Here is a 144,179-nt window from a genome sequence, read left to right as displayed (position 1 = left end):
ATATATTTCCACTGGACCCAGGTGACTCCTAGGGGGAGAATGTAAGACTGGTCACTTTGTACAGGCCTCCCTCACTTAAATCCAATTCATTTGCATGTCATGACATCACCTTCCTGATGTTATGGTCCTCTTCAAGAATGAAGGCCAAACAACAACAATGGTGGACGCACCATAACTATGCCCTGTAGCAAAGTGGCCATGCCAAAAGGATCAGGTTGGCCATAGGAATTACATAGTCCTCGAGTCTAAACATTCTAGATACTAAGACTTTTTCAATGATTTGGGTATGGATGTAAAGGCCCTGTTTTTGGATCATAGCCAATATGACTGATACAGAACAAATATAGGTATTAGAAGTTAAATGAAGATAGATATATTTTATTCAAAGTGAAGAAACTGTGAGGGGAACAGGATACAAATGCATGTGATTTTTTTTTTTTAAAGAAGCAATAGAAGGCCACAAGCATATTGGGTAGATAGAAGATTGACTAATTAGGAATTTATGGAGAGACATAAATAAGAATTACAAGGGATCAGAAGGCATGATATTACATCTGCCTATGTGGAGGGAATGTCTATACCAATGAGATCACAAAAACCCATTGAAGGGATTGTGAAGACTTTTTATTCACATGCAAGTACCGTGTTTCCCCGATAATAAGACCTATCCCGAAAATAAGCCCTCCCCTTACTGTGTAAGATTCCTCTAAAATAAGCCCTATTGAGACTGTAGTGAAAGTGATCCCCTGCGCTACATTACGGTACCCTCTGCATGCACCGTCCCCCCCCCCCGTGAAACTCACGCCGCACTCCGAGCTGCATCCAGTCAGAGCTGCAGCAGTGAGCGTGTCATCCTGTTCTTCCCCAGTGATTTGCTTATTGAATAAAGGTACATTTTTTTGTTCACATTTACCTGTTTATAAAAATTGCTGTCAATGTTCATTAAAATAAGCCCTCCCCTGAAAATAAGCCCTCTGGTGTTTTTCTGTCCAAAAAAATAATAAGACAGTGCCTTATTATCGGGGAAACACGGTAGATAGTGATCATCTCTGAATATGATGTATAAGGAGATTGTGTAGGTGTAGGTATGTGTGTGTTGTGTATAAACTCATATTTTCTTAGTAAGTGTGAAACTAATGCTAAAATTCTGCAATATTTATACTTACATCAGTACTATTTACACATGACACAGTTAATAAGTAGTATTAAATGTTTCCCCTGGGCTCAACCAAAAGTTTTCTCAGTCTTGCTCTTTCCCTTGTTCTCAGTTTTTCCCCATTTATGGTGTCACTTGGTATAGTTTGTAGATAACCCTGTAGCCATGTTTACAAGTCAACATCAATAGTTCCTTTACATCCATAGTTCTCAAACTTTTTGGTCTCAGGATACCTTTCTTTACACATTTAAAAATTATTGAGGACCTCCCCCCCAAAGAACTTTTATTTATGTGGATTATATCCATGTTCATATATAAGAAATTTGTATGTCTTAGTGTTGTGAAAATAGTTTTTACCCCATGGATCTCCTGAAAGGATCTTCAGGTTCTCCATAGGACCCACACCACTCAAGTTGAAAGTAAAAATAAGAGGTAGTAGAGAGCACTGAACTGATGCTAAGTGTCCAGACTGAGTCAAACTACATTCTTGGGTACTCAGAGTACAGACAGATGTGATTACTGAGCTATTGTCAAAGATCTCTGAAAAGTCATGGAGGTCAAATGTTCCTATATTCCCAAAAGGGAAGGGGTGGAATCTGCAAATTATAAGACTGGAAAACCTGACCTCAGTTCCTGCAGAATTAAATTATTGTTTTGAAAACATTTATAAAGGATAATGTCACGAGGCCAGCTTCATCAAGCATAGTGCCCCCATAGTGATATTTTTTTTGGCAGTCTTTTTTGCTAGACTGGTAGATTTGGAAAATGTTGTAGCGTATCTGAATTTCAGCTAGTCATTTAACAAAGTTTTTCTTGCTGCCCCTGTGGACAAAAGGGAGAGGTGCAGACTAGATTGTATTATCACTGGACTATGGATTTAGAACAGGAAAGGACCTTGGAGGTCATCTGGTTGAACCCCCTCATTTTACAGATAAGGAAACATAAGACCGAGACAGGTTATTGACATGCCCAGCGTTATCATAGGTACTATCTGATTTGAACCCAGGCCTGCCCAGCCTCAAGTTCACTGCCTTACCCTTCATTCCATGCTGCCTCTTAAAGATTTAACATCAAACAAACCTCTGATAATAACTTCTAAATTAAAAACTCCAACTTATAGATCTAGGGCCACAAGGCAGTCGAGGACTTATCTAGTGCAGTGCTCTCATTTTACAGATGAGGAAACTGAACCCTAGTGAGGTTAAATTACTTACCCAAGGTCACACAGTTAATAAGTGGAAAAGCTGGGATTTAAACTCAGTTTCTGTGACTCCCTTTTTGGTGTTCTTTCTAATGTACTAGGCTGCTTACCTACAGCAAAGTGGATCTGGAATTGATTGAATGTTCAGATCCAAAGAATAATAATTAGTTAATTGATATTATGTTGGAAGTGAGTCTGTAGTGGCATGCTTTCCATACTATTCAGAATTTTTATCAGAAACTTAAATAAAGTTTTAGATGACATACTATCAAATTTGCAGATGAAAAACCCTTGGAGGGATAGTTAACATATCATATGACAGGATTGGGATCTAAAATTATTTCTACAAGCCAGAACACAATGAGTGAACTCATTCTGCTTAATTTTGGAAGTCTGGCAATAGAGAGGAGTGGAAGTTTCATAGGCAGATTTAGGCTCAGTGTAAAGAAAAACAATTAAGAGTTTTTTGAGAAATTTGGTGTTAAGTAGTGAGTCTCCCTCTACTAGAAATCTTCAAAAAGAGGCTGGAAAACCTTAGGTCAGGGATGTTGTATGGGGAGATTCCTGTTCAAGAATAGGTAGGAATCTGGGACCTTGGAAATCCCTTCCAATTCTAAGATACTATTATTACGTTGAAAAAAAATAAACTATAATTTCTACTAAGTGACTTTTTTTTTTGTAGAAGTTGGGATTTATTTTCAGTTTCATTGAAACACAAAATAGAGTACCCTTCAGGCACAGCTAGCTGTGAAACCAAAAACAGGTGACTCCATCTCTTTAGACTTCCTTCCTCTTACCTGTTCAAAGTTGTGGTTGGTCTCAAGGCCTTTAAGGCTCCTTTTAACTTGAACATTCCATGACTCCAGGGTTGTCTGGTAAAGAAATAAATCACAATTCCTCCCGCCACCTCCTGTTTTAATTACCAACTACCGTGTTTTCCCAATAATAAGACACTGTCTTATTATTTTTTTTGGACAGAAAAACACCAGAGGGCTTATTTTCAGGGGAGGGCTTATTTTAATGAACATTGACAGCAATTTGGTGATTACAAGCAAATTGTAATTACAGTGATTACAAGCAAATCACTGGGGAAGAACAGGATGACGCGCTCACTGCTGCAGCTCTGATTGGATGCAGCTCGGAGCGCCGCGTGCGTTTCACGGGGGAGGGGGGGGGAGGACGGTGCATACAGAGGGTATCGTAATGTAGCGTGTAGCGCAGGGGATCACCTTCACTACAGTAGCAGTCTCAATAGGGCTTATTTTCAGGGGAGTGCTTATTTTAGAGGAATCTTACACAGTAAGGGGAGGGCTTATTTTCGGGATAGCTCTTATTATCAGGGAAACACGGTAATTGGTATGACAAGAGGCATCATGGTGTAGTGGAAAGAGTTCTGGCTTTGAGGCCACCCCAGCTGGGATAACGTTGCCTCTGTGACTTCAAGCAAGTCGCTCCCACCGAGGGCCTTAGTGTCCTCTCTAAGGTGAAGGGGTGACAGTGGATGTGACCTCTCAGATCCCTGCAAGCTCTAAATCTATTAGCTCATTTTATTTGAATGGCCCAATGGTTATCAGTTATTAATTACTTTCTTCCTTGACACTGGACCTAAAATATCTCCATATTACCAGTGTGTGTTTTGCTTAGTGAGCTGCCTTAGTGTAAAAATTAATTTTTTGTATTTCAGTGAATATTAAATTATACATATATACACACACATATATTTGTGTATATAGATAATATGTGTGTGTGAATATATATTGTAAAATTTATTTTATTCAAGGATGTGTAAAATTGGTCCTCATTTAGTGTGAACAAAGTCCCCTAAGTGGTTTTACTTTTCAAATTCTCCCTACACATTTCCAAGGAACTAGAAGCAATTATTATATTTTACATAATTATAACTTCAAATAGTGTAGATCTGAATGCATGCTTCCACTTCAAGGGATTCATTATTCCTGCTAATAAAGATCCAGCTGTATATACATCATATTTATCTTCCTTTACTACAGGAAGAGAGTACAGAAATGAACCTGGGAGAGTAATAGAAATCAACAATCCAAGTACTTCAAAAGCAGAAGGTATGGTTATCTCAAGATAGTTGCATTTTTTTGTTTACTACATATTCTCTTCCTCCCTGATCCTCCTTCCATACTCCCTCCCCAATCAAGGAATCCTCTCATATCACAAAGAAAGATAGCAAAGCAAATGAATCAACACAATACTGGTACACTGTGTATCATTTCATATAATCTAAGGAATTTTTTATCAGAAGTATTCTGATGAGTAGTTTATGCAACTACTTTTGGATTTAGCATTGTCTGGAGTACTTAATGCTTAGTGGTAGCATTTTGACATGTCTGTTGCCAACTTATTTCAATCATAGTTTTCATATTTAAAATGTTATTATAAGGTGACTAAGTTAGTAAGTGATGTCACATGGCATCTTGATTTTCTTAAGGGTAAAGTTGAGTGGGGTAGATACTAAAATAAAATTTTGGTTGTTACAAATTTTGTCATTAAGAATAGTTTTAATTAACAAAAATCAAAAGCTAATGGAACATTAAAATTCTGCCTTCTAAAGTATTATAGTATCCCATTCCTTCCTCCCCCAGCTTCCTCAGGATTCATTTTTAAGATTTTATAAACATTGTATATTGAAGGTATGGACTAAGAGTTAGGCATCATGTGTGGAATAATAGCAAGACCACTGAGCTCTTACAGGAGTGGGGCAGAGTTGTCACTGTGACCTTGTGTAAATCACTTAAACCATAGAATAAGCATTTGAAAGGAAGTCATCTCATCAAAATCCCATCCAATATAGGAATTAATATTACTCTAAGAGATGCTTGTGACTATTCTGCATTTCTTTGAACATTTCTAATAAAAAGGAATGCTTTACTTCAGGAGGTAGCTTATTTCTTTGTTAACCAGCTCTAATCATCAGAGATTTCTTCCTTAGGTTAAATTGAAATCTGCCTCCCCTAATTTCTCCAGGCATAACTCAGATATTGCAGGTTCAGTTCCAGATCACCGCAATAAAGCAAATATGGCAATAAAGTGAGTCAAATGAATTTTTTTGTTTCCCAGTGCATACAAAAGTTATGTTTAAGCTATACTGTGATCTATTAAGTGTGCAATAATATTATGTCTAAAAAAATACGTACCTTAATTTAAAAATATTTTATTGCGGGGCGGCCAGGTGGCTCAGCGAGTAAGAGCACCGGTTCCAGTGTTGGGATGACCTGGGGATCAAATCCGGGCTCAGATACTTAGCACCACACCCAGAAATAACTGGCTGTGTAACCTTGAGCAAGTTACTTAACCCCAATTGCTTAAAAAAAAGAATTCTAAAAAAAATATATTTTATTGCTAAAAAGTGCTAAGCATCATCTGAGCCTTCAGCAAGTTGTAATCTCTTTGCTGGTGAAGGGTCTTGCATCAGTTTTGATGGCTGCTGACTGATCTGGGTGGTGGTTACTGAAGGCTGAGGTGACTATGGCAATTTCTTAAAACAACAATGAACTTTTGATGAACAATTGCCACAGCAATTGACTCTTCCTTTCACTTAAACATCTAGAGGCCATTTTAGGGTTATTAATTGGCCTAATATCAGTTTTGTTGTGTCTGAGGGAAAAGGTAGGCCCAAGGAGGAGAGAGATAGGAGATTAACTAGTCAGTTGGTAAAGGAGTCAGAAAACACAATGTTTATCAATCAAATTCGAGGTCTTCTATGGGTGTGGTTTATGGAGCCCCAAAATAATCATAATTTAAAAATCACTGATATAATAATAATGGAAAAGTTTGAAATATGACACAGAGACACAATGTGAGCACATGCTATTGGAAAATGATGCTGATAGACTTACTCAATGCAGGGTTGCCACAAACCTTCAATTTATAAAAAACACAGTATCCGAAAAGCACAATAGGGTTTACTTAAATGAGGTCTCCCTTGCACAGGTGGCTAGGTTCCAAGATGATGGAAAAGCACTAGAGTGTGACTGACTCTGATCTTGCTCTCAAGTTTCTAGTAATGAGGCTGCCTGTCTTGTCAGCTACCATGTTTATATAGGACACCAGCAGTGAACCTTCAATAGTAGTGCATTTGAGGGCAGTGATTATTTTTCCTTTTTGTCTTTATATCCCCAGAGTCTACCACAGTGTCTTAGGAAAAGTATACACTTAATATTTGTTGATTATATATGGAAAAAGGATAATGTCTAATATGATAATCAGCAAAAGCTCACCTTTGATCTTGCCTTGAAGTTTTAGGAACAAAACATAAAACTAAAGTGTTAGGAACTTCTACTAATTTAAGATAAATTAGAAATAAAATTTATTTCCATTGAGAGGCTCTGTTTATTTTCCAAGGGCTAGCTATTACCCATTTCCTGGTTATAAAGTGGTGAAGTCTTGAAGTATGACAACCAGTAAAACAGAGAAATTACAAAAGGACACTTTTGTCCTTTCCATTTTGCAATGGTAGGACCAGAAGGCGCTGTCGCAGTTTTTAGACCATCCCTAGACATTAACTTAGTCATTAGTTTTCTTAATATGAGTTTTTTGTCTTGTTACCAAGTGGGCATAAATTACTACTGGGGAAACTGAGTTTTATTGATTTTTTTATGTTCTCCCTAAAAATTAAATCTGGATACTAAAGAAAGCAGCATCTGAATGGATTGATGGCTCACAGGCTTTTCTTGCAGATGTCAATTAAGGATTTGACAGAGTTTGAACAAGAAATATCAATTGTTAGGAATTCTTCTATGTAACTGATGAACATTCACCAAAAGAGCTACCATGAAGATAAAGTAGCTTTATGAACCAACATCTGTGGCAGAGACTGAAAACGAGAAATCCTACCAAGAGCTCAATAAGACTCTAGCAGCCAAAACTAGTCCTAAATTTCACTAAACATTGTTGGGACAGAAGGAGAGAATTGATCATTTCCAAGGTCTACAGGATCAATCTATTTCTAGTTCTTGCAGTCAATAACAAAAAGAAAAAATATCCAAGTTAAATATGCCCATAGTTGGTGGTGGGGGGAGAGGAAGGGGAGGAGAGAGGATGTGTACTTTTTTCATCTTTTTTTTACTCATAGTAGGATAGCATCCTACAACTGACTTTTTCAGTGTAAGACAATACTGGGTTGGAACATTTTTTAACATTGCTTGACTGATAAAGAATTTTCTCTTTGTATTTGTAGCTTTACCATTATTGTCACCACCAAAGAGGATCTCTCATCCAATCATGGACTTTTTCAGCTCAAATCATTTAAATGACTCTTCCTCACCAGGAACTTCTAGTCCCAGGGAAAAAGAATCTTATGACAAATTTTTTAGTGAACCATATGTTACTGATGACAACCTTCGAAAGATAGAAAATATAATTGATCTCTGGAGTTCGGGTCTTAAGGTATAGTATTTGTAGAAAATCAAGAATTCAAGGTTATTTGGATTTGTGTTTTACCTTTCTAGATAGACTGATTAACTTCCTCAGATGGTTTCTAAGCTCTCCCAACATATTTTGCTGAATTCCAAAGTACCTGGAAGTTTTTTATATGACATCTTTGGGTACCTTACTGAACTTTTAAAATACAGGACCACATTACTGTCTGACTTTGGCCATAGCAGATCAAGGATAGCATTGAAACCAATTCAGGTTCTCATGCTTTTATTCCAATAGCACAGAGACTAGTCATATACTAATTTAGGAAAGGCATGTCATTTAAAAGAAAAAAAGATTGCTTTTCATTGCAATATCCACTATTTTGGGCCTCCAGGCATTATTTAAAGATCATAAGTTTAATAGTTTTTGAGAGCTGGAAGAGAACTTAGGGTCCCTTGGGTTCGACCCCTTCATTTTATAGATGAGGAAACTCATTAAAAAGCTCAGATAGGTTGAGTAATTTTCCCAGAGACACACAGCAAGTAAACCTCTGAGGCAGGATTTAAATCCAGGTCTTCCTGATTACACTGTATCGTTCTACCTCTCCATTTAAATTGGCAATCTCTCATTTAAAGTTAATTTATCTTCTTTCTGACTAAATGGAAATAGTTCCTACATCAAAGTAAAGTTTTAGATATCCTCTTAATTTCTAGTTCTTACCAAAAAAAAAAAAAAGCCCAGTCTATAGTATTCTGACAAACCTAGTAAAATTAATATACTGTGATGGAATCTGCTGTCATCTTGACATAGGATATCTATCTACAGTGTTCAGAAGAACATATTAATATTTAGGTGGGAAGAATGCTGGGAACATGACTTTTCCCAGATTTTTCATTTTTGGTAATAATTATATTGTGTGAGTAATATATGTATGTATGTATTTGTATAAACTCACAATTGGAAAATTATTTCAAAAAGTTTTCAAGCAATATATCTGAACCACCAAAGATAACTAAGGCTAAGTAGTTATATACATGGAGAAACTGTAGTCCCTGTAAGTTCTGGTATATTTTTATTTGGTAAAGGCAGGGTAATTGGGGTTAAGTGACTTGCCCAAGGTCACACAGCTAGTAACTGTCAAGTGTCGGAGGCTGTATTTGAATTCAGGTACTCCTGACTCCAGGGCTGGTACTCTATTCTCTGAGCTACCGAGCTGCCCTAATCATCTTTATTTTTTTTTTTTAAGCAATCGGGGTTAAGTAACTTGCTCAAGGTTACACGGCCAGTTATTTCTGGGTGTGGTGCTGAGTATCTGAGCCTGGGATTCGATCCAGGTCATCCCAACACTGGAGCCAGTGCTCTTACTCACTGTGCTACCTGGCCACCCCATCTTTATTTTTAATTCCACTATATCCCTACATACAACCGGTAATTTCATCTGGCTGTACCCCACATGGCTCACCCTTGTCTCCTTTCCTGCTTTATTGATGCCATTTCAACCCTTGAAATGTCCAACTTCCAACCTGCCTGTCAAAATCATACCCAACTCCATTGATACCTTCTTGATAACTCCAGCCAAAAGAGATCTCTCCTGAGTTTCTCATAGCAGTTATTATCCATACTTCCTATATGTGATTTATTATACATTTTCTTATATTGTAGTTATTATCAGACATAGCTTATTGCCCCTTCTAGATTATAAGCTTATGGGTGGTTGTATAGCATGTAACAGAATACTGTTATAGATAGAATATGTTCAGTAAATATTTGAATACATTGATAATTTAATCCTTCAGACTACATTTTTTCTGCATTTAGTATGGATATTTGCTATGAGTAATCAAAAAGACCCATTCAGTGAACAGAGAGTCATTAAAATTTAAGAGTAAAAGAAATTTCATGTGCAATACTTGGCGTAGAACAAGTTAATTTCTTTATCATGGCTATTGGTAATTTAATAGGTTTTACCTGTTCATATTATGTTTTGGAAAAATAATGGTTGATAAAGGAAAAATGCCAAACCTCATCGTTTCCATTAGAAGACTGAGTTTTTTGATTTTTGTTTTTGCCTTTTTAACCTCTAGTTCTTGTCTTGAACCACAATAATATGTTAGATTAGATTTGTGTTGTGTGGTTTTTTTTTTTAGAGCTATCATTGGCAATAGATTGACTGTGCTAAAATAGTTTAAGAAACTCTAAATACTTATGTATACTGATTGTCAGTTTTCTTGTTCCTCAGACAAATGTTCTTGCTGAATTAAGTAAATGGAAACTTAATTTTATTGATTGCCATAGAGCAGAAATGAAAAAAGAGAGGGACAAGCATGCAGCACAAATAAGAAGAATGCAGAACCAAGTCGATGATCTGAGTGAGCTACAAAAGACTTATGAAACTTCTGCCGGGAGAAAAGATGAGGTGATTTTTCTCTGTTTTCTTAATTTTGAATTTCAGAGCCTTTCAAAGTCTGGAAACTATTTTTGATCATTTAAAGTATAGGAAAGAAAAATCTCTCCAAAATACAAAGAGAAACGTGTGTCTGCCTTCAAGATTCTTGACATATACTGATGTGACATATACTGTAGAATCTTTGCCACTGGCTACATGCAGTCAACAAGTAACTGTTAGCTGGTCTTGGCTGACACTAGTATTGGGTGAAATGTAACAATACTCGGGCAGCTAGGTGGCACCATAGTGCATAGAGTGCTGGATCTGGATCATCTTCCTGAGTTCAAATCCAGCCTCAGACACTTCCTAGCTGCTGATCCTGGACAAGTCACCTAACCCTGTTTGCTTCAGTGTCCTCATCTGTAAAATGAGTTAGAGAAGGAAAATTCCAAAGGGACCACAGAGTCAGACACAACTGAAAATGATTGAATGACAATAACATGGAGGCTTTTATCAGGAAGCTTCTAACTTGGTGCTGCATTGCCTCCTGAGCCCAGAGGTATGCAGGGAATGGTAGAGTTTTCACATTCCCTGCTAGTTTTGATTATTGAGTTTGGGCAGAAGGGTACCTAGGCTTTAAGGATAGATAGGAATGTCTTTTTGTATCAGTTTCATGGGATATCAGTTTCAGAAACTGGAGTAACACTTGTTGCGCAACATTTCTGTTACAGTACTTCTCCCATTCCTCAGAGTCCTTTTGTTATACCTCTCCACTATGTATTCCCCAAAGCATACTATATATTAAAGAATAAGAACTTACATATATTCAATTCATAAATAACTTATATATGTGTAATTCTTTTTTTATTTTTAAAATTGTTGCCTTTTGATGTTTTTTCTTTTATATTAATCAATTCCACATATATTCTCCTTTCCCCTTAGCCCCTCTCTCTCCACCTACCCACCTCCATTGAATCCCCCTCCCATTACAAATTAAAATATTAGATAAAATCTACTGGTAAAGCAATATTCTCTACCCAAGATAAAAATCTTTATGTGTTAACATCAGAAAACACTGACCCTTAAACTCATCACCCATTCACCCCACCCCATTCTCCATGCTTAGGGCAGAGACACAGAAACAAGCACAATCCAACCTATGGGTTTATGCCTGGGGTCAACACTGAGATCCCCTCAGGCTACAGCGACCTTACACATCTTCCCCCCCCACCCCCTCCCCTTGCCCTACACACACACACCCTAGCGTGGGCTACTAAGAGGAGTGAACACAGCTGATGACCCCAATTTGAGAGGGGGCTGAGGAAGTTCAGCCCTGGAGGTGTGTGGCTACCAACAAATGGGGTAGAAAGTGAATGAACTTAAGAGGAAAAGACTAAAATTCCAAAACACAAGTAGATCAATTAATCAACTATTTATTAATCACCTCCTGTGTAAGAGTTACTATTCTGGGTGCTGGGGAAACAAGTACAAAGAATAAAAATCCCTATTCACAAAGAGCTTCCAGTTCCAATGAGGGAGACAAGTACATACATAAACATGCATAATAAATGCAAATAAATACAAGCATATATGAAGTAGTTAAATTCAAGGTAATGTCAGGGGAGGACATTAGCCGTTGGGATTGGGAAAGGCTTCTTGAACAAGGTGATGTATGAGCTTCATCTTAAAGGGAGAGGAACTCAGAATCAGAGGCAGAAAGCAACCAAATCAAAGGCACACAGGTGAGATGGCCAAGGCACAGGCAGAGAAACAGGAGCAGGGTGTATCAGAGACCGAGAGACTAATCTAGGAGGAAGAGTAGAGTGAAGGATAGGTAGGGGCCAGGTTGTTTAGGCCTTTAAAAGCTAAACAGAGAAAATTTTATTTTATCCTAGAGGTAATAAGAAACCACTGGAGGTGCTTGAGTAGGAAAGTAAAATCAAGAATTTTTCAAATATTGTTGAAATGAAAGTATGGTTGAGTGTAATAGTAATACAAAATTGTCCAGTGTAAGCATTATATAGTCTGATTTCTTCATTACCCATGTAAAAGTTGCTTTGGTACAAATTGTTAACATGATAATAATGTTGTTTTTATAGGTAATTGCTACCTTGACTGAAGCTACAAGCAAGCAAAAGGAAAGAATAGATTTATTGAAAACATTCTTCCGCTGGCGGATTGAACACCTCAGGGCCAAACAGGAGGTATGTATAAAAAGACAGTACAATAAATGTCTCTACCTGGAAGGAGCTAAAGTGATTTATTGATGCTTTTGTTGAAGTCACAGGTTTTTATTTGATAACTGACAAAAACTGAGTTACTGAATTTATGTGATCTCATTTAGAAGGCATTTGCATCCCTCATTCCTCATAGATGCTTTTGGCATATACTGAAAGGAATTCCTCTTAAGTGCAATGCTGAAAGGTATTGGGATATCACTTGCTGCCATAGGGTATGTTAATGATAATCATGTTTTTTGATACATAACTAGTTTTGTGACCTTGGGAGATCATTAAACTCTCAGTGCCTCAGGCAACTCTCTAAGCCTGCTAAATTGAAGAACAGATTTTGATCTGCATTACTAGAAACAGCTTCCTCATTGAAGTTCCCTCCATCAGTGAAATTATAGGTCACAGGCATTTATTCAAAAGATGGTAAATATGATGATTAGAGGGAATATAGCATTCATTTCTGTTTGTTCAGTATGGTGCTAATGATACCACCTGGGCAAACTGATGTTGCCTGTATTGATTGTCACACAGAGTAGAGGTGAATTCGTTAATTCATACTAGATATCCTATGGGTCTCTCAAACTCAACATGTCCAAAGCAAAACTCACTCTTTTTCTCTCCTAATCTACCTCTCTTCCAGATTTCTCTATCCTGTTGAAGCTACCACCATCTTTCCAGTCACTCAGGTTCACATCCTTGGTCATCCTCAATTCCTCAACCTTATCACATATCCAATTATCTACCAGGTCTTATTTTCACCTCCACAAAATCTCTTGCATCTTCCCCTTAATCTCTACTTGCAAGGCCTCCAACCTAGTTCCAGCCTTAATACTGGGCTTTCACAATAACATCTTAATTGTGTACCTGTCTTAGTCTCTCCACTCTCCAATACATCATCCAGCTGCCACAGTGATTCACCTACAGAATAGGTCTGACCTTCTCAATCTGCTTCTCAGTAAACTCCAGGGGCTTCCTATTACCTCAAGGGACAAATGCTCCTCTGTTTGGCATTTAAAGTCTGTCACTGCCTGACTTATTGAAAGTGGGACACCTGACTGCAATTTGCCTTACAAACGTTATTAAATATTACTCCCCCTCATGCATCCTAGAGTCCAGCCAAACTGACTTCTCTGCTGTTTCTTGTAGACAGCACTTTCCCCCCCCCCACCTCTATACCTTTGACCAGGCTGTCACCTGTGCCTAGAATGTCCTCTCTCCCTGCAATGTCCCTCTCTACCTCTCAGAATCTCTAGTTTCCATCAAAGCTCAAGCATTACCTACTAGACAAATCTTTTCCTGATCATTCCAGATGCTAATGTCTTCTTCCTGCCAAGTTATCTTGCATTTATGTATTTATTTTGTACATTTGTCATATGAGGTTGGGCTTAGACTAGCTGAGATATTTATCACTAAGTTGACTACAGGGTGATGAATTTTTTTTTCATCATAGTAACTTTTGAAGAGCTTACCAAGCAGGGGTTACAATCGACATAGAAAACAAGTATACCCATACTGAAAAAAACCATCATTGAACTACTGAAGAAGTATTATTTATTATTTTTACTATGACTGCATAAAGCAGTATTCTACTTTTCACACATATTGTCTATCGATTTAAGATTCCTTTCCCTTTTCGTATTATTTTCATTAAGATTTATGAAGCTAAGTTAGCTGACCAGCATTACCACAAAACATTGAAGAAGAAAATCTGGAAGGCCTGGCGCTCCACACTGAAATCACAGTGGAAAGATGCATTTGAAAAAGCTTGTCAATCCAGAGCTGAAGAAATTTGCCTCCAGATTTCCCGCGATTATGAAGCTCAAATTGCAGCAGTAAGTACTTTTCCAGTTAAGCTCTTTGCCTTTGTATGATAAAGAAAAAGAAAATAAGCAGGATAGCCGACTTCAACAAACACCACTTGTAATATTGTGAGTTTGAGTAGTACTTTTGAAAGCAAGATACTCCAAATAATAGCCAGTGCAGAGAAAAAGATTTCTTAATTATCTTTAAGTTGAGCCTCTAAAATTTTACTCTTTCATATATTTATAAATTTCTTTTTTTATCATTCATTTGTTCAACATTAAAAATACAAATTATTGATTTATTCTTAAGTACCCACCATGATGCACTGTGTTAAACACTATGAGAGAAACTCTTATGGAGTTTGCATCTTCTTGAGATGATTTGAACTTACAGCATTCACACTTTGAAGTTACCGTTCAAAAAGGTACATGGATGTTAGCCAAAATAAAAGTACAGATAAACCTTTTTATTTATTAACAGAATGTGTACTTTAAAACATTGAGCAGTTTTTTAAAATGCAAATTTTTTTGCAATTTTCTTTCATGATAAAATTATATTGCTGCTATAGAATAAAAAAGTTGGTTCTACAATGAAATGGGGAACATATTTGAAGTAAAAGTAATTTCATTGATTCTCAAGAGTTGGAAGATACTTCAGAAGCCCTGGAGTCCAACCCAGAGCTGAACTCTACAGCAAAGCTTCATCCAGCCTTCCCTTTAAGAGAGACTACCTCCCAAGGCAGCGCATCTCACTTTTGGACAGCACTGCTTGTTAAGTTTTTCATTATGTTAAGCCAGAATTTTCTCTCGCTGCCTCTTTGACTCTTTACTCATTACTCTACCCTATCAACCAAGCAACACAAGTCTATTTCCTGTTTCACATGACAGCTTTTCAGATACTTAAAAATATCTGTCATAACCTCCCAAACTTTCTTTTCCCCAGCTAAATATCCCTAGTTCTTTCAGTGAAACCTCATGTAGTATGGACTGTAGTAACTTCACCCTTCTGGTGCCCTTCTCTACATGTTGCAGTTTCAACTCAGCCCACTCAGGGACGCCAAAAACTGTTACGGTTTCATGATGTGTTGTGGTGGAACTGTCTCAAAGAATTCAGAGTCAGACCACCTCTAATCCAAGTATAGGCATTTCTTGAGATTGACGCCTCTCATGAAGTGGGCTAAGTTCCAAGAGGAGCCAGCAACTTCAGAGAAAGCAAGATGGATTTGTATAGGGTAAAGATGCAATTACATAACAGAAATCATGAATATTTAAAAGGCAGGAGGGGTTTGTTAAGGGATTGGGTAGTAGAGGAGTGGTCCTAACCACAGTGCAACTGTGCATGCAATTACCCACAATGCATACAGAAAAACCCATTTGGGGGGTACCTATGTATGATAATGATATTATAATAAGCATCTCTACATCATAAATTCACTCTAGGTCAGTTCTTTATTATTACTGTGCAGGTACCTACTTAGGGAAAGTCCCTTCTCTAGCTTTGGGGTCCACATCCTGCTTGGGCATCCTGGTGGTGCTGCTTTCTGATTGACTGTTGTAGTTCTGTCTGAGACTAGATGGATGTGGTTGTGGTTTGAGTGCATGGACATACCTGCTATTTCTGTGGGAAATATGAGGAATGGGTCTGGGGGCAGTGGCTAGCTAGAGGCAGTGGGTAGGATCCCATCACATGGACACACTTGCTGTTCTGTGAGAAATATGAGTTCATGGACTCGCCTATTGTTCTAGTGAATAGTGAGGCATATATGAAAAAGTTAGGATATTGAGGGGGGAAGGAAGGAGTGACTAGGTGGGGGCAGGGGGCCTATAAGGAAGTTAGAATATTGGGGCTGGGGCAGCATTATAGGGATTCTATCATATACACTCCATTTTATCAATGTCCTTCCTTTAAAATGTGGCATCTAGATCTGAGCACCATATTGATTGTGATCTGACCAAGGTAGAATACAGTAGGGCTATCACTTCCCTTGTTCTGGACTCAGTACTTTGTTTTGATTTAAGTTTTATTGATGCTTTTTGTTGTTACATAACAGTCACTTCTGGAATAATACCCCCCTTATGACAAAGAAAAACAGTTAAGCCAAAATGTCTTATACTGTGACCACATCTAGCAACGTAGTCTGTGTTTCTTTTCACTTCATAAGAATACACTGAAACCTTTCTCAGTAAATATGAGAATGAAGCAAAGATGCCTACTACTTTCCACTGGTATTTGACATAGTTCTGGAAATGCTAGCAACAATAACAAAAGAAAGAAAGAAACTAAAGGCATAAAGACAAGTAAGGAAGATGTAAAACTATCCTTGTTTGCTAATGATATGATGATTTACTTGAAAAATCCTAGGGAGTCATCAAAGATGCCAGGAATAGCTTCAGCAAAGTTTCAGGCTACAAAATAAATGCTCAAAAATCAAATTAATTCTATATACTAGTAGTAAAAAAATCTAAGAAGCAATAGTAAAAAAGGAAATTCCATTCTGAATAACTACAAAATGCATCAATCTATCAAAGCACAACAAAGATTTGTATGGATTCATTTATAAAGTGCTTCTTAAAGAAACAAAGAATAACCTACTTAGCTGGAAAAATATTCAGTGCTTATGCCTGGGCCATTTCAATATATTAAAAATTACTGTTGTGGCTCTGAGACTACCACTGTTAATTTATTCTGTTAATACTATGCCAGTCAGAGGGATACTTGTAGAACTTGATAAAATAGTAGCAATTCATTTGGAAAAACAAAACTAGAATATCAAGAGAAATGATGAAAAGAGGTAAGACCTCAAACTATATTATAAAGCAGTAGTCATCTGGTGCTGGTTTAAAAAAAAAATCAATGGAACAAACTAGGTAGGGAAGAATAAGAAACAGTGGAACTCAATTTAGCTTTATATCACTGCTAATATCGTTGTTTAATGCCCTTTGAAAACTTTCTGAAGTGAGGAAAGGCATCTGTTTCTGCATAGTTAAAGCCAATAGGCTTTTGGTTTCTAGTTTTTTGGTATCCAAGCTTCAAAGGGCCCTCAAGTTCCAGTTTTCACCTTATGGTTAAAGAACAAAAGGGTATGCTAATGGACACATCAGAAGTAGAGGCACGTGGTATTTTTTTTATATGTTTTCTATTTTAAATAAATCAATAACACCAAAAGAAGGGATGGTATGTTCATTTAGGATTTACCTGGGAAAACAGATTTACAAATGGAAAGTCATTTCTATAGAACAGCTAAATTGTTTTTTCCTGTGTCTAAAATCTTTATCATTCCTTTTTTCTATTTTAGTTAAATGCTAATTTGGAAGCTGCAAGGACTGAGATCCAAAAACTCCAGTGTGAAAAAGAACAGTTTGAAGAGTCCATGAAAAAAGCTTTCATGCGTGGCGTGTGTGCATTAAATCTAGAAGCCATGAGTATATTTCAGGGCAGAAGTGACAGCGGTTAGTATGGCAAATAAATGTTAAAATACCATTTTATTGCTATTATATCTCTTGCCAAAACAGTGTTATATTTGTAACCCCACAATCCATATTCAGTGTTGCTTTTGAGGATATGTACAAAACAGCAAAAAAATTTGAGTTGCCCAGCACACAGTCTGAGGTCAAACAAAGCAGTGCCTTCTTGTTTTAGCTGTCATACTGTAAGTAAGTGTCTTTTTTTGTTCTGTTAGGGTTGGTTTTTTTTGCCTTTTTCTATTTTTTTTTTGGTGATTTCACTGTTTAACATAGCCCCCAAGGGTAGCACTGAAGTACTGTTTAGTGTTCATAGGTGCAAGAAGACTGTGATGTGACTTATGGAGAAAATACATATGTTAGATAAGCTTCATTCAAGCATGAGTCATTGGCCGTGAGTTCAATGTTTATGAATTAACAATATGGTACATCCAGAAGAGGGAAGAGGAAATTCACCAATCTGTATGTGAGGCCATTCTGGAAAGTGCTAAAGTAAATGTAATTAGAGGCTCACAGGAGTCTACCCCTGTATTTCATCCAAGGGCAAAGGTTCAGTATTCACCAGTTTGGTGTTTGCAGGGGCAAACCACCAAAAAAGTGGAAAAGGTGTCCTTTCATTCCAAAAACTGTGCTAAGTACTGGTATACAAATAAAAAATTAAAGACCAACAAAATAAAGTTCCTGCCCTCAAGGAGCTTACATTCTATAATAAGGATAGAAAACTTTTAGAGGACTAGTGACCAGGGAGGGATATTTTCTTTGGAAGGTTACAGGACTCATGAGTGATTGCCAAACCATTTCCAAAAACAATGAGAAGAGTTGATCTTACTGTATGGTTCTGTAATATTACCACAGCATGACATCTGTTGGGAAATGCCCAGGAGGTGAAGGGTAGCTGAAGGCAGATCTAAATGTAATGGGTAGCTGATGACCATCAGTCAAGACAGCTGGGTCCAAAGTTGGGAGTTCATAATAAGCATTTGATAAATGCTTGTTGAAAAGAATTTGATATAGCCAATTTTCAGTCAACATGGATTTTTAGCTTCATGATGGATTTCAATATTCCATATTATTATGTCTGACAAATCATAGTCAATTCTCAATTATTTAAGCACAGTGAAAGGTACAACAGTGCAGATGATGTGTTTTACATTTTTATATTTTGTTTTTAACATTGATATTGCTGTTGTCAATTTCTGTGAGCATTGAGATGCTTTTCATACTCTCAAGCACTGAAAATCTCTACATTCATACTAAAGTGGCCAAATTCCTTATGCTATTTTACTAGTCAAATTTTTCCTCAAACAATTGTGGATTTCCAATTTTGAAATCTAATTGCCTATCTATTCTACTTTTAGGGGCTTCCCCAACTAAATTACCATTCCAGACAAATGTAAAGATTATGGCAGTAGACTTCTCAGTAGTCAATAATTATTTCAAAGAAATATTCAGTAACTTTTTCCAGTAATATATATTAGCTATTTAGACACTGTCATGGTGTAATGTGAAAAAGCATATAACTATAGCCAGAAGACCTAATTTCTAGTCCTGAGTCAGCTACTAACTTGTTTTATAACCTTTACTCTCTCTGCCTGTTTTCTATCAAATGGAAAAATAATGCACAAAACCCCTGTATAGAATGCCGAAATTGAGCAGTACCTTGTATGCCATTTTGTTTGGATTGTTGAGTGGTTAAGAAAAGTAATATAAAAGCTAGAAGAACAAGTTAGAGCCAAATTTTGAAGATTTTAAATGCCAGGCTACTACCCTAAAAATAATTGGGAGCTCTGATCACCATCTCCTTTCCTCCTGTTTCTTTCATTGCCATACTCTTCTCAAACCTTCTTTTCATCTAGTCTCTCAATTCCTTCTTGAAATCTGTCTACCCCTGTTCTGGCCTGACTTTCCTTCCTTTACTCTGGATATACTGGTTAGTCTGTTTATTAACAGGTGTTACTTTCTTTCTTTTTTTTTTTTTCATTTTTCAAATGCTTTATTAACTTCTGATTTACATCATTCATTTCCAGCAGATTTTGAGTTACACATTTTCTCCCCGTTTTTCCCCTACCCACCGCCCCAAAATAACAGTCCCACAGGATATCCCCTCCTCCAATCTGCTCTCTCCCATATTTTCTCCCATACCCCTTTCGACTTTTCCAGTAGGGTATGGTGGATTTCTGTGCCCCAGTGTCTGTATATCTTATTTCCCAATTACATGTTAAATAGTATTAATAATAGTATATATATATATATTTTTTTAAACATTTGATTTTAAAACTTTGAATTCCAGATTCATTCCCTTCCTCCCTTGTCACCCACTAGGTGTTACTTTCTATCTGTGATTCCTTTATCCCTTTGTCCTTCCACATTCAACCCCTGCTAATCCTCAAGCTAAAGTCACCCCTACCATCTGCCTTCCCCCTTCCTACTCTTGAGTCACTTAACACTGTTGGGAGAAATTTTTTTTTAAAACCATGCTGACTTCATCTTCTAAAAACGTCTAATTTCAGGTGGGCTCCTGGTGATTCTTATTCATTTACTCTTGCCTCCTATTGTCTACAACATCCCAACCAGTGGTTATCTAGCCTTTCCTGGAAGACTTCTAGTGAGGGTAAACCCACTACCTCCTGAGACAGGCTATTCCATTTTGAGGTAGTTCTGATTGTTGGCAAGTTTTTTCTTAACTCAAATCTAACTGTAGCCCCCGCCCATTGTTCCTACTTTTGCTACCTCGGGACAGTCAGAACCAGCCTAGTACCTTCTCCTTTAGATAGCCCGCCAAATGCTTGAAGACAGCTATCATTTCTCTCTCTTGGACTTGTGTAGCTGTTCGGTTTTTTTTTTTTAATCTAAGTATAGGACTAATTTGTATTTATACCTTTAAAATTTCCTCAGGCTATCATTTTAGCCTTTAGTCTTTTTTGAATCCTAACTCTCCATTGAGTATACTAGCTATCACTCCTAGCTTTGCATTTTAAGCAAATGGGATTAGAATGCCATCTGTGCATTTATCTATGTCCATGACAACAATGTTTCATAGAACATGGCCAATAACTGATCCCTTGGGATCCTTGGGATAGCATGCCCCAGGAAACCTCTCAACAAGTCAGTAGTGTGCCATTAATGATGCTTTTTGGTTGTTCAACCAGTTCTGCATCCACCAAACTGTCCCAGGTGGATCGAGCCATCTGTTAGAAGTTCCTCATCTCACTGTATCATAGAATCTCGAGTTAAAAGGGAACTCAAAGGCCATCTACTCCAGTCCATATAGGTTCAAGAATCCGCTCTTCATTACACCCTTCAAGCTTTTACTTGGTGATCTCCAATAAAGAGAAATCCCTAGCCTCACAAAGCATTCCATTCTACTTTTCAGTAGCTCTGATTGTTAGGAAGTTTTTCTTGCACCAATCCTAAATTTCCCTCTTCTCCCCTTCCCCCTATTCATTGTAATTATGTGCTAAAGGGCCATATAGAATAAGTCTAATCTCTTTTGTATATAAAAGTCTTTCAAATACATGGAAGATGGCTATCATTTCCTCATCAGTCTTCTCTTGCTTAGATAACCTCACCTCCCCACCTGGAACTCCTGACTTCAAACCTTTCTCCCTCCTAGTTGTCTTCTGCTAAACATTCTCCAGCACGTGTCCTTTCTAAAACATAGTACCTAGAATTGAACACAGTATTCCAGATGAAGTGTGACCAAGCCTTCATCCCCACCTCAGAACCTCCTCACATCTTCATCCATTCTCTCTTTTATTCCCTTCTTGAAACTCTGGTGAGGTGTTCATTCTCCTTTTCAAAAGCCAGCCTTTCTGGGTATTACTTTGAACATGACCCTTCCTGTCCCCTTTATGAGATTGTCCCATTAACTATTCCCTGTCTCTTGGCCTTTTCCTCTCTATAGAAATATTCATCTTCCTCGTTTTTAAATATACCTTAAATCAACAGTGCTGTCCCCTCAAGCTATCATCCTAGATTTCTCCTCCCTTTTACTGCTAAAGTTCCCAAAAGTAGATTAAACTCTTTGCCGCCATTTTACCATTCACTCTGGTCTTAATTCCTTGCAGACTTGCTTCTGACCCCATCCCTCAATTGAATCTTCTTTCAGAGTTTGCCATTTAACCTCTTTACTGCTAAATCATTTCTCAACCTTTATCTTAATTGACTTCTTTGCTTCACTGGCTTACCACCCTCTTCCTCGATAGTCTGTTCCCCATTGTCTCCTGGCAACACCACCAGCCTTCCAATCACTCAGAATTCAAGCCTAAGGGTCATCTTGAACTCTTCTTCTTCCCTCACTTCCCATAGACAATCAGTTGTCAAGACCCCTCAATTCTACTTCTTCAGCATCTGTCCCAAATGTTAGTCAGTTAGCGTTTATTAAGTACCTACTGTGTGCCAGGTGCTATGCTAAGCTCTGGGCAAAGAGCAAGCCAAAAACAACAAACCCCAGTCCGGGCTGTCAGGGAGCTGACAGTTTAGTGAGGAAGACAATATACAAACAGCTATGTACATGTACAAACAAGATACGGCAAATTGGGGGTGGTCTCCAAAGCAAGGCACTCCTCTTCATTCACAGACACCAGTCCATTTCAGATCCTAATCACCCCTCATCTAGACTGCTGGTATGGCCTCCTAATTAGTCTCCCTATCAAGTCTTTCTCCTCAGACATCCTTCCCATAGCTGCCAACATGAACATCCTGCAGCATTAGTCTGGCCATAGTATTTTTCCTGCTCAAATACCTCCAGCCTGTTCCTATTTCTTTTAGCATAGAATATAAACTCCTTGGCATGGCTGTGAGCCTTTCCGCCTCCAGGCTGCCTTTCCAGCCATATTTCACATCCCTCCTCTTCCCACACTCACTTTTTTTCTTTGCTTTTTTTTTTTGGAGTGGAGAAGGTAGGGTAGTTGGGGTTAAGTGACTTGTCCAAGGTCACACAGCTAGTTTTTTTGTGCTAAGTGTCTGAGGTTGGATTTGAATTCAGGTCCTCCTGACTCCAGGGCCAGTGCTCTATTCACTGTGCCACCTAGCCACCCCAACCCACACTCACTTTTGCAGCCAAACTAAGCTACTACTTATTTCCAAACCTGACCCATCATCTCCTGCCTCTGTACAGATAAACAAGCAATTCCTGTGTCTGGGATGTACTTGTTCATTCCTGCCTTTCAGAAGTGTTACCTTCCTTCCAGGCTTAATCTCTGGTTCTGCCTCTTCTCCGAAGCCTTTTCTAACACCTCCACTTCACATGTGTTCTCTCCAGTATTAAATTTTCCCTCTCTACATATATCTGTGTTTAGCCATGAATCTTTCTACTTTATCACCCACAGCATGCAAGTTTTTCAAGAATAGGAACTGTATCCTTCAAAAAGTCTTGTAATGCCTAGTGTCTGGCACAGTTTCTTGCACATAGTAATGTTAGCTGTTGAATTGTTCAAGATGGTAATAATTATTGTTGTTCCATAATGTTTGCCATAGTATCATCATCAATCATCCATTGATTATAGCTCTTGGAGGTTTTACCCAATGCTTCTTAATCCTGTGAGGCAAGTGGTTCAAGCATTGTTATCCCCATTTTATAGATGAGGAAACTGAGGTACAGAGTGATGAAGTGACCTAGGTACTACCTATCTATTTTGTCTTCAATTTAGGACTTGAACTCAGCCCTTCCTACCCCAAGCTCCAGGGTACTATCTACTGTGTTGATCTGCCTCCCCAATTAGCCATTCACGTTACCTGCAGGTTCAATTAAGCTTCTACATTGATCTTGTTTTAATGTCAGGGCTTAGCCTAGAAATGTCATCAATCCTTCTGAGAATTTGATTTCTAATGTGTAATTTCAACCTAGGAAGTAGCTTCTCTGTGCTTCAATTTCCATATTTGTAAGATAATGGTAGGAAAAAAATGTAGAAAAAGTAATAAGATTTTAAAATTCTCCATGTGAAGTGGTTGTATTTATGTAATTTATAAAATACAAACATATTATTATTGAATGACAGTTTTAAAAATTTAAATGGCAGGTTAATGGTATGAGGGAAGAAACCACTGGCATAAGAGTAGAGACTTAGGTTCTAGGTCCACCTCTACCCCTAACTTTTCTGCGTGCCTGTGAAGCTTCCCTTTGTCTCCATATCTTCATGTACGAAAGAGGTTAAATCATCTATAAGGTTTCGTACATGAGATGTATATGGTGTGTGTGTGTGTGTGTGTGTATTTGTCCAGACTTGTGATTTAATCAGCATTGGGAATATCTAATGAGGAAACCCATCAGCAACTGTCCTATACCTTATATAGTCTTAGAAAGTTGCCTGGCATTTATAACATGTCATAAGTTTTGTGTCATTTACAAAAAACAAACAACATACCTTACTAAATGGGATTATGAGCTGAAATAATAATAGCACTTCTTATCCTGATACAATATTAAATTTTCTATTCAGATATTCGATTTGGATTGACTTGATTATTTACTTTCTACACATTAAGGTTACATTGCCAAATTCATCATAAACATAAGAGGTCTTAGATATCATAAATTGGAAATCTGAGTTTATTGTGAAGTGACTCAAAAATGTAACAATTATACACATTTAGAATGATTAATTATAACATGTCTCAATTTGTTTTTTCATATGTACCTGGATTATATGTTTTAACTGAAAAATAATTGAGCCAAAATTAGAATGACAGCAATGAATTTGAGAAGGCAGAAGTGTACATTTCAATCTCAAATGGAGCCCATCTCAGATGGCATACATTAGTGATATGTTTGTCACCTCTAGTTGTAGGTCCCTCAGGACCAGACCTGATCTTTCAGCACTCTACTTTCTTACCTGAAGAAAGGAGTACAACATGTTTTTAACCTTTCATGGGAAAAAAAAAAAAGTAAAACTATTTCAAACTCTAGTTTTAAAGGGATACAATTATCAAATGGAATGAGGTTACCATAATCAATAAAGATAAATATCTTATTAAATTAGCAACAGAAATATTTCTATAGAACTATTTTTAAGCTACAAAAATGTTGCAAAGTTTGCCTTATCTTACAGTGAAAGTGAGTGAAGATAATAAAGTGTGTGCCAAGCTCTTTTAAAAATATTGAACTTATGGGGCGATCAGGTAGCACAGCGAGTAAGAGCACTGGCCCCAGAGTCGGGATGACCTGGGATCGAATCCAGGTTCAGACACTTAGCACCACACCCAGAAATAACTGGCCGTGTAACCTTGAGCAAGTTACTTAACCCCAATTGCTTTAAAATATATATATATATTGAACTTATAGGAAAAAAGGTAACACAAAAACAATGAAAGAAGTGGGGGTTTTGTTACTTGTGGTTTTAAATTTTTTCACAAAAGACAGAATTATCTAGTAAAAGAAATACTTTTGTTGTTATTCTAGTAAATGAATAAAAGAAAGATGGAAAATGAACATAATTGCATTGTCCTGAATGCTGGAGGAGATATTTTGCAAAGTGGAAAGAGACCTGGTTTTGCAGTTGAGAGACCTTAATTGAATCCTCTCTTTGCCACTTTCTGCTTCTAGCAAGTTACATGACCCCCCAAGGTCCCAGCTTCCTCATGTGAAAAGAAAGGAAGTTAGACTAGATGATCTCTAGAGCTCCTTGCAGCTCTAAATATTAGGATCCAGATGAAAAGGGTCCAAATACAAGGGAGGACTGCCATGGGTTTTTAGATATTTGAAACTTTCAGCACTTTAATATTATGATACCAAAGCTATTGGCATATGATGACAGCACAAGATGAAAACTGGATTTCTTATTTTCAATTCCAAAACCAGTCAAGTACAGTACATAATTTTTTATTTAATAAATGAAAAGATGGTGTTTAGGCCTATTAAACAGGGAAAGGAGACTGAAGTCCGAATAACTACTAATATTGATTTTAACTAGATATTTTGATGCCAACCATATTAATGTAGCTATATCCAGCATATATGACCAAGAATTCTGTCATCCTGGGTGTAGCTAGATTTTATGGTATCAGCTAGTTAGGTATTTTGAATAGTTCTGGTTGTTTGTTTTTTCCCGTTTTGTTTCTCAGTCAACTCTTTAATTAAAATTCTTAGGCATGTTGTGATTTTAGTCATACTATATCAGTGTCACTGTTGAGCACCATGTTAATTGAAGAATGGTGAAATGTTTTAATAGTGTTCTTCTTTGGTTTTTTTAGGCATAGAGAGCACAAGTAAGAAAGATGACCATGGTCCCAGTGGTTCAGGGAAAGATGGTTCTATTCATTTTGATCCTTCACTTCTCTCAATACCAGCACCAGCACCAGGACAAGCATCAGCAGACGAGATGGTCAGTACAATTTCAGGGAGGCCCCACCTTATGAACAAGTCAGTCCTTAAAGTTAGGGTTGGAGGAAATTTTTGGTTATTGTTGTTACTTTGTTTCTTTAGGAGATCTGGGAGAAGAGACAGGCTCAGAACACACCTTCCCATAGAAGCAGGGTCATACATGGTTATTGGTAGTTGGGTTCCAGGCAAACCCATATAATCCTTGATCAATCCATTCATTATATGGCTAAAAATGTGATCTGTTCAAAACAGATGGTAAAACACATTGTTATTAGAACAACAAAAAATATATAGGTAAATCTTATTCTTAGAGTACTAGTGGTGAAACCAAATGGAAAGAAAAGTGATTAAGACCAAGATTTTTGTTTTTCTCAAATGGTGGTGGTTAAGAAAAAAGGATTATGAAAAGGATTCTGGAAGTAGCTACTGATGATATTTTTACATGTCTGTTTTCACGTAAGCTTTTTATGGCTTTCCTTTTCCTCGCTACAGTTGTAGTGACTAGATCTACCATTATACATTATAGCTACATTTATAGATTGGTTTTTGACCTGCATAAAAAAATCTAGTGAGGAAAACAAAGGGGTTTTTTAGGTGAACTGGACAAGAGTTCTAAGTTCTATTGAAATAGAATTGAGATAGATATGTCAATATGTGTGAAAAAGATTGCTTGGATAAATCTGTGAATGATAAGAAGGGGAGGGCATGGTACCTGGGATGGTAGGAAAAACACTTGAGCAAGTTTCTGAGGTTGGCCACCAGGTGGTGCCATTTTCCGGGATAAGATTAGTGCTATTCAACAATCATGTACTATGTACTAAGCAAAGCCTGAACAATGAGATGACTTAGGAAGAGCCTTCAGTAGGACGCAGCACTTAAACTGAAAGGGACTCAAGTCTTTTTCCTACCGTATCTGGTACCATGCACAAAAAGGATACTTAAACACATATTTCTAAAGCAGTATTTCTGCATGCATTTAAATGTTTCTCCCTATCCCAACAACAAGAAAATAATTTTTAACTGCTTGTTGGGTTTATTTTACATCCTTTTTGTGATTTTTCTATAAATTATCAGTATGTTGATATATACATATATATTATATATGTATGGTGTGTGTATGTGTATATACACACACATATCTGAAACTCAGTATAATCCCACAAAAAATTCAACTGTTGTCAATGACACATTTTGATATCCTACATACATATATAATTTTTTTCTTTTTTTCATTTTTCAAATGCTTTATTAACTTCAGATATACATCATTCATTTCCACCAGATTTTGAGTTACGAATTTTCTCCCCGTTTTTCCCCTACCCACTGCCCCAAAATAGCAGTCCCACAGGATATCCCCTCCTCCAATCTGTTCTCTCCCATATCTTCTCCCATACCCCCTTCAACTTTTCCAGTAGGGCAGGTGGATCTCTATGCCCCAGTGCCTGTATAACTTATTTCCCAATTACATGTAAAAAAGTATTAATAATAATTATATATATATTTTTAACATTTGATTTTAAAACTTTGAATTACAGATACATTCCCTTCCTCCCTTATCACCTACCCTTACTGGGAAGATAAGCAATTCAGAATAGGTTGTACATGTGTAGCTAATGCAAAATATTACCATAGTAGATATATTGTAAAAGACTGGCTATATTTCCCCCCCCTCCTATCCCACCTTCCCCTTGTTATATACTCTACTTTGATCCTGTTCCTTTTCAAAAGTGGGTGCTTCCAACTTCCCTCCCCCCCAGCCTGCCCTCCCTTCCATCATCCCCCCTCTCATCCCCTTCCCCCCTACTCTCTTATAGGGTGAGAAACCCTATTTAGTGTGTATGTCATTCCCTCCCCGAGCCAAATTCAATGAGAATAAGGTTGACCCATTCCCTTTTGCCTTCCTATTCTTCCCCTCCATTGTAACCATTTTCCTTTGCCTCTTCTATATGAGATAGTTTACCCCATTCTGTCTCTCCTCATCTCCTCTCATTATATTCTTCTCTCACCTCTTGATTTCACCTTTTAAGTATCATCCCTTCCTATTAAATTGGTCCTGTGCCCTCTATCTATGTACCTATAAGCATATATACACACATTCACATATGTATTCATATGCCCATATACCTTCCAATATAGACATACTCCCTTTAACTATTTTCATACTGAGAAAAGTTTCATCAGTTACAATTATTGTTTTTCCATGTAGGAATGTTAATAGTTCAACTTTGATAAGTTCCTTATGATTTCTTTTCCCTTTTTATCTTCTCATGCTTCTCTTGCTTCTTGTATCTGAATGTCAGATTTTCTATTCAACTTTGGTTTTTTCATAAAGAATGCTTGAAAGTCCTCTATTCGACTGAATGACCATATTTTCCCCTGAAACATAATACTCAGTTTTGCTGGGCAGGTGATTCTTGGTTTTAATCCCAGCTCCTTTGACCTCCAGAATATCACATTCCAAACCTTTCAATCCCTCAGTGTAGAAGCTGCCAGATCCTGAGTTATCTTGATTGTGTTTCCACAATATTCAAATTGTTTCTTCCTGGCTGCTTGTAATATTCTCTCCTTGATCTGGGAATTCCGTAACCTGGCTAGAATATTCCTAGGAGTTTTCTTTTTGGGATCTTTTTCAGGGGGTGATCGGTGGATTCTTTCAACCTCTGTTTTGCCCTCTGGTTCGAAAACATCAGGGCAGTTTTCTTGGAGAATTTCTTGGAGGATGATTTCTAGGTTCTTTCTCTGATCATGGCTTTCAGGTAGTCCAATAATTTTTAAATTATCTCTCCTAGATCTCTTTTCCAGGTCAGTGGTTTTTCCCATGAGATAGTTCACATTGCCTTCTATTCTTTCATTTGTTTGGATCTGTTTAACAGCATCTTGATTTCTCATAAAGTCATTAGTTTCCATTTGCTCTAATCTAATTCTGAAGGAATAATTCTCCTCAGTGAGCTTTTGAGATTCTTTTTCCATCTGGCAAATTCAGCTTTTTAAGGCATTTTTCTCCTCATTGCCTTTTTGAGACTCTTTTGCCATTTGAGTTAGTCTGTTTTTCAAGGTATTATTTTCCTCAGTCAGGCTGTTGACTCTCATTTCATAATTTTCTTGCATCTTTCTCATTTCTCTTCCCAATTTTTCCTCCACTTCTCTTATCTGCTTCTTAAGATCCTCTATGGCCTGTAACCAGAATGTATTTTCCTATGAAGCTTTTGGTGCAGCAGTTCTAACTTCACTGTCTTCCTCCTGTTCCATTCTTTGATCCTTTTTGTCCCCAAAATAGGAGTCTAATGTTGGATTCTTCTGTTTGCTTTGCTTCCCTTTCCTGGTCATGTTGCCACTCAATTACTTGACTTTTGGCCTTTTTTGCCACAGTAGGACTCTGCTACCAGATGGGGAGCTTCATACCAAACACTGGGGTTTCTTAGCTGCTAGAGGTATTAGTTGGGTCCCCTTGCTGAAGCTTCCACATGCTCTGGCAAGCTGGTTGCACACCCCAGGACCTCCACCCTAGACCGCAATCCAGATCCAAGCAGGTTAAAGCAAGAGTGATGACCCCTCAGACTGGTCGTTTGGTCCCCCTACAGTCTGCAAGCCAGGAGCTGAAGTTGCCACATGGCAGCTGTGCCACAACCCTCAGAAGCTTCTCGCCCCTGGGGCAAAAGCCGACACACTCCCAACTACTGGGTCCCTAAGTCCACACTGCACTGACCTCTCACTTTGTCCTTAGCATCTATGTGTTGATAATTCTGGACCGCCACAGCTGCTGGTGATCTGGAGTCCCTCCAGCCAGCGGCAGGTCAGGCCCGCCCTGGGGCTAAAACCTCAGAGTGGAGCTGGGCTTGGCTCCCAGAGTGCTGCCCTGGTCAATTCCTGCCAGGCTGTCCTCAGTGGGAGGTTAGCTTCTCTGTGTCATTTTGTGGATTCTGTAGCTCAAAAGTTTGTTCAGAGTCCCCTTTTACATGGATTGGAGGTGGTGAGAGCCGCAGCCGCGCAGAGGGCCTGTTTCTACTCCACCATCTTCACTCTGCCCCCCTATACAGATTATTTAAATAAACATGAATGTGTTTGTTTAAATCTTTTACTTGAAACTTATGCTACATATTTGGATAAAACTTAGATTTTTAGCATAATATGTGTGTGTATGTAAGTATATATAAACTCTAGATTTTTCAAATTAGCCACTTATCATGTGACCCTACCATTATTTGTATCCTTGCCTTTCTATGTACCTTTTACCATATATGGATAATTCAACATAAGTAAATAATTAGTAATAATAGCAAAACTATTTGGCCAACTTCCCAACCTTAAAATAAGAACACTTTTGTGCAAATATGCACATTTGAATCTTAGAAATATAGTCAAAAGGGCCTTAATCTGAAAAAGGAAGGGGGAGAAAGAAAACTGTCTAAATCTACCAAGCTAGGTACCACTAGGTACCACCATAGTGTAGGAAGGAGAATAGTAATTACAACATCTAGAAAGTCAAAGGAAACAAAAATCCAAAAGAGGATCCAGTAATAAAATCTGTGGCCTCAAGATTCAGAAAGTATGACTGAGAAGCAAATTTGACCACCTAAGTAATTAAAACAACCAATTATTTAAGGTTTTAAGTCTCATGACAAAAATCTGTTTTACAGCAGAGGAAATTGTAGCTTAAAGACGTTAAAAGACCTCTCCATGGTTAGAGGCTAGCAGGCGTCATAGAGCCAATCTGACCCTGGGTTCTCCTGACTCTGGCCAAACACAGCCCCCTTCGTTAGTATACCTGCTGCCTGGAAACTTGATGGGATGCTGCCTATGTCTGGAATATAGCTCTAGGAGAAGCCCTGGTTGCTGGGGTAGAAATGATGAGAACTTTAGAGGGGAGCTATGTTCCCTTTTAGGATTTGTGATAGAGAAGATGACAAAAACTGAGGGTAGTGTTACATACACTCTAAACTTTGAGAGAGAAGCTTTCAAAGAGTTCATACATAATATTCCATGACCTAAAATCTTACAAGGGAAGTCAGCTCAAGTAGGATGGGAAGCTTTCAAGAATGAAATTGGGGTAAGGGAGAGAAAAATAAAAATGATGGAAAAGGGATAGTTGTCTAAAGAGAGCCATGTGTTATACAGGAAATTGACTAGCCAACTTAGGTTTTAAACAACCATGCAAGAAGGTAGAATCATGAACAAGGAATAGAGGTGTGTTAAGACCAAGGTTCCTCCATTTCCCCAAAAAGAGAACAAAGCTGTTCCCTAGGACTCGATTGGCCCCTGCCTCCCTTCATTACACTGTTTCCTGTTCACCTAAGGACATAAAAAGACCTGTCCAGAGGGAGTTGTGGCCCCTCCGATTTTATATATGTCTGAAGATTACTCAAATCACCATGCCCTGCCCTCGTGACCAGACACTTTTCCACATGGGGACAAGGGGGTCCTACATCCAGTATCTTTGCTGGATAACGCTACTGTGTTGGGTCAAAGTAAATAAACCTTTTGTTAACTACTCAGTGATTTGGGGGAATGCCTCATTTTGTCCCAACTTCCAACCTGAAATAACAGGGAGTTCATGTTTAGCCTTTCCCTAAGAAGAAGGTAAATACCAAAATATGGCCAAGTTTAAAGAATTGTGCCCACATCCAGGAATCCCATTCATTCTTTGGAAACACTTGCAATGGTATTAAAAATAAATAAGGAGAGAATATTTGGGTTGAAAATATGTTGTCAAAATACATATTTCATACAAGCAACTACCATGTGCAGTAGATTCACATTGGACTGTAGATGGCAGGCTAATCTCTACTAATTCTGACTCCAGAATTACTGAAAATTTTTCCTGTAATTTTCATTTCAATTAATTTAGATATTTTCTTCTGTTGCACTCAATTGAAAGGAGAATGAAGGGAACCATCGCTATATGTGTCTGGTTTAAGTGACAAAACTTGAGCAGTGATTTGAAAATCTAGGATTTTTTTCCTTTTTTCCCATACTTTTTTTTTGAGGGTTTTTAAAGTCCTTATTGTATGCTAGAATATACTTGTATCAGACTGAAGTTACCTCACTTTCACTGAACAATAAAAATTTGGCTTATTCATAATTTTTATAATGTTGTAATCATGAAATTGTGAGACAAATTTTTTGTACTTTGTTACTCATTTTATGATAAGATTTTAACTATCATTAGATGTAACACCACATAGACAGCAGAGTAATAATTGAATTGAATATTATGCATAGATACAAAATATTTAGTTTCTCCAAGGTGATTATGTCCTTGTTGGTTATTTCCTTCTTTGTTCATCTAGTTTGGACCAAAGGTTGTGACATCTGCTCAGCAGAAGGCAGGAAGAACAATTACAGCCCGGATTGCAGGGAGACCTGATTTGCCTACTAAAAGCAGTAGAAATTGTAGCAATTTAGCTGTAATAGGGGTGTTGCCTCCTATGAGTTCTGTTGTTATAGAAAAACATCATCCAGTCACACAGGTAAGTCCATATTTGATGACTTTCTGTGAAAAATATTATTGCAACACAAAAAGAATTTCCCCCCCCAAGAGCATGTGTTCCAGTAAACACTTTTAAAGCTGGCATGCTGAGGAAGTTGTCAGCAACATTGATTTTTTTTTAAAGTCCTCTGTTTGCTTCTTACCATGTGTTGTGTTCTCAAAACTTTGATTTACTCCATTGTTCTTTACCAATCTTTCTTTTGATTTACAAAGTCATTCTTTGCAGAATCATTTCCTGAAAGATACTTTTGGCTATGTAAAGCTTCTATAAGAACTGATCAGATGTAACAGAGAAGGAGCTGGTTATGCTCTGGCAATAGGGGTAAACGATACCACTATTTCTAATTTTGTTAATGGCTGTGTTATCAATCAGTCCCAAACAAAAAATATTCACAAAACAGATTCAAGAGACAAAAATTATCCTCTGTTTTCTCAGTTTTTACCCTTCTTTTAGGTAAACAGTTAAATGTGTGTTTAGCTAAGTTGCATTCATTTAGCAAAGCTACCCATACCTGCAAGTAGAAATTCATGAGAAAGAGAATCATTTCTACATCCATTCTCAGTTTACATGATCGTCTTGTGCACTACAGAGACCAAAGTGTTGAGAGAAACTCATTGATGATGATTTAATTATCTTCCTCCCTGAATGAAGGTGCCTGATATGATATCAGAATGGTTAAATTAAGGAGAAGCCAGCTGGATTAATTTGATAATATAACTTCAGCTATAGTGAACTCTAGTGAGGCTGAAGACCAGAGCTAAGGAGGAAGCCAGAGAGGAAAAAGGTCAAAGCACTTGAAGGAGCTGAATTGTTATTGTAAGCTTAATTAGTTGAATAGAATTATGTTTAACTTTTCAGTTATATGGGGTTTTTCTTTCATTTTGAATAGAAGAGATTGCTACATTAACCATTGTTTTTATATATCTATTTTTTTCTGTTCTATTATTTAACTTAGGATTTTGAAAATAAATACTCTATTAAGGCATAAATGACTTGGCATCTTAATCATGTTATTTCTATTATCAATCAGCTACTAGCAAAAGTCTCAGAGTTGGATGATATTAAGAGGTCATCTGTCCTAAGCCCTAACTCACAAGGAATCCTTTGTACAACATCCCCAGCAACACATAGATCACTCAGCCTCCATTTATAGATCTCCTGTGATAGGGAACTTCCTTCTACTCCCTGAGAAAGTCCATTCTGTTTAGGAACACAGTCAGTTGTTACAAGTTTTTCTTCATGTTAAGCCAAAATCTACTTCTTAATTTCTAAAACTTTTGGTCTTAGTTCTTCCCTTTGAGGCAAAGCAAAACTAGTCTGATCCTTCTTCCCTGTGACAACCCACCGTATATTGGAAGGCTGTGATGATGTCCTCATTAAACTTTTCCTCTCTAGATTTCACATTCATTTTGGGTAGGTGTCATTTGAAGCTCCAACCTCATGCAAGTCATCCTCTTCTATGTATTGTCAGCTTATCGGAGTCCCTCTTACCACATGACACGCTAAATGGAATGTCCTTCACTGAGACTGTCCTGCCTCCCCGCCTTGACATCCTTCTAGTGTTAATGCAGCCAGGATCCCTTTGTCTTCTTCTGACTCCCCTCTTACAGTGTTGATTCACATTGAACTTTGGAGACATTCAAACCTTTCTTTCTAGCCCTGTCCTCCCTATCTTTTACCCATGCAGCTGATTTTTTTAAAACGTCAAGTAAAGGACATGATGTATCTTTATTACATTTCATCTTGTTAGATTCAGCCTACTCTTTCAATTTACCAGGTTCCTTTTGGATCTTAATTCTGTCATCAAATGTATAATATTAGCCTGAATACAAATCACATGCTTCTCTGAAAAGAAAACAAATGTAATTATAGCTAAAAAAAATAATAATACTGATCATAAGCCATTCTTGGGTTTCATTTTTCTCTTGGACAGTTTTTGTGGAGGGTTGGGGAAGAATGTGGCCTATATCCAAACAAACATTGCATTAGCTGTCTCTCCCAGATTCATGTCATCCACAGATTTGATACATGACCTCTGCTTTCATGCAAGTCATAAAAATATGATCAGAACTTGTCCAAGGACAGAACCTTTGGTTATTCTACTGAACATTTTCTAGATTGACATTGATCCTTTAATCACTTCTCTGACTCTGGTCAGGCAGCCAATTCCAAACCTACCCAGTTGTGCTATCATCTAATCCATATGTCTCCATCTTATCCACAAGGATATTATGAGAGACCTTGTCAGATTCTTTATTGAAATCAATTTGTAAATAGAGCAAGCATTTTAAAAAAAAAATTTTTTTTTTTGCTTTTTGGAGGGGCAGTTGGGGTAAGTGACTTGCCCAAGGTGACATGGCTAGTTTTGTATTAAGTGTCTAAGGCCGGATTTGAACTCAGGTCCTGACTCCAGGGCTGGTGCTCTATTCACTGCGCCACCTAGCCGCCCCCAATAGCAAGCATTTTTTAAAGCATCAGCTCCTATACTAAGCACTTTACAAGTATTATTTCATTCAATCCGCACAATAACTTGGGAGGTAGGTACTGTTATTATCCCCATTTTATAAATGAAGAAACAGAAACAGACAGAGGTTAAGTGACTTGCTCAGGGTCACATAGCTAATAAGTGTCTGAGGCCAGATTTGAACTCAGAGCTTCCTGTCTACAGGTCCAGACTACTATCCAATATGCCTCTCCACATCATTCTCCTTCATATACTAATCTTATTTTTAAATGAATTTTTTTTTTGCCATGACTTGTTAATGAAGCTATACTGGCTGGTTCAGCCAGCCTCTTCTTCTTTGTGAGTGTTCATAAAGTATATCTATAATATTCTGGAATTTTACTGGGAATATATACTAAATTCATTTTGGAAAGGTGGGTTTTTCCAGCTCCAGTCCTATAACACCTCTCCTGTTTGACACTGCTAATCAAAGACCATTGACAGTGCTTTACCAGACATATACCCATGAGTTTTCAGTCTGCCTACGTGGGATTTTTCTAACCTGAATAACCTGAACTCCTTTGAGAAAAGCTAGATACCTTTTTTCCTAGCTCCTCATTTATTTGGGGTTTCGTTTCCTTATTTACCACTTTTGTTCTATCTTTCCTACTCTGAAAACCATTGTCCTTGGTAGAAAGAAAATAGAAGCAAAATACAGGAGTTGAGTAGCTTTGTCTTCTCTGTTATTCCTTACCTTACCATCTGATCCAGGCAGGGGTCTTTTACCTTCCTGAAACTTAAAAAACCCCCTTCAACTTTTTGTTAGATTTACTATTTATCACAAACCTCAGTAGGTTCTTTTCTTTCCAACATCATTCTTATTATATATTTGCTAAGATCAAAGTATCTGATGAAGTCTTCACTTGCCTTGCTTTCAGAAAGTAGAGAAAAAAAACGGAAGAAGTGTCTTTTCAGAACCTGATTCTGACCAGTAAGGAGGAACTGACTGATTTAGTGAATTTGGGAACAAAGAAATTTTGACTGCCCCAGTTGCAGTTGATCCTGATGAAGAAGAAGAGGGAGAATTGTTTAAAGATGTGACTTTACAGGGATCTCTCTTGAGTTGTTTAATAAGAGACTCCAACAATGGATGTCCTAATAGTCCTTGTCTCTCAATTCTTTGAAATCTGTCCCCCTATACTCCATGTGAGACCATGTCTATGTTGCCCCTCTGTTTTAGGGTTTTTTCCCACAGAGTTAATGATGATGTTGTCACCTACTTCCAAAGTTCTGTGACTTTCAATTTCACTAATCAGTTCCTCCTAATTAGTTAGAACTGGGTCTGGAATAATTGTCTCCATCATCATTTCTCCCTTTTTCAAGATTACATTGTCAGAAAAGAAAGTGAAGAATTTATCAGCTGCTTTGCTTTTAGCAAATATTTGAAAAGTTTTCATTTGGAAGAAAGAATAGGTTTGTTCTTGGTACCAGAGAGTCAGGCTAATAAGTGAAAATTAGAGGGGGTCAAATTTTTGACTCTTATTAAGAATAATCTCCTAACTAGAACTGTGTAAAAATGGAATGAGTTGTATTAGGTGGGTACCTTATCACTGACGTCATTTGTTAGGAAATCCTAACAGTCCTTTCACAATTAGACAATTCCCTAGTAGTTTATCTTTTTGAGAAAAGGTCTGAAATAGACTCTAGCCCTTCACCTTGAACCCTTTAATTTTTTTACCTACGTAGTTGGGACTGCTCGGAACTTAAATTGTCCCCATAACAATCAGTGATTTTTATACTTTGTAATTGATAAAGAGTTTGGAATTTTAAAAATATCATCTTATACCAAAAATTATTTCCCTGAGAGGACCATTATCTCATCCATTTTAAGAACAGTATCTGAACAGAAATATTGACAGAGTTTTCAAATAAAGATATAAAGTGGTTCACAACAGTAACGTATTTCTCCTTGACCTAGCCTGTCCTATCAGAATTTTTTTTGTTTCTTTGTTATTAAGAGCATGAACACTTCTCCACTGCTGCCCAGCCATCTTATAATGCTAACACATTTTCTTTTTCTTTTATATGGAGGGCATATCAAAGAGTTACTCCATTTCTAAGAACAAAGATTTTCAAACCCAAGCACTATCTTAGTTGTGGTAAGGAAAGGGTATCCAAAATCACTAACCATATTTTCCTCAACATCTCATCATGTATGTATTTCATGCCCTTCCTTACCTGCCCCTTACCTGACATTTAATTCTCTAAAGAACTTATCTTAAGATAATGTGTACTTTGTCAGTAAGTGCTGCCTTCATTGTGTTACAGATTGTTACCAATAGCCATAAACTTGGGTTATAGACACAGTTTTACAGCTGCTAAAAAGTATGATAGTTCAAATTATAATGAAAATTATTAGAAACTACACTTCAGTAATACCTCACAAAAGCAAATTTGCCTTATATGAGAATTTCATCTATACAAAATACAGATGAGGACTAGGAAATACACAAAATCTGAGTGGCCAAAATAAAAGCCACACAGTTCGTGTAGCCCCTGACCCATACATAGAAGAAACTCTTGGGCCCCATTCACTACTTCTTTACTCTTTCTGCAGAATTCTCAAAAGCTTACTTTTCCGGAGAGGAGGGATCTTTAGGGGGAAAAAAGTTTCAATCATAGCTGACAACCTCATTGTGAGAAAAGACATAGAAAATTTAGAAATTTTAAAATAGAAAAATTATGAAAAACAGCTTGTAATACGAATAACCATTAAAAGAAGAGATGAACACATTCAGGAACCAAGTACATCCCAAAATGAGCATTACTATTCAAATGATAACTTTGAGTCATCAAGTACAATTTATCTTTATAAGGAAGAGTACAATCCATCACAGAAAAATTCTTGACTAGAACTGCTCATTCAAACTGTTTGACACATAGAGGAATATGTTATCAGTTATCTTATATGTAACACTTTTTTTCCTGTTATTTCTTTAGTCCTTCAAGGACCTCTGATCTCATCATGGTACTCAGCACCAAAACAAATCACAATTTCTCTTTGCATTAGTAGACTGTTTTGGGGTTGTAACTAAAACAAATTGTGTTCCAGTGCCCTTTAGATAAATTTTACTAGTCTAGTCCTTAGATGTCCCTATCACCAGGCCCATACTCAAAGCTTTCCCAACAGGGAGGGGCCTAAAAGCGTTTGCACGTTGTTTTGGCACAGCCTTTCGAAATCTGTGCTCACCTCCATGCCATGATATGGGACCAGAGTACTATATCAGTGATGGTTCTGCACAAACAAGGAAGTCAGTAATACTACCTTGCTCCAATAGTGCCTGAAGGGCTTTACAGATTTTTTAAAAGTATTAATCATTACAACATTCCCAAAGCACATGGCAACAGGTAATAGATTCATTTTACCAGTGAGGAAACTAGAACTCAGATCAGTGTGACTTAAAATTACAAAATGAATCAATTCATGGGATCATGGATTTGACAGTGAAAGAGGCCTTAGGAGTTAGCTTATCTGTTCCCTTCATTTTATAGATAAGGAAACCAAGGCCCTACAGAGAAGTCAAATGACTTGCCAAGGGTCACATAGGTGTAATAAGTGATTGGACCTCTGATTTCCAGATGTAGTCTTCTTTCTACTGTGCCAAAAGGTGAACATAGAATTCAGGTCTCCTGACTTGGAATTTAAATACTTTTTTCTAACTTAGCCTTGCTACAGTATTTCCCCTCTTTATTGTTTTTCCCATTCTATTGCTGCACAACATATAAGGAAAGCATGTGTCACTGGCTGTCTCTAATGAAAAGTTAGAAGTTTTGAACTCAGCATTGTATTCCTTCTTTCCAGACTTTTAGAAATTTTAGAACCTTTTAGAAATTAAGTTTTTATTCACTATGTCAAGGAATAATTTTATTTCCCTGCCCATCTTTGGTCAGGTTTTACTTGTCTCCAGATTCATCATTTATTAAGTGACTAGTTTATGTAGCACATACGGTAGCTAAGGTTACAAAGATTTAAAAAAAAAAACACATAGTCTCGACCATCAAGTAGCCTGAAATCTAGTAGGGGATTAAGATACCAATACAAGCAACTACAGTAAAGGTAGGATGTGATTTTTTTTAGAAGGGGGAGGATTAGGCCAAGTGCTGTAAGAAATTTGATGAGGGTGAGATCACTTTGAACTGAAGCATCAGGGAAAGTTTCATGGAGAAGGGGCTACCTGAGCTGGGCCTGGAAGAAAGAGAAGGATTTCATCAGCCACAGATGTGGAAGGTGCACATTTCAGGTATGGTAAATCATCTACACAAATGCAGAGGTGGACAAGGCAAGATAAGAACAGAGAGCAGCTAGTCGAGGTGTTTAGCCAGTGTCTGGCCCAATTTGGCCAGAACACTGAGTATACAGAGCAGAAGTGTAGGGAAATAAGTCTAGAAAGGTAGTTGATGTCAGATTGTGAAGGAAGGCCTTCAGAACCAAGCTAAAGAGTTGGTATTTTATCTTCTAAACAATGAGGAAATACTGAAAGATTCTGAGCAAGTTCAAGGGTGAAGGATAATGCACTGTTGAATTTGAAATTTAGAGGATTAAAACAAATGGAGGAAGTAACACTAAAACAAGCAAGAATGATAAACTGGGCAGTGAAGGGCCCAGAGATCAGGAGGAGTAAGAGATGGAAGAAGTATAAGGAAAGGATGTTGTACCAATAGAAAGGAATGCCAGAGTTCATGATCTTATTTTCCCCCACAGTTCCTATGTGTCCTGATCTAGAGGGATAATTGGGCCTGTGATTTCATTGGTATAGAGAATTCCTAGATGAGGAAACACCTTCTAAGAAAACAAGTTGTCACCTTTTCTGCAATTTACATTCTTAGAGAGTTGCCCAAGGCACCAAAAGAATAAGTGAGTCGTCCAGAGTCAAATGGCTAGCATGTGTGGGGAACAGGATTTGAATGCAGGTCTTCGTTCCTTCCAAGGCCTGCTCACCATCCATCACGCCACACTGCTTCCCTCCTCCTGATCTATAGATTTCTTTAAAATGTCCTTTATTCATTTTTTCATATTGAATTCAGTCAATGCATTAAATCTTATTAGCCATAGTTCTGGCTAATTATGTAGAAGATTAGGCATACTTCCAGACAGAAGCTGCATTCTTAGACCCTCATGAGATATATGTGACCTTAGAAGTCATCTTGTTCAAAACCCCCATTCTGCCGATGAGATTTTCCCAAGGTTCCATTGCCAAAAAGTGGCACAACTGAGGAGGGGGAAAATGGCGAGAGCGGTAGCATTGGACTAGGTCCCTTTTCCTTCTCTGCAAGATGAGGGAAAGGAAGTTACAACGAGATGGTTTCTGGAACCCCCTTTACATCTACATTTTATGCTCCTTAACACCAGTATTTGCAGGGAATTATTTTAGGGGCTGGGGAAGAAAAATTAAGATAACCGAGGCTCCACATGGCCAAGTGACTTGCCATGATCACACAGGCAGGAGCTTACCTCCTAGTCTTCTGATTTCCCCTGCAGTGCTCATTCTCATGCAAACGGAGAAAATAACTCCAGTGTTTACCTTCCCCAACAATTTGAACCTGTTTTACATTCCTGTAATGGGACTTTACTCATCGCTTTTGTGGGCTAGCCAGCAAAGTGAAACAAGTAACTTTCATTGGCCCAGAATGAATTAATGACCTAGTATTCAAACTGGCTGTAACTTCTGTGCCCACGGTACATTTCTCTAAGTGTAGTAAGTCTAGAAAGCAAGTCTCTTCAACCTATGCATGGAATCTGTTTGCTTTTAATGGATAGGAGAAGCATAGTAGGAGTACATATGTGTTTTTCAAATGGAAAAACCTTTTTGTTTCTATTCATAATATTTGCAGTTAAAAAAAAAGATAAAATCATTAATAGATGTCATTCCCATTTTCTAGGTAAAAAACACCTCAAGCACCAAAAAATAAATTGAATCTCTGTCAGTAGGACAGAGATTTCGATTTAAATTTGCCAACTTCTGTAAGCCATGACATTCCATTTCAGGAATGTATTTGTGTTCATTAATAGGTTATGGATTATAGAAAACCATAGCCTCCTTCTATTTTATATACTCTGGGCTATGTAAATGAATTAACACCAGTCTAGCTCCATTTTTAAAGTATTGTTTTTTCAGAACTAATAATTGGGGCAGCTAGGTGGGCAGAGTGCTTGCTGGCAGATGTGCAGTCAGAAAGTCTTATTTTCCTGAGTTCAAATCTGGTCTCAGACACTTAGTAGCTATATGACCCTGGGCAAGTCACTTCACTCTGTTTGCCTCAGTTCCCTCACCTGTAAAATGAGCTAAAGAAGGAAATACCAAACCACTCCAGTATCTCTGCCAAGAAAATCCCAAATGGTGTTACAAAAAGTTAGACAAATGAAAAAAAATTGAATAACAACAAATATTTAATAATATTAAACTAGGAATCATATTTAATGCTCTAGCCCCATCTACTAAGTAAGTACAGCCTCTACTACAACTTTTCAATCAAACCGTTTGATTACCTGTTTACAGAAGATTCAGAAGTACAAAACCAGCCATAATTTTATCCACTCATTTTTTTCTCTTACCTACTTTCCACAAGAGGGTTACCGTAAAGCTCTTCTAAACAGGCACCACATAAATTTGCTAGTAACTACATTTTACAAGCATGCCCAGTAGTTTGCTGTGCTTTAAGCTCTCTTAGGGCTAGATCAATATGTTATTATTCATTGTATGCCCCTCAATATCTAGACCAGTGCCGTTAGCATAATAAGCACTCAATAAATGCCGTTCTGAAAAAGCAAATAGCATTACAAAAAGGTTTTGAAATTTGTTAAAAGAAACTCCCAAGAAAATGTGTTTAGAGAAGTACTTCCAAGTGTAGAGAGTAGAAGTTTTTAATATTTTTTGTCACTTGGGATTATATAGGCTCATAAATTTAGAGCTGGCAAGGTCTTTGAAGATCAGTCACAAATCCAGCCTGTCATTTACAGATTTCAAACTAAGGCCCAGAAAAGTGAAATGACTTGCTCACAGTCACTTAAAATTCTTAATTGGAATTTTGAAATATTTTTAATGGAGTCAGACATAGGAAAACATCTTATTTTTAACTGAATCAAATTACTTTCCATTGAAACTAAACACATCTTCAGTTTTGTGAAGTTTACAGTAAATATTTTGATCAAATTATTTAAAATGTTTAGCTCAAAAAATTTAAGATAAATGTCAATAGAAGAATATGATAAAAACTTGTTTGTAGTAGTAAGCAATAGTGCTTATTTTTAACATAGGCAACCATTTTGTTAAAAGTCACATTAACAGTAAATCCTACTGCTAACTACCAAAAATGACCATTGTGCATCTGCAGTTGTAGAGTATTTCCATTATAAATCCAGTGCCAGATGTGTGACCCACCAAGCTAGCTTTACTGCCTTAATGACAACAGTCAAGAATTTACATCTTTTCAGACTTGGGATCTCATTCTTCTCTTAATAAAAAAAAGTACAAAATATAAAATTTACAACATTTGGATTTTCCCCCTTCAGGCAGTACAACCCACCAACCTTTCTTATTAGCATCATCATTGTTTCTTCCACTGTTCTTCCTCTGGTGCTTCATTGTAATGGGAAGCTGAGCCAGAGCACTTGAAGGCTACATCTCACTAAGCAGGAAAGGCTTGGAAACAATTGCAGCCACAAAGACTGGGCCACCAAGTTGTAGAGGGGAGTGTGATTTACATTACTAGGGGGAGCATCCGCAGGAGTGAATCCACAGATCCTTGAAGCAGCCTCTTTAATTTATGCACATCTCTGCCTTAAGTATTGTGAAACACTTTCTGCACAACAACCCAGGCAGGGCACACAGTTAGTTGTATTGCAGTTTAGCAATTATTTCCATTTTGTATAAAATTATTCAGTATCCAAATTAGTTGGAGCAGAACTACCTTCAAGTGAAAATAACCTAAGGTGATTAAAAACAAAAGTTATTTCCCTACAAAGCAATGATTCTTTTCTTCCCGAATAAAGTGGTATTCCATGTGTGCCCAGTGTTTTGTCTTTTGAGGCATATGGCACCTTTCCACCAGAGGATGCCTGGGATCTCTGCTTCAGCCCCAGGAATTCCATTCTGATTTATCCACCTTGGGGGAATGGGCTATGCGTCTCCCTCCTTCCTGATATTCTCCCCTCACAGCTTCCCAGCACCATGGAGCCCCTTCCTAGCTTCAGAATCTATAAAAGATGGAAGATTCTCTTTTCTTGTCAGTTTCAGCACTACAAAAAATGATACAGAATTGTACTGCATTTTCACTAGAGTTAATTTTTCTCTTTCAGCAAACCATTCCTCAAGCTCTTGCAGCAAAATACCCTCGAACTATACACCATGAAACAAGTGGCACAACTTCAAGACACACAGGACCCAGTGGAAAAACATCAGCCCTGAGTTCTCACTCTATAAAAGTGGTTGATTAAACTGAATATAGATATATATAGAAAAGGGTTGTTTTTTTTCAATTCCTGATTTTCCTTGCTGAAAAATTCCCATGGATTTGCTTTCTTGGAACTTTCCAGTGAAGCTTAGGCTGGCTTAGCAGAGCACTGTGGATAACATCATGTTCACCTTTTCAGAATCACCAGAGACAGATTCAATCAAAAACTTATTTTGAAGAAGGTAAAATATCCTTTGTAACTATATGCAGAAATTATTTTAATGTTAATGAACCTTTATTTAAGAAATAAATTGAATATATGCCTTTTTAAATTAAATATGTCTATATGTTTGTCTGGCAACCATATATTGGACTTCTGTCATTACTTCCAAGTGTATAAACCATGATTCTCTTGAACAAAAAAAAAAGACCTTTATGACAGTAAGGCCACCTATGTGCTATGAGAATGTCATGTGGGAGAAGGAACAAGAGAAAGACTTAAGCTAATGAAGAGATTGTGAAAGATGGAATAAAGGCCAGAGGATTTGAGAAGTAGTTGAAGGAGAACAGTTGGGACTGAAGGAAGAGATGAATTTAAGTCAAAGAAACTAAGAAGACTGGGAAATCAAGACCAGAGGAAAGATGAGTAAGACAAAGGAAAGGAAGTCAAATGCTTTATCGAGATACTAAGAATAGCCAACATTTATATAGAGCTTTAAGATTTACAAAGCACTTTACAAATATCCCATTTGATCTTTTCAACAGCCCTGGAAAGTAGCTGAGTTTATTATCCCCATTTGATAGATGAAGAAATAGGCAAACAAAGGTTACATGACTTGCCCAAGTTCACACAGCTAGAAAGTATATAAGGATAGACTGATGTCACCTTGGGAGGTGAAAAGGTCCTGACAAGCTTCTGGAGCTCAGCTCCAGAGATGGCACCACAAGCCTGTCACCACAGGAGTTCTCCAGAGGAATAAACAGAAAAACCAAATACAGTCAGCAGGGAGAATTTTTCAGTTACTGCCCTAGAGAGTTCTGAGTTGGGGCAGCTAGGTGGTGCAGTGCATAGAGCACCGGCCCTGGAGTCAGGAGGACCTGAGTTCAAATTTGGCCTCAGACACTTAACACTTACTAGCTGTGTGATCTTGGGCAAGACACTTAACCCCAATGGCCCTGCCTTCCCCACTCCAAAAGACAAAAAAAGAAAAAAAAGTTCTGTGTTTCTATTTGGGGCATGGCCAAATGACTGATCTAAAAGAGTAGATGAAGGGATTTGTGGAGTATCCTCTCTCCAGATGTATCAGTGTGAAAAGGGGGAAAAAAAATGAATTTGAAAAGGCAGAGGGAAATCCTGAGCTATATCTGGATGTTGGAGGGTAGGGAAAGGTCACACGGAGAAAGAGAAAAAAAACCATTCAGCACTTAAAACTAAGCAATAAATACTAATAGCCCTGCAACCTTTCCATATAACCATTCCAAGCATCCATTAGTTTGAACCTTAGCTCCTATCAGGGTAAAATGGAACCCCAACGGAATACCCTAAAAGTGTACAAGTCGAGACAGCCTGGGCAGGGGAAAAACCTCAAGAATGAAGTTTAAAGACAATGCTGTTGAGGAGAAAGGGGAGTTAATATTAATATAGAAGCACAGCACGGTCCTTTTGCAATTGTGTTAGAGGTGCTCATTCTTAGAATAAGCTGAGCCTAGCAAAAAGAACTGTAGAAAACTGTATATCTTAATGATTTGAGGAAGAAATGGTCAAATGGATTGGACCACTGTTTGGAATTGGTAGGATAAAGATAACTGAATAGAAGCTGGACCTATTCAACTCTTGCCTGTTTTCTATTTTAAAGAGAATAATCTTTGGACTAGATAAAACAAAACCCCCAAAATAGGACTAAGAGGGCATTTGATACCCAAGGTAAATATTTAGATAATGAAAGAGTACCTAACTGCCTCAGTGAGCTCAAGTCACCTGACTCAGATAAATATATCCCCCAAGTTTTTTCTTTCCCAAGAAGTGGCAAAGAACTGGAAACTAAGAGGGCACCCATCGAATGGGAATTCTTTTAAAATAAAAACAAATGGTGAGAGACTCACTCTAGAAGTTAAAGGATCTTGCCATTATTGTCTTCAGAGGCAAAAACAGAATCAATATCATGTTGGATGGGAGAAGTACTACATGGTTAAACGAGCAAATATAGATCTTATCAAAAAAAAAGAGAAGGAATTTGTCCAACAACCGGGATGAGAGCTCGACCTCCGTCCCGTGGAAGAATTCTCAGGAGATCTCTATAAAAGGAAGCAGTGACCAAAAAGCAGCTTCCTCGAGAATATGCCATTCCAGACTAAAATTCTTTTCCTTTTTTGACCTGGTAAAACTGGTAGAACAAGGAACTCTTTGTAAACATGTTTTACCTAGATTTTAGCAAAGGATTGGACAAATGACCCCATACTGTTCTTACGGTAAACACGGAGACATATAGGTTAGATCAGGGTTAGTAAAGTATGTCCTGTGGATTAAATCCAACCCACAACCTGTTTTTATACTGCCAGTGAGCTGAGTGCTTTTTACATTTTTAAAATAAAGTTGCATCCAAAAACACTTGGTAGGCTGACTTTGCCCCTCAGTTTGTTGTTTGGTGACCTTTCAGCTAGATGATAAGTGGTTTTGAAACTGGTTGAATGGCCTGATGCAAAGAATAGGTATTAATCATTCAATGCCAGCTTGGAATTCTCCAGTGACTTAGTTCTGTGCTTTTAAACCATTTTATCAATGATTTGATTAAAGGTAAACTTATCAAATTTGCAGATAATACAAGGCTGGGAGAAATAACTAACACTGAGTAATAAAGGATAAAAAAAATCTTAGGATATAAGTGAGAACAGATTAGGAGAAAGGGTATTCAGCAGGCTTGGTGTCTTGGGGTGGAGGTAGGGGAAAGATGGGGAGAAAATTGTAACTCAAAATCTTGTGGAAATGAATGTTGAAAATTAAAAATAGAGAAGGGGGTAGAGTCAAGATGGTAGAGTAGAAACAGGACCTCCGCGCGCTCCGGCTCTTACCACCTCCAATCCATGTAAAAGAGGACTCTGAACAAACTTTGGAGCTACAGAACCCACAAAAATGACACAGAGAAGCTAACCTCCCGCTGAAGACAGCCCGGCAGGCCAGCAGGAAGCGGTCAGCACAGCGCTCTGGGAGCCAAGCCCAGGCCCACGCCAAGGTTTTAGCCCCAGGGTGGGCCTGACCAGCCGCTGGCTGGAGGGACTCCAGATCACCAGCTGCTGTGGCCGTTTCCAGAATTATCAGCACACAGATGCTAAGGACAAAGTGAGAGGTCAGTGCAGTGTGGACTTTGGGAGTCAGTAGTTGAGAGTGTGTCAGCTTTTGCCCCAGGGGCAAGAAGCCGCTGAGGAGGCACAGCTGTGCAGCCACTCCCATGTGGCAGCTTCAGCTCCTGGCTTGCGGACTGTAGGGGGACCAAGCAACCAGTCTGAGGGGTAATTGCTCTTGCTTTAACCTGCTTGGATCTGGAATTCAGTCTAGGGTGGAGGACCTGGGATGTGTGTCCAGCTTGCCAGCGCATTTGGAGGCTTCAGCAGGGGTACCCAACTAATACGTCTGGCAGCTGAGAAAACCTCAGCATTTGGTGCGGAGCTCCTCTGTCTGGTGGCAGAGTCCTACTGTGGCAAAAAGCCCAAAAGTCAAGTAATTGAGTGGCAACATGACCAGGAAAAGGAAGCAAAGCAAACAGAAGAATCCAATATTACACTCCTATTTTGGGGACAAAAAGGATCAAAGAATGGAACAGGAGGAAGACAGTGAAGTCAGAACTCCTGCACCAAAAGCTTCAACAGAAAATAGGAGCTAGTTACAGGTCATAGAGGACCTTAAGAAGCAGATAAGAGAAGTGGAGGGAAAATTGGGAAGAGAAATGAGAAAGATGCAAGAAAATTATGAAATGAGAGTCAATGGCCTGGCTGAGGAAAATAACACCTTAAAAAATAGACTAGCTCAAATGGCAAAAGAGGCTCAAAAAGGCAATGAGGAGAAGAATGCCTTAAAAAGCTGAATTTGCCAGATGGAAAAAGAATCTCAAAAGCTCACTGAGAAGAATCATTCCTTCAGAATTAGATTAGAGCAAATGGAAGCTAATGACTTTATGAGAAATCAAGATGCTGATAAACAGATCCAAACAAATGAAAGAACAGAAGGCAATGTGAACTATCTCATGGGTAAAACCACTGACCTGGAAAAGAGATCTAGGAGAGATAATTTAAAAATTATTGGACTACCTGAAAGCCATGATCAAAGAAAGAACCTAGAAATCATCCTCCAAGAAATTCTCCAAGAAAACTGCCCTGATGTTTTCGAACCAGAGGGCAAAATAGAGGTTGAAAGAATCCACCGATCACCCCCTGAAAAAGATCCCAAAAAGAAAACTCCTAGGAATATTATAGCCAGGTTACGGAATTCCCAGATCAAGGAGAGAATATTACAAGCAGCCAGGAAGAAACAATTTGAATATTGTGGAAACACAATCAGGGTAACCCAGTATCTGGCAGCTTCTATACTGAGGGATCGAAGGGCTTGGAATGTGATATTCTGGAGGTCAAATGAGCTGGGATTAAAACAAAGAATCACCTACCCAGCAAAACTGAGTATCATGTTTCAGGGGAAAATATGGTCATTCAGTGGATTAGAGGACTTTCAAGCATTCTTAATGAAAAAACCAGAGTTGAATAGAAAATTTGACATTCAGATACAAGAAGCAAGAGAAGCATGAGAAGGTAAACAGGGAAAAGAAATCATAAGGAACTTATCAAAGTTGAACTATTAAAATTTCTACATGGAAAAACAATAATTGGAACTGATGAAACTTTTCTAAGTATGAAAATAGTTGAAGGAAATAGAAATATATATAATGTGTGTATATATATATGTATATATATATTGGAGGGTATACGGGCATATGAATACATATGTGAATATGTGTATATATGTTTACAGGTATACATAGATAGAGGGCACAGGACCAATTTAATAGCAAGAGATGATACTTAAAAGGTGAAATTAAGAGGTGAGAGAGGAATATAATGAGAGGTGATGGGGAGAGACAGAATGGGGTAAGCTATCTCATATAGAAGAGGCAAGGGAAAATGATTACAATGGAGGGGAAGAATAGGAAGGCAAAAGGGAATGGGTCAAACTTATTCTCATTGAATTTGGCTTGGGGAGGGAATGAAATACACACTAAATAGGGTATCTCACCCTACAGGAGAGTGGGGGGGGGGGGGGGTGGAGAGGGGGGGATGGAGGGGGGGCCAGGCTGGGGGGGAGGGAAGTTGGAAGCAGCTACTTTTGAAAAGGGACGGAATCAAAGTAGAGAATAGAACAAGCAGGAGGTGGGATAGGAGGGAGGGAAATATAGTCAGTCTTTTACAATATATCTACTATGGTAATGTTTTGCATTAGCTACACATGTACAACATATACTGAACTGCTTATCTTCCCAGTAAGAGTGGGTTACGAGGGAGGAAGGGAATGAATCTGGAATTCAAAGTCTTAAAATCAAATGTTTAAATACATATATACTATTATTAATACTATTTTACATTTAATTGGGAAATAAGATATACAGGCACTGGGGCATAGAGATCCACCTGCCCTACTGGAAAAGTCGAAGGAGGTATGGGAGAAGATATGAGAGAGAGCAGACTGGAGGAGGGGATATCCTGTGGGACTGCTATTTTGGGGCGGTGGGTAGGGGAGAAACGGAGAAAATTTGTAACTCAAAATCTGGTGGAAATGAATGATGTAAATCAGAAGTTAATAAATCATTTGAAAAATGAAAATAAATAAATAGATTGAAAAATTAAAAAAAAAAAATCTTGACAGGCTAGAATATTAGTCCGAAGCTAATGAGATGATACTACACATCAGTTCAAAAAGTCAACTTTACAACTACAAGGTAAGGGAATAAAGGCTAGACAGCAACTCAATTGAAAAAGGTCATGGGAGAGGGCTTGGAGAGGGAGATGGAGCAACAACATACCAGAAAAGCAAAATCCAGAAGCACAGTAGTTGATCAACGCAATAAAAAGCTACAGGGAGAACTCCCTATTCAACAAGATCCTAGATATGCAAGGAAGTAATTTGGCAGAAAACAGGTTTAGGCCAACATCTTACAGTATATTCTACAATATGTATAAATGGATACAGGACCTAAATCCTAAATATAAAAGATTATACTTTAAAAAAAATAGTAGAAGGAAGGAACCTGTCAAATCTATGGGTAGGGGAAGATTTTTAACCAAAGAATAGATATAGATAAAATGTAGTTTTCATTACCTAAAATTTAAAGGATTTTTCACGAACAAGATTACTATAGCTAGGATGATAGAACAAACTGTTTAATGAGAAAAAAATTATATCAAATATCTTTTTATACAATTCTGATGTATAAGATAAATCCTTTTTACAAAAATACATGACATTCTCCAAATAAGTGCTCAAATGATAGTAACAATTTTCCTAAGAAGAAATGCACTTTGCACAACTATATGAAAAATGCTCCAAGTCACTAATAATTAGAGACATTTAAACAACTCTGAAGTTTCACTGAACACACACCAAATTGGAAAAGATAAAAATGGAAATAATAACATCCATAACAATGTCAGTGCATCTATGAATTGGTCCAACTATTCTACTGTAAGTACAATATTAATAATGTAATATGGCAGCTAAAAAAAGACAATGTAATCTAAAGCTTCATTGGAAGGCATGGTGTCTATGAATAGGAAGGAGTATAGTATTAGATTCCAAGAGAATAAATAGTCCTGCTGCAGCCTGGCCACATCAGACCACTGCTAGTGTGTGGTCTTCTGTTCTGGGCACCATATTCTAAAAAAGATACTGATAAACTAGAGAAGATCAAGAGGAAGACAACCATGATAGTGATGGGCCTCATGTTCATGCCACATGAGGATGGGCTGAAGGAATAGGGTATGTTTGGTTTTGAAAGGGAAGAGTTGGGAGTTGGGAGGTTGGCAAGAGGAAAGGACAGGATAGCTGTTTTCAAATTTGAAAGAAGGATTAGAGTTCTACTAGTAACAAACTGAAGAAGTTGCAAAAAAAGGCGAATTTCAGCTATTATAGCAATTAGAGTTATCCCAGAGTTGAATGAACTGCCTTAAAAGTCAGAGGGATTATCCCTCATTAGAGGTCTTCAAGCAAAGGCCAGATGACGACTTGGATTCATGGTAGAGGGTTTTCTCAGTTTGGTGATGGATTAGACTAAATGATATGATGCCCTCCATCTAATTCTGTGGTCTCTCTCATGAGACAATTGATCATTGGTGATTGGTTCCTTGGCCTCTAAGAGACCCAAAGTATCTCACATCATATTCAGTAATATGAACCTAATATTAATTAATTTCACACAACTTTGACTTTAGGAAAAACAACATTACAAGGGAATTATAGTTCCTTTGGAACAACATAAGGAAAGAAAAAGGTAAATTATATTGATTAAATTTGATGATACTATATTAATAACATTATTGCAAATGATGATGATCTGGCAATGCTATGTCTATATTGCCTGTATCATATGCTATCATATCCTTTTGACAAATGTAATTTTACTTGTTGCAGGACGAAACCAAACTCTTTGCTTGCTTGCTTCTTTTGTTGGGGAAATTAAGATAAACGGTATGTGATTTCCTGTCTCACTCATTTAAATAAATTTATATCATTACATAATGACATAATTTAGAACTATGCTTCTAGAGAGCTATCAAGAAATCTTATTACAGATTGTAATCAAGATAAACTGTAGTTTCACTTTCAACACTCAATAAAAGAGTTATAGTTCACAAATTCAGACAGTTCATGGGCTTATAATACATAGATTTCTTTCATTCTGCAAATAAACAAACGACAAAGAACTGTGAAGTCCTAACCAGCCATAGCATTTACCAACTATTCTGAGTTTTTTAAACAATATTAATAACAAGACATTTATTAACTTTGAATAATGTAATGCTAATGCTCGGGGTCATATCTTTTTTATTCTACTTAATAGTATTTTTTGTTTCCAATTACATGTAAAGATAGTTTTTAGCAGTCACTTTTATAAGATTTTGAATTCAATTTTTTTCTTCTTCCCTCCCTCCTAAGACAGCAAACAATATGATATAGCTTATACATGTACAATCATATTAAACATATTTCTACATTAGTCATGTTGTGAAAGAAGAATCAGAACAAAAGGGAAAAACCACAAGAGAGAGGGGGTGGGGAAGGAGAAAATGGCATGCTTCAATCTGCATTCAGATTCCATACTTCTTTCTCTGGATGTGGATAGCATTTTTCATCATGGGTCTTTTGGAATTGTCTTAGATCGTCCTGCTGAGAAGAGCTAAGTCTGTCAAAGTTGGTTATCACACAGTGTTGCTTTTACTGTGTACAATGTCCTCCTGGTTCTGTTCACTTCACTCAGCATCAGTTCATGTAAGTCTTTCCAGGGTTTTCTGAAACCTGCCTGCTTATCATTTCTTGTTGCACAATAGTATTTCCATTACATTCATATACCACAACTTGTTCAGCCATTCCCCAGTTGACAGGCATCCCCTCAATTTCCAGGTCATATCTTTTTTGTTGTTTTTATTGGTTTTTGCATGTCTTCGGCCTAATTTTTAACATGTTTTTACCCATATTAGTTTCTACCAAGAGAAATTGAGCAGTTTATTTAATTTAGCAAAAGAAGTTGAATTACTTTAATTTCAGCTATTCTCTCTGAATGTTCTTTTAAAATAAAAACAAATGGTGAGAGAGATGAACTGAAGCAATATTGATGCTTTTCTCACTCTGTTAAAGGATCTTGGCCTTGTTGTCTTTAGAGGTGAAGGGAAAATAGGCATTATTTTCCCAAAAAAATTTACAGCTCTATTCTAGGTGGGAAGTCATTCTTGTATAATTTTCCTTAAAAAAAAATGTTTATAGGGTATTCCAAAAGTGCTAGTGAAGTTTTAAGCTTTTGTAGTTGCCATAGCACCAGGGGAACACTATTTTTTTTTATTCTGAATTTAACACCAATTTAGGATGACCATTTTCACTTATTCCCCACATTGCTCCCCAAATCCCCTTCCTTCCCCAAATCAAAACAAAGAAAAATAATATATTCATACTCAAGGGAAATAAATTGCTTCATTAACCATGTCTGAAAATGTATGTAATTCTGTACTTTGAATTCATCATCTCTCTATCAGCAAACTTCACGATCATTTCTTTAGAATCATGGTTGGTTATTGCATTGATCAGCCTTTCAAAGTTGTCTTTCATTGCAATCTTATTCCATCAGTTGTTCTATCGATTGTTCTCATGGTTCTGCTCTTTTTATTCCTTGTCACTTCATAAAAGTCTTCTCAGGTTTGTCTGAAACTTCCTCTTCCATCATTTCTTACGTCACAATCATATTCCCTTACATTCATATAACATAATTTGTTCAGCCATTTTCCAATTACTGGGCACCCTGCCCCCCCCCTTAGTTTCCATTTCTTTGCCACTACAAAAAGATCTGCTATAAATACTTTTGTATATCTGGGTCTTTTTCTTCTTTTTTTGATCTTGTTACATGGGTCTGGAAATTTTATCACGGTACCAAAGGGTATTATTTCTTTTCAAGAGGTTATGAAACTGCACATTTCCTGGAGCTTGTATCTGTATGACTTTGTAGTTGTCGAATCTTCTCTGAAAAGAAAATATTTTTATCAGAAATAAGTTGCTGAAATATTTTTTTTTAAAAACACATTGAAAAATCACTTATTTTATTGAAGAGTTATTGTAAACATTAATATTTTTACAAAAGTTAAATTTTTTATTGGTGTGCTTACATGAAAGAAAAAACTCTGAAATAGAAAGATTTATTCATCAATTTGGTACAAAATAAAACTGGGGGGAGGCTTTGATTCATTGAAATTTAACCATTCTGATTCTGACAAGTATAATTTCTGTTTATGGGAAGAGCCAAATATGCTAAGGTTACTTTCCACATGTACTAGGCTGGTTTTTCCCTAAAAGATAGTGAGACTAACTTCAAGACTTAATTGGTCAAGGGAACTAAGACAGTTTACTTTTCTTCCAAGTATCTAATTATGAAAAAAAAAAACCCAGCACAAGAAGAGTCAGGCACTCTTTAGGCTTGATGCACACTGTTGCCCAAATTCTCCACCATGGCAAATATGGAGGCAGGGGAGTTGCCCTGAGTAAATTGATATCATGTCTTTGCTGAATATCCTCCCATGCTGTGGTTAAGTAAACCTCCTTTTGTTAAATGTCAGAAGGTCTGCAAATTCTCATTTTGTTCTAATCTCAAACCAGAATCCCCAGACCAGCCTAAATCAGGTCTGGGCCAGAATATTCTTCTTACTTAGATATGGATTATCACCATTTCTGTAAGGGCATCTCTGATCTTATGAGAGGCAAATTCAAAGACCTTTCTTAAAACTTTACCATATATTTTTTGATGCATAATAACTCCAAATCATCATAGGATTCACAAAGAAAACTCTGTAATAATGTCATCAAACTCAGGACCAAAGTGCCTAAACCAACACATCCCAATGTCACCTAGACTGCTAGATGGGAAAAGCAAGACTGAGACAGCTTGGTATAGTGAATTAGACTGAAAGATTCTTGAGAGCAAACACTGTCTTTTCTAGTTGTTAATTATATCCCCAGGGCTTAGCACAGTGTCTGGCACATAACAAATGTTTATTGGATTGGATAGGATAGTGGATACAGTATTGGATTTGCGTTCCATTAGACTGAAGTTCATACGCTGTCTCAGACACTTACTAGCTGTGTGACCCTGGACAAGTCCCTCAGCCTCCCTCAGCTTCATTTTCCACAACTGCAAAGTGGGGATAATAATAGGACTTATATCACAGGGTTGTTGTGAGGATCAAATGAAATAACATCTATGAAGTGTTTTGTAAACTTTAAAGCACTGTGTAAATCTTAGCTATTAATATTCTGTTACATCCAAAAATAAATCAGCCATTAGAGTTATTTAGGATGTTACCTACAAACAAGCCCAATTGCCATTTGATTTTATTTAATTTGGGTTCATCAGCTGTTGCTCTAGGAATAACTATGGGGGTACGATTAAGGGAAAAATATTATGAGTGCTCCCAGTTTATGAATATCCAGGTGTGTGCTTGAGCCAGCTCAAAGCTGTTAGGAGAACCAATTTTTTTTTAACTTATCAAGGTATTTATTTGTTTGTTTAATTTTTAGTTTTCAACATTCACTTTTGTAAGATTTTGAGTTACAAATTTTCTCTCCCTCCTCTTCCCCATCCACAAGACAGCATGTCATCCGATATAGGCTATACATGTCCAATCCTAATAGACAGATTTTTACATTAGTCGTGTTGTAAAGAAGAATTAGAACCAAAGAGGAAAAACACGAGAAAGAAAAAACAAAAAACAAAAAGTAAATGAAAAAATAGTATGCTACTCTCTGTATTCAGACTCCATAAAACTTTCTCTGTATGTGGATAGTATTTTCCATCTTAAGTCTTTTGGAATTATATTAAATCCTTGCATTATTGAGAAGAGCTAAGTCTATCAAAGTTGGTCATCACACAATGTTACTATTACAATGCTCTAGGACAGGCCTGCACAATATACGGCACACAGGCCGCTTGTGGCCTGCCAAAGCGGCCCACAGGTGGTATGTTGTGCGGGCCTGTTTTTACATTTTCACATATTACATTTTTGTACAATCTTACATTTTTCATGGGCTGCCTGAAATCCTTTCACGACTGCAAACAACCCAGAGGTCGTTCTTAAGTAGCCTGCAGGCCATAAGCAGCATGCTGGCACAAATGTTGTGCAGGCCTGTTCTAGGAGCACCAGTTCTTAAATTTTCAGTTTGAGCAGTTATACCTCAGTAATCAGCAGAAAGAAAAATCAGGGCTTGATTGACTGTTTTATTGATTTCTAGATTAAAAATAATAGTGCAGATTAAATGCAAAAGTTTATCAAGTGAGAAGGCTGTTAAACATTGACAAGCATCCTCCTATGAATTTCCATTTTATAGCTAATCTCATATATGGATGAATAGGCAACAAAGGAGGAGAGAAGCTCTCCCCAACATGTCACCAGTTTCCCTGAGCTTTGGCAGGAGCAGGATGATGTGAGCCTCATGCTTCTGCACTCCCTCTTTGCCACACACAAAGAATGCATTTCCTCATAAAACACCTAGCATTATGGGTAATTTCCTGCCTCACCCACAAAAGCCCATTAATCTCTAATGTAGAACGAGGATTCTAGTCCTAATAAATTATAAGTCTATCATTTTGTTGTTTTGTCTGTAGAAGCTTGGAATCACTGCAAAGGACTATGAGTAAAGCAGATACTGCTGTCCTGAAGAACTGAAGGAAAGTGTTTTCCCACGGGAAACCCTGCTGCCAACGATTGGAGATGCTTAACTTGCCAAAATCAATTACTCATTAATATTTTACATTTTTCTCAGAATATTCCCCCCAAAATGTATTGAACCTCAATGACTTAAATCCATATAACTCCATTATTAATCTCCCAACTTTGTACCACTCTCATGTGATTATTTTTTGTTTTCTCAAAAGATTATAAAAAGTTCCACCTAGATGCTAATTCAGAGAAAAGCTCCTTCACAGAGTCTGCACAAACCCTTGGGATCTGTGTCTTTGTGGAATGCTTTCTCCTTGATTAAGATCATGGTGCATTAGGTTAATTCTTCAACAATTGTGTTACTAAAACATTAGATGAGGAGAGATAACGGCACAGTGGATAGACAGCTAGCTTTGGAGTCCGAAAGACATTGGTTCAAGTCACACTTTTGACACATATTGACCAGGTGACCCTGAGCAAGTCATTTAACTTTTTAGTGGTTCAGGTAATTCTCTAAGACTTGTTCTATTGATAATAATAATAATAAAACAAAACAGAAACAAAACACCATTATGTGAAAAAGGCCATTCCATAAGACAATGAAATAGATGGGTCAGCAGAGAACCAGGAAGTATACACTACAGGGAACCTATGATATCATCTGGATGACTATCTTTCCCATCAGTGCAGACTGAAATCTATCAGTACCTCATTCCATACATCTGCTTCTTGATCATATTCTCTTGATAGATCTTCTACAGAGAATTTAATTCAATCCAACAAGAATTTATTAAGCACCCGTTATTTGTAAGGCTCTACCAAAATCTACATGATATACTGAAGGCTTTTCTCTAAGTCTTTTCACGTTCTAAGAGTATGCATATAGCTCTGAAACTATGATAAAATATGGCCAGCCCAGCAACTTTTCTGATCATGCATTTCTAGGCCCTTTTTATCTCTCCATTTTGGTGACTTATTTATATCAGCCAAACTTCTGTAAGAAATACTGATAATCAGAATCAGAGTCTTTCCATGTTTTGACATCAATAACCTCTTTGAATAGCTCAGGTTGAAGCTGTAAAAATTGTATGTAATGGCATTTCATCTTTATTCTTTCTTCTAACCTGTTATTGATTTTGACTTTTCTTCTAACTTGTCAGTGGCCTGCTACACAGAGAGAGCTGATTCACAAATGACTCACACTGACAGCTAGTCATTTCATCATCATCATCATCATCACAATAAATAGCATTTCTATGTGTCTTTAAGGTTTGCAAAGTGCTTTAGTGTATTATCTCATTTGATGCCACAGCCCTGTGAGATAGCTTCTATTGTGTGATTCCATTTTACCCATGCAGGAAAGAAGAATGAAAGATTAAATGAGTTGCCCAGGGTCATACAGCTCATAATGTCTGCTTCTAAATATTGCCCATTTCAGTCTTAATCAAGTTAGTTAATGCTGTCTATATCCAGCACCTTCAGACCTTCTTCTTAAATAAAGTGTTTTTGGTTCTTGTATGTGGAGGATTATAAATGCACATAGATAGGAAATACAGAAAAATAAAAGGTAGGGGGGTCAGGGGACATAGAATGGGTTACAGTCAATAATAACACCATTGGCAAGATGATAGCTCTGCTGAAGGATAGAAACAATTAGACTTTCTCACAAAGTAACCCCTGATACCATTGGTAGCACTACCCAAATTAAGAGACAGGATCAAGCACCTGATTCAGCAAGGCTTTCCTTAGTGTGATGGTGATGGCCCCCACATCTTGTTTTGTTTTTTGGGGTTTTTTTTTTGCCTTTTTGGAGGGCAATTGGGATTAAGTAACTTGCCTAAGGTTACACAGCTAGTTTTTTTGTGTGGGTGTTAAATGTCTGAGGCCAGAACCGAACTAGGGTCCTCCTGACTCTGGGGCCAGCGCTCTACTCACTGCGCCATCTAGCCGCCCCTGGCCCCCACATCTTGATGCAGTGATACTGAATTTACTAATAATCTACAATATACCTATTATATGAGGAAGAGCACTCCATAAGCACTGAAATAGGTGGGTCCACTTAGAAGTATGAATTACAAAGATACTATGGGGAATCTATGACATCTTTGGTGTGAAATGTGTGACATCAACTTAGAAGCATGAAGTATATGCTGTAGGGAATCATCATCATCAGTGTGGATACCTATCAAGGTGGAATTTGAAAATGGCAATTTTTAAATACAGCCTCTACTGGCAAAATGTCATTCTATCTCCATTTCACTTCTATCTGACTAAAGACAAGTAGTATCATAGATTTGACCTGGAAGAGATGTTAAAGGTAGCTTGTCTGCCCCTCTCTGCCATAGTTCAAGAACAGCAGAAGCTTTGTTTACCCCATGCACCAAGGTAATCCTCATAATAGCATAGCTAAATAGAGCTGGTGGTACAACAGAGAATAAGTCCTAGCCTGGAGTTTTCCAAAGCAGTTCCTTCACAATAACCCTGTGAGATAGCCAGTTCAAATATTATTACCTTCATTTTACAGATGAAGAAACTGAAGTCCAATGGGGTTATGTGACTCAGGTATAATAAGATACCAAGTAAATGTCAGAGTTGAAGCTAATGGGATCATCGAGCTGAAAGGGACCTCAGAGGCCATGTAGTCTGACCTCCTTATTTTATAGAGCAGAAAACTGAGAACCAGGAAGATAAAGTGACTTGCCCAAGGTCACACAGGTAGTAAACCTCTGAAGCCTTTTCACTGTAGTATACTGCCTCAGTGATGATAATTCTTGCCCTTGTCCTCTGCCATTTACAGAGGTCCCACTTGCAGAGGGAAGAGAGGGTAGTGATGATGATTTGTTAAAAACAAAACAAGACCAAAAAGCACCTTTTTGCTTACTGACCTGCTAGTTCTGGGAACCCCACATTGACCAGATCTTCATATAAGTGCTTCATGGGGTTTTCATGTCTCAGCAGTATTCCATGTAGCCAAATGAACAGCATTCTATGGCCATGCTCGCAAGAGCTTTCACTTCCTATGTAACACACATAGAATTACCTTATGTTTCTTTTTATGCAAGATCTTCATTTATGCTAAATATTCTCTCTCTCTGCATTCATTGATTTTTCTGGTTGAAATTATGTTACCAAGAATGACGCATCCTGAGTGAGTACATGAGCCACCAAGATTGTATGAGAGGCACCCAAGATTAAACCCAGTCTATGTAAATATAGAGCTATTTTTCTGTAGCAGTAATGGGCCACAGATTGCAGTAACACAACAAACATCTATAAGACCAAAGGTAATGAACAGAAACCAGTATATATTTTCTAATTCTGACAAATGTAATTTAGTTTAAATCCTTTAATTACTTTGAATTACTGTCTTTCAGTAACTGCTGTAGAACATTTTCTGAAACCCAAGGAAGCCAGAATATATAATCCCATTCACCACAGAGCAAGCCTAAGAAGTATTATTCTTCAGTTGCAGTTACTGTGGTGGCCATTTATCAATCGCTGGTGGTCAACCAGTCACAGAACAAGCTGTTAAGAACATAGAGCTTCTTTTGGTACTCCTTCTACTGTGTGTTTATTTGGTCAAAAAATATCAATTGCTTTTCAAACCTTTGTAACTTGAAAAACAAATAACCATTTGCAAACATTGTTTTGAAGGAGAGGAGTCACTGGCTAAAAATTCCCCAAAACCACAGTAAAACGTTGATATCACTATTCTTGTTTTACACGATGAAAGTAGCTGCTAATTGCTAATTCTCAGCAATTAATCCTTGTCAGAAACTTCTAGTTTCATCATTTCTCACTCTTCATTTCTTCCAGTAAGTTCTACTGGGTCATTACCTGACCACTGTTCTTCAATAGCTTTGATCTGTGCATCTGAAAATTTCCATGAGTGTGCCAGCTTCTGCCACTCTTGGGCTTTAAGCTGACAGTAAGCCAATTTCCAGAGGCAAGAGCGGATCTGCTTCGTCTCCAAACTGTGATCTTGTTTGAATGTCAGAACAGGGCCTGTTGGTGAATCATAGCTGCTTCCTTAATGTTCCTAAATTGAAAATAAAGATAACAGACAATTTCAGATGTACTATGTTTATAGCCTAATCAGAGTATTTTCCCCCCTTGATAAAACTGATAAAGGTCCAGCCCAAATCATTTGTTCAGGGCCATTTGTCTTCGGGCCAAGTTTCATCATCCAAAATGCAGGAAATATCTCTAACAAAAACCCTAAAGCACACCCTGTCTGACCCTGAGATGTGGAGATTCTGCAATCCGTGATTGCATGCTTCTACCCCAAGAGTGACCCCACTGATGTTAGAATGCCCACAGGGAGAGTGAGAATGTCAGCCAGGAAGATGTCACCGCAGATAACCTTCAGCACACTGCCTCTCTCCCCACTCCCTTTGACGGTTCCTCCCTGAACACTCTCATTTGTGTTTTTTCTTCAAGTTTAAGTCTGTCTCATATTTGGAATCTTTAAATCTTTCCTAGCCAGAGCAGATTTCCTCAGGTGTGACCTTGTAAAAGCTCATTTGTTTTTTCCTTCTCCCTGGTCACAAAGTCAAGGTTGAGGGAGAAGGAGGAGGTAGGAATGAGAGAATCACAGAAAGGAATGTGCAAGGGAATTGTGAAATCATCTCTCCCAAACCACTTTTCTTACAGATGAGAAAATGAAGGACTCGGAGAATTCAAAACAAAACTAATGAAAACCTCACCCAAGAGGATCCAACCAGTAACTGGGAGAGTCTAGACATAAGCCCTTCTCCCTACTACACTATGCTCAGGGGGCAAAGGGGAAGAGGGAGGATCTGATACTTTGCTTTTTAACAGCTGAAACAAGACTGGATTCTGCAGCCCTGTGTGCTGGGGTCACGTCCTATTTCTGTCCCTCAACAGAACCCTCCAAAGCACCCCCCCCAAAAAAAAAGAACTCTTAGGCTAGGATGGACTGCTGTGTCATAGTTTTTCTTTTAAGAGAATCTTCAATAGAAGTTGCATTCTAAATTATTGACTACCCACAGGAGGTGTGACCTCTCTCCTGGCCTATGGCAACAACCTCCTAATCAGTTTCCTTGCCCTAGTTTTTCTATTAACCAGACCACTGGTTTTAAAATCTTACATAAGGATCCCATTGAACTGAATATTGACTTAGTTTTCAAATATGATATTATCTATGTTTCACTATATTTTGAATGATTTTGTTAAATATTTCCCAATTGCATTTTTTTTTTAGGCAATCAGAGTTAAATGATTTGGCCAGGTTCACACAGCTAGTAAGTATCTGAGGCAGGATTTGAACTCAGGTCCTCCTGACTCCTGCTCCTGGCTACCCCTCCAATTCCATTTTAAACAGGTTCCCTCACTCGGGAGCATTGTAAGCTGTATGTGGCTCTCACCCTCTATAAACTGCTAGATTGATATTCCTAAAATGTGAGTGTGACCAGGCCACTCCCCTGCTTAAGAACTTTCACTGACTCTCTATTACCTCTAGGCTAAACTATAAGCCCCTCTGTTTAACATTCTTAAAACCTTCCACAATCTGACTCCAGGTAATTTCCAGATTCATTCCACATCACTCGACAAACCAGCCAATTGCTGTTCCTCCACATGTCATTCCCTCTCTGTCCCTCACATCTGGAATGCTTTCCCTCTGTACTTGCTCCTGTGAGAATCTCTAGCTCCCTTCAAAGCTCACCTCCAGTATCACCTGAAGAGTGCTTTCTTGATCTCCCTCTTGTTAGCTCCTTTCCCTACCCCCCCCCCCCCCCCGCAAATTACTTTGTATTTATTTTAGATATAGTTTGTATAGCTGAGTGCCCATTTCCTCCCAGTAGAATCTAATGGTAGAAATGGTTTCATTTTTTTATAGGGATAGAGACAGGGATAGGGCAACCAAGTGGTGCATTGGATAGAATTCCAAGTCTAGAGTCAGGAAAGAATCATCTTTCTGAATTCAAATCTGGTTTCAGACACTTCCTAGCTGTGTGACCCTGGGCAAGTCACTTAATCCTGTTTATCTTAGTTTCCTCATCTATAAAATGAGCTGGAAAAGGAAATGGAAAGTCAGTCCAGCATCTTTGCCAAGAAAACCTAAAAAGGGTCACAAAGAGTCAGACACAATTGAAAAATAGGCGAACAACAACAAGGAATAAGGATAGGGATAGGAATGGGAAATCAAAATTATTTTATTGACATAGGAAACTCCAAGGTAAGGAAACTTCCTCTACCAGTGTGGTTCAGCACCTTCCCTGCAATGTATAGTCTTAGGGAGCTGCCTAGGTCTAGCCCAGGAGCCCAGAGAACTCAATGATTTGATCAAGATCATGCAGCAAGCAAGTTCCAGAAGCAGGACTTGAACTCAGGTCTTCCTAGCTTTGAGGCCTGCTCTGTATGGTACTAGGACATTGTTCATTGAATTGAACTGACATAGATCCAAAGTATTTAGACTTTTGCTACATAGTCTTCTCTATTTATATAAACACATCTGTTTCTGTTTATTTTAAGAGGAAAAGTTAGAAAAGGTTAGTGATAGTAGGACTAGAAACAGTATAGAGAAAAAGTATTGACTGGGATGGGGTGAAGCTCAGTAGTATTAAAAACTTAGATTATCAGGGGACCAGAGTCCCTCTGCCATCATGACCAAGCCACCTGGACCTATGTCTGAATTAGCAAAATTTGGACTCCATAGTTGACTTTAGAAAGATGTGGCAAGTTTTGGAAACTTAATCTAGTTGAAAAGGGGATAATCTGTATCCTAAACCTTATTAGCTAGAAATTTGGGGTGGGGCCAGGGTGTGGCTGAAACACTACTGATAATAGTATTTTATGCTAAAGAACACACACACACACACACACACACACACACACACCCTTTTCCAACTCTGCTTTCTGTTATCACTTCTTTCAGGATTCTCCCATTGTCTTCACCCTTTAGACAGCTAGACAAAAGTAAGTATAATAGGGGCAAACAGTGTAATGGAGGCAAACTAATGAATTCCTCCTACTCCAAATGCAAGAGCCTGGCTTCTTCTGGTAGACTAGGCATTTTCTGAATCAGTACTTTCAGATGAAAGTGATTCAGAGCTGGATCAGAGAGGGTTAGCTATTTGGCCACCATCAGTAGACCTTAACAGGAATGACTCTACCTCCTAGGGCTTTCTCTTTTCTGTCCTGTCTCTAGAATGTGTGGCATCTAACTCTCTCTGGGATTTCTATGACAAGTGTAAAATGTGAACTGCACAACAGCAACTAGAGCAGGTGCTTGGCTGGGAAAATGTGAGTTTGAACTGTGGGTCTTCGATGCATCATCTGCCTTGTGTTTCTTTCCCTGAGCACAGGTGAAATATATGAAATAGCGGCCCTGAGAAGAGTCGAAGCCTTGGAGGCCACCTTATGAGTCTGAGAGACTGGGTCTCTCAATTAGTGCTAGTTATGTATGGGAGGGGCCCCCTACAGCTACTATGATACCTCTTGAAGAGAGGATGACCATCGACAGGAGGAACCCAGCCCCTGCTCTGACTACTAGAAGACATGGACCCCAAGGGACCCAAAGGTGAAGTAAATACTGATTGATCATTTCCATAAAATGCTTCCTGGCTTAAGTAGCAACCTCCCAGAAGAGTATAGCAGAAATTCTAAGTTACTCTTTCATGGTTGTCTTTGGCAATACACACCTTTGTTTTCAACATTTCTTTTGTGTGGAAGAAATAAATAGTTATCCTATAGCTGATTTACTTCGTACATTGAGTCTTTTCTACTCCTCCATGTGGGGATATGCTAGACCTAGAACCAAACCTGTTTTAAATTATTTCTCCAGAGCTACAGGATTGTGATGTAAAGACCAATGAAGCAATGAAAAAAGGAATCTGAGTCCTCTCTACAGAAACCAGACTTTCCCAAGTACTGAATCTGGTTCATGCATCTGAATCCACAGATACGGTCCCTTGAGAAGGAATAGGCGAGCATTGCAGCTTGTCTAGACCCCGTAGGTCTATACAAAAGAACGAGCTCTCATGGTAAATCCCAAAGGGTTAGCATTGTTTTAAAAGAATACCTACCCTCCTTCTGTTCCAACTCTAAATCGATGAGTTTTATCCCCACTCCCACAAGACTAAAGGTTCCAAAACAGCCACTTCATTTCATAAACCTTTCCAAGGCTCTCATCTAATAATAACTCACATTTATAAAGTGCTCTAAAGTTTATAAAAACTGTTTCCTCACAGTTATGAGATAGTGTATTATTAAAATACCCATTTAACAGGTGAAGAAAGTAAGACTCAAAGGGTAATCCCACAACTAGTTAAGAGGGGAGATTTGGACCAGGTCCCCTGACTCCAAGACCAGTGCTCCATCTACCACACTACTTGCAAAATTCATCCCAACGTTTTCATTCACAAAGCCCCTCCTTCTCTAAGGTGTTGCTGTTCGCTCAAGTTCAATGCCACAATCACTTAGAAACAGGATTTAAGGGAAAAGGCAAGTGCGGTGTGGCTCTGTCCAATCCTTTGCACAATTCAACAGTTTTATTGTAATGGGAATCCCTGTAATGACAACCAAAGGAATAGTTCTATTTTCTGAGTATAGGGCTTTGTACCGCTAGTCATATCTGTCAAGACTGCTGGGGCAACCTAGCTCCGCTGTCCTTTTGACTTCCTTTAGAAAAGCTTGGGTGGGACTGCAGAGCCCTAATCTATATCTCTCATTTTCCACAGCGAGAGGAGCAGAATGCCAAAAAGCATGCTGTCAGCAAATGCAGGGGCCAGGGGGAACTGGAGGAAATAAAAGAATAAGGAAATGGGCAGATTTCAGGAAACTTTCATTATCCTTAAGAGCACAGAATTTTGCTGTTAGATGAAAAGGGATTTCTAGATTTCTCTTATCTGTTCAGAAGTCTATGAGGGCAAGCTATGTCATTTTTTTGTCCAAACTTTGATTAAACTTTGAGATGTGAAGCTTTGTCATGATGGAGAGCTTCTTCATTCAGGAGAAATATGGTATTGTGGATAAAGAGCTGGCCTTAAAGCACAATGACTTAGGGGTAGATTCCTCCCCTGACATATGTTGACTGTGTAAACTTGAGCAAATCACTTAACTTCTTACTGCAGAACCAACATTTATTAAGCACCTACTATATACCTAAGTGCTTACCAATTTTATCTCATTTGATCTGTCTATAAATGCACTAATAATGTAATATTTGTACTATATAAATTAAGCTCTTATCAGCAATAATAATACATCTTTTCCACAAACCCAGCTGTACTTCTATAAAGGATAGAGCAACTAATGACCCAGCAGGTCTCCAGAGAGACAGTAGACAGTAGAGGAGTAGGCCTCAATATTTACTCTTAAATATTTCCTCTGTGCCTGGAGCCCAAATCCCACATCTGAATTTATTTTATTGATGTTTCTCTTGCTCCTAAAAGCCAGGCATGATGGAGGCTTCTGGTATGGGGTGGGGAGGGAGGGGGGTGGTTCTAGTAGACCAGGATGTGACAAATGCTCCAAACTGTCATTCTAAGATACTACTCAGCTTCTGATTCAAATGACTCTTTCCCACATGTTTATTGAAGATAGAGAAAAGAAAGTTCTTGCAACCAGAGAGCTTGGCACTGTCAAATGGTTCAGCGTCAGAAACGGATGTGACGTGATCGGGAGAAATGACATTAAGGAAGAGGCATTACCTTCTGTTTGTCATAGTGCCCTAAGGACCATGGGGCCTTCACCTCGGAGCTGCAGCTGACACCTGCTGGGTATGTTTTCTCCACCACTAGAAGAGAGCTCCTTGAGAGGAGGGGCTGCCTTCCTTTTCTGCTCCAGTCCCCAGAGCTTTGCCCAAAGTAAGCAGTAAAATGATAATAACACTATCTAACCTTTATATTGTGCCTACTATGTGCTAGATACTATGCTAGGCTCTTTATAATTATCTTCTCATCTGATCCTCACATCCTGGGAGGTAATAATGATAGCTATTATTATTATTATTATAGCTAACATTTATATGGCATTCATTATGTGCCAGGCTCTGTGTCAAATGCTTTATAAATATCTCAACTGATCCTAACAACAACCTCGAGTCGTAGGTGCTATTATCTCCATTTGACACATGAGGAACCCAAGGCAAACAGGGGTTAAGTGACTTGTCAAAGGTCACACAGCTAGTAAGCATCTGAGGTGGGATTTGAACTCAGGTCTTCCTGACTCTAGGCCGGTCATTCTATCCACTGTGCCACCAAGCTGTAATAAATACTTCATGTATTTATTTATTCATTCATTCATGTTCCCTGTACTGTACTTAACTAAGGCATAAGAGTGGTCACTAACATATTTTAGAAAGAGTTTTTCAACCATAATGGTTTCCTGGTTAACCTTCATTTAACCAAGAAGTGCATTTGGCCAGAGAAATTCATTTCTCAACCAGTCATTTCATTTCCCCACCAAGTTAAGCAAGAAATAGCACAGAAAAGAGAACACAGCTACCGTTCCAGCTTCCCAGTTTCTCTGAGGTATACCTTGGAGTACATTCACCTTCCACTTCCTCAGAATACATTTGTTATCTAACAGAAATTCAAAGGGAAACTGCGGAGGGGGAGAGAGGGTAGAAGAGAGATTGGGAGCCAAGATAAGAGAAAGCAGGCAGAAGGAAAGCCAGGAAAAGAGGAGAAAGCTCGGCTCAGGAGTTTTTGACAACACATCATTTCAAACAGGTCATCATAGTGGTGACCACATGACGCCAGAACAAAGCTTGTGAAACTTCTCATTTGGGAGGGTTAAAACAAAAAGAAGTTAGGACACCATTTTCAGAGCTACATTGTGAAGAATTCATTATAAGGAAGTGTTTGGGGCCTCAATGACTGAGACTAGCTGGCCCTGTGATCAAAACCTGCTACAAAGGGAAGAGACAAGATCCCCAAGGTTCAGGCCTTGAGCTGCCACCACCTAGCAGTTGGGGACACTTTGAGACTGTAAGCTGCCCATTGCTATGGGAGCTAAGGAAGGGATTGTTGGAGTATTGGCCAAGACATGTGGCCTTGATGTTATAGCCCTAGTACTTGGAGTCACTGAAGCTGGGATAAAATACTGGCTCAGCCACTAATTAGTTGTAGGACCTTGGTCAAGTCACTCCCTTTTTTGGGTATCAATTTCCTTCTTAAATGAGGAGAATGGATCGGTTGATTCTTTCTAGTTCAAACATTCTGTGACTTATATAGAAAAATGGGATGAGACAGGAGACAGGAGAAAGGTCATGAGCCCCTCTGATCTGCATGGAATACAAATTGGTGTGCGCAACTCCATGTGGGGTTTTCTTGGCAAAGATGTTTTGACATTTCCTTCTCCAGCTCATTTTACAGATAAAGAAACTGAGGCAAACACAGTTAAGTGACTTGCCCAGGGTCACACAGCTAGTAAGTGTCAGAGGTCAGATTTTATGAGTCCTGGCCCTGTGCTCTATCCACTGGGCCATCTAGCTGCTCAGGAATACAAATGCCTAAAGGGATTTTCTATGCAGCCAGCAGAATGGGGCTGATTGGGATATGCATTTCAGAAAAGCTAAAATAACCAGAGGTTGTGAGTTTTGCAGAACTGAGGTCCCAGCAGCTACCAAGGCAGGTCAACATAGAACCCTATCACAGCAGATGACCAGCAGATGGCAGCAGAGAGTAGTTTAGGAGAGACCCAGTAGAAAGCAGTTTGAGGATATCACCAGAAAGCATAGGTGGCACCCCAGCATCTGAAACTTCAGTTGCCTCTAGCCATATGCATACTGGTCACATACATTCCCCTATGTTTATGCCACTTCAATGAATGCTTGCTAACATAAGTGTCCACTTTCCCCACTGAGAATGTGGCACACTGTGGGAGACTATTCCTCTGTGTGTGTTGGGAATTTTTCTTCACATATATCTTACTGTGTTTGTTTAAATGTCTTTTGTTTTGAATTGATGTGTCCTGTGGCTGATCTAGTAAGAGACTTGGAACGGTAGGGGCTCGTGAACTGTGGTTTTGGTAGATGCTGACCTACAAGGTACCTTAAACCTGGCAAAACTTTCTGAGGGAGTGGGGAGGAGGATGGAGTGGGGGGTATTGCTGAAGTGATTTTGGTTGTCTTTCCCCTCAGGCATGGTTTGCAGTTCTGGGAGGGAATGAGACCAAGCAGATCCTCTTGGAAAGCCTAGGCATGAAGACAGCTTGTGTTATTGTTGTTAAGCTGTGTCTGACTTCATGACCTCTTGGACTATAGCATGCCAATACTGGCCAGGGGTTTTCTTGGCAAAGATATCGAAGAGGTTTGCCATTTCCTTCTCTAGTGGATTAAGGCAAACAGAGGTTAAGTGACTTGCCCAGGGTCACACTACTAAGTGTCTGAGGCTAGATTTGAGCTCAGGTCTTCCTGACTCCAAACCCAGTGCTCTATTCACTGAGTTGCCTAGCTGCCTCTAAGGCAAATAAAAGTTAAGTGACTTACTCAAGGTCATACAGCTAGTAAGTATCTGAGGCCAGATTAGAAAGGCACTTTACAGGGGTGGAGCCAAGATGGTGGAGTAAAAGCAGGAACTTGCTTCAGCTCCTCCTCCAACCACCTCCAATACTGGCAAAAAAAAATGACTCTAAACAAATTTTAGGGCTAAAGAACCCACAAAGAGACAGAGAGAAACAAATCTCCCACTGAAGGCAGCCTGACAGGCTGACAGGAAGGGTCTATGGCACCAGACTGGGAGCCGAGCACAGTTCTATGTGAGCCACATGGGCCCAGACGGGCCAGAGCAGACTTCAGGAGAGTGAATCACCAGTAGCTGTGGTGGTTTCCAGACTTCTCAACCCATAAACACCAAAGACAAAGTAAAAGCTCAGTGGGGTACTCTGTTGAAACTAGGTGACAGAGGAGTGTGGTCTGACCTCTGCCCCCAGGGTAAAAGGTAGAGGAGGCGCATGGCTGCCTCCAGAGCTCCTGGCCTGCAGATTGTAGAGGGACCAAGCAACCATTCAGAGGGTAATCACTCTTGCTTTAACCTGCTTGAATCTGGGTTGCTGTCTTAGGCTGTGCTCCTGGGGTGAGGAATGCCAGTTTTACAAAGCTTGTGGTGGCTACAGAGAGGGCACCCTCCTGACAGATGCAAGAACTACAGCAATTTGGGACACAGCTCTCTCCATGCTGGAAGCAGAGTTCTACTGTGGCAAAGAGCTCAAAAGTCAAGTAATTGTCTGGCAAGATGAGCAAACAGAGGAAGCACAAATAGACCACAGAATCCTTTTTTGGGGACAAAAAGGATCAAAGTATGGAATGGGAGGATGTATCAGCAATGCCATATTCACAATGCCTATAGAGATTACAAATATGCTGATATAATTATCCATCACAAAATACATCATGCTTGCCATATGGGGAAATAAACTAGAAAATTTATTAAGATACCAAAAGACTGAGTCCCAAAACCAGAAAGTGAAAGCCATCAGAGTAGTTATGACATTGGCACAGGTAGATAAAGTAGAAAGCACCCACATTTTCAAGCCTTTAAAACAGAACAGGCTACCTCAGGCAAAGGTCCTCCTCTCCCCACGCACAGCAACCACCCAGCGTCCTGGAAGCGCGCTCCCAGCAGCTCCGGCCCCTGGCAGTCCTCAGCAGGAGTCCTTAGCAGAAAGTCCTTAGTAGTCCTAACTCAAAAAGGGCTTCGCACTGCCGCTGCCTCTGCTGCCACCGCCACCTTCACCACCACCGCCAGCCACCGCAGGAACGCTAGCTTGGCTTTTGCTTTTTCTGGCTTTCGCTTTCTCTGGCTTTTGCTTTCGCTTGCTCCACCCCTTCCTGCTACGTCAGCACGTCCAATGGGGCATGGAAGATCTTTAAATCCCATAACCCTTATAGAGGAAGACAACGAAGTCAGAACTCCTGCATCAAAGGCTTCCAAGACAAATATGAATTGGTTACAGGCCATAGAGGAGCTTGAGAAGGATTTTGAAAATCAAGTAAGAGAAGTGGAGGAAAAGTTGGGAAGAGAAATGAGAATGATGCAAAAAAATCATGAAAAGTGAGTCAACAACTTGCTGAAGGAGACCCCAAAAAAACTGAAGAAAATAACACCTTAAAACATAGACTAACTCAAATGGCAAAAGAGGCCCAAAAAGGCAATGAGGAGAAGAATGCCTTAAAAAGTCAAATTTGCCAGATGGAAAAGGAATTTCAAAAACTCACTGAAGAAAATAACTCCTTCAAAATTAGATTGGAGCAAATGGAAGCTAATGACTTTATGAGAAATCAAGATACTATAAAACAGATCCAAACAAATGAAAAAATAGAAGGCAATGTGAAATGTCTCGTTGGAAAAACCACTGACCTGGAAAATAGATCCAGGAGAGATAATTTAACAATTATTGGTCTACCTGAAAGCCATGATCAAAAAAAGAGACTAGAAATCATCCTTCAAGAAATTCTCAAGGAAAATTGCCCTGATATTCTAGAACTAGAGGGCAAAATAAAAATGGAAAGAATTCACCAATCGCCTCTTGAAAAAGATCCCCAAAAGAAAGCCGCTTTACAGGACCCCCTTATTTTTTTACTTTTTGGAAGGCATTTGGGGTTATGACTTACCCAAGGTCACACAGCTAGTCTTTGTGTTAAGTGTCTGAGGCCAGATTTGAACTCAGGTCCTCCTGACTCTAGGACCAGTGTACAGGATCTCTTTAAAACAAATACCCTAAATTCCCTCTCAGGGAGCCCCACAGCTAAATCAAAATCCTTCTTCCTTACCTGTCTCCAGGAGTAGTATCTCTCTCCTTTGATGATCATATCTACAATGAGAGAATGGCTGCTCCTGGATGCTACAGCTAATGCAGTCTTTCCTTGCTGCGAACAAAAACAACATCACTGACAGTGGCTCTGATAACCACCATTCATTTCTAAACACATCGCTGCAAGGATGTCATTGGGGAGGGGGAAATACTAGAAGACAGGGGAGAGGGAATTGTTGGGTTGCCTCATAAAAAAAAGAAACCAAAAAAAGTGAAATATTTCTCCAATCTTCTCTGTGGCTAAGAAACTCAACTCAGGGGTCTAAACAAAATCACACCACTTTCTCTCCCTTCCACTCATCCTTCCCTAGAGAATAAACAGGTAGACACCTCGTCGCTGCTGTTCTCCCTGCCTGACATCTCATCCTGTTGTCACAAGTAGCTTGTTGGCCAAATGCTACTGGCCAAAAGGTGACCAGGATGGACAGGCCCGGTCCTTATAAAAATTGTGAAATAGATAAAACTCCTGACCTTTCTCATCCCCTAGTACAACCCTACTTTAATCCCTTTCTTACCCTTCCACCTTTTTTTCCCCAGAAAGAAAACTCCAGATGCTCTTTGGATGCCCAGGGTCCTCCACAACATTGGCTCTCCAGCCCCTCCAAACCTTTACTGCCTCATCCCTAAGATTCATTCACTGTATGAGACATGGAGGCAATGCCACATTGCAGAGCCACAGGATGTGAAAAGGAAGTCATTTGACTACTCTGTGCCTCAGTTTCCCCCTCTGTAAAATGAGGGAGTTGAGTGTAAGCTTGATAGCCTCCAAGGTCCCTTCTAGCTCTAAATCTCTGATCCTCTGATCTACTTCCCGCTTGAGACCCTGCTTGGAGTCTGACAAACCTCCTGCACCTCTCAGAGATAACATTTGCATTTTAATAATACCTTATGCTGTGATTGCATACTTATAACCCATAGCATATTGCTTACTGTTTCAGGAGGAAGGAGTGGAAGGAGAGAGAGAATTTGAAACTTGAAATTTTTTTAAATGAATGTTAAAAATTGCAATTGGAAAAAAATAAAACATTATCTTAAAAAAATACCTTATGCTGGTATAACCATTGTCTTTTTCAGTTTAGCTTTCAGACCATCTCCTCATCTCTTCCCAACAATCCAGTGGGGCATGCAGAACATTTATACCATAAGGTCACAGATCCCCGAATTTCAGAGTTGGAACCTCAATTTACATCTACCTATACTGCTATTATAATCCCTCTTACAATGTGTCCATCTTACAGAAGGGGAAACTGAGACTCAGAGCTTAAGTGCTTGATTCAAGGTTACACAATAAGGGAGTGGCAGGCAGTCAATGAACAAGCATTTAATAAACCCTTACTATATTTTAAACACTTTGTTAAGCACATTTATTAAACACTTACTATATGCTAGGTGGGCGAAGTGGTACAGGGCATAGAGTACTAGACCTGGAGTCAGGAAGAGATTCATCTTCCTGAGTTCAAATCTGGCCTCAGACACTTCCAGGCAACTCTGGGCAAGTCACTTAACCCTGTTTACCTCAGTTTCCTCCTCTGTAAAATGATGAGCTGGAGAAGGAAATGTCAAACCAAGAAAACCCCAAAGGGGGTCACAAAGAGCTGGACAAGACTGAAAATGACTGAACAACAACAGATTGCTTCTAGGGGAGTAAAATGTTCATTATGAAGACTGAAAAGAGGGGCAGCTAGGTGGTACAGTGGAAAGAGCATCCACTTTGGAGTCAGGAAATCCTGAATTCAGATCTCGCCTCAGATACTTACTAGCTCTGTGACCCTGGGCAAGTCACTTAACCCCTGATTGCCTCCACAAAAATAAAATACAAAAAAAAAGACTAAAAAGGTAGGAAGGGGCCAGGCTCTAAAGAGCTCTACAAGTGAAATAAAAGTTTTTATATTTGTTCTGGGAGGTAAAAGGGAGCCACTGGCTTTACTGAGTAGGGGGGAAGGAAGTTGGGGTGATATGGTTAGACCTATGCTTTAGGAGAATCACTTAGACAGCTGAGCAAAGGATGGATCAAAGTAGCTAGAGATCTGGGGCAGAGAGACCAATTAGAAGGCAGTAATCCAGGTGATGAGGGGCTGTAGAAAGGTAGTGATTGTATGAGCAGAGGGAAAGGGATATATACAGGAGGGTTGCTGAGAAGGAGAAAATAAGACTGTCAGAGCAAGAACTAGGTATCAGCTGTCAAGTTGTTCTAGCCATACACAATACTGCCTCTTACCCTGTGTAGCGGCAAGCACCCCAAGCATCCTCAGGGTTGCTTCCACCACAGGTTCTTGGATCTGCTTTGTTAAAGGAAAGCAACTCAAAATGGGTTAACAAGCTTACTTTAATCAGTCAGACATATATCGTTTACCTTGTACAGGGGAAAAGGTCAGCACCCCGAACTTCAAAGTATGCAGGCAGAATTATCAAGACAGAAACAGATCAAGTAGACAGATTTCCAAACTGCCCAACCATTACATCCATACCCAGTCAACATCTGGGTTTCCACATCTGGGTTTTTCAAAGCCGGGGGGGCCCTGGACAACGACTTCCCAGAATAGAGATCAAATCACAGAACACTTCTCAAAGTGAGCCCCCAAAACAAAGCTACACATCAGGGCTTATATAGCCTTCTCCTGGCTCAGAGAATGTAACAACCTTTTGGACCCATTGGCCAATCAAAAAGTATCTACTGAAAAATAAGCCTCCCACCCCAGGCTTCAGGTGCACTTTAGCCTAGGGGCAGGGAAGATCTTCCAAATTTGCATTCCCGTTACACCCTGGTAGAGCAACATGGAACTCTCAGGGACTAGAACAGCCAACAAAGAAAACAGGTTTGCTTTTGTTATATTTCTTTGTTGGGAGGTAGGGGAATGTTAATGGGGATTTTCTGGTTCATCTATCTTAGCAAGTAAGGTGCTATCTGCTCTGTCTATGCATTTTAAAGGCTAGGCCCAAGATAGAGCTATTAATTTCAGGGCACAATTAGCCAAGGTAGCAAGATATAGGAATATCAGAATAATTAAAATATATGACTGGAGGTCATGCCAGCACTGTGGTCCTGAGGGCCTTGAGGAGCTGTGGTCCTATCTTGATCAGCTCTGAATGCATCTGGAGACTCACTAGAAGTACAATTCCCACAGGCACCAGTGTTGGCCATTTTCCATATATTGAGAGTCTTAGATGAGCCTGAAAATTAGGGCTGAAAGCAATCAGCCTCTAATCAGGGGCACAGTAATTGGATTACAAAGTACTGCTACTCTGAGGCCTTTATACAACCCCCTAATCTCTGCCATCTGAGTGCTGGCTTTCAACACCATCCACAATCATGGCAATTAGTCTATTAGGAAAGCAGCATGCTGGGAGCCAGAGGGTTTTTGCTCTTAGGAGAGCATTTTCCTTAGGAATATGTGCTTGAATGGTCTGAAGGTTCCAGGTACTGGTATTATCATTAAGCCTGTGATACTCTCCAGAGGTTAAACTTCAGGAAGAGGGGAGCTGTACCAGGTCGTAGTTCTAGCATCTTTTTCTTTTTTTTTTTTTCTGTCTATCAATAATGTACCAACTCCCAAGAAGCATCATTTACCTAGAATGGACAAGATGTGAATGCAGCAACAGGAGAATTGTGAAATCATTTTCGTGCATGATCTCCAAGACAGCCCTGTGAGGTCAGTATCCCCATTCTACAGGTGAACACATTCAGAGGATGTCAAAGCTCAGAGAGTTTCAATGACTTGCCTCTTGGGCACAACTTTTATCAGGGGCAGGGTTTTAATGCTCATCTTCATTCTTTTCACTGCGCCCAACTGATGCAGCTTGACCTTAAAGAAAAGGTAGTAGGGAGGATGGGTAGTATTTCCAAATTATTTACTATCAACTGATGTAAACAAAGACAAACCGGCTAAGGTCCAAAATCTCATCTGTATCTTCCATTATTACCTATACTTAACCTGGGGGTGTTGGGAGATTTTTAGCTGGTGTAGGTATAACACTGAGATTTTTTAGGTGAAATCCCTTCCAGACACAAAGTAACTTTGATTCTCAGCCTCAATGCTGGTCTGGGCTATAGACCTTTCTAGGTCTTTGCAAGCAGCCTGTGTGTCTTCCCCCTTTCCCCAATCCGGTATTTTTGGCTAGTTCGAGAAATAAATGGAAATGATAACAAAACCACATTCCTTCAGACCTGACTAGTACAAAGATGATATCTGAAATAAGTGGGGTTGAAGTTTACCTTTAGGCCCTATGAAAAAGAGATTTTAAGGGCCGCAAGGTGGCACAGTGAATAGAGCACCGGCCCTGGAGTCAGGAGAACCTGAGTTCAAATGCTGTCTCAGACACTTAACACACACACACACACACACACACACACACACAAACTAGCCGTGTGACCTTGGGCAAGTCACTTAACCCCAGTTGCTCTACCCTCCCCTCAAAAAAAAAGAAAAAAAAGAGATTTTCCAACAACAAAAATTAGAATTAAAAAAAATCACTATTTAATTGTGACAATCAAACTTAGTCCCAAGTTGAGATGGGGGGACAATGTAATTCTTTTACCTCTTTGCAACAGTGGGGAATTATGGGTGTGGAACATTGTTTATTCTATCAGAGGTGGTCAATGTGTAAGCTTTGCTGAGCTGCTTCATAAAAATTCTATCTTTTGGGGCAGCCAGGTAGCACAGCGAGTAAGAGCACTGGCCCCAGAGTCAGGATGACCTGGGATCGAATCCCGGGCTCAGACACTTAGCACCCACTCAGAAACACCTGGCCGTGTAACCTTGAGCAAACTACTTAACCCCAATTGCTTTAAAAAAAAAAGTTCTATCTGTTTTTCACAAAGGATGATTGTCGGGGAAGAGTGAGAAGAAAAATATACTCAGAGATGAAGGTGATATTGAAACAAAAAAAGTAAATAATTAAAGAGAGGGAAGGGGTGCCTAAGCAAACAAATACCTTCAACAAGATTGGGATAAGGGAACATACACAAAAACTAGCCGTGTGACCCTGGGCAAGTTACTTAACCCCAATTGCCCTCCAAAAAGCAAAAAAAAAAAAAAAGTGGGATAAGGGGATTCCTCCACCTCCTTAGAGATGGAGGAGTAAAGAAGCTTTCTAATACCTTCTAAACCCTGTGGACTAACAATAAGTTGTGAATAATTTGTGCTTTAATATTCATTTGGAGACTGGTTTTAAGTAATACTAGTTATTTTATATATTTGGAAAATAGAAAATGGCATTTCTCCTTTTAAAAAAGATACAATTCAGACTTATTTATTTGGCTTTCACAATGACCCCAGCAAGTTTGAAATTTCGCTAAATGGTGACAGGAACTGTCTCAGGCAGATGTGCTAATGCTGCACCTGGAGCAAGTAGTCATTTAGACAGTTACCTTGTCAACAACGTTTAGATCGCAGCCTGCCTTCAGCAGGGTGTCCACTAATTCCACGTTTCCAAGATCAGCTACTAAGTGCAAAGGGATTTGCTGCTTCTGTAACAATAATTTTGTTGGTCAGTGGTGTCCGACTCTCTGAAATCCTATTTGGGGCAAAGATACTAGAATAGTTTGCCATTTCCTGCTCTAGCTCATTTTACAGATGAGGAAACTGAGGCAAACAGAGTTAGATGACTTGCCCAAGGTCGCACAGTTAGTGTTTAAGGCCAGATTCGAATTCAGTTCTTCTGACTCTAGGCCTGGTGCTCTATCCACTACACCACCAGCTAAAACAATAATGACTGACATTTATGCTTCAAGTTTTGCAAAACATATTAAATGTATTCTCTTATTTGATTTGATTCTCACAACACTGTGAAGTTGGTGCTCTTACTATTCCCATTTTATAGCTGAGACACTGAGATTATGAGGTCTGATGACTTGTCCAGGGTCAAATATTTCTAGTAAATGTCTGAGCTAAAATCCAAACTTGGGTTTTCTTGACTTCAACACCATAATTCTGTCTCCTATACTGCATTTGTAAAGCCTTCTGAGGGTTGCAGAACAGTATGTACAACTGCTCATTTGAGTAGATGCAACTATTGAATTGATACAACCATCTACAAAGGTCATAAGACACTAGGGAAGGTCACAACACTTAGCCTTGCCAATAAAGGCAAAGGGTCTCCTTGAATTTTTTTTTTTTAAGCAATTGGGGTTAAGTGACTTGCTCAAGGTTACACGGCCAGTTATTTCTGGGTGTGGTGCTGAGTGTCTGAGCTCGGGATTCGATCTCCAGGTCGTCCCAACACTAGAACCGGTGCTCTTACTCGCTGAGCCACCTGGCCGCCCCTGGGTCTCCTTGAATTTCAAAGCTGGAAGGAGCATTAGAAGTAATAAATTATTTAGTACTAACGATTGCCATCCCAATTTTGTATTTCCAAATGAAGCATCTGATTTCTAGAGAGGAAGTGACTTGCCCCAAATCATAAAGTCAGTACTAATAGTTCACATTTCTAAAGCACTTTAAAGTTTACAAAATATTTTTCTAGTTTGTTGCAGGGCCTAGAAACAAAGTATGAGTCCTAGTACATCACTCTGGACTCCCTTTCTAATTAGGTTTTTGGATTATTCAACACACAAAATAAGTATTAAACACCGACCTATATTAAACTTTTCCCTTTAGATCTAGTTTTGTTTCTGAACCTTTTCTCACTCCCCAAAAGGAAGTGGCAGAGGAGTGTCTGAACCCAAGAACCTTTGGCAGCTGGTTGGAAGGAGAGTCTCTGAAGTGAAATTGGTGAATTGAAGCTTAGCAACTGGGATTTGAACAGGGAACCACAAGGATCACTTTGCTAATCATTATATTAAACTGTTCCTACACTCTCTGGAGATCTTCATCTAAGACAGCTTTCTGACAAAATTATCAAAGGACTAGGTGCTGTTTTATCTGCAGTGAACCCTAAAGATCATTTAGTCCCAGAGTTCTCAAACTTTTTGGTATCAATACTCCTTTGCAGCTGTTGAATCATTTCAGTCTTGCCTGACTCTTCATGACCCCTTTTGGGGTTTTCTTGGCAAAGATACTAGAGCAATTTGCCATTTCCTTCCCCTGTTCATTTTACATATGGGGAAACTGAGGCAAACAGGGTTAAGTGACTTGCCCAGGGTCACACAGCTAATAAGTGTCTAAAACCGGATTTGAACTCTGGTCTTCCTGATTCAAGACCTTGTGTTATGTCCATTGTGCCATGTAGCTACCCAATGCCTCTTTACGTTATTAAAAATTATTGGATATCCCAAGGAGATTGTTTATTCCTATTGGTTATTTACTATATAAGAGGTTAAGTTAAAACTGATAATTAAAAAAATATATATTTATTCATTTAAAAATCATAACTTATTACATGTTAGCATAAATAACATTTTTTGAAAATAACTATTAACTATAACAAAAAAATTTACTGATATTGGCATTGTTTCACAATTTTTACAAATCTCTTTAGTGTCTAGCTTAATAGACAGCTAGATTCTCATGTCTGCATCCATATTTAATCTGTTATAATATGTCGTTTTGGTTTTAGTCTATGGAGACAATCTGGCCTCAGATATATGGAAAAGGGAAGAGTACTTTAATAGGCAAAGTACATCTTAGTATTATTATGAAAATACTTTTGATCTTTTGGACACCCTGCAAAGGGAGGAGGGGAACCTCAAGTCTGCAGACTGTACTTTGGCAGCTGCTAATGAGTAGTCCAGGGGTGGGTAATCTTTGGCCTCAAGGCCACATGTGGCCTAACTCTAGGTCCTCAAGTGTGGTCCTTTGACTGAATCCAAACTTCACAGAACAAATCCCCTTAATAAAATGATTTGTTTGGTAAAACTTGGACACAGTCAAAGGCCACACCCAAGGACCTAGGAAGCCACAATAGGCTTTCCCACCTGGGTGGGGTCTGAACCAGATGAAGGAGAAAGTTAATTCAATCTCATTTATCAGCAATGTCTTTTAGATGCTGGCTTGGCCTAGTAGAGAATAAGGTTTCAGAAAGAGATAAATCCTGTGTCTCCCCAATATTAACAATTGGTTATTAATAATAATTTCTCTCAGTTGGTTATTAATTTTTATCAATCACTTTTTCCTAAGACATCTCACTTTATTTAAAAGAAGCTAATATACAGGGCACAATTATTTACAACAATATAGTAAACAGGCTGGTTATCAATGGGGTCAGTAATCTGTAAGGATGAATGGAAAATAAAATAAAAACAAACCAGGACGTTGTAGGACCATGGTGGGAGAACAAATGAGGCGGGGGGAGTTGGAGGGGAACCCCAAGTAAAGTCTCTTTAAATAAATATTCCTTTGTGGCTAAGGTTTTGAACTATATTTAAACACCACTGGGTTCCAATGCTAGGGATAGGGATAGGGGTATCAGTGCTATTATTTCTTTCTTTGAGAGGCCAGGCAGTGCAAGAATCTGTCGACCTATCCAGGTTCTGATCTCTTCCAATAAGAAGAGAGAGCAAACCCAACCCAGATCCTGGCTATAGGCTTGCTCATTCAGGTTATTGATCCCAATTCCCCCTCTAGCCTCCACTGCCCCACTATGGAAAACTCTTTGTTTTTCATTTTGTTCAAACTTGGATCTGACTTTAATAACCCAGGCCCCTCCTGTGCCCTGCCTTCCACCCCTAACAATGACACAGAGTTCTAGGCCTAGAGTCAGGAAGACTCATCTTCCTGAGTTCAAATCTAGCCTCAGACACTTCTAGCTATGTGACCCTAGGCAAGTCACTTCACCCTGTTTGCCTCAGTTTCCTCATCTGTAAAATGAGTTGCAGAAGGAAATGGCAAACTACTCTAGTACCTCTGCCAAGAAAACCCCAAATGGGGTCATCAAGAGTTGGACTGGATTGAAATGACTTGACAACAAAAACCGCTATACTCATCAAGTTTACAGATAATACAAGGCTAGGAGGAAGGGCTAATACACTGGACAACAGTCAAGATACAAGAAGATCTCAAGCGGTAAGGGAACAGGAATATGATTCACAGCTTTATTTCAGACCCAGATCTCCCACTGACTAGCTAAGCAATTCTGGGACAAGCAGATCACTTAATCTCTCTGAGGTTCAGCATGCTCATCTGTAAAATGAAGGCTTTAAACTAGAAGATGTCGAAGGTTCCTCCAAGCCCTGAGGTTCTTTGGCTCTAAATCAGATTTATTATTCTGTCTCAGCATTTCCAGATGGAGCCAGTGATAGACTGACCTTAAGGATGGTTTGTTACTTCTTTAGTTAATTGAATCCATGTAATTTTTATATTTCGTGTGGCCTTTCTATCTTCAGGCTAAAGAAATGACTTCAAGATAGAAATAAAGCTTCCTTCTTGTGGAAAGGGGACCCCTGCCAATGACAGCACATCAGACTTGGGGAATGGCTCTTGATCTGGAGACTCTTTTAGAGATAGGTCTCTCAGCCATTGTTTTTCTGTCAAAATATCTAGACATGTCAAATGTGAATATTCAAATAATACACTGGCTGCCAGAGGAAGCCTGAGCTGTGTGTGTTGGGGGAGGCAGGGGGGGAGAGGGAGGACAGAGAATGCACACATCCTTCTGAAGAGCTGGCCCTCATCCTTCAAGACCTTCACTGGAAACAATGTGCAGACCAACACAGATTCTGCATGAAGATAAGGAAACCACACCAGTGGCTTCTGCCTGACTTTGCTTACCTGATTTAAGGCATCCACATTGTGCTTAGCTCCCAATAAGTTGTTCACTACAGTGACATGGTTGTTGACAATAGCTATGTGGAGAGGGGAATCCTGCTGCAGAAAGATAGAAGCCACTTCAAAATGGGGGTATTCTCCCTTAGCTATATTACTCATGCACTACTGCAATGTGGTACAACCAATTGGCATCAGAGTTGGAGGTCATGGGTTCAAATCTCAGTTCTTCCACTTACTAGCCAAGTGACTTTGGAAAAGTTAGATGCTCATAGATCTCCTGCTGGAAGGACCACACAGTCCTTCTAGTCCAACCCTTTCATTTGAGAGGAACTCAACATAATGAATAGAGAAGTTACCTTGGACTCAGGAAGATCTGGGTGACATCCAGTACATCCTGGCTGTGTGGCCATGGGGAAGTAACAACTTCTCTGCTATCTAGGCCAGAAGTATTGAATACCCATGGGAGGGAAGTATTAAAATAAAATTGGGGGATAGTTAACAAAAATAAACAAAAATACAAAAAACATAGAAGATATTACATTTAAAAACTAAGTCAATATGCAGCCCACAGAGATACTTATGTACAGTTTAGTGGCCCCCACATCCGTTTGAGTTTAACTCCCTTGTTCTAGGTACCTCCCTACATCTATAAGTGGTGGAAAAGGGAATGATTGCAACAATAAAGCGTTTTCTCTTCCAGGAGGATTCTTTCTACCAAAGAAATTAGATTCTCTGTTGGCCTCTCTTCCCCTGAAATTCCTTTATAATTTTATATTTTTATATCTGGTTTCTGTGCCCATGTTGTACCTGGGAACCACCAGAGGATGGAAGCTCCTTGAGGGCAGAGACTGTTCTGTTTTGTTTTTGAATCACTAGCACCTGGCGTACATAGAAGGCATTTAAGAAGTTCTTGTTGAGGGTGGCTAGGTGGCACAGTGAATGGAGTCAGGAGGAACCGAGTTCAAATCTGGCCTCAGGCACTTAACACTTGCAAGCCATGTGACCTTGGGCAAGTCACTTAACCCCATTTGCCCTGCCTTCCCCCCTCCGAAAAACAAACAAACAAAAAAATTTCTTGTTGAGTTTAATTGAATTTCTCTTGGAGCCCATAGCCATTTCTAAAGTACCACTGCCAAGGTCCAGCTCCAATGTATTATTACCCGTGTTTCCCCGATAATAAGACCTATCCCGAAAATAAGCCCTCCCCTTACTGTGTAAGATTCCTCTAAAATAAGCCCTCCCCCGAAAATAAGCCCTATTGAGATTGCTACTGTAGTGAAGGTTGCGCTACACGCTACATTACAGTAACCTCTGTATGCACCGTCCCCCCCCCCCGGTGAAACGCACGCCGCACTCCGAGCTGCATCCAATCAGAGCTGCAGCAGTGAGCGCGTCATCCTGTTCTTCCCCAGTGATTTGCTTATTGAGTAAAGGTACATTTTTTTGTTCACATTTACCTGTTTATTAAAATTACTGTCAATGTTCATTAAAATAAGCCCTCCCCTGAAAATAAGCCCTCTGGTGTTTTTCTGTCCAAAAAAATAATAAGACAGTGTCTTATTATCGGGGAAACATGGTATTACTTAAGAGTTTTCCTGGTGGCTCCTTCCTCCTGCTCTCTCCACCTCTACCAGCACCCAACCCATTTGCTCTTCCCTCTTGTAATTCTCAGCTTTCCTCCTCCTCTCACCACCATCAGCTCTTACTCCCTTAGTCAATACATAATGCCCCTTTGTGGACACCAGGCAAAACAAAGGGGAGTGCCAGGAGCGGGGGAGGGGGCAGAGAAATGACAAAGAAAGTGAATAACTGAAAGTGAGACTGGGGCTTTGATGGGGACCCAGAGCACTTTACTCAAGATGACCCAGTACAAAGCACAGAGCACAAGCTTTATTGCCGCCATTTGGCAGATGAAGAAACTGTATCAGAAAAGTTAAGTAATGATAGCTAACATTTCTGTAATACTCTAAAGTTTGCAAAGCATATATTCATTTGATTCTCACAACAACCTTACAAGGTAGGGCTATTAATATCTTCATTTCACTGATGAAGAAATTGAGAATGAGTAGTTAAATGACCTTTTCAAGGTCACATAGCTTTAACAAGGCAGAGCCAGCATTCAAACCCAGGTCTCCTGACTCCCAGAGTGAGAACTTTTCCCATTTTATTGGGCTGACCCCTACAGCAAAAGGAAGAGGTAGTTGGGCGAGAGGGAGGGAGGATGTCCAGATATGAAAGAAAATAAGGATGAGAGATACAATGATATTGGAAAAAGGGAATAACTGAATTGGAAAGAGTGAGTGATTCAGAGATATGTCTGTGAGAGTGGTGGATGGGTGTGTGAGCAGGCAGGTCAGTGGGAACAGGAGTGGGGCTGGTCAAGTAGGAAAGAGGCTAGTTGATAAAGCAGGAAAGGTAATTCAAAGGGAAGGGCACATGGAAAGTAAGGCAAAGACCTGAGAGGCTGAGAGAATAGGAATGACCTAAAAGTGTCAAAAGGCAGGAAGAAGCATGGTTCGAGACCAGAACGCTGGACTGAATTGGGAGAGATAGGTTCAGATCTTGGTTCTACTACCTGGATATTTTTGTGATAGTGGTTCCTTAAGCTCTCTGATCCTTAATTCTCTCATATGGAAAATAAGGGGGATGTGGCTAAATTAGGTGCTCTCTGAGGTCCTTCCCAGGCCTGCCCATCTGTGCCTCTCTGGAAAACAAAGTCTACACAGGTGGGTAGAATTACTGGGAAGAACTGTAGGCCAGTGGCGCCAAATTCTAACAGAAAGACAAATAAAGACTAACAATAATAAAAATAATAATAATAAACTACTAAACTAGACTAATATGTATTTAAGGATCCCTGCAGGCTGCATATTATTTTAAAAATGTCTCGTGTATTTTTATTTATTTTGTAAACATTTACCAATTACAATTTAATCTGATTTGTGCAGCACCCAGGCCATGTACTTGACATCTCTGATATAGTCCTCCATGGCCAGAACAAACTGAACTCTTTCCCCTTTTACCTTCAAACATTCTTTGAATGTTCAAGCAGAAGGAAGAAAAAAAAATTGTCCCAAATAATAAATAAATATTCTTTGTAAGGAATGGCCCTCTGGGGAAGGGAAGGAAAGGGGATAAACTGGGAAATGCAGGTGATGTGAGAATAAAAAATAACCAATAAAAAATTTTTTTAAGCAAAGTAGTTCACATTTCTATAGCATATTAATTTTTAAAAAAATAAAATTTTTTTAAAACTTTCCTCACAATAATTTTATGAAGCAGATGGTGACAATGTTATTATCTCCATTTTATAGATGAGGAAATTAGACTCAGGTGATTTGATTTGCCCAGGGTCACACAGCAAAAGATGAGTCTGAACCAAGACTCACACATACATCTTCTGACTCCAAGTTTTGAAATGTCAATGAATACTACAAGTGCCCAACTGACATGGTGGCCAAAACATTTCTGCAAATCAGAAAGTTCTTTGGACTGAATTGAGAAAATTTCAAGTAAGTTCCAATGAAAACTTGTCTTCCAAAACAACCAAACCCAGTTCAAGTCACACCCTTACTTTGGAATTATCAGAACATATAGTAACAGATAATCACAATCAGAATGAGTAATATTCTCAGGGAAGAAAATAGTAAAAAAAATGTGAAAGGATTTTCCTGGTCTAGTTCCAACACAGAAGGTCACTGTCAAAATGTTTGCTTTGGGTGTGTTGGGTCTTTTTGAAAGCCAACATGAAATTCCAGAAACCCAAGTTAGAATGGTTGATTGAATTTTAAAGAAAAATAGATAGCTTCATAGAAGAAACAAATGATAATTTTTCATAGTGTAGCTATGCATATAGATACCCTAATAAATAGAGTAGCTTCCTCATCTTCCCAGAGAAATTTAATAAGAGTAATGACATCTTGGGTGTATATTAAAGTTTTATTGCTCGAAATATTAAAATGTAAAATACACAGACTTATTTTTCATCTGCATTACAGTTTGACCCAACCCTTCCTAAAAAACAATTATTTCTAAAGAATAGTCTCCACCGTAAATAAATCTGTCTTCCACAAATGTAACAATCCATCCAAAAACTAATAACTATTCATCCAGAGTCAACCAGCCACAGCAAAGCATGTTGGGCATTATGACCCACCAGGTGATAAATTACTGTCCATTACTCACCTCAGCTTTCTGATCCAGAACAATGTCTTCACCGAGAAGAAAAGTGACAAGGGGTATGTGCCCATTCTGGGTTGCTATTTGCAAAGCAGTAATGTTGTTCTAAGAAAAAAACAGAAGGTTGGGGGAGGGGAAAGAGTTCCCAGGTTAGAATTGTAATTCTGCTTTTAATAAAATCAAGCATCTGTAATTTCAATTGTGGATGGAAACTTCACACCTTATTAAGAGTCATGATCATTGCTGATATTTGTACAGTTCTTCAAGTCTGCAGATTGTTTTACTCTATAGACTGAGCTTCAGTGGTCAAGAAAAAATAAATTATAACCAGGTGACTAGCCTTCTGATGGTGCACACCTCTGAATTTAAGTTAAGTCCATTGGCGGGTCAAAATGGCAAGGCTTTCACTGCTGTATGACTTATCAACCTGGCATTTTTCTGGCATGACCTTCAAGAACCCAAGATTATGTCCATGCCAGATGAGCCACAGGAATAGTATGTCAGTGAAAAATTCAGAATGATTCTAATTATTTGTACCATAGGTATTTCTGATTGTCCACCACTCATAGAGCTATGGCATTAAGGAGTACATTTTCCCCAAGGAAAATGCCAGTGAAATAAAAGCACAATTTTCCATTCTCCCAGGGATAGGAGATGAACATTTGCATTTATTTGCCACTAGTCCCCCCACAAGTCTCCTTCACTTCAGCCAAATTATTTTTCACTTGATGCACCTTGAACTCAGCTCCTGAAAAATATCCTTCCTAGTCCTTTTCTGGGCAACTACATGGTTCAATAGACAGAATACAAGGCCTAGAGTCAGGAAGACCTGAGTTCAAATTTTGCCTTTTAGTCCTATATGACCATGGGCAAGTCACTGCACCTTCTTTGCCTCAGTTTCCTTATCTGTAAAAGGAGCTGAAGAAGGAATTGGCAAACAACTCTAGTATCTTTGCCTAGAAAACCCCAAATGGGGTCATGAAGAGCCAGACATGACTGAAACAAGTGAACAACAAAGTCCTCTTCTAAATTCCACCCATTTTTCAAGATGTGGGTCAAAACCTCCTTTCTCCATGTAGCCTTCACCTTTTAGCCCAGTCAAGAGTGAATTCTCTTCTGAACTCCTGTAGGCATTATTGTCTGTGTCATTTATAGTCATACAATGCCCTCAGTCCTTACTTCACAAGGTGGAGCAACACCTGCTCATCTGGTTGGGGCCCAGAGAAGTTAGGATGGGCCCTGAGACATTAGCTAATTTCTCCTAAAAAGACAACCAAGCTAACCTCAAAACTTAATTGTTCCTGAGAACTAAGCTGTTGAGGCAGTTTCTTGATCTCCTCTAAGGCATAAAAGCCCAGTGCTCGAAAAGTTGGCAGTTCTCCAGCTTGACGGACACTCCTCGGGGAGCCTTCTGACAAGGCTCACCATCAAAGGGAATGTGGAGCTGAAGGGAACTGTATTCATAAGATGGGAAGGTTGGGGCGGGCAGAGGTGGGACAAGCATGTCCCACTCTCCTATTATGTGGCAGGCACCGTGCGAAGGGCTTTTTTTGTTTGATCCTCACAACCTGTGAGGTAGATACTATTTTTCCATCTTACAGCTATGGAAACTGAGGCAGGCAGAGATTAAGTGACTTGCCCAGAGTCATTGGTAGTAAGTGTCCAAGGTCAGATTTGAACTCAGGTCTTCCTGACTCTAAGGCAAGCACTTGCTCTATTTGCAATTATTGAGGAAATTTCTTTTGTGAAATGTTTTATGGTCTACACATGTCTCATTTCATTCCAGGCCTGAACCTGAACCATAGGCATGATCTATATCAAGCACAGTCCAGATGATTTAATGCAAACATAAGTGGTAGTCCTGCAGACTACCTGGCAGACATCTGGAGTGTTATGTCCAGTTTGGGTCCATATTTTAGGAAGAAAATTGACAAGTAAGAGCATTTCCTAAGAATTTCCAGGATGGTAAGAAGGCTGAAAATTGTGCCAAAAAAGTCAGTTAAAGGAAGCAGAGTAATGTAGAATAGAAAAGAGAGGTCTTGCTGAGGTTGGCACAACTGTTTCCAACTATTTTAGAAGTTCCAGAGAGGCTTCATTAGGAAAAAAGGGGAAGAAGCCCCAGGAAGACAGATTTCACTTTGTTTTCTAAACTAAATTTAACTCCAAAGTTACTTCCTGCCTGAGTCCCACTGTATTTTTTTTTTTGCCCCCAATTTCTACTCTTTCTATTTTTGGGGGGGAAAGAGGACAGGAGACAAATAAGGGTTAAGTGACTTGCCTAGGATCACATAGCTAGTAAATATGAGGCTAAATTTGCACTCAAATCCTCCTGATTGCAGGACTGCTTGCTGTATCCATTGCATCATCTAGCTGCCCCTCTCCTCTTTCTTGAATCCAATATTAACCCAAATAATCTTCCTAATGTACTGCTACAATCATGTCACTCTTTAATTAAAAAAAAGATCTTTGATAATTCCTCAATTGCCAATTTAGTAAATAGTAAACATTTTACTCTTGCACCCCAGGCCTTTTATAATCATGCTCCCACCTATTCTTCCAACTTTATACAAGGTATCCCAAAAGACTTAGTGTCTTTTTATGCTATTTAAGATTTAATAGCTTCTTTCTTCTAACTCCTATTGGAAGGCCTTCTTTTCTTACTTCAAAGTCCAATTCTGGTTCCACGCACCTGAAGGAGCTAAAAGTTTCTGTAGGTTCTGGGCTCCAAGCTTCTTTTTGGTCTGAACTTCCTGTCCTGATGACTCAGCAGCAGACCTCAGACCTCCATCTCAGCCTTGTCTGTTCCAGCTCCACAGAAGTTGCTTTGCCCTCTTAAGGATGATTCTACCCTGTGAGCGCCACTGATTGTAAATCCTTTTTTTTTTTATTATTTTTTTAAATTTTAACTTTTTTTGCCTTTTTTTTTTGGAGGGCAGTTGGGGTTAAGTGACTTGCCCAAGGTCACATGGCTAGTTTTTGTGTCAAGTGTCTGAGGCCAGATTTGAACTCAGGTCCTTCTGACTCCAGGGCCGGTGCTCTATTCACTGTGCTACCTAGCCGCCCCACTGCGCCACCTAGCCGCCCTTGATTGTGAATTCTTACCAAGGATGCCATATCTTGGGGACTTCTCCAGCCTAGTGGTTTGGCAGCTGAGCTAACTTCCTGTTTACTCCAACACTAGCTTGCTTTTCTGAGCCTCTCTCCTTTTCTCCCAACTCCCCTTAATGTTTTGTCTTCTATTTAGAATGTAAACTCCTTGAGAGTAGGAACTGTTTTGTTTTCTTGGTTTTTGTATCCCCACCATTTATATCTTGCCATTAGGCCCAAATGGTTCTGGAAGAGAAAGTGAGACTGATAACTTTGCATAACCCATCCTCACTTAAATCTAATTCGTTTGCAAATCCTGGCTTCATCTTCCTGATGTCCTGATCCTCTTCCAGAAGAAAGGACAAGCAACAATTTAGCATTGTATCTGGTACATAGGAAGTGCTTAATAAATATTTCTCTATATATCAAGCTTTTCTCCGTTGCCATTCTCTCTGAGATGATTTCTTCCTCCTCAAATGTCTTCTTGTTCTTTGCCCCCTTCCTTTACCCTTGTGACATCCTCATTGGGTCATGGTCCACAGATTACAAGATCATCCAATGAGAACTGGAAGGTACCTCAGTAGTCATGCAAATCCTTCCTCTTACAGATGAGGAAACAGAGACCCAGAGAAAGTGTGACTTGTCCAAAGTCACACAAGTAGTAAGTGTGTCAGAGGCAGGACTTCAATACCAGTTCTCTATCTCTGGAGTCAGTGCTAGTTCCCCTGAAGCACTAAAACCCTCTATTTTTAGTTTACAAAAACCTGAAGGAGCCACCAGTATCGGATTCCTACAAAAAATGAGTCAAACTTAGATCATGGGGTAGGGAGAGTCATATGGGAAAGCACTGTTTCTTTTGTTTTTCTTTACTTTTCCTTTTTTTAATGTGCTTAGCCAGAAACCAGGAGTGGGGAACCTGTAGCCTCACCCTCTAGGCCCTCAAGTGCAGCTCTTCGACTGAGTCCAAGTCCAAACTGAGGCTGCTGGTTCTGTAAAACTTTGACTCAGTCAAAGAGCTGCACTTGAGGACCTAGAGGGCCACATGTGGCCTTGAGGCCGCAGAGTCTCCACCCCTACAACTCCTAAACCCTTAATAAAAGGACTCGTGGTAGTTTCCAATAACCCTTGAGAAGTATATGACTGAGTCTCATTTTGTTTCCTCAGATGTTCTTCAAGGAACTTAGTGCTTGGTTACTGGAAATGTATTGGTTTATAGAGTTCATGCAACTGTATTGTAGTGATCTGTACAATCTCCTTCCCTGACAAGATACTATTTCTTTCAAGAAGTTTCTCCTTAGCCCCTTCTTACTTCAGTGAGCCTGCTAAGAGCATTCAATGAGCATTGAGCCTTCTGGCTCAATTTGTAATCAAGAGAGGACACAGCCTTCAGTTCTGTGGTGAGCTCTTTGGAGAATGTGTTGATGTCCTGCTTACAATCTTTTTTATAGCTCTTACTAGTATACTCGGGTGATGTGACATAGAGCAACCACTTTCAAACTTAGTCCACAGATAGCTTAGGCTGCAGGGGTGGGGAACCTGTGCCCTTGAGGCCACATGTGGCCTTCTAGATTCTTAAGTTTGGCCTTTTGACTGAATCCAAATTTTATTTGTTCTGTAAAATTTGGATTCAGTCAAAAGGCCACACTTAAGGACCTGAAAGGCCACATGTGGCCTCAAGGCCACAGGTTCCCCACCCCTAAAGCAAAAAGGAAAAAAAAAAGGTAAAAAACAAAAGCCCAGGTATGTCACCTTGTGCCCACCAGACCCCCAGCACTTGACCTATTGATATAAACCTAAGGAGCCCTAGGGACTTGCCTTCTACCCCATCATTGAACCCTTAGCATTTTAAGGCCTCTCTATTCTCTCTTCAGTTGAACACTGATGCCTTGTCTCTCCCAGTTAGAGGGTGGGTTCCCCAAGAGCAGCACCTTCTCACATTTTCTATTTACATCTCCAATGCTTAGCACATAGCAGAGGCTTAATAAATGCTTTCTTAATTCATTTCTTCATTCTCTATCCCTCTACAAAAAAACCCCAAACTTCTCCCAAGTGAACAAGAAGAAGGGTATTCCTTTGGAGTAGACACCAGTTGGTAATGTGAGAAATAACTCCAAACAAAAGCACAGACGGTGTGTTAGCTGTCAGTCTTATGAAAGGCCAGTCCCTAGACTTCCCCTCGTCAACAGACAACATGGGAAGCACCTCTAACAGAGGACCCTGGTAAGGGGTACTTACAGTATTTGAAACATTGACATCACTCCCTGCATCCAAGAACAATTTGCCGCATTCTTTGTGACCCCCTGCAACAGCCAAAAAGAATGGTGTTTCTCCCTCCTGTAACAATAAACAAGAGTGAAAAGAAATATTCTCTTCTAGTCTCAATGATCCAACTCCAGCGCTCAGATTCTTTCAATCTTATGATGCTAATTAATGAGTTTAGCTTCTAAGAATTTCAAAGAATTTGTTTTACCATATTTATTTATGCATTTCCCCCTGCCCACCTCTAAAATCCCATTTCTCAGAATTTGGAGGTGGAAATATGTGAAAATATTCCCTTCCTAGGACTTGCTTTGCTGCTCAGCAGCCAGAGAAGCTCTTGGGAAAGTCTGGTAAAATAATGATCAAGGAATGAATGATTCCAGAATTTAGTTATGGTTTTTGTTAACTTTTTTTAGTAAATAGTATTTTATTTTTCCAATTACATGTAAAGATAATTTTCCACATTCATTTTTTATAAGATTTTGAATTTCAAATTTTTTCTCCCTCTCTCCTATTCCCCCTCCCCAAGATAGCAAGCAATCTGATGTAAGTTATACATGTACAATTGTACAAATATATTTCCTCATTAGTCATGCTGTGAAAAACAGAACAAAAGGGAAAAGCTACAACAGGCAAACAAAGAGCAAATAGCATGCTTCAGTCTGCAATCAGACTCCATAGTTGTTTCTTTTAATGTGGATAGCATTTTCCATGATGAGTCTTTTGGAATTGTCTTGGATCATTATATTGCTGAGAAGAGTGAAAATGTAGCTACTGTTAAAACATATATATGTGTGTATAGATATATAAATTATATATCTATATATACATACACATATGTGTGTGCATGCATGCGCAGGAGGAATATAAATGATGTTCAAGGCTGCAGTCCTGCCTCATCTCTGTTTATACTAGGGGAAAATGTACTCTTATTCTTTGTCCCATTTTAGCAGTAGAATGTGTTAAGAATGTAGGCTTCTTGAAGTCAAGTACTTACTATTTTGGGAGGGTGTGTGTGTATGTGTATTTCTAGTGCCTAGAACAGTGCCAGCACAGACTTGGCACTTGGAAAGCAAGTTAGTAATTGTTGAACTGAATTAAATTAAGAAAGGAAGTGAGAATTAAACATAGTGCTTTGGATGCCAATAAAACATTTCAAGTTTGCTGAATGCCAGGAAAGAACGCTGGATTGGGCTTCCAAGGACCCAGAGTTTGAATGCCAGCTCTTCCATTTATTGCTGCATACCCTTGGCAAGTGACTTAACGTCCCTGTGCCTTGGGTTGACAATCTGAGACATAAAAGGATTAGACTAGATTACCATTAAGGTCCTTTCTGAAGAAATCTACAAAGAAATGCAACCTAGAGACTCCTAGCCAGAGGTCACACTAATCATAGTCTTGTGTCCTTCCTCTGGAGTTTTTTATAGCAAACTTCTTTGCCTATAAAAAAAAAATTGAACATCCCCAATATATGCATATTAACTTATAAGTAAATGTACATATGGGGCAGCTAGATGACACATTAGATAGAGTACCCAGGCCTGGAGTCAGGGAGGCTCATTTTTAAATCTGACCTCAGACATTTACTAGCCATGTGACCCTGGGCATGTCACTTAACCCTGTTTACCTTAGTTTTCTCATCTGTAAAGTGAGAAGGAAATGGCAAATCACTTTAGTATCTTTGTCAAGAAAAACCCAGGAGGTGGCTAGGTGGCACAGTGAATGGAGTGTCGGCCCTGGAGTCAGGGGGACCTGGGTTCAGATCCGGCCTCAGACACTTAACACACACACACAAAAAAAAAAACTAGCCGTGTGACCTTGAGCAAGTCACTTAACCCCAGTTGCCCTCCAAAAAGCAAAAAAAACTTAAAAAAAAAAACAAATTGTGTTAGAAGGAGTCAGACACAACTGTAATGACTAAACCACAACAAATGTACATATACTTCTGTACTAATAATTATAAGGCATTATACATTATACAACTTATGACAAAACATATATACATATATATTATACATTATAAAATACAACCAAAACCTTTTTAAAGGATGAGATAAAGATGGATTAGTTAGTCCTAGCAGTCGTATGGAATCCTGGAGTTTACTGCATAGTGGGGTAACACAGGTTGTTGTCATTGTTCTTTATTGTTCCAATCATGTCTGACTCTTTGTGAACCCATTTGGGATTTTTGTGGCAAAGATATTGGAATGGTTTACCATTTCCTTCTCCAGCTCATTTGACAGATGAGGAAACTGAGGCAAGCAGAGTTAAATAACATGCATAGGATCATGTAGATAGTAAGTGTCTGAGGCCAGATTTGAGCTCATGAAAAAAAGTCTTCCAGACTTCAGACCCGCACTCTGTCCACTGCAGCCAATTTAGGAAAATCATTTTGGCAGCTATCTGGGGGTTCCATTGGAAAGGGGAAAGATTTGAGGGAGACCAACTAGAAAAATAGTTTAGGTCAGAGGTAAAGAGACACAGAAGTAGAGGAGTAGCAGTGTGATCAGAGGAAAAAGGACCCATGCAGAAGATGTGAAGATAAAATCAACAAGGTTTGACTACTGATGGAGAGTGAGAATGGCCTGGAGGTCGTAAAGGGGAATGGCAGAAAGGAGAGGTGGTGTCCTTTGACAATAATAGGGAAGTTAAGAAAAGGGGTGGGTTTGGAATAATCTAAGGAGGTCTGTAATGCAGATAGCAGCCCATTCCTGCTCATACCTTACAAGTCACTCAGAATCTTCTAAACAAAAAGGGAGAGGGCTGGACTCTTACTCACCAGCTACTACCCTGAGTCACAGGGTCAGCCAAGGGGCACAGATTCAAATGAAGTAATCTAGGGGAAAAGGTGTGGGCATACTATTGGGAAAGGAGGAGAGGAATTTTCCCAATAGCACCTGCATAGCTAGTGATATGAGTGTTCAGGGTGCAGTTAGGTTATAACTGTTAGGAAAGGCCTATACCCTGCCCAGAATAGGAGGAGACAGAGTGGGAAATGCTGGTTCCTAAGGGTGAAGGGGGTGGTGAGACTCCCTTGTATTAGAGACAAGGCCTGTGATTGGCTATTACAAGGAAAATGGGGTATGACCCCCTACCTTTTGGGGTCTTTCCATGGTTCCCTAGGGTCCAAGGTCCACCATATAGAAAGCTTTCATAGATATTAATCTATCTCTACTCAGGCAATCTGTTAAATTAAGAAAACAGCTATTTTAAAGGGCTTCACAAAAGCGCATGATTGAATTAGAATCACTGGCTTTGTGCAAGAGAACAATGTTGTCATTGTATAACTTATTTTGTATAGAAGAAACCAATCATAAATGCCAATTATGGTCACTTAGATTTTATGAATTTTCTCTAGTGTGCTATTTTTTTGTAAATAGCTCAAAGGAGCTGAAATCCTGCTGTGTACATTTCTAACACTGAAGTCTTAAACTAAAACTTGGATAAAGCTAAGTGCTCAAAATTAAACTGTTGATAATAATGCTCCCCCTTAACCCCACCTCACACAACATTCTGCTTATACCCCTCTTATGTACTTATAAGTTATTTTTCATTATAATTATCTATGTACACATCATACTAGAATGTAAACTCCCTGAGAACAGGGAAAATCTTATCTAAATTTTCTATCTCCCCCAGGTACTAGCTCAGTTCTTAGCATAGAACTTTAAACAGTTAATGTTCTTTTCTCTTTTCCTTCGGTCCAGAAGGCGGCAGCATGGGTAAGTGCCGTGGTCTTCGTACTGCTAGAAAGCTCTGCAGCCACCAGAGAGACCAAAAGTGGCATGACAAACAATGCAAGAAAGCTCATTTGGCCACTGCCTTGAAGGCCAACCCATTTGGAGGAGCATCTCATGCAAAAGGGATTGTCTTGGAAAAACTTGGTGTGGAAGCCAAGCAGCCCAATTCTGCCATCAGGAAGTGTGTGAGAGTTCAATTGATAAAGAATGGCAAAAAAATCACTGCCTTTGTTCCCAATGATGGCTGCTTAAACTTTATTGAGGAAAACAATGAAGTTTTGGTTGCTGGATTTGGTCGGAAAAGTCATGCTGTTGGTGATATTCCTGGAGTCCGATTCAAGGTTGTAAAAGTTGCAAATGTTTCTCTTCTGGCCTTGTACAAAGGCAAGAAGGAAATACCAAGATCATAAAAATTGTATGATGTCTTTGTCATAGTAAAAAATTTTCCTGTAACAAAAAAAAACATTAGTTAATGTTTATCATTTGTTGAATGCAATTTAATTAGGTAGCTATCTGATTTCCTGAAGGTGACTAAGTGACTCAGTGGAAAGGGGGTGGGAACTGGAGTCAGGAAGATCTGAGTTCAAATTCATCCTCAGACATTTACTAGCTGTGTGGTCCTGGGCAAGTCACTTCACCCTGTTTGCCTTAACCCACTGGAGAAGGAAATGGCAAATCACTCCAGTATCTTTGTCAAGAAAACCCCATGGATAGTACTGGCATGCTATGATCCATGGAGTCATGAAGAGTCAGATATGACTGAATGAAAGAACAGGAAGTCTGATTTCTATGACTATTTTTAAAGACTGATCCTTCCTGATAGTTACTCCAGGAGTAAATGAACTCCAGCTCTAAGCATCACAATAAACATGTGCATATCAAATTTAAAGGACTGTCTGTCCCACTTCAATTCCCATCCCTGAAATTTTGCCCAGAACTAATTCCTCCATCCTCCCCACTCTATCCATATAAACCAAAGGGGAGTGAGTAGGGAGGACATGAACCAAGAAACAGGAGAACCCATTTATTTGCTCAACAAACCTTCATTTTGAATCTAGTACTCTTTGTGCAGCACTGTGCTAGGTACTGGGGTGAGATGCAAAGTTTAGAAAAGACTTTTCCCCTTCACTCCTGCAGTCTCATAGAGGGATAAAACAGAAATAACAGATAGTTATAATACAACAATAACATGGTAAGTGCATTGGACAGGTACAAAGTAGTTTTCAGTAAACTCTGCCCTCTGCTACCAGCTGGACAGACTAATGTACATTCTAGAATTAAGATGAGCCTTGCCCCTCAATAACAGACAGACAAATCAAGGTAGTTTGTTCACTCAAGAAGACAGGTGGGTCTACACAGCCCCAGATATTGTTACCATGATTTCATGTTTACACAATGATCAAGTACTTAATTAAATGCCTACAATATACCAGGCACTTGTAAACACACACACACACACACAAACACACACACACCTACCCCTATCCCTTTAAGGCACCAAGGGAGAGTGAATAGGAGCTGGTCTCTGTTGAAGTCTTACCTATAACTCACTCTGACTGTGAACCTGGGCAAATAATTTTAACTGCTTAGTAACTCTGGGTAACTTTTCAAGACTCTTAAGTTGTAGAGAAGTGTTGTGAATCTTTGTATTGCTGAGACTAGCTAAGTCATTCAAGTTGATCATCATACATTATTGCTGTTACTGCATACAGTGTTCTCCTGGATCTGCTTATTTTACTTTGCATCAGTTCATCTAAGTCTTTCCAGGTTTTTCAGAGAGCGTCCTGCTCATCGTTTCTCATAGCACAATAGTATTCCATCACAGTTATATACAATAACTTATTTAGCTTTTCCCCAATTGATGGGCACCCCCTCAATGTCTAAATCTTTGTCACCACAAGAAGAGCTGCTATAAATCTTTTTTAAAAATATAGGTTCTTTTAAAAATACAGGTTCTTTTCCTTTTTCTTATAATATAGTTTAAGATCTGATACTGATAAATCTCCTTCCTTTACTTTATTTCCCCATTAATTCCTTTGATATTCTTGACATTTTGTTCTTCCAAATAAGTTTTTTTTATTACTTTTTTGGTAATTTAATTGGGAAGGAATTGAATAAATAGATTACTTAAGGTAGAATTGTCATTTTTAGTATATTGGTTCTGCCCACCCATGGACAACTAATATTTCTCCAATTACTTAAATCTGACTTTATTTGTATAAAAACTGTTTTGTAATTATGTTCATATAGTTCCAGAGGAGTTTATATATGATCCTAGAGGCAACAGTGATCCATTGGAGTTTAATGAGTAAAGGAATGATATGGTCAAGCATACACTTTAAGACTATCATTTTGGCAGATGTAGTGGTTTGAATCAGGACAGAGAAAGCAGGGAAACAAACTAGGAGTCTATTACATAAGGTTGTTGTTTTAAACTTATTTATTTAAGACTGGATTTCCTAATTCTACCTGGCTTGGAAATACATGGGCTACTCATGGCAAGTTCCCCTCTGATCATCACAGGAACTTTGACTTGATTTGTTTTCTGACCTGGTAGCTCCCATTCCTGGGAGCTCATGGTAGGGTTGCTAACTTAGTGCAGACCCTTGATTGGCTTAGATCTCCTGAGCTCGAGAAATCTGCCAACATGGGGGTGAGCCACTCCACCCACCTCTATTGAAATAATTCTGGCAAAAAGCAACAAGGACTGGGGCAGCCAGATAGCACAGCGAGTCAGAGCACTGGCTCCAGTGTCAAGATGACCTGGAAATCGAATCCCGGGTTCAGACACTTAGCACCCACCCAGAAACACCTGGACATGTAACCTGGAGCAAGTTACTTAACCCCAATTGCTTAGGGGAGGCCAAGTGGCTCAGCGAGTAAGAGCACCAGCTCCAGTGTCGGGATGACCTGGGGGTCAAATCTGGGCTCCGATACTCAGCACCAGACCCAGAAATAACTGGCCATGTAACCTTGAGCAAGTTACTTAACCCTGATTGCTAAAAAAAAACAACAACAACAAGAGCCTATATTAGAGTAGTGGTTGTATGAGTAGAGATAAGAAAATAGATCAGAGATGATGTTGAGGGAAAAAATGACAAGATCTGGCAGCTAATTTGGATATGTGGAGTGAGAGAGAATGAGGAGTAGAGTTTAAGATCAAAGTTTTGAAGAAAGGTGATTAAAGAAAAAACAGACTCAAAGTCAATCAGACTAAATACAGCTTCTCTGAGTGATTTCCATCACCTGAGTCATAAGAGGGATATTCAAGAAATCATGGACATAAACAGATGTTAAGTTATATAGAGTTGGGAAATTGTCATGCAAGAATAAAGAAAAAACAGAATTTACTAAACTCCTTTTTACATCATTATAATTTGTACAGCTAGAGAGGGGATTTTTTTTCTTCTTTTTGGTATCTTCCCTTGAAAGTCATTGCTTTATGACAACATTTGATGTTGTCACCTTCTTACCCCTCTATGACTAGGAAATGCACTTACTTCATTGGGCTCATTTATTTCTTGCCACTGGGTTATCAGCACCTCCACAACACTGGTATGACCATACTTTGCTGCTAGGTGTAAAGCTGTATTTCCCTCCTACAATTAGTAACACAAGAGGTAGAATCCCCAAAAAAACCAAGAATCTCCAATATCTGAAAAACATCAATATACTGGATCTTCTAAAAGGGTTGAATCTGATTTCATTTAGCATTCAACATGTGATCATTTCCACACACACCTGCCAATCACTTTGGGGGGGGGGAGGCCCACAGCTGGGTGAAGGTGATATTGACTAGTTAAGTGACCCAAAATTTACAACAGAAAGGAGAAGTAACCAGGGAGGGCTTGTTCTGGATAAGGGGTGCTCATTGCTGATTGTCACTGCCCTACCCCCTATGCTTAAATGGGTTCCAACAAAATTATGGAAAAAGTAAAATTTATCTTGTCTTTTTCTGAAGTGAGCAAGTTGAGCATGATGAGTTTTTCTATCATTTCAACATGTCCCTTTTCAGCAACCAAAAGAAATGGCTTTCTTCCTTTCTGAAAAGTAATCATAAGATACATGTTTTTATTATATCTCTCAGATGCTCTAATAATAGTTAACATTTATATAATGTTTAGTATGTATGAGGCACTGTATTAAGCACTTTATGATTATCATCCCATTTGATCATCATAACAATCTTGGGAAGTAGGTGCTATTATTATATCCATTTTATAGATGAAGAAACTGAGGCAAATAGGGTTAAGTGACTTGCCCAGGGTCACACATCTAGGAGGTGTCTGAGACCAGATCGAAACTCAGGTCTTCCTGACTCCAGGCTCAACACTCTATCCATTGCAACACCTAGCTGCTTGTCACTACTGTAAATGGCATTCCAGTGTAGGCTAGATAGCAGTTGGACCCAAGGAAGTAATTTTTCTCAGTGAAGGGTTGAGAAAGATTCTTCTTTAAAAATTTAATTAATTTATTTTTAGTTTTCAACATTCATTTCCACAAGATTTTGAGTTATAATTTTTCTCCCTGTCTTTCCCCTACCACCCATCCCAAGATAGCGAGCCTACTGAATACCCCTTCACCCAATCTGTTCTCACTTATATCCTCCCCCATCAACCCGCTAACTTTCTAGCAGGGCAAGATGGATTTCTATACCCCAGTGCCTGAAATTTAGAATTATTATAGAATAGAAATTATAGAAATTTCCCAGTTGCATGTAAAAAAATAAACAACCAAATTTTTTTGTTTTAAACATTTGTTTTTAAAACTTTGAGCTCCAGATTTTTTCCCTTCTTCCCTCCTCACCCATCCCCACTGGGAAGATAAGCAAATATAGGTTAGACATGTGTAGCTACCCAAATCATTTCCATTGTGAACTATATTTCTCTCCATCCTATCCTGCCCCCCACTTATTCTATTTTCTACTTTGACCATATCCCTTTTCAAAAATGTTTGCTTCTAACTACCCTCTCCCCTAATCTGCCCTCCCTTCTATCACCACACCCCCCTCCCCTATTTTCCTGTAGGGTAAGATACCCAATTGAGTGTGTACATTATTCCCTCCTTAAGCCAAATTCAATGAGAATAAGATTGTCCCATTCCCTTTCACCTTCCTGCTCTTCCCCTCCATTGTAACAGTTTCTCTTGCCTCTTTTATATGAGATAATTTACCCTAATCCATCTCTCCCTTTCTCCTTCCCCCAATAAATTCTTCTCTCACCTCTTAATTTTATTTTTTAGATATCATCCCTTCATATTCAACTCATGCTGTGCCCTCTGTCTATGTATGCATGAACATACATATGCCCACACTCACATACATATTTATATACACATATACCCTCTTATACATACATATATATGTATGTATACATATATTCCCTTCAACTATCCTTATATTGAGAAGAGTTTTATGAGTTACAATTATGATATTTCCTTGTAGGAATGTAAATAGCTCAAATTTAATAAGTTCCTTATGATTTCTTTTTCCTATTTACCTTCTCATGCTTCTTGTATTTGAGAGTCATATTTTCTGTTCAGCTCTGCTTTATTTTTTTCATCAAGAATGCTTGAAAATCCTCTATTTCATTGAATGACCATATTTTTCCCTGTGGCATTTTTTTTCAGTTTTTTTTTCATTTCATTTTTTTTTCAGTTTTGCTGGGTAGGAGATTCTTGGTTTTAGTCCTAACTCCTTTGACCTCTGGAATATCATATTCCAAGCCCTTTGATCCCTTAATGTAGAAGCTGCTAGGTCTTATGTTATCCTGAATGTGTTTTTTACAATACTCAAATTGGTTCTTTCTGACAGCTTGCACTATTTTCTCCTTGACCTGGGAACTCTGGTATTTAGCTATAATATTCCTAGGAGTTTTCTTTTGGGGATCTTTTTCAAGGGGCAATCAGTGAATTCTGTCAATTTCTATTTTGCCCTCTGATTCTAGAATACCAGGGCAATTTTGCTTGATAAGTTCTTGAAAGATGGTGTCTAGGCTCTTTTTTTTATCATGGCTTTCAGGTAGTCCAATAATTTTTAAATTATCTCTCCTGGATCTATTTTCCAGGTCAGTAGTTTCTCCAATGAGATATTTCACATTGCCTTCTATTTTTTCATTTGTTTGGAACTGTTTTATAGTATCTAGATTTCTCATAAAGTCATTAGCTTCCATTTGCTCCAATCTAATTTTGAAGGAGTTATTTTCTTCAGTGAGTTTTTGAAATTCCTTTTCCATCTGGCCAAATCTACATTTTTAGGCATTCTTCTCCTCATTGGTTTTTTGGGACTCTTTTGCCATTTGAGTTAGTCTATTTTTTAAGGTGTATTTTCTTCATTATATTTTTGGGTCTCCTTTAGCAGGTTGTTGACTCTCTTTTCATGATTTTCTTACATCATTCTCATTTCTCTTCCCAATTTTTCCTCTACTTCTCTTACTTGATTTTCAAAATCCTTCTTGAGCTCCTCCATGGCCTGTAACCAATTCATATTTTTCTTGGAGGCTTTTGATACAGAAGTTCTGACTTCACTGTCTTCCTCCTGTTCCATGCCTTGATCTTTTTTGTCCCCAAAAAAGGATTCTGTGGTTTGTTTGTGCTTCCTCTGCTTGCTCATACTGGCATCCAATTACTTGGTTTTTGAGCTCTTTGCCATAGTAGAACTCTGCTTACAGAATGGAGAGAGCTTTGTCCCAAATCACTGTTTTTTTTTTTGCAGCTGTCGGAGCTACTAGGAGGGTGCCCTCTCTACAGCCCCCAGAAGCTCTGGCTCACTGGCCACACACCCCAGGACCACCATCCAAGACTGTGATCCAGATCCAATCAGGTTAAAGCAAGAGTCATCACCCTCTGAATGGTTGCTTGGTTCCCCTACAATCTGCAGGCCAGGAGCTCCTGAGGCAGTCAGGCCAAGACAGCTGCACAGCTGATGAGACTCCACAGCTTCTCACCCTGGGGGCAGGGACCTGACTGTGCTCTTTTGCCCCCCTCCCTTGCCCCCTTCCAACAGAGTTCCACACTGACCTTTTACTTTGTCTTATGTGTTTATGTGTTGGGAAGTCTGGAAACCACCACAGCTGCTGGTGATTCACTCTCCTGAAGTCTGCTCTGGCTGCTGCTGGTCGGGGCCACCCTGGGACTAGAACCATGCTCCTTATGAGGGATTGAGCTTGGCTCCCAGCTCAGTGTGATAAACGCTTCCTGTCCTGCTTCTTTCAGCAGGAGATTTGTTTCTCTCTATCACTTTGTGGGTTCTGTAGCTCTAAAGTTTATTTAAAGTAATTTTTTTACATGTATTGGAAGTGATTGGAGTGGGAGCTCACACCAAGTTTGTGCTTCTATTCTGCCATCTTCCTTTTTTTTTTCTTAATAGTATTTTTACCAATCACATGTAAAAATAGTTTTCAACATTCATTTTTATAAGATTTTGAGTCCCCAATTTCTTTCTCTCCCTTCCCTCTGCACTCCCCAAGGCAGCAAGCAATCTGACATAGGCTATACATCTACAATTATATTAAACAAATTTCCTCATTAATCATGTTGTAAAGGAAGAATCAGAACAAAAGGGAAAAAACCCAAGAGAAGAAGGAGAAAATGTTATGCTTCAATCTGCATTCAGACTCCACAGTTCTTTCTCAGGATGTGGATAGCCTTTTCCATCATGAGTCTTTTGAAATTGTTTTGGATCATTGCATTTCTGTGAAGAGCAAAGTCTATCTTGGTTGATCATTGCACAATGTTGCTGTTACTGTGCACAATGTCCTCCTGGTTCTGCTCACTTCACAACTAAGGAAGATCCTGGAAAAGGGCTCACTGGGTCCTCAAGATTTCAAGGGAAAATAGAATATAAACCCCTGAAGAGAGTGGGTTTTTTTTTTCCTTTTCTTTTGTTATCGTTGTTGTCTTCATGTTCTTAGCTCTTAGTATGGTGCCTGGCACAGAGTAGGCTATTTTAGAAGTAATATTTCCCAGGGCCTTGCCAGTAAGTTGGACTGGTTTATCCTAAAACTCTACCCCACATAGGCTAGGCCAGTTTTTCCTTAAAAGGGATTGTAACTATCCTCCCAACTTAATTGGCTCCAAGACTAAAGCTTCTTCTTTACCTGAGGACAAAAAGGCCAGGGCACAAATTGCTGAGGTTTCTGCTTGGCAGACCAGCATTATGACCAACACCAATACAGGGAAGCGGTACTCAGCTGAACTAATGCTACATACTTCTTGACTAACCTTGTCCTGTTTTAAATGTACTTCACTTGCCATGGCTAAGGAAACTTCTTTTTGCTAACTGCTAAATATTTCATGAGTGTCTCACTTTGTTCCAATCTTGAACTTGAGATACCGCACTGGCTTGGTCAGGTCTGGACTACTACATAGGTATTTATTTAATAAATGCTTATGGGATGAATGAATACAGTCTTTCTCTCACCTCTCAGCCTTACTCTGAAGTCAAATTGTGGGCTTTGCCATCAACTTTATAGGGATCTACAAAGGGCAAAGGGTCAGTTTCTAACACTTGACACATAGTGGATACTGAAATGCTTATCAATTGATTTTCAGAGAGGTGATTGTATACCCACTATTGCTACAACACAAGGCAGGCAGAGGGCTTTCCCTTCCCTTCCCCCAAGAGATCCACTGTGCCACATCAAAATTAAAATAAAATAGGGCAAAATTAAAATGTAATTATACTGTATGTAGATATTTATATACATCCGTATTATTTCTTTCGACAGAATGCAAGCTTCTTGAGGGCAAGAAATGCTTCATTTTTGTCAGTGTCCCCATAGTAGCAAAGTGTTTGGTTCATAGTAGATGATTCAAGCTGATTGATTGATTGGACTTAGGGCTGGAAGATCTGGGTTTGAGTTTTGCTTATGAGCCAATTATTTCACCTATCTGGTCTTCAGTTTCCTCATCTCTATCTAAATCCTAATTTTTTTGTTTTTGCCTTTTTGGAGGGCAATTGGGGTAAAGTAACTCGCCCAAAGTCACACGGCTAGTTTTTTTGTGTGGGTGTTAAGTGTCTGAGGCTGGAACCAAACTTGGGTCCTCCTGACTCCAGAGCCGGCACTTTACTCACTGTGCCACCTAGCCACCCCCCCCCCCCCCTCATCTCTATCTAACAGGGATGAGGATGTGCTCCTAATAGTGAATGGAGTAGAAGGTAAAAGTTTATGAGCAGGAGAATGAATTCCTCCCTCCCCTTTTGGTGACAACACTTATTCCCAGCTGCTCCCTTGAAGGGAGATTAATCCCTTCAGGAATAAGGCTTCCTTTTGAATCTGCCTCTGAAGGTACTGAATAAAAAAGGAAAAAACAACTGAAGTCACCAGTGAGAGCCTCCCCCAAGCTGCTTGATTTGTGTATGTCTTAGTCCCTGGGAGAAGCTATAAAAATGAGTCAGTAAAATCTCTTTCGTATTCCTTGAGCCCTAACTGGAAAGGTCTGAAGATGAGTTCATCCTATCTTTTCATTGCCTTATTTATCTAGGACAAATCATTTCTCTACTATGTATCCATGTGATGGTGTATACAGAACCATTACTAATAGTATAGTACTTTGAAAGTGTCAAATGCAGACTACTAGCACCTAATCCGTAATAATTAGTAAAATTATTAGAGCCTCCTGTGCTCTGAGGTCTTTGACCACCTTCATACCCCTCCCCATGAAGTGTCATTTCCAGAACCTACTACTACCCAAGAACAACCTTGGTGACACATTTACAAAAATTCCTAGCTATAGTTCTGGGTGCTCGAATATGAGCTTACTGATGCATACATTTCCAACACATTTTTAAAATAACATAAATCTGTTTATTACCACAAAGTAAAATAGAGAACTAAGGAAACTATCCAGCCAATATAGGCCACAAAAAAGGTTTTGCTGAGTGTGGGTTTGTTTGTTTGTTAATACAGGATTTTCTGGTCACAGTAATAGCTCCAACTCTCACTTGGCCCACTTTGAGGAAGCCAAGATGACATCAGCAAAGCTGAGAGAACCTCTGAAAATGGTTTTCAAACTCAAGGGATTAAAGAAAGGTTAGAGTTCATTCCTGGGGTTTGGAGAAGATGGAGTCAACTTAAAGAGAAAACATTTATGAATTGGTCTAGCATTCTATAACCACAACTGTAGTAAGAATAGAAAAAAGCATGTATAATTTAGTAAGGGATAGTGGGAGGAAGGGAGAGGAAGGAAGAAGGAGGAAGGAAAGTCTCTTTATGGTAGGTTCTTGAAGCCAGAACTTAATAACTAAAGCAAAAAGATGGGGTAGTGGGGAAACCTTAAAAATAAAAATGGTATAAGTGAATCCATGGGGATAAGTTCAAGAAAATTTTACAGTGTGCCTTATTTCCCTTTGTCAAAAACTGAGAAAAAGGTGAAGTTTGGACTCAGTCAAAGGACCACACTTGAGGACCTAGAGAGTTACATGTGGCCTCGAGTCCACAGGTTCCCCACTCTTGGAAGGATCATCCTCCTTATTCTGCTTGAATTCATTTTCACCAGGGCTTAAATATGGAGCTATCTCAAGGGATCCCTCTTTTATTTGGTGTAGAGGAAAGCACTAGAGCGGGAGTCAGAAAATCTGGGTCCTTGTCCCAACTCTAGTCACATAACCTTGGACAAGGAACCTAATCTCTCCAGGCCTCAGTTTCCCCATGTGGAAAATGAGGGAAATTGCCTATGTGATTATAAATGATTTCTAGCACTATATGGAGAAAAGAGTCCCAGATTTTGTTGGAAGATATGGATTCAAAGAGAGCTAGAAAGCTGGTTGGTCCTGTCAAGAAATTAGGAGACACCCTGTTTTCCAGAGCTAATGCCCAGCAAGCAAGCTGCTCCCTGAGTTTAGCATAACCACAATCCTTTGTGCTCACCTTCTCAGCCACAGCAAAATCCCACAGGAAGCCCTGATATGAATCAAACTTGTCTTCTTCTTGTCATTGCCCCTCATTGTCAGGGCTATAGCTGACTGCATAGCCATTGGTATAATTATTGAAGTCTCCCCACACTGCCTTGTGTCCCACCCACTAGGGGTGGGGCTCTGGTTCATGTGTCCCTGCTTGCAAGCTTTTTCCCTCACTTTGAAATTAAACTGTTTGATTCCTGACTCTCCTGTCTATAGCTTGCTTTGTTTGACCTCCCATCACCCACAGGTTAGAGGTCAGTTCTATCTGGTCGACAATCCAAACTCTTCTTTTACATATAAGATACCTGAGGCTGGGAGAAATAGCATGCTGCAGGAGTGACTTTGGGCAAATGATTTAAATTTTCTAGGCCTAAGAAGGGAGGACATTCCAGGCCCAGAAGACATGGTGCAGAGGAATAGAGATAAGCAATGGCATATAGCATGTGAGGAACAGAGAGAAGCAAGAGAATGGTTTGGGAAGAGAATGGAGCAGAAGATATAATACAGCCTGGATTCATTCTGGTCCTATTCCCAGGCCATACTGAGAGCTGACTATGTTCCTGCCTCCGCTTCCACCTGGAACTGAAGATTCTACTTCTGCTCTGATTGGTGAACCTCTACACATCCTGCACATTGTTTGGTGCCCCCCCCCCCAATGCCTATTCACTCTTTGGCATGTGTACCTCTCTCAGCCCCACTTCTAATTTTACTCCAGACACAGTGATTAGTTTAGCATTTTTATCTTTGCTAAAGTCATGTTAGAATATCTCTAGAAACTTGTTCTTGCAACTAAGATCAGGATGGAATAAGAAAAATAAACAGCTGCATCATGCCTTCACGGACATGTGCCCTCCTCTATGCCCTATGACTTCAATTACCACGTACTCTGACTTCCCGGTCTCCTCCCCGACCACCACTCTTTATTGGACGGAAGAGCACTCTCTTTCCCCAGTAGAATGGAAGCTCCTTGCAGGCAGAACTGTCTCATTTTTGTGTCCATAGCTTTAGAACTTAGCATAATGTCTGCTGCAGTAAGTGCTTGATAAATACTTTTTTGGTAAAAAAAAAAAATTCTAGGCCTCAGTTTGTTTTTTAATATGTAAAATGAGGGTGGTCCCTGCCAACATTAAATCTCTCAATTTAAATATGATTCTTTTTTTTTCTTCTATTCGGCAAGTTGCAGAAATGGGGGAGAACCTGTTCCTTGATCCTTTTTGGCTCAGTGTCCTGTTTAGTTTAATACTATGGGCACTATAGATAAGGGAATTTCATTATGTCTGGAAGTCCGAAGGGCTGAGATTTCCTTTTTGGTTTTTTTTTTCCTTTTTAAAAATAAATTACAGATCTGTGAACCATCAAATCTAACAACAATTACATAAACAATCACTGTTACCATTGAAACCCAAGCCAGTCACTTTCTTCTCACAAGAATTACCTGATATTTCAAACCTAAGAATTTCTATGGGCTGAATTTGCAGGAAGGCACTGTTCTACCAAACTAAGCTTTCTTCCCACAGTGCCTTATTGTCATTCTGATACCACCAGCTTTCTTAGGCACCACATTGAAGGCTCCAAAATAGAAACAGGAACTACCACAGAAGGAAAAGATAATTAGCTATAAAAACAAGCAGGAGATTTGTGGAAGGGGAATGGGGGTTCTATGTAAGAGCTTTGCATATATTTGTATGTTAATATAGGCAGGGTTCAATAACTGGAATAAAACCTTAGTCATCTAGTCCAGCCCCATCTTCCTACAGATGAGGAAATCCAAGCCCAAGGTGAAATGACCTGCCCAAAGTGAGCTAGGTGATGCCATAGTACACAGAGTGCCAGGCCTCTGATCTGGAAGGCTCAGCTGCTTGAGTTCAAATCTGACCTAAAACACTAGATGTATGACTGTAGACAAGTCACTTAACCCTGTTTACCTCAGTTTTCTCATCTGTAAAATGAACTGGAGAAGGAAATGTTAAACCACTCCAGTATCTTTGCCAAGAAAACCCCAAATGGGGTCACAAAGAGTTGGACACAACTGAAAAATGGCTGAAAGCATTACAGAGGAAGTAACAGAGCTGGTATTTTAACTCCACTCCTTTAATTCCAAAACTAGACATGTATATGTGGGGGAGGTAGTAGAATGAGAGGGTGGTGTGTGTGTGTGTGTGTGTGTGTGTGTGTGTGTGTGTGTGTGTATTTTAAACTAAGGGAAAGATTTCTGTAGCATAATACAATAACTTTAAAATGTGGTCAGGTCAACTATGATGAGATACCCTTTGGGTCAGCTCTGCCCTTTCTTACAGGGGTTATAGTGTTTGACTTAATTTATGTTGTTTGTATAATTGAAGCTATAGTTCAACTCACTTAACCAAGTTATCTGGCCTTTCCCCCCCTGACTGAAGTCTTTCTGGGCTTTAAATTATTTGCTATTCCTAAGCTTTTAAAAAATGTTAAAATCTCCTTCCAAGATGTATATGTCACTAAACTTATTCAACTTCTGTTCCAAGATGATACTTTCACAGACTCTAGAGGAAAGTCCATTCTCTCTAATGGACTTAAGTTCTTGACAATTTCACCCCCATTTACTGGGAAAATCCTATGCTTAAATCAATTGCTATATTGACTGTTGACCTCAGTTCCATAAAACAACTCACATTTCTTCTCAGAGACCTTGGTGTTCATTATTTTCCCCCTCCACAAGACTCCCCTCCTCCAAGACCTCACACCTCTTTCCTCTTTGGGACCAGCTGAATCTCCCATTATCTGAATCTTCCCCAAGATTATAAAGCTCTATAAACATTTGCAAATGTTCTGCAATTATATGGACATTCCCTCAGGCCCTCCCCTATGTCTTTCCTCAAATATTTTTGTACATTTCTTTTTCTAGAACCAGCAGGGAGTTTGCACACTGATTCAGAATGTTTACATATCATCATGCACATATCTAAACATTTGCTCCCCTTTTCTGTGCTCTCTCTGGTAAAACAACTGAGAACGACAGAATCAGGAGGGACCTCTAGACTTTTCCACAACTCCTTACCCATACCCAAAATCTCCAGGAGAGGAAGGTTCCTATTATTGTTAAAGTACTATCTCCCTCACCCAAGTCTAATCTGTAGCATGGGGAGCTCCCTCTAGGCAAACATCTTTATCTTTATCTTCCTAGTCCTGGGTAAATGTCCTGCCTCCTATTATTTTCTGTTTACAGTAGAATAGGGGTGAAGGTGACAGATCTCTTTCTATCTGATTAAGCTTATGAACAAAATGTTCTTGATTTCATAATCCCTTTTAAGCTGAGCAAAGGCAAAACACCTATAATGTTGGGAGCCAAAGAGGCCTGAGCCAGGACTTCAGATAATTACCTTGATATCAGTGGACCAGAAGACTTTAGTTGTTCAAAACCAAAATATTTGAATTCTTAGGTGGTCAGTTCCTATGCAGATGTACTTGATGATGCAGCTTTGGCTTTCAGGCCTTGAAGCCAGCTCTCAAGAGAATCCTTTAAAATGTGACTGCATTTGAAAGGAGTTAACTGACTTTTCCTAAGACTTTCTGGCACCCAGAGAACAAAAAGTCTTGCTACTTCCAGGATATGACAGACTAAGATAAAATACTTGAGATCCCTTCCTTTGTCTCATTGCTCTATAAAAACCTTGTCCTAAGAATCAATAAATGGAGTTCATCATTCTTCCTTGAACTACCCACATGGCCTGGTCATTTCTTATTCACGTCTCTAGATCATGCTAAGTGCTGGACACTGAGCAGCCCAAGGCATATAATAAATTAACCGAAGACTGCTCAAACCCAGCTCACAGACCCCAAATGCTGACTAATAAAAGTTCAACTCTAGGAGAGGGGAGACCATCCCACAGTGTTGTAAGCATCAGCTGCACTCAGTGGGCGATTCACTTCTTCTAGGAGAAGTCAGACACCGTGTGGTACCGCAGACCAAGGGCTGGAAGACATCTCAGAAGGCACCTAGTCCAGGGGTGGGGAACCTACAGCCTCAAGGCCACATATGGCTTTCTAGGTATTTGGGTTTGACCTTTTGACCAGTACAAGTTTTACAGAACAAATCCTTTTATTAAGGGGATTTGTTCTGTGAAGTTTGGATTCAGTCAACGGGTCACACTTGAGAACCTAGAGGGTCACATATGGCCTTGAGGCCACAGGTTCCCCACCCCTGATCTAATCTAACCCGTTCATTTTGTGTGTGCATGTGTGTGTGTGTGTGTAAAAAAAATATATATATATACACATACATGTGTATATATTTATTCATTTTAATGTTTATACATTTAAAAACATAATTCTGATAAGGGGTTCATAGACTTCACCAGATTGCAAAGGAGTCCATGACACAGAAAAAGTTAAGAATCTCTGAGCTATCCCTTCTATTGCGATGGATCCCAATCTATGGGTATACTACAGGGTACTGTTACTGGCAACTTCCCTTCCTTGACCCCCAGCTCCCAGTCCTGGTTCTGCTAACACAGAGGCTTAGGCCCATCTGTGGCCATCCAACAGATTCTGGTTGGACAGAGAGCAGGATCAGGCCCATGGGAAGCTAAACACATACCTCATTCTGCTGATTTAGGTCTTTCAGATGTAGATCCTGAAAAAGATATTCCACAATCCTTACATTATTGTTCTGAGCTGCAAAGTGAAGGAGAGTCATCCCATCCTAAAGAAAGTCAAATTGAGGCATTTGTTAGGGATCAGAAGCTCCCAATACCATTATGGCAGGTGCTTGTTAGACAAATGTGACCAACTGGAACAGCCATACCTGATTCTTGGCTTTCTGATCAGCTCCAGCTTTCACTAACATGAGCATGATTTCTAGACTCCCAGACCAGGCTGCAAGGTGAAGGACAGTCAAGCCATGCTTCCGAAAAAATCAATGAGAAACAGATATGAGCATTCTTTATTTCATGGTACCCACATGTTGCCATTATGGTTAAGGGTAACTGACTGAGGCTGGCATGGATGAAATCTTGGATTGCTATTAGTTCAGACAGTGGAGGAGTGCTTCTGGGGAAAGACAGGAAGTATCCCTTACCAGGCTCAAATAGGTGCAACCAGCACATATAGACACCAGGCTACCTACCAAGCTGCCCCAGAAGTCAGACAAGCTCCTCAGTCTACATGTTGACCTTCTCTGACATTTGTTCCTTTTCATTTCCCCCTCAAGGCTGCTGTCCATTGGTAGCAATTTTAACCAGATTTCACCTGTGTAGATTTCACAGGGGGAATGGACTTAATTGCCTCAAGGGCAGCCCTGACAGAGGCTAATGCTCTACAACTCAGGGAGCATCAACTCTGGAATTCCAGGTGATTCTGAGTTCTTAATGGAAACTGCCAATGTACCTTCACAGACTTAAAAAAATTAGTCTCTGCTGGATCAGTGCTCAAGGGAATATGGTGTCCCAAACAGGTCTCATTTGGAGGACAGTGAGGTGTCTTTGTCTACTTATGTGTATGGATTTTTTTTCCCCTCACTTCATAAGGTTATTCCTCCTATCTGTTGATGATATTGTCATTCTCCTGATTTTTAGGCTTGAAAGGATCTGGTCTTTTAACTTTTTCTTTTGTATCTTCTTTCTTTGAGGTACCTCTTACATTTGTTTTTATTTATTTTTTTTGCTTTTTGGAGGGGGGAGGCTGGGCAATTGAGGTTAAGTGACTTGCCCAAGGTCACACAGCTAGTAAGTGTTAAGTGTATGAGGTCAAATTTGAACTCAGGTCCTCCTGACTCCAGGGCAGTGCTCTATGCACTGCACTACCTAGCTGCCCCTTTACATTTGCTTTTAAGAAAAGTTTTATTGAGATCTTTTGTTTTATACATCATTGTAATTTCCTGATATAGGTTTTTCCCCCTACCTTGAACCCTCCTGGACATAATGAGCACATTCACTTAGACATTCAAGATTTGGAACTAGTACTTCACTTCCTCCTTTATCAAGAGGAAGGAAGTGCATTTCATCAATTGTTCGCTGGGACCAACACAGTTCTTTGCGAATAATCTGACCTCAGCTGCCTTTTAGTGTCATTTTTGTTTATTTCCTTTTTCCTGTATCTAGCTGATTTGTACAGAAGTTGTTTTTTATGTTGTCTCCCCCTTTAGACTATGACCTCCTTGAAAACATAGACAGTCTCCCTCCCACCCCCACCTTTGTTTATTTTATTTTCAATTTATGGAATAAAACAAGCATTTCCATAGCATAGTATAATAGAAAAGATGATTGCACATGAAATTGGACATTTGTTATGCACAAATTGCTATTTTTTAAACATATAATAAAGTTATCATGTAAGTTTCTTTTTTTTTATTTTTTCCCATTTTTTCTCCCCGCCCGAATGGCTATCATTAGACACGAATAGGTGTGTGTGTGTGTAAAATTATTCTGTACATACTTCTATTTATCAATTCTTTCTCTAGATGCAGATAGCATCTTTCTTCATACGTCCTTTATAATTAAGTTGGGTATTTATAATAATCAAAATGATTTATTCACTCACAGTTGTTCTTAAAACAATATTGTTATTACTGTACACAATATTCCCTTGGGTTCTGCTCATTTGATTCTTCATTGTATCCCCAGAGTTCAGCATGGTGCCTGGCACATACATAGCAAATGATTAATAAATATATATTGACTATTTACATTATTATAGTTGTCTCTTTCTTTCCATGTTTAATAAAATAACCTAATTTGTAGTCCAATCATTCCAGAAAATAATTTGGAACTCTGCCTAAAGGGCTATAAAATTGTGCATACCCTTTGATCCAGTAATACCGCTACTGGGTCTAAATTCCAAAGAGATCAAAGAAAAAGGAAAAGGATCTATAATCACAAAAATATTTGTAGTAGCCTTGGAAACTGAGGGAAGGCCCATCAATTGGGGAACGGCTGAACAAGTTGTGGTATATGATTGTGATGGAATACTATCGTGCTATAAGATGAGCACCATGGTTTCAGAAAAACCTCAGAAGACTTCAATAAGCTAATGCAAAGTGAAGTGAGCAGAACCAAGAAAACATTATACAAAGTAACAGCAACGTTGTAATGATCAACTTCTAAAGAAACTCTTTAACAAGTTTCATATGGTTTGGTGAGATACAAAATCCATGAGCTTGAAGAACATGGGTTAGCTATTGTTATACTATATTACATAAAATTATTATTATTATAGCTAACATTTATATAGCACTATGTGCCAGTCACTATGCAAATTGCTTTGCAATTATTATTTCATTTGATCCTCTGGGAAATAGGTGTTATTATTATGAGGAAATTGAGGCAAACAGAGATTGAGTTATTTGTCCAGGATCACACAACTAGTAAGTGTTTGGAAACAACTTTGAAGTGGGGGTCTTTCTGACTCCAGACCTGGCATTCTATCCACTGCAGACCTTTTAGGGAAAGATAATTCCTATCATAAAAAATAGGAGAAAAACCTGGTCCTACCATATAACTTCATCTGTTGCTTCATTGTGCCTTCCAGATTCAAGTTTAAAGCTTTCAATCTCTATCTTTCCCTGGCATACATTAAGAATTTTATGCATTTAAAAACATTTTGAGAAGATGTTCATTTTAATATCTTTGGACAAAGATTCCAATGATAACATTAACTATTTTTAATTTGTTTTTCAGTGGAATTATATAACTTGATGTCATCCATCTACATCAAGGAGTTATTAAAATGTTTTGGTTTGACTCCTTTTTTAAGGAGAAATTAGACATTGCTGAATGCATAGTACATGTATGTCCATATGTATATAGTATATCCATATACATATTTATATAGTATATACATAGCTAATGAGGCTAGAAAGGTAGGCTGGAGTCAGATTGTAAATAGCCTTGTATACCAAACAGAAGAGTCTGCATTTTATCCTAGAGGCAAACTTGATCAAATTGCTTTGGCATCTATTCACAGAGAATGGATTTCAGAGAGAAGAGACTGGAAACAGAGAGGTTTGTAAACAGGAGACTATTGTAATAGTCCAGGTCAGAGATGAGGAGGGTTGGGCCAAGGTACAGCTATGTGAATAAATAAAAGAAGGCTGATGGGAGACAAAAAGCTAAAGGTAGAGATACTCATTAGGAGGCTACTGCAGAGCCTAACTCACATAGGGCATAATACTCACATAATTAATTGGCAGAACAGACCATTCATGATGGTAGTCTGCCTATACATTTTACTTAAGCTCTTTATACACGCATGCACCTAAAAGTAATTAGATTAATGATAAAAGTACTAAAAAATGGCCATCTTTTTTTTTGTCAGGGAAATAAAATATATAGGAAATTGTTCTATATCTCACCTGACAGGAATTCTTTTTTATCTTTTAACTTATGGTGTAGTAATACTTGCTGGGGATATACTACATTTATAGGAAAAAATAAATATAAATATAAATATATATATATATATATATATATGTATTTTTAAAAAGCTCCAAAGAGAAAAGTCAGGAAGAGTTTTCTGTTATTGATGGACTATAGTTGGTTACTCAATATGAAACAGATCACTACTGAATTTAGATAATGTAGTAGAACCAGGCCAAACTCCACATCTACTTGTAAAAATATAGATTCTATTAAGACTTGGATCAGCGATTGCAACATTTTCCAACACCAAAAGGAGAAAGCAGACTATTCTCATTGCAAGTCATTAGCAAAGCCGCCTGGGAACAGGATTATGAAAGCTGAGATAAACAAGAAATGTTTCCCAGTTCTATAGAGTCTACTCCTAGGTTAATGCCAACTTTCAATGCAGTTATTCACCTCCATATAAATGGAGGGAATGGCCAATATTCATATACCAAAAATGGTTATTTCCTCAATATTATTTCAATGGTATTTTTTTTTTTGCACCTTTTGGAGGGCAAATGGGGTTAAGTAACTTGCCCAAGGTTACATGGCTAGTTTTTTTGTGCGGGTGTTAAGTGTCTGAGGCCAGAACTGAACTTGGATCCTCCTGACTCCCGGGCCAGTTCTTTACTCACTGCAATGGTGTTTCTTTATCAGCAACGTTATAGAGAATTAGACAAAAAAAGAACAAAACAGAAGGAAAAGATAACCCAGGAGTAAAATCAAGAGAAATCTTCATGACTGGCTGTAGCAGCAAGCACCCCAAGCGTCCTCAGGGTTTGCAGCTACCACAGGTTCTTGGATCTGCTTTGTTAAAGGAAAGCAAGTCAAAATTGGTCAACAAGCTTACTTTAATCAGTCAGACATATATCGTTTACCTTGTTCAGAAGAAAAGGTCAGCACCCTGAACCTCAAAGTATACAGGCATAATTATCAAGACATTAACAGATCAAGTAGACAGCTTTCCAAACTGTCCAACCATTACATCCATACCCAGTCAACATCTGGGTTTCCACATTCTGGGTTTTTCAAAGCCGGGGGACTCTCAACAACGGCTTCCCAGAATTCAGATCAAATCACAGAACACTTCTCAAAGTGAGTCCCCAAAACAAAGCTACACATCAGGGCTTATATAGCCTTCTCCTGGCTCAGAGAATGTAACAACCTTATTGACTCACTGGCCAATCAAGAAGTATCTACTGAAAAACAAGCCTCCCCCACCCCAGGCTTCAGGTGCACATTAGCCTAGGGGCAGGGAAGATCTTTAAAATTTACATTCTTATTACACTGGCCTATGGACTGGTCTGTACTACAACTGGCAAACAAACTGAACTACATGGAACAATGACATTGGCTATAATTTCATTCTGCTCTTCTCTGCAAGTTGGTGTCAGTCCCCACATCCCCACTGTTCCAGTGGAGGGCCATGTTATAGCATCATCAGAGAATCATAAATGTAAAGCTGGGACAGAGCTCAGAAGTCTCGTGAAGGACTCATGTCCTCATTTTACAGATGAGGAAACTGAATTTCAGAAAGGTAAATCAACTTGCCCATGGTCACACAATCCATAATTGTTAGAGATGGAATTTGATCTCAGATATTCTGACTCCAGAGCCAGTTGCCTTTCTGCTGTCCCACAGGAAAGTCTCTATTGCTTCCACTTAAGGTGGGGAGCATAGGTTCAAATTCAAGCTCTCTTTTCTATTGATGTCACCTTGGGAAAGCCACTCTGGCCATCAGTTTGTTCCTCTGTAAAATGAAAGGTCTAGACTGTGTTATCATAAAGGTTCCTTCCAGTTCTCAATCCCATGCATTTATAAGCATACGGGATAGTTCCTTTCTCTCTCTCTCTCTCTCTCTCTCTCTCTCTCTCTCTCTCTCTCTCTCTCTCTCTCTCTCTCACACACACACACACACACACACACACACACACACCCAACACACACACACACAATAGCTTTTTAAACCTGGAACAGAGTTGTAATAGGAAATAGAAACAGGGTAAGTGCAGGAAGCATTGTGGGTGGGTCACTTTGTGTATGTAAGCAGGCATGTCTGTGGTTTTTTAGCTCAGGTGATTGGAACATTTTTATCTCAAGAGCAAAGTCATGAGTTTAGTCCCTCTGTGAACTAGTTTGCTTCAGCCTGTTCAATAGACATAAACGGTACTATTTGCTTTCTTACAAATGCATACTATTGATCCCAAGGGTCACTTCTGGAATTCATCATCGTCACTGAACAAATAGTCCAAAGCATTGTTTCTGTCTGGGAGGGATTAGGAGTATAATTTCTGCATATAAAGGACAGCCTCATTTAATATCCGCATGTATATGTTGTAAATAAGCCTTATATATAGCCACCACCATAGAAAAGACTATTGATTATTTCTTAGGGGAAAAACATTCTCTCTCTCTCTCTCTCTCTCAATTTAGTAGCTCTTTCTTTTTCAACTATACTAGTTTTAAAGGAAGTATCTCAATTCTATTAGGTGAATATGCACTTACCTTATTAGCAATGTCCACCCTGGCCTTATGATTGAGAAGGAAATCTACTGCTGATAAATGGTTTCCACCCACAGCAAAATGCAGGGCTGTGGGCTTCATCTAAGTAAACACAGTTTTTGTAGGAAATGCTTATTGGAGGTTAGTTATGGTAAGGAATAAAAACATGCATTTTTTAAAAGACAGAGCTGGAAATGGAAATTTTAGTTATTTCATCAAACCAGTGTTTGCTTTTTTAAAAAACATTTTTTATTTCTGGAGAGTCCAACATTTGCTCTGAGGTCTTAATTTAAATATATATATATATATATATTCAGTTCAATTTCCCACCTTTTTCCTTCTTTTGTTTTTTTAAAATATTATTTATTATATGGGATGGTTCTCTGGAGGGCCAAGGGAAGGGGTACTGGGAGAAATTGTGGTAATGTGAAAAACAAAAGCTATCAATAAAAAATATTTTAAAAATCATTCAGCTCTGTTCTTTTGGTTTGCCTTGAAAGTACTATGAATTATTTCCAGCATAATTCAAAATGCATTAGGTTTCACATAACATTGGAGAGCTTTACAGCTCACTGGGATATATGCCAGAAACATAAGGAATATAAAATTTAATAGGAAGAGCTGAAACTCAATGCAGAACCAGTCATTCTTGTAATACAACAACAACAAAAAAATGCTAGCTTGTAACAGATGCCATTACTTTTCATTAGCACAAAATTCTTGATAGAAGCTAAGATTTTTTTCATACAAAAAAAAAAGGAAATTTGTGACAGAAAATCTCCGGGGCAATCCTTTTTAACTACTTTCTCTTCAATTTATTTTGCCTATAAAGTTTATAATTAAAAAAAATTCCCCAGAACATACATTATGCCTGTTCCCTAGGTGGGAATCTATGATAGTGGGAAGCTAATACTAAAATGAACAGTCTAAGGATAGTATCATTGTTACCCAGTTGACTGACAAATGTAAAAGTACTTAGATATCCACAGAGTAGAGTTTAGGCTACTTAAAAAAAAATTGAACTTATTATAAACACCAAAATAAAGTACAAATTTCCATAGAAAGAATAACAGAGCAAGAGAATTGTACATGAAACCTTAAATCTTGATTATGTGCAGCTTGCTTCATTATATGTGTATATATATATACTCATATCTATGTCTGTCTATCTGTCTATCTATCTAACATGTAACTTTATTTCTGGAGGGGGAAGGCAGGGCAATTGGGATTAAGTGACTTGCCCAAGGTCACATGGCTAATTCTGTGTTGTGTCTGAGGCCAGATTTGAACTCAGTCCTCCTGACTCCAGGGTTGGTGCTCTATTCACTGCACCACCTAGCTGCCCCTAACATGTAACTTTCAAAGCTGTCTTGTCTGATTCTTTTTGGCCTTCCTTCCCTACTGTTTTCTTCTACACATTTTTAAAAAATGCTTCTTTCCTTTTTCTTCCCCCTCCTAACCTATACTTATTTTTTCCTCTCCCTCTTACCCCCTACCATTGGAGGGATGGGGGGGAAATTAAGACACAGCTTTTGTAACAAATATTTTAGCCTACTTTTTATAATGCCACCACCTACATACCTCCAAGGGCACCTACTTATTAACTTTAATGCCTCGAAGGAACCCACATGAAAGTCAGCATGGCAATAGTAGACAGAAAATAAGGACTTAGAGTCAGGAAGACCTAGGTTTAATTCTGCCTCTGACACATACCAGCTGTTTGACCTGGAGCAAATCACTTAATCCCTCAATGTGCCAGGCAGCTCTCTAAGACTTTAGTTGTAGGGCATCTGGTGATCTGCATGGGTAAGGGGGGTTTCCTAACTAAGAGTTCCTTATACCAATGAAACCACAATTCTAGACCAGGGGAGGGAGTGGGGGAGGGTAGGGAGGGAAAGAAAGAAAGAAAAAGAAAAACCTCCAGAAAGAGATAGCCTTGGAGTCAGCATGCCTATAACATATATTAGCAGTGTGACCATAGCCAAGTCCCTTAATCTTCTTGATGACCTGACCCCATGCAGCTCACTAAGGTTTCCAATGAGTTTTACAAGTTGCTGGTCTGCATACATAGAATGAGTTTTCTATGCTAGGAGTTCTCACATGCTGATAAAAACAAAAATCCTGTCGTCCTACAAAAAAAAAAAAAACTTACTATAGTGGGTAGAGGAGGAAGTTTATCCATTTTTGTTTTGAGTTGCCAGCAGCAAACAACTATTTGGTACTCTGATACATCTATACACAATGTGTGCATGCACAGAGAGACCAACACACCTCTTGAAATGCACCCACAGACTATCCCAAGCTACTGGCCCCATCCATCTCCTTTCTCTCCCCTGCTCCTGTTCCACTTTCAGAAACATCACTAGGAGTATACAGAAATTTCCACAAAGAAGAGTTGCAGGAAATCCAGAGAAACAGGAAACCTGTATTTCTAGCAATGGATCCATTTAGCCATCCCCTGCTGCCCTTCATCTCTCCGAAACCTGACACCAGAGAGATAGGAGCTAAAATGGAAGGTTTCTGTCCAGACAGGAATGTTTACAACAACCCAACAACAATGCTATTAAACAAGTCATTTTTTTTCTAAAGATTTCAACTTTGGAGGAACCTAGCTACAAATGACACTCAATGGAACAAAATCAACTTAGATGAAGTAGCCAAGGATGTTCTGACTTTCCAGAATTTGAGAGGCCCGAATGATAAGCAGACTGAAATCCAAGTCCCTAATCTCCCCTGTTGACTTAACATAGACCCACAATGTATTAAGTTAAGCAGGAAGATTAAAAAGCAAGCAAACACCCTACATCCTTGCCCAAAGATAAGCTAAACTCCCATACCCAGGGAGGTAGCGTTCTCTGATTTCACCTTTTCAATTCCATTCAACCAACAAACTTTATTAATAAAATAAAAGCAACTGACATTTATATAGCTCTTGAAGGTCTAACAAGTTCATGTTTCTGCCTGCCTCTAGGCCAAATATGAATGCCTCTATTTTAGAAAAAGAGAAAACTTGAAGGACTTGTCTATGGCTTGATGGCTAGTAAGTGTCAGAGCAAAGGACTCTTAATTTTAAGTCTAGTTCACTTTCTACTACCCACATCCTATCTTACCTACTTGTATCCATTATGTCAATTGTATTCAATTTTTCCCATTATCTTATCTAATAACTTTCCCTTTACCATATGGACCCAACTCCCTAGGAGTTGTTCTTTAATGTGGAAAAAAGTATTCATAGACAAACCAGTGATACAGGGAGGAAGTGATCTAGTCTAGTGTGCTCTGAAAAGTTACAAGATGGAGCAATTCCTTTCCCTGGGGTGGGGGTGTCATGAAAGGCTTCACAAAGGATGTGGTACCCTAGTTGGGCTTCTAAGGAAGGGGTGGGATTCCAATAGATGGAGCTAAGATGGGAGTTGTCCATTGCCAGGCAAAGTTGGTGTAAGCAAAAGCATGGAAACATCTGGGGATAGGAGAGGAAGAGAACATGCACAAAGCACAGTTTGATTGGGCTGTCAAAGTACAGTAAATGAGACAAGATGGTTGAACCCAGGTAGTAGAGGACCTTGAATGCCAAGGTCAGAACTTTATACTATATGTAGTATATAATTGGGAGCTACTGAAAGTTCTTGAATGGTTAGAGTAACAGATTAAGAGCATTTATTCTAGCAGTAGTGTGAAGGATAAATCAGGGACAGGATATACACAAGGTATGAACACTAATTATGAGGCTATGACCATAATTCAAGATGACCTGGATAAAGGTGGGTGAGATATGGAGCTAGAATCAGGCAACTGGTTTTATGTGGGAGATGAGCAAGTGCAGACAGCATGAAGCAGTAAAAATATTGACAATGGAGTCAAAGGACTTGGGTTCAAATCCCAACTACCATCCTTACTACCAGTGTGACCCTGCCCAAATCATTTAACCTCTTTGATTTCAGTTTCTCCATCAGTGAAATGAAGGGGGTTGGATTAGGCAGGCTCTGAGAGGTCCTTTTCACTTCTAGATCTAAGAGTTTCTGAATCAAAAATGTCTTGAGTTTATGGACCTGGGTAATTGGGAAGTGTGGCAGTACTATCAACAGAAAGAAATTAGGAGAAGGAGTAGATGCAGGGGAAAGGGAGGAATTCAGTTTTAGAAAGTATGAGTTTATTTTTAGACTGAAAGATCTTGGTGTTCATCCTGGTGGAGAGGACCAGAAGACAATTGTAAATATATAAGTGGAATTACAGGGGTGTTAACCTTGCTCCAGGACTTCTGAGAGGCTTGGTCCGCCTCAGCCGCCACTCTCAATTATTTTCTACCATACATATTGTCTCTACTCACACTGTTCGTGGCATGAATGTTAACTTTCTCCTCAACCAACTGCTCCATGACATCCAAATTGCTTCTTTTCGCAGCATGGTAAAAGCATCTTTCATTTGGCAGCACTGGGGGGAGAAGCAAGTGCAAATGAGAAATGGGGACTGCGGGTATTTTTAAAAAAATCATAATCCAGGGGCGGCCAGGTAGCACAACGAGTATGAGCACCGGCTCCAGTGTCAGGATGACCTGGAGATCGAATCCGGGCTCTAACACTTAGAACCCACCCAGAAACACCTGGCCGTGTAACCTTGAGCAAGTTACTTAACCCCAATTGCTTAGGGGAGGCCAGGTGGCTCAGCGAGTAAGAGCACCGGCTCCAGTGTTGTGATGACCTGGATCAAATCCCAGGCTCAGATACTCAGCACCACACCCAGAAATAACTGTAACCTTGAGCAAGTTACTTAACACTGATTGCTTAAAAAAAAAAAACATAATCCAATTTAAACAGACATTTATGAAACATGGAAGGCACTGTGGTAGGTATTGTGGATAATGGAAAGATAAATAATTCTGCCAGCCTGGGGAAGTTCCTGCAGAGAAAATCTCTTCACTGATGCAGATCACAACTCAACCATGACTTAGTATATATGTCTTAAGTGCAGAAGTGATGTGATATTCCCAAGACCACCTGGCTAGTAGAGGTCAGGAGTGATATTTGAGCCCAGGTCTTCCAAACTTCAGACTTAGCACTCTAGCCAAACTACTTTTCACTGGTGATCTAAAGACCAAAAGAGAATTAGAGTTCACCCTCAAGCAGTATGTATTCTACTGTAAGCAAACTTAACTAAGTGTGCTTAACTCAAATGATAGTCTTCCCATTTTGTAATTTAGGATAGTTGGATTTTCTTTCCTTCCTTTCTTTCTTCCCTCTTTCCTTTTCCTTTCTTTCCCCTCCTTTTCCATTCATTTCTTCCTCCTTTCCTTCCTTCCTCCCCTTTCCCTTTCTTTTCTTCCTTCTCTCCCTCCCTTCTTTCCCTCATTCCTCCTTCCTTCCCTCTTTCCTTTTCCTCTTCCTGTTCTTTCTTTTGTTTTGTTTTCTTTCTTTCTCGTCCTTCTTTCCTGCCTGCCTTTATACCATTTCCAAAACATCAAGCAAAAAGTAGAGCTTGTCAGACCACCCGGAAGATGGCAATGCATTCTCTATCCCGAGACATCAGGTGAGAGCCCCTGATTTCGGGGGGTGGGGGGGCGGTGAGCAGAGGGAAGGAGGAGGAGGATTGCTGATAAGTACTTTGGCCAAGATGAAAGGGGAGGAACCTGGCTTCACTTACATAAACCGACCAAGAGTAAAGAACCACCTGCAAAAAAAAAAACAAAAAACCTCCAGGCTAGAGCTGGAGGAAAATTTGTTTTTAAAACACCACATTGCATAAATGCAAGCAACATCTGCGACTGATAATGTTTTATTGCTTTATTTGTGTGACCTACAGCCATCTACTGTCCAAGGACTAAGTGTTGTCTAAATGGGAGCATTGGTCACTGAACACCTTGATTGGAGACACTTCTGTGTTCTAGCACTGTGGGAAAGAGCCTCTGGGATCATTTTGCTTTTCTAGATGACACTAAAGCTGCCTCTTGGTATGACTGAGGCCAAGTTGCCTTTCTTAGGATTCAGAAACCATGAGATCCTGTGGCCTCAGGAGTAATAGTCTCTGTCTTTTCTTGGAGTAAGAAATCTTGCTCCTTTCCTACCACAGCCCAATTAATAATATGAAGATTGTTGTTGTTCAGCTGTGTCTGACTCTTTGTGACTCATTTCTTGGCAAAAATACTGGAGTGGTTTGCCATTTCCTTCTCCAGCTCATTTTACAGATGAGGAAACTGAGGCAAACAAGGTGAAGTGACTTGCCCAGTGTCACAGAGCTAGTAGGCATCTGAGGCCAGATATGAGCTCATAAAATGAGTCATCCTGACTCCAGGTGCAGCGCTCTTTCCAGGCCCCACTTAAGAGGTTCACAACCTGAATGTCACTGACTCCATTGAACCAGGGGTTATTAACCTAAGATCTATGAACTTTAACAAAAATAGATAACTATGTTTCAGCATAATTAGTTTCCTTTCTAATTTTATGCACTTTTCTTTATGCATTTTAGAAATCATTATTCTGAGAGTGGTCACTGGACCACCAGAAGTAGGTTTCACTAGACTACCAGAGGGGTCCAAGGCACTAGCAAGTTTGTGAATTTCTGCATTAAACTAACATGGTATTTTCACTATTTTGCTCTTTGAATGACAGGGAAAGTGAAATGCTCGATTCCTGGACCAAGATGGCAGTCAACAAACAACCCAAGGACCAATTCCAGCCCATGCCTGTATTTGTATATCCCACAAGCTACCATTCTTAGCTGATGGGCCATATAAAAATGGGCAGCAGGCCACAGTAGGCTGACACTTGACCTAAAAGAACATGAGATCGAAAAACAAACACCCCCTTCCCAGGCAAAAGGCCAGAGAACCAAATGAAAGATACCTGAGACCAGAGACTATGACTTCACTAATGTCTCTCATAGTTCATTGTTTATATTCTGAGCATAGTGGGGGGGACTCAATATTGACTGATTGACTGAGGGAACAGTTTAAGTTTTCCTAAAGAATAGGATAATGATTCAAACTAAAATGTACAGATGTGTGTGTGTATGTGTGTGTGTGTTCTGCACACAGAAACTTTTATTTAGCTCCATCCCTCATTCTTTTTCTACTGTACCTACAGTGGGGGAAAAAAGACTCATGAGGGGTTTGGTGCAGTGAGAGGGCAATGTACTGTCATTCATATACAAAAAAAATTACCTTGATGCATCAACAAAGTGTCCACTTTGAGTTATTTTCCCAATAGTGGTGATAGGTAGTCATCCACTTACCCATTCATTCATTCATTCAAGCATTTATTAAGCAACTACTATGTGCCAGGCACTGTGTTATATGCTGTATCTACAGTGATAAAAAGGAAATGGTACCTGTTCTCAAGGAGATTATGTTCTAATGGAAGGGAGTAATAGGGAAGGAAGGAAGGAAGGAAGGAAGGAAGGAAGGAAGGAAGGAAGGAAGGAAGGAAGGAAGGAAGAAAGGAAGGAAGGAAGGAAGGAAGGAAAGAAGGAAGGAAGGAAGGAAAGAAGGAAGGAAGGAAGGAAGAGAAGGAAAGAAGGGAGAGAGAGAAAGAAAGAGGAGGGAGGAAGGAAGACTTCCTTTCCTGTTGAATACCTCCTATGTGCCAGACACTGTGCTTAAACACTGTACAGACATTATCTCGTTTCATCCTTACAATAACACTCAGAGTAGGACCTCTTTAGCTATTTTTTAGTTGAGTTTAACTCTTCATGACCCCATGTGAAATTTTCTGGCAAAGATACTGGAGGAGGGTTGCCATTTCCTTCTCCAGCTCATTCAGTAGATGAGGAAAGCAAGGCAAATAGGGTTAAATGACTTGCCCAGGGTTGCACAATTAGTAAGTATCTGAGGCAAGATTTTAATTCAGAAAGATGAGTCTTCCTGACTCCAGGCCCAGCACTCTATCCACTGTGCTGTCCCCCTCTTGTAGTAGGAGGTAGGTGCAATTAGGATGCCCAGTTTACAATCGGGGAAACTGAGGCAAACAGATTTTTGTTTTCATTGTTTTTAAATCACTTGCCTAGGATCACCCAGCTAGTAAGTGTCTGAGGTCAAATTTGAAATCAGGTCTTCCTGACTCCAAGTCCAGCACTGTACACACTGTGCTACCTAGTTGCATGGATAAATATGAAATACACACAAAATAAATGCAAGCTCATTGTGGAGGGAGGGAGAAAGCACTAACAGCTAGAGGAGATGGGAAAGACCTCTTCCAGGGGAGATGCTTGAGCTTGACACTCCCTTAGAGGGATCTGGGGATTCCACAAAACAAAGGTGATAAGGGAGGGCCCTCTCCCAACCTGTTTCCAAGTGATCATAGCTCATGTAGTATAGGGATAAGGACCAGGTCTTTGATTTCACTAGTAGAGGGACCTCTTGGGTGAGTAAACTCCTGCCAGTGTTCCAATATAGTGTTAGAGAGCAGCCTTGAGCATGAAGAAGTCAAGTGACTTCTCTAGGGTCACAGAGCCATAGGTGAGGACTCACAGGTGGGACCTGAACCTAGGGCTTTCTGGTTGTAAGACAGCTTTCTTTTTACTCTGCCATGCTTCTCCATACAAAGGCTTTGCCATGGGCACCAAGCCCATGACCTTGGTTAACTTTACTGGTGCCATACTCTGACTCAACTGAGATAAACGACCCTGACAATTTCACAAGGTCACATGAAACGTGTCAATTGCCACCCCAGCCAGATTCTTTTGTTTATGCTTTTCATGCTTGCTTAGGCTAATTTCATTGCATATGTACTCTCCTTGGGATCAGAAGGTTTTGCAAGACTTGAAATGATTAAAGTTTCACAGTGCACAAAATAAAACTTCAACTCTCTGAAGTCACTATTTCCTCTTTGCTGTTTTTCATCCCCCAAGGTCGAAGCCAATTGTTTGACTTAGCTAACTGTGGTGCTCTATGCAACTGGCCTTCATTCAGGAAACTGCAAGTGGAACATTTAGAAATGTGAAACAGGTGATAGAACATTCTCTCCAAAATGACCTCCTCAACCAGTTCTAAACCAAAACTGTTCAATGGTCTTGCCTCCTTTCCAAGTCAGTGTCTAACTACAATTTGCCTTCCTTCCTTCCTTGTCTCTTCCCATCCCCCATAAAATCCTGGCACCATTGAATAGGAATGTTGGGGTGAAGCAAAAGTTCCCACCACACCCCCATTGTCTGAATGCATGACCTTTTGTTGCTTTTAAAGCATGTTTCCATCCATGAAGGTACTACAGAAGGAAGCAGCCAGAAGACAGGTTTATTGTGACATTATGTTAGCCCTGTTCTCCAACTTCAGTCCCTTCCCCACAGCTCTGGTGCACAGGGTTTTCGGTTATTTATCTCAAGACAGATCATTTAATTGCTGTCGGGCATGTACAAAAATACTAAGTCTTTCAACATTCTGAAGGTAGCAGAGGGAAAGTGCTGTGTGAAGAGATGACAACAGGGAAATCTGACCTGCTGAGACCACCCTCTTAACCCTTGATTATCTTACGAGAATACTAGGTTTTGTTTTCTTCCCTGCCAAACCTGTGATTTCCTTGGTATAAAGAACTTTTTGTTGTTATTGTTCAGTCCTTTCAGTTATATCTCTTTGAGACCCCATTTTGGGGTTTTCTTGGCAAAGATACAGGAGGAGGGCTGCCATTTTTTTCTCCAGCTTATTTTATAGATGAGGAAGCTGAGGCAAATGGGGGTAAGTGACTTTCCCAGGGTCACACAGATAGTAAGTTTCTGAGGCCAGATTTGAACTCAGGAAAGTGAGTCTTCCTGACTCCAGCAGGCCTTCAATACCTGGCACTCTATCCAATGCACTACTACCAGTGAAGAAATTCCTTCTACCAATACAGGTCAACAATTCCTCTACAACTTAAAAAAGTTCTCTGAGGAGATTCTACTATTTATACAGGCTTATACCCTAAGAACATTTGGAGAGTCAAAATCATAGTTCCATTAAAAGATAAGTATTTTCCCAAAATATTTTTCTTTTTTTTTTTTTAAAGCAATAGGGGTTAAGTAACTTGCTCAAGGTTACATGGCCAGTTATTATTATTTTTGTGTGGGTACCGAGTATCAGAGGCCGGAACCGATCCCAGGTCTCCTGACACTGGGGCTGGCGCTCTTACTGCGCCACCTGGCCGCCCCTTCCCCAAATATTTCAAAGCACTTTCACATATCTTATTTAATTTAGATTTATGATATCTTTGAAATAGACTGGGACATGTATGATGTTCCTATTTGACTTTGAGAGAAAACTTTATTACTCAAAAGGCATTGACTAAGCACCAATGAAACCCATAACTATGAGGGATGGTGTTGGTCATATAAAAGAAGCCACCCCTACACAAACACACACACACACACACACACACACACTTGCTCTCATCTAGCTAGAGAGACAAAACAGCATATATGAACCAATTAGAGAATCATTCCAAGACAATCTACAGATTAGGTGGTAGAAAATGTACAAATACAAAAGGTTCTAACTGCTCTAAGGCTTAGTAGGTGAGTCCTAAAGAGTGACCCAAGATACCTAGAAATTACCTATGGGTTACATGACTTAGTAAATGTCTGGGACAATATTTGAACTCTTCCTGTTTCCAAACCTCCCCGCCCCTCCTTTATCTACTACTACAGTATTGCCATGATTTATATAATAGAGAATTCACAGTATACACATATGACATGAATTATTTGATCCATTGCTCTAAGAATGATCCTTAAGAAGGACATCTATCTAAACCAGCAGGCAGGATGATATACCTTTCATTTCGTTTTCTCTGACTTCGTAATACCACCCCATTTCCCAGGTGAAACTGCTCTCTCCAAAGTTACCAATCACTTTTTTTTTTGCCTTTTTGGAGGGCAATTGGGGTTAAGTAACTTGCCCAAGGTTGCACAGCTAGTTTTTTTGTGTGGGTGTTAAGTGTCTGAGGCCAGAACCGAACTCGGGTCCTCCTGACTCCGTGGCCAGGGTGCTTTACTCACTGCGCCACCTAGCCACCCCCCACTTCTCTTTTTTTAAACCTGTTTTTGATATTTTTCTGTTTCTTGCATTGCCATGGTTATCACAAATATCACTCCTTCTTCTCCTAGAGAACCATCCCATCTGACAAGTAGTATATTTTTAGAGAGGAAAAAAAATCAGCAAATTAATCAATACATTGATGAAGTCTGAAAACATGTGCAATGTGTTAACACCTGTGAACCTCCCAACCTCCATAAAGTGGTAACCAAAGAGTCTTTTCTCATCTCTCTTCATTTAAGTCTTACTTGATCTTTATAATTTTGTTTTTTAGGGGTGTAGTTGTTCTTTCCATTTACATTGTTATAATTACTGTTTATATTGTTCTCTTGATTCTGTTTACCTTACTCTGCATCAGTTCATATAGATCTTTCTATACTTCTCTATATTCATCACACCCATCATTTTTTACAACACAGTAATATTCCATTACATTCATATACCACAATGTTTGTTTAGCAATAATCCAACTTTGTTACCAATTCTTAGCTATCACAAAAAGTGCTGTCATAAAGATTTTGGAGCATATGGGGACATTTTTCCCTTGTTGATACCTTCTTGGGGTATAAGCCCAGTAAGGCAATTTCTGGTTCAAAGAGTATGGGAATTTTGGTCACTTTGTTTGCCTAATTCCAATATGGTTATACCATTTCTGGGATCTATCAACACTGTATTGGTGTGCCTATCCTACTACATCCCCTCCAACACTGTTGCCATTTTGGGGGGTCATTTTTGCCAGTTAGCAGGGTGACCAGTGCACTCTTATTTGTCAAGTCCAGCGGCCTTTTCTAAGTTCTTCTCCATCTTGATATCTGCATCATTGTACTTTAAACCTAACCTCCCAGATATTCTCTCCTCTCTTCATTTTCAGCACACTACTCTCTTTTGGTTCTCCTACCTGTCTGCTCATTCCTTATTTCCTTTTGCTGGATCATCACCTGTGTCCTGCCTCCTAATTACAGTTATAGTCCAAATCTGTGCTCTGTATCTTCCCTTAATAATAAATCTGTATCTATTATAAAACAAATTTTGCTTTTTACTTTGTATAGTTTGAAATAATAAGAAAATAAAAGTGCCTCAGATAATCCAATCTCTTCCCTCTTTACCTCTCCAGTGATTTCATCAGCACCATATGTTTATTTATCATCCCTCTGCAGATGACTCTGGTTTCTATTTATCCAGGCCTGGCCTCTCTCTTCATCGTTGGTCCCTACACCTTCTACAGCCCCCTCCCACTGGGTATATCTACTTGGATGTCCCATTGGTACTTCAAACTCGACATACCCAAAGTGGAATTCATTATCTTCCCCTAAACCCAGACTTTCTCCAAACTTCCCTATTTCTATTGAGAACACCATTATTCCACTATAATAGATTCACCATACCCACCTATCCCCTTGGAACTTATGCCAATGTTGATATTTTCTTTCTGCCCTGGGTCCACACAGAAACTGAAGTCTACACAAATAGGCTTCTAGTTATGCATAACTCATCACTGTTGGGTTACTGAAACTAGAAAAGTAGGTGATGCTGGATAGAGGAAGGAGGTAACATTGGTAAGCTCTTAGATTCAGCTCTCTAGGTAGTAAGATGTGATTTCAGCAAGGAATGGAGAAATAGGTCCTTTTCTACCCTGGAATAACGGGAGAGATTTTGAGGAGGGAAGAGTAGAGACTCAACTAGCTAGATTTCCACCAGTGTAGAATCTTGGTGTTTTATCCTGGTCTTGGCTCCCCTTTGCCTCTCTTGTATATTTCCTTCCTTTTTCATTAGCTTTCAGATTATTGAAAGGTCCCGAAAGGTTTTAGAGAACTAGAAATAAGTAGCAGAGTCTATCAAAGCAATGGGCAATAGCACAGAGGCTCTCCACAGGCAGAGAGGCCCCGAGAAAACTTGGCTATTTGAACCAACTCTGCCAGTGCAGAAAGGTAAAATATAAAATCACCACCACTATTTGTGTTCCAATGATAATTAAGTATTATACTAGCTTTCCAAATGTTTGCAGAAATAGTAATAAGTTGATTCCTCTGAAGTGCACATGATCCCATTTGACGTTCCTGTGTTTAGCATCTCCTTCCTGTGTGAAAATAAAAGAGCTATTCCTTTCCTGATTCATGTTTACACATTGAGTATCTCTCTTGCTTTCCCCATTTCTGGAGGAAATCCTAGACTAGAACCCGAAGTAACATTCCTGGAATTTGCAACTTTCCTTGGGAGGGTGTGATATTGGGAGGAGGAGCAAGTGAATGTTTGAATTGGAAAGCCAACTTCTCTCATTGACAAATCAGGCAACTCCAAAGCAATGAACCAAGGGGCAAACCAGAATGGCAGGGAAGTGGCAGGAATTGGCACTGGTTATTTGTCACCATCATTTTGGTGGAGCAATGTCTTAAACAGTCACATCGGTTTGCAACCTTGGAGTCACCTTCAACTCTTCATCCTTTCTCACCCCCATAACAAATTAGGTCTTGTTGAGTCTACTTCTACAATATGTCTGACATCAGACCCCTTCCCTCTACTCACCTTTCCATCAGCCTAATTCAGGTTCTTATAAGTTCTAGCTTACATCATTGTAATAAGTTCCTAATAAGTCTCCATGATTCCAGTCTATGCCCTCTCTAATCCATAATTACACAGTTGCCAAAATAATCTTTTTAAAGCATGGGTCTATATCACTCTATTGATGAAGAATCTTTAGTGGCTCCCAATTGTTTTAAAAAAAATTTTTTTAATGGCGGGAGGAAGTGGAGCCAAGATGGTGGAGAAAAGGCAAATATTCACCTGAACTCTCCCCAAAACCTCTCCAAAAAACTTTAAATAATGCCTCCAACTCTAGATTGGCAAAACCCATAAAAGGACAGGGTGAAACAATTTTCCAACCCAAGAGTCTGTTGACCCAGGGTGAGAAAGGAACACAGTACAGAACAGGCCATGCCCTAGCAAACCACCCTTGTGGGCAACAGCATCAGTGGCAGCTGTCTGGTTTCCAGATCTCTCAGCTCACAGATGGAAAGGGGGTCAGACAACTGGTCAGTAGGATATTACAGGGGTGACTCTGCTGGCATTGGGGACAGGACTTTGTTGTATTGCCTATATTTGGATCTGGCTCACAGTCCTGTGTCTCAGTCCCAGGTCAAGGAGGAGCACCAGCACACTAAAGTTTGTAGCCCCAGAGAAGTGGGGACCCTGGTCACAGTTCCAGGGTAGAAAGGAATGCTGGTGGTCACAGTTCCAGGGTAGAAAGGAATGCTGGTGGTCTCACACAGACCAGAGCACAGGCCAGAAGAGTAGTAAACACACCTCTTCCTAGATCATACTACCTTAGAAGAAACAAAAATTTCCAGATCCCCAGAATTATCTATGAAACAGCTGCTCAAAAAACCTGAAGCTTGGGACAGTGTCTTCTCCACTCTTTAAGTATAGCCCCACTTTAGCATAGAGCTAAAAAGTAGGCTGGAAAAATGAGCAAACAGAAGAAAAAGATCCTGACTACAGAAAGTTACTATGATGACAGGAAAGATCAAAACATAAACTCAGAAAAAGATAACAAAGTCAAAAACTGCTACATCCAAAACCTCAAAGAAAAATATGAATTGTTCTTAGGCCATGGGAGAGCTCAAAAGGGATTTTAAAAATGTAGTAAGAGAAATAGAGGAAAAGTTGGGAAGAGAAATGGGAGTGATGCAAGAAAATCATGGAAAAAAACTCAGCAACTTGGTAAAGGAGACAAAAAAACCTGAAGAAAATAATACCTTAAAAAAAATAAACTAAATTGTAAAAGAAGCATAAAAATCAAATGAGAAGAATGCACTGAAAAGAAGAAATGGCCAAATGAAAAAAGAGATACGAAAATTCACTTAATGAAAGAACTTCAAAAGTAGAAGTGAGCAAATTGAAAAGGAGGTACAAATGCTTACTGAAGTAAATAATTTCTTAAAAATTAGAACTGGGCAAATGGAAGCTAATGACTTTATGAAACATCAAGAAACAATGAACAACACAATCAAAAGAATGAAAAAATAGAAGAAAATGTGACTTATCTCATTGGAGAAAAAAATCTCACCTGGAAAATACAGATAATTTAAGAATATTATACTACTGGAAAGCCACAATCAAAAAAAGAGCCTAGACATCATCTTTCAAAAAATCATCAAGGAAAACTGCCTTGAGATTCTAGAAACAATGGATAAAATATAAATGGAAAGAATCCACCTATCACTTCCTTAAAGAGATCCCAAAATGAAAACTAACAGGAATTCCAGAACTCCCAGGTCAAGAAGAAAATATTGCAAGTAGTCAGAAAGAAATACTTCAAGTATTGTGGAACCACAATAAGGATAGCACATGATTTAGCAGTTTCTACATTGAAGGATTAGAAGACTTGGAATGTGATATTCTAGATGGCAAAGGAGCTAGGATTACACTGAAGAATTACCTGTCCAGCAAAACAGTAAAATCCTTTAGGGGAAAAAATTGATATTCAATGAAACAGAAGATTTTCAAGTATTCCTGATGAAAAGACCAGAGCTGAATAGAAAATCTGACACATACAAGACTCAGGAGAAGGATAAAAAGGTAAACAGGAAAAGAAATCATAAGGGATTCAATAAGATTAAATTATCTGTAATGCCATGCACAGAAGCTTTCCAGAAGAACTGCTACTGTGAACAGCTTTTTTAAGGTTCTAATTACTCAATGTAGTGATCACTCTATTCCATAACAAAAGCAAAATATACATGGAAAATCAAGGTACAGCATAATTTTAAAAAAACCAGCATTCATCATATTACAACTTATCACAGAAAATCACAATATAATATTCACAACATAGTCTCAAAGTAAAATAGTCACTCAAGTTAATTCAATCAGTCTTAGATTAGATAGTCTTCAATCACTTAGACTCTTCAGTTAATTCAATCAGTCATTTATCAGTAGTATCAAAGTACACAGTCAAAATCTTCCACTCTTGGGGCAGTCTTAATTAACTCAATTAGTCACTTATCAGTAGTCTCAAAGTCTTCCACTCTTGGGGCAAAGTCTTGATTAACTCAATCAGTCACTTACCAGTAACAGTAGTCAAAGTACTCAAAGTACAATCAGTCACTTATTCAGTAAAGTCTTACTAAGTATCATACACAAAACCCTCTACCCCTTAGGTCACTAGTAAACTAACTCCATAATTACTCAGTACCCAAGGAGAGATCTTTTCTTCATCTTGACGTGGGGCCTGTTCTCAGATTCCCTGGATCCCCTTCCATGGTCCCAGATTCTACCTGGATTCAATGGCAGACAACTCTCAGTTCCTCTACCAACTCTCTGGGCAGGTTCTGCTCCACACTGGACTTCACAAGGTCTGGTTCATGTCAGCTCCTTCACCCCATTTCTGCTCCAGGGAATGCAAGGCTCAACCAAGCCGTAAACAAAGTCTCAGCATCCCAGTCATGCTTCAGTCACCTGGGCTCCTGGCTCCAGGCTCTGGGCTCCTGTTCAGAAGAAACTCTACCACCACAAGTTCTCAGGACTCAGTTCTTAATTCTTCTGTAGCTGTTCTGCCACCAGATCTTGGGCTCAAGGAAATGCTGACTGTGCTTCTCTGGGGCTTTTCTTATATTTACAGTATTACCTACTTCCTTCAGTCAATTTCCTGTTACATAGGTAACAAGGGGACAGGAGTTCATAACCTTCTGTTTCCCCAGTAGAGGCTTGATCAGTTACGAAGTGCTAAGTACCTGCTACTTTTGCCAACACAAAGGAATCTTCAAATTCAAAATTATATTACCATTACACTATCACATCCCTATATGGGAAAATGATTCCTAAAAACTTTCTCATTATTAGGATAGTTAGGAGTATACACAGACAGAGGGCACAGGCATACATTGAATATAATGGAATAATTATTTTAAAAAATTAACTTACAGGGCGGCTAGGTGGCACAGTGAATAGAGCACTGGCCCTGGAGCCAGGAGCACCTGAGTTCAAATTCGGCCTCAGACACTTAACACAAAACTAGCCATGTGACCTTGGGCAAGTCATTAACCCCAACTGCCTCCTCCAAAAGGCAGTAAATAAATAAATAAACTTAAAGGGTGAGAAAGAGGAGGTGAAAGGGAGAAGTAGAATGAGGTCAATTATTTGACATAAAAGAGGCAAGAAAGAGCCTTTCCAGTGGAGGAAGTAATGGGGGAGGTAGAGAAAGTGAAGCTTACTCTCATTGGAATTGGCTCAAAGAGGAAATAACATACACATTCAGTTGGGTATAGATATCTACCTTACCATACAGGAAAGCAGGAAGGGAAGAGATAAGAAAAGGGAGTGCTGAGCTTATAGGAGGATGAATTGGGGAGGTAAAAATCAGAAGCTTTTGAGAATGGACAAGGTAAAAAAAGAGAGTATGATCAACAGGGGGGGAAATAGGATGGAGAGAAGTTGGTAATCACAACTCTGAAAAAAACCTACAGCAAGTTTCTTTGATGAAGACCTTATTTCTCAAATACAAAGAAAACGGAGTCAAATTTAGAGAAATAAGAGCCTTCCCTCAATTGATAAGTGGTTAAAGAATATGAAAAGACAATTTTCGGATGAAGAAATGAAAGCTATCTATAATCATATGAAAAAAGTGCTCTAAATCACTATTGATTAGAGAAATACAAATGAAAACAACTATAAAGTATTACCCCATGCCTATCAGATTGGCTAATGTAACAGAAAAGGAAAATGTAGGAAAAGGAGATGCAGAAAAAATGAGGCACTATTGTCACTGTTGGTGAAATGGCATATTGATCCAACCATTCTGGAGAGCAATTTGGAACTATTCCCAAAAGGCTATAATATTATGCATACCCTTTGACCAAGCAAGACCACTGCTAGATCTGTATCCCAAAGAGACTGAGAGAAAAAATAAAAAAGGAAAAGGACCTATACATACAACAATATAGCAGCTCTTTTAGTGGTGGCAAAGAATTTGAAGGTGAGGGGATGACGATCAATTGGGGAGTGATTGAACAAGTTATTATATATGATTGTGATGGAACACTATTGTGCTATAAGAAATGACGAGCAGGATGTTCTGAGAAAAACCTGTAAAGACTTATATGGACTGATGCAAAGGAAATGAGCAGATCTAGGAGAACACCATATGCAGTAAAATAGCAATATTGTATGACGATCAATTTGAATAACTTAGCTATTCTCAGCAATACAACAATCCAAGACACTTCTGAAGGACTTATTATGAAAAATGCTATTCATTGCCAGAGAAAGAACTAAAGGCATCTGAATGCAAATCAAAGCATACTTTTTCTTTACTTCATTTTTCTTGGGGGTATTTTGTCTGTTTTCTTTCACAACGTGACTAGCATAGAAATTATGTTCTGTATGACTGAACATGTATAAGTTCTATTAAATTGCATGCCTTCTCAATGAGGGGGGATAGGAAAGAGAGAGAGAAAGAACTTAGAAATGAAAAAAATTTAAACAATGAATGTTAAAAATTGTTTTTACATGTAATTAGGGAAAAATTAAAATGTTAAATTACAATAATAAAAAAAAGACAACAACTCAGCCTGACATTGAAAGCTCTTCATGCTCTGAGGCCTTAGTCTTCTTTTTCAGTCTTACTTAATGGTATTCCCCTTTATACATTCTATTCATAGTCAAACTAGATTACTAGATGTCAGCTATCCATACCCTGCCTTGGTGCTTTTTCATGGGCTGCTCCCTTTATGTGTTCCCTCCTCCAGTCAAGCCTCTTAGAATTACCAGCTTCCTCTGAGGCTCAGCTCAGGTGTAGGTCTGGCCAGCCTTTTCTGATGTCCTCACTTGTTAGGATTCTCTCTTTCCTCAAATCATCTTGCATTTACTTATCTTTTTAAAAGCTGTACCCATCCTCAGTGGAATGTGTGCTTAAGAATGAGGGCTGTTGGTTTTTTCTTTGAATCCTCATCAAATAGTACAGTGCCTCGTACAGAGTACACACTTGACAAATCCTTATTGAACTTTATTGTTGGAAAACTTAAACATAGGAAGGTTAAATGATTTGTTTAAAGTCACATAATAAGTTAGCAGAAGAGCTAGGAGCAGACATTAAGAGATAGGTTGTACTGAATTGTTTTCTCAGAGCACTCCAGGATCTACAGGTTTAGGGATCTCAGAAACCACCTAATCCAACCCCTCCATTTTACAGATGAAGAAACTGAGGGTGAAGAAGGTTGTGACTTGCCCAGGATCACGTAGGCAGTAAATAGCAAAGGAGGGATTGGAACCTATGTGGATCCTCCAATTCCAGAGTCAATACCCATTCCATTGTTATATGCCTCCCTTTTTTTCTCCTTTATTTGAAAAATGGAGGGAGGGAAAGAATGATTTAAAACATTATCTTTCTCCCAATCATAAGTACTTTCATTGCATTTCTAATAAAGAAAAAAACGAAACAAATCTTATTTTGATATGATTGCAAACTTGGCCTAGAAAACTGGCTCTTGGGGGTGGAATGGGGTGGGGTAGGGAGTGGGGGGGGGACGTTAGGAGGAGACAGGCAGGAACCATCTGGTTAGTTCCAATAAACTTCTTCCTTCAGGCCCTAGGTTTATTTTTGGTGTGACTTTTCAAGTGCATTTGAATTCTCATTTGAGAGCAGTGCACTGAAAAGTGGAAGTGGGGGTGGGGATTTTGGGCCCTCGAACAGCACTCGGCCCTGGGGAAGCTCTCATTGTTGTTTGCTACAACAAAGCTAGCTTCCAGGCTGTTCATTTTCCCTGCCTCAGTTTTTCCTCAAATCCAGCTCCTCTTCCTCCAGTCTAGGTATTGTCCAGATTTTGGAATAGTCTCCCCATCTCCTCCTCCCTGTATCACTCTACTTCCCACTCCCACCTTGCCAAATACTTACAAATGTCATGTCTGGCCAATGCCTCCTTCTCCCAATCCTCCTCTTTTGCATTTTTTGAAAAACCCTTCCAGGACCAGGTCAGAGTGTTCCTCAGATTGTCATTCAGCCCCTTCATGGCTCCTCCCAACCTCCCCTTCACCAGGGTCCCTAGTTCTGATGTGATCTCTGCTAGTACCATGTCCTTCCTACTCCCACACTCAAGACCCCAGGGCAGAATGATTGTGGCACAGGGAAGTGGCCAGCCTTGACTAGCAGGTATGTGTATGTATAATGGGTGGGTAGGCAGCGAGAGGAAATAGCTAAGATTAACCTCAGCCAGGGCTACGGAATTCTCTCAGGATTGAATGCCGGGGTGTCTTGGTATCTTGAATGCTTAGCACAGTGCTTGGTGATTAACGGGTATTTAGTAAGGGCTGCTGTATTGATTCCCTGAGAGGAGAAAATCTTTTAGGCCCATGTGCAGAGGTAGTGCTTAGGTCTGCAGCTGGAAAGAGTTGATGAATCAGGGTGTGGGGCCCCAGCATGAAGCAGAAGGAAGTAGCCCATGAAACCAGTGACGTTTGATGCATTTTTCTTAGTTCTCTGTTCTTCCTCTCAATACCTTATCTCTTTTCCCAGAACCTGGATTATTCTGCTTTTGGAGCTGTTATGCCTGACGTTTAAAATTAAGCATAAAAATCCCAGAGAATCAGCAAAGAGACAGTGATACAATTAATAGCTTCAGCAAAGCTGCAGGCTACAAAATAATCTCACAAAAATCAAGTATTTCTATATAATAAAAACAAAATCAAAGAAACAAGAAAAATGGAAATCCCATTCATAACAAAATTATAAAATATTTTTGGGGTTAAAGCACATTCAGTACATCTACAGATTCGATTACAAAATGCTTTTTTTTAATTAAAAAATTTTTTTTCAATCAGCAAAAATTTGCCTTTTCTCACTTTCTCAACCGCACTCCCAGTGGGGGGGAACCCAATAAAAAAAACCCCTGCTACAAACATGTATAGTCAAGCAAATCAGATTCCCATTGGCCAAGAGGAGAAATATCTTGCTACAGGTGTTCTCTACCTTGGAAAAGTTTCTCTCTTTTTTCTTAGCCTAATCTTTCAACTTATCTGCAAACTTGATCTTATTTTTATTGATCTCTTATGTTTTTACATCACCTTCACTTACAAATACATCCCTTCCCTCTTTCTGGCAAACCATTCTTTGTGACAAAAATTTTAAAAGGGGAAAATACTTCTGGCTTTCTTTAAGTTTCAGATAAAGTCCCACCTTCTGATTCCCATTTACCTTAGTGCTTGCCCTTTACTTTTACACACAATTATTCTGTATGTAGTTGTTTCCATGTTATCTCCTTCATTAGACTGTGAGCTCCTTGAGAGTAACTTTCTTTTGTCTTTTTTTGTATCCCTGGCACTTAGCACAGTGCCTGCCATGTAGTAGCTGATTAATAAATGTTTGCTGACTTAACAGTTCAGCAAAAATAATCAAGATATCCATAGCTGTCTGATAGTAAATGCTGTATCCCAAATCCAAAGTCCCCCCACATCTGGAAAGAAAGAAAATGCTTTTTTTTCCCCAAACTCTTTCCTATAGCCTGAATCACAAAAGAGCTGAAACAGCTCTGAGGTTGTGATCTCACTTATAAAGAATCTGTAATTATCGGAGCCTAGAATATGCTGCATAGGAAAAATATATGCCAATAAATAGCAGGACTTTGGTATAAAACCAACAGGTGGCAGTAGCAGCTCAGCAGAGGGCTAACAAATGGCTGAAAAGTAGAGAAAGCAGTTCAGCAGATGACCTCAGCAGCTCACAGCTCAGAGGAGAGAGCAGCCACCTCTGCAGGAAAAGCAGCAAGAGGCTTCAGAGGCAGACATCTGTTCCAGCTGTAATGTACCCCTAGAAACACAAGTTGTCCAGCTCACATGTATTCTATTTCTTACTGCTGCTGTAGGAATCAGTTGAAAAAAGTGTGCCCCTCTGTGTATAAGGAGATGTTCTTTTGTTATCTCACTAGTCTGTTTAATTCAGTGCCTTTGCTTTGATTTAATATGTCCTCTGATAAAAGGGAAATACAGGATATGGGCAAGACCTACAGTATGAACTATGATTTTGAAGAGGTGCTGACTCAAGGAGATTTTTGAACCCTAGGTATAGCATTCAGGAAGTCATATCAAGAGAGACTCTGAATTCAATTTGATAGAATTGCCTTCTTTTATAAACCCCCCCCAAGATACAGCATGTCACTTTCAACCATACTCTCCCTACCCTCTTTACCAATTAATTGGTTTAAAGGATAATCAAATTTCTGACTTTTGACATTAAATTTTTCTTTGCCTAGAAGGCAAAATTAAAAAAATTTTTTTTAAAAAGCAATCAGGGTTAAGTAACTTGCTCAAGGTTACACAGCCAGTTATTTCTGGGTGTGGTGCTGAGTATCTGAGCCTGGATTTGATCCAGGTCATCCCGACACTGGAGCCAGTGCTCTTACTCGCTGAGCCACCTGGCCACCCCTAAGCAATTGGGGTTAAGTAACTTGCTCAAGGTTACACGGCCAGGTGTTTCTGGGTGGGTGCTAAGTGTCTGAGCCCAGGATTCGATCTCCAGGTCTTCTCAACACTGGAGCCGGTGCTCTTATTCGCTGTGCTACCTGGCTGCCCCAATTAAAAAAATTTTAAATGACTTTTTTTTCAATTAGGCATTTATTGCATCTATTCCCCGATTTTTTTTTAAAACAAAATTATGTCACTAATCTTAATGGGCTCTTACTATGGCGAGGTTAACATTCTATTCCTCTCTAATCAGTTCCTTATCCTACTCTCCACAGTGGCTGTTCCAAACCTTCTTGTCTTTCCTCAAGCCTTTTGTGCCACCTTTATCCTCTTAGCTAAGAATGTTGCCTTATACTTTTGAAAAAAAACCTATGCCATTCACGGAGAGCTCCTCTTTCTCACTTCCTCATCTCCTCACATCACTCGGCTATCTCCCACTTTTCCCTCTACTCTAGTCTTGGATAAATGGCCCATTTATTTATTTATTTTTGCCAAAGCCAGACTATTTACATGCAGCTTTGATCCAAACCCCACCAACTTCAAGGCTCTGGATCTGCACTGGGCTATTCTTTGTGTTTCTAGTCTATCTTACTTGGTGATGTCATTAGCTCCCATACGATTTGTCATCTTCAATAGAGATAATTCCTAGATCTGTCTTTTGGACATCTTGACCATACTAAAGACATTTTAAATTCAACATGTCCCAAACAGAACTCGATATCCTTCTCTTCTAAACCTTTCCCTCCTCTCAACTCTCCTATTATTGTCAAGATCACATCTATCCTCCCAGTCACTCAGGCTTGCTACCTTGGTTTTATTCTTGATTATTTACTCTTACTCAGCCTACATATCCAATTCATTACCCAATCGTAACATTTCCATCTTTACATCTCTCATGTTGCGTCTCTCTACATTCATACCCACAACCCTGCCCTTATCTCGCCTCTATCAAGAGGTGATGAGTCTATTGCAATTGCAACTGGTCTTTCTGCCTCAATCTCCCTCTCCTCTAATCTATTTTGCCCTCAGTTGCCAATGTGATTTTTATGAAGCAGAAATGAAACCATGTCACTTTCCTCCACCTCTTATCATTGTGTTCAAGTAGCTCCCTGTTAACCTTCAGGATCAAATTTAAATTTCTCCGTTTGGCATTTAAAACTCACAACCTGTATCTTTCCTACTTTTCCAGTAGTCTTCCCTCTACACATGCTCTGATCCAAATATACTGCCCTCCTTATCATTTCTCTAACACGAATCTCCACCCCCAAATTCTGTGCCTCTGCCTCTCAGATTCTCTGGTTTCCTTCAAGACTCAGCTCAAACCCTATTTCTGAAGGAGGTTTTTCCCAGCCTTCCTCCCCTTCCTCCCAACCACCCTCTTTCCCAAACCTGCTAGTCTTCCCCTTCATAGTGTTTGTATCTGGTGATTTACATCGTGTCTCTCCCAATGTAAACTCTCGGGTTGTTTTTTTTTTAACCATTCTTTTATTTCTAATGCTTAGTACAGTGCCTGGCACATAATAGGTACTTAACAAATGTTTTTTGATGACTGAAATAACGAAAAGGAAACGTGAGTATTCCATAAGAAGGCCCAGTCAAGGCAGCTTGAAAACTGTTAGAAGAAATGTAATTTTTTTTCAGTTTCTAAATAAAAGTTTCTTAAAAAAACAAAACAAGAGGGCGGCTAGGTGGCGCAGTGAGTAAAGCGCTGGCCCTGGAGTCGGGAGGACCCGAGTTCGAGAGTTCGGTTCGGGCCTGAGACACTTAACACCCACACAAAAATACTAGCCATGTAACCTTGGGCAAGTTACTTAACCCCAATTGCCCTCCAAAAGGCAAAACAAAACAAATCCTCAACTTTGTTTGAACTGGCCTATGGAGAAGAGATTATTCATACTTTAATCAGGACAGATTAGAGTACCTGGGTCATGCTAATGACAGGTACAGAAGGGCCACTATACTGGAAGAACCAATGGAGCCAGGGAAGGAGTTAAGAACCTTAGCTGAAAAAAGAAAATCAAAAAGAACTGTGGTTAGCAATCTCTTTCCATCTCTTCTATAGTTTCTCTTATCTTGCAATATTCTGATTAAAGTAAATCAGGCACTCTTTCACTCAGCAATTCATGGTTTGCTAATCCAGTATGTAACTAAAGAGATTTCAGAACCACCTCTACCTCTCCCATAAAAAAAGCTGCATTATTCTATGTAGAATGGTTTTAAGCTCCTCTTACATTGAGTTATTTATAATAATTATACCTCTAATACACTATATTTGGAATATTTGTCCTTATCAAATGAAAAATAAAGGATAAAATGAAAAAAAAATAGTTTGGGCAGTGGTAATGAACTATAACCTAGCTAACCTAGCATAAAAGTTAACCACTGGAGATCTAGAAAGTTCATGTAACCAGAAAAACCTCATTCTCTAAGAAGTCTATTTCAAGTTTTATGATACCAAGATTCTGGCACTGGTGAAAATGGACTTTGAATTTATTGCTTAGTAAATGTTTATTTCATAGTTTTTTCATGTTAATTGTCTAATCTTTTATACCTGTGCATGCTATATGGTATATTATATCTGTCTGTGTACATAACACAAACAACAGTAAATATTATGTATGTTGTCCAGATTTTGACATGTAGTTAGATTGGCAGCCCATCCAAATAACCTTTCAGCAAGTACTAATCAACTACTATGTGCCTGGTACTGTGCAAGGAGCTGAGAATACAGACCAAAAAACCTGGATCCTGCCTTTAGGGAGGAGTTCACATTCTATCAGGGGGATACAACATGTATATATACACTACATACATACATACATACAAACTCACTGGTATGTATAGCCTGGATAGGTATTTCAGAGACACAATGAAACTGGGCCCAGAACTGGATAGAAAAAAGAGATTTGGGGAAATTATGCAACACTTTTAATATAGAGAGTTTTCACTTAATGTAAGTTTGCATGCAAACTTCATGTAAAGGATTTTGAAAGAAATCTGACTGAGGATTCTGAAGGAGGATCCAATTGAGCTGCTAGCTGCAAAGATTGCAGAAGAAAAGAGGGTGAGGTCAAACCAAAAAAGGTTCACAGCAAAACAGTTGGCAGAATAATTTCATAATATTTTTCTTGTATTGAAAAGAGTAAAAGTTCAAAGACCAGTTAAGGACAATATTGCTTGCTATCAATTGAATATACAAGGGGAAAAAAGAGAGTCACGGTCCAAACATCTCTAGATAGCTTCATAAAAAAAAGTTGCATATCTAACCACCACTAATAAAGGCTAAGTGCAGTGAGAAGGGAGGGGAAACATACTTCATACCTATGTGAATTTTACTGTACACTGTACAGTACTGTGAAAACTTCATCATTAACTTTACCTTTCATTTTGTTATCATGATACCATATTGAATACATTTGCATTTTAGTATATTTTGTGACTTGCATAAAGGTATTATATTTTGTGTATGCCTTTGTTATATAAGCTAAGTGAAGTCGATGGGGATAAACTCACATTACATATAAAAATCGCTTTTTGGTTCACTTACATAAAGTGAGAACTGCCCCAAATCCTAAAACATTTCCTATTTTATTTTCCACACACATAACTTTTTGATATGCTCTTTATATAATGTGAGAAGTAATCTCCTATCACTTTTACTGTTAAGAACCTTACCTATAGGCCGCTAATACCTCCTTTTACATGAATATAATAAATATAATGTGTCAAACATGTGAAAACTTTATAATACACTTGTTTTATTTAAGAATTTTTCTGTTTCACAAAATAACTCATCTCAACTAATTTACTTGCTTTCTCTGCTAATTTTAATAATGTCTCATATATGTTAAATTTAATCTTTAAAGACTGAAACCAATAAAAGCAAACATACACTCTGCCTTCTATTATTTTAATTACTAGCCTCTTAGGAAAAAAAAAACCGTGAACTCAAAATTTTAAAAAACAAATGTTAAAATTATTTTTACATGTAATTGAGGAAAAAAATAAAATGTTAAATAACTTTTTTTAATTAAAGTAAAAAAGCTTTGGCAAAATACTTAAAATCACAGCTTTGGAATTTTTTCAGACCCATGTGAATTCTAGTTTTTAAAAACCAATGACAGAAAAGCAATGTATGTTTAGGCTCATATCAATTTCTGTGTCTCGAATTCTGAAATGGTGATAACTTTCATCACATTGACTTCCATCAATGATCTGCATTCTCTTTTTTTCCTTTTTCTTTTTGGAGGGGGGAAGGTAGGGCAGTTGGGGTTAAGTGTCTTGCCCAAGGTCACATAACTAGTAAGTGTTAAGTGTCTGAGGCTGGATTTCAACTCAGGTCCTCCTGACTCCAGGGAGGGAACTCTATTCACTGTGCCACCTAGCCGCCCCAATGATATGCATTCTAATTGATATCTTAGGATCCCTATGTAGTTCAAGAAAGATTTTACCTTTCTGCATCTTTTAATTAACCCCAAACACATTATGTATTTAAAGTATATCTTCTGTCTGCTATGAAAAAAAGCTATTCAGAACAGAACTACTGATGCATGCCAACTTATTCTGGCAAAAAACTGAAAACAGTTGTCATAATAACTCTTACCTTTTACCACTATGGATGTATCTAAAGTTCATTATTTTTTTTTTTTTTTAAAGAGGGTGAGTTTTTTTAAAAGTTTAACTAATTATTTTCTATCATTAGAAATTTTATGTGGTGTTGAAAGCAAGGGGTCAGAAGTGGGATTAGCTATGTAATGATGTCAGATTCTATAGTACACATCAACTAAGGTGGTTAAAACCAGAGATTTTACTTACCCTGGAAGACCTATTCATTGTTTTAGCTTCTGGCTGAAACTAAGTATAATAGAAGACATCTCTGAATAATCAAAATAAGTTTTTGTTTTTAATGATCAAAAACAATTCATGATACAATGTCCAGACAAATTTCAAGAATCAACATAAGGGTCAGGAATTTCGGCTATACAAAGCAAGTATCAGGATTCAAAATTCAGGCAATTGTAGTTTACTGTCAAAGTAAGGAAAGTTAGGAAAATATAGATTGTACATCAAAGGTCATGCATCAAAGCTATGACTCTACCATGTACTATGACTTTACCAATACAGAAACAGGCCCAAAGAAATAGAAATCCTACATAATCAATCTGAAAAACACTGTTTTTCCTTTTGTTCAGTCTCAGAAAGTGATAGAGAGCAAAGATAAAAGGTGACAAAGATCAATAATTGTATCTCACTTTCACTTTATTAAGACACCAGCTCTTTGTTCTTGGGGTTTTTCTAGAAGATCGATTTTTTTCTTTAAGTTGACATTTATCCCAGAAGGGTCCAGGTTTCCTAGAATTTTTATACGAACACCAGATATTCTAGTAATAATTTTGAGATACTAGAGTTTCTGTTAATGATAAGGATAGAGAGCAGACCTGAGATTTCACTGATACACAAATTTTCCAGGTGAGGAAACTTTCTCTAACAATGCAGGGTGGCACCTTCTCTGCAATCTTAAAGACAGTTGTCTGGGGTATTGAGAAGTTAAGTGACTTTCTTCATGGTTATAAAGCCAGCATATGTCACAGGGGGCTTTGAGGATGACTCTCTAGCCACAAACACCATGATGCTATTGCTGTTGAGTAATATCCTACCTACATTCAAATGAAGGCTTCCTTGTCACCACTGAGGAAGAGAGAATGAAACATCATCGAATACTGCACCACAGCAGCACAACACTGCACAAACTGTCTCAAGGCTGGTATAAATCATTTTGCTTTGTGAGCTTGTTTCAACAACAAGCTTGCTGTGGTGAACTTTCAAAGTTATAAAGTCAAGCCAACTCGAATGTTAATAAATGTTTAGCCTAATAGTTACAAATTTCAATTTATGGTGAGGTCAAATTTTATTGCTTTTGTTCAAAGGTTATGTTTAAGATCTCAATATGTTATCCCTATTTAATTCAAATATATGCAGGTAAAACATGGGGAAAACAAAACAAAACAAAACAAAACCAAAAAAACCACAGAAAAAACCTGGGGGGAAAATTACCCAAAGTAGCAAAAAGTAAAAATAATTTAGTTTGATAAACCCTAACAAAGTCTGAAATTTTTATTAGTAAAAAAGTAAAGCAATTACTTTTTTCATCTTTAAACAATAAGTTAACCTTGTTTATTCATTTTTATATACTGTAATTAGTTTATAAATATTAATTAAAATTTAACTAAAGTCTTACATAATTCAGAGCTTTAGTACATACCACAATCTTTACAACTGTACATTTTATCTTAAGTATTTCTCATAAAAGTGTTACATGTGCATATTTGTAATCCCATCCCTGCTGGGGGTACTAATACGGTGGATTCCTTTAGCTCTGGAGTTCTGAGCTGCTACAGTGGACTGAGCCAACCAAGTATCCATACCAAGTCTGATGTCAACATAGTGAGCTCCTGGGAGGGGGAGTGATGAGAAGGGGCCAGATGGACACTAGACCAGATTG

The 144,179-nt window shown here is 39.0% G+C and overlaps 3 protein-coding genes and 1 long non-coding RNA gene across 11 annotated transcripts in view; 1 reads left to right on the top strand and 3 right to left on the bottom strand.

Moving 5' to 3' along the window:
- The window catches only part of POC5 (POC5 centriolar protein), a 65,262-nt gene extending 21,597 nt beyond the window's left edge, over positions 1-43,665 (top strand). For 2 of the 3 annotated variants that reach the window (XM_069096251.1, XM_069096252.1), the window contains 9 exons: positions 4,367-4,435; positions 7,564-7,772; positions 9,985-10,161; positions 12,231-12,335; positions 14,015-14,194; positions 17,461-17,614; positions 25,817-25,947; positions 32,234-32,413; positions 43,234-43,665. In XM_069096251.1, the coding sequence (XP_068952352.1) occupies positions 4,367-4,435; positions 7,564-7,772; positions 9,985-10,161; positions 12,231-12,335; positions 14,015-14,194; positions 17,461-17,614; positions 25,817-25,947; positions 32,234-32,413; positions 43,234-43,371 (1,343 nt within the window). In that variant the 3' untranslated portion in view covers positions 43,372-43,665. The remainder of the gene's footprint in view (positions 1-4,366; positions 4,436-7,563; positions 7,773-9,984; positions 10,162-12,230; positions 12,336-14,014; positions 14,195-17,460; positions 17,615-25,816; positions 25,948-32,233; positions 32,414-43,233) is intronic. The other variant, XM_069096253.1, reaches the window with a different exon arrangement.
- An 8,992-nt stretch (positions 43,666-52,657) lies between these two features.
- ANKDD1B (ankyrin repeat and death domain containing 1B) lies at positions 52,658-135,294 on the bottom strand. Its single transcript, XM_069095987.1, is given in 14 exon segments — positions 52,658-53,091; positions 58,664-58,795; positions 59,616-59,817; positions 70,519-70,614; positions 75,928-76,026; positions 80,204-80,299; positions 84,386-84,484; positions 89,702-89,800; positions 96,966-97,064; positions 108,939-109,043; positions 109,146-109,244; positions 115,243-115,341; positions 119,567-119,670; positions 135,117-135,294. Coding segments are annotated over 14 exon segments (1,569 nt in total). The 3' UTR covers positions 52,658-53,029.
- LOC138167252 (uncharacterized) lies at positions 93,692-94,601 on the bottom strand. The gene is made up of 2 exons (XR_011169840.1): positions 94,507-94,601; positions 93,692-93,912 (listed from the first exon to the last, which is right to left on the bottom strand). It is a non-coding gene; the product is annotated as an uncharacterized lncRNA (long non-coding RNA).
- A 7,264-nt stretch (positions 135,295-142,558) lies between the features above and the next one.
- The window catches only part of POLK (DNA polymerase kappa), a 119,702-nt gene continuing 118,081 nt past the window's right edge, over positions 142,559-144,179 (bottom strand). For all 6 annotated transcript variants that reach the window (XM_069096242.1, XM_069096241.1, XM_069096245.1 and 3 more), the window contains one exon: positions 142,559-144,179. This exon is cut by the window's right edge and continues 903 nt beyond it. The gene's annotated coding sequence lies outside the window, so the exon portion shown is untranslated.

Source organism: Petaurus breviceps, unplaced genomic scaffold (genome assembly GCF_028583685.1).
Source record: "Petaurus breviceps papuanus isolate PSGF00001 unplaced genomic scaffold, PetGlider_PUasm1.0 229, whole genome shotgun sequence".
Classification (NCBI taxonomy): domain Eukaryota; kingdom Metazoa; phylum Chordata; class Mammalia; order Diprotodontia; family Petauridae; genus Petaurus; species Petaurus breviceps.
This window is presented reverse-complemented; position numbering and strand designations above follow the sequence as displayed.